This window comes from Falco biarmicus, chromosome 3, assembly GCF_023638135.1.
Source record: "Falco biarmicus isolate bFalBia1 chromosome 3, bFalBia1.pri, whole genome shotgun sequence".
NCBI lineage: Eukaryota > Metazoa > Chordata > Aves > Falconiformes > Falconidae > Falco > Falco biarmicus.
This window is the reverse complement of record NC_079290.1, coordinates 73,228,711-73,372,889: the sequence shown is the minus strand read 5'-3', so window position 1 is coordinate 73,372,889 and position 144,179 is coordinate 73,228,711.

Sequence of the window (144,179 nt, the reverse complement as noted above, 5' to 3'; positions counted from 1 at the left end):
TTGAGTGATAACTCCACTGTGTTTTAAATTAAGAATATTTGAGCACCCATAACTCTGAAACCTGTATTTCACTCTCCTTTGAAAATCAGTATGCTTCCTCAGTAGAATTCGTGGTTCCAATTTAAGGTCACTTCAACGAGGGTTCTCATGTTACAATGATACTATAAACTTCATGAGATATTCATTTATATAGATATGGATTTATTGAGAAGGCATTTCAAGGGTTTTGCTCTTTGAAGCTGTGACAGAAATAGATCCTTCATTTGCTTCCTGTCTTCTACCAAATATTCTTCACACCTAGCAGTCAAAACACTAAGGAACTTTATGTGTATAATCTACAGCTTAGGCCCTTCTTGCTGTCGGTATTGATCCATGCAAAACTATTCATTCATTCATTCAAGATGATGTAATTTTTTTTTTTTTCAAGAGGGTTTCTTGATATGCTGATAAGACTTCACCTAAAATCATTGTCTTGACCATCATCCATCCTTGTGTATACAACCAGCACTTCCAGATACTTTGCTTCCATTAACCATTATTTACCCAATGACAGATAGGTGGGATAAAAACATTTTTAGATACCATAATGTCGAATAACCTAGCTGGAGTTCTTTTGAGTAAGCAATTGCTATTCTGGAAAGCCACTTCACACTTACTGTTTTACATTTCCATGACAGCTAATACCGTTTTTTTTGTAAATGTAAACTGTTTTGTTTTTTGAGATCAAGTAATATTCATACAGTCCTACAATGCAAGATGGTTTGAGCAAATGGGTAGATTGAATCACTTAGAAGCTTTGCTGGAACAGCATGTACTCACCATATTTACTAGAGATAAGAAATTTGCTTTTTCCCAGATCTTTGTCTTATTCTGGTATATTCTTTAGCCAAGCAATAGTGTCAGCATAGGATCTGGAGGACTAGATTTTAATATATTTTTTTTTATTTTAGATCTCTTTAGAAACTGTCATGCAACCTTATGTAAGCCAACCTTGTTCCTATATACAAATTACATTTGTGAAAACTTCCATAGTCCATTTGAAAACTGAAACAGTGCATCACAGCAAAGCCCTCCATAGCCCAAAGACCTACATTTATAGGTTGTTGAATCTGAAGTAAAACTTTCTAAGATTAAAATAAGCCCCAAATCTAGAAATTTCCAAATCTTACTACATGCTATCATGTTTAAAGCCTTATCTTTCCCAAACAGCTCACTCAAATTTACAATTAAACAAACTAGTTCTCGTACATGACAAATGTGCGATTTACATAACTATTAGTTTTTTAACTTTTTTTTTTTTCCCCAGAAAGTGTCTTCACTGTTTGACAATGCCTTAGCCAGACTGAAAACACAAAGACTGGATTTTAACAAAATAATGAAACATTTGGAGAAAGGCAAAAGTAGAAACCTTTGTCAGCCTTACCTGTCAAGTTATTAACTTTAAAATTTTAGGATTCTTTAGGATTAATTTTATATCGAAAACAAAATTTGATCAAGATTTGCATTGCTTATGTTAGTCTGCAATAATGTAAGGAACAGTTGCTTGATTTCTGCAACCTCCTTTTTATATCTGTGATGAATGTGGTAAAGAATACATGATTGCCCAAAAGAACACATGAAATAAAAAAAGGACACCTTTAAAAACTGAGGCTAAAGGGACATCACAGGAGAACTAATATCCTAAAAAGCTCCAAATACCACACATTCCCATATTTTAATATAGAAGATGTTAAAAAAATCCAAAACACTAATTGCACAGAGAAAATAAATAGTAATAAACTTTAAAATACTGCCTTTGTGATTAGTCTGTCCATCTCCTTTTAACCAGGATTAGATAGAGTCAAATATAATAAGAAACTTTGACCTTAGTATCTGTCACCTTGACCAAAACATATGTAAAGAAAAGAAATGCATGTACAAGATACTACTATTATGGTAGAGTAAAGCACTTAAGGTTTATATGGAGCTGTCTTCAATCAAAAGAGTAAATTTATTTGTCATGAAAAATAAGTAGATGAAACCATATTTAGCTCTATCCAATTGTTCATCCAAACTACAGAAGCCTAATGTTTTCACACTTGATATTTTCACACTATACAGGCTTTGGAAAACAACACAAATGCGGTATCACATATTAAAAGAGTAGTCACATATCGTCTTGTAAAGTCATAAGAAATATCCACAGCTGATTTTTCTAACACAAAGTGAAATGAAGCCTAGCTCAAGCCATTGTAAACATATAAAAAAAATATCTGTAACCTAAAATTCGGAATGTGTAAAGTGTCATTACTCCAAGAGTGAACAGTGTTATTGTTCTATCATGCTTATCTTCCCTCTCATGGGAGCAGGTTGGAATTAGTTACAGGTCATAGAGCTACTTGAACTTGTAGTACCATCTCCCACATCTGAATAATAAGAATACCCTGACCACAGAGCTACTGAGTCAACCTCTTTAAGGTTCATTTTTTCTTGAATAAGTAAATAATGTTGAATTACATATAGAGAGTTAAAATTGAATTATTTATAGAAATAATTTCTTTAACAATAGATGTGAGAAATATCTTCTGTGTCTTTCAGCATAATGGAATAGCTATATTGAATATAGTGGCTGGAGCAGACATTAATTGCAGCGTGTCACAGTCACAGTCATTAGGCTAACTTCACGTTGGACTTCTTGGGCCTGAGAACAGTCCTCCTTGGACAGATTTTAGCTGTTACCTCTTTCTTAGGATGGAAGCACATATTTCCTCCTTTCCCGGGTTGTGTCCTGGACATCAGACTAGATAGATCTATCAAACTTCATCTCAGGAGGTTCAGCTGTGATTTCACGGGAGAAACACCAGTGAGCAGACTTTGTAACACTGTATTTTTATTAGATGAGGAGAAAAACTTTTTAGAGGAAACCAGCTGTTAAACAATGGATGAAACAGTATTCCTTTTTAGTTCATGCCATACTAGCCTGTATCCTGGCCACCTGCCAGCAGCTAGTAAGGTGCTTTCAAATGCCCTGTCCTCACCCCAAACTGGCTCAGAATCACTTTGCAGCTAATCAGTGTCCTTTAGTCTCTAGGACTTCACCTTCCATAAGGTAAAGCTTCTAGGCACCTACAGATGAAATAAACACGCCTGTAGCTAGTAAACTGGTCCACTGCCTTTTCAATACACTGACATTCTTCTCTGAGCATCCACCACAGCTTTTTATTTTTTGATAAATATTTTCATATAGAAAGTTCTTGTAGCACACAGAAAGATAACTTTACAGTAACACACACTGCCACCACCACCACCACTCTTTCTGTCTACTATTATGACAAGGTCATAATGAGACTGAGGCACACAAAAAACCTCTAGCCCACTAACCTGTCCCTGCCAATGGCAATAAGTGGCTGGCTAGGGAGGAGCACAAAACCAAAATAAGTTTTTAAAGGTACATTAACAAGTGCTTTCTCAGCTTTCAAAAGCTTGCATTTTAGAGATTTCCTGAACCAGAAATGGTGTTCATGTATTTACTAACCCTCAAAGGATTTCTCTTTCATCAATTTTTCCAGTGACCCCTTGCATTTCACTAAACTTCCAGCACCCGCAACATCTAATTTATTCTCAGAGAGCACTACCTTTAGACCCCTGTAGACACCTATATTGAAAGTAGTAGTTTAAATTCTCTTTACAGTTTATAAAGAACGACTGTAAAGAACAGACTTAAAGGAAGTCTAGACAACTCAGAGTCAAGGTCTATGCTGTGAACATCTAAGTTAGCTAAGATGAATGCCAACCTTCCTGCCAGTTACAGTTCTACTGGGGCAGTGTCAGATATAGCAAAATTAATCAATCTTCACAACAGCTCCCAGTTCCCAATAAAATACAGGTTAAACTTCTAGAGAAGTCAATATGGAATTTCAAAGATATTTATAAATTCCATTGATTCAAAAACATAAAAGTCCCTCTTCTCTGAAATTATTGTCACTACATTAAAAAGATGGTATCGATGTTCACAAAATAAAATCTTCCTACAAGAAACCTCCAGTTGAATGGTCACAGCCTATGCCTCAATATTCAGTAATTTGTCATATGTTTTTATTTCCTTATATAAAAACAACAGCCTATTTTATCACATGTTCAGTTCAAACAATCACAACAGTACAACATATCAGTTACAGAAGAGGAGCTCTAATAGCATGTTCCCAATGTTTGGCTAGATTTACATAACCAATATAGGGGTTGCTAACATTGCCTGGACATCCATAAATTTGATTTTATAAGTGTATTTCTTCTAAAGAATAAGAAAAATATTATCCTGTAATATTTATCTATGTTAAAGTTTTTTACTTTCAAATTCAGTGCCTGGCAATCAATAAGGAATCCATTCTTCACTCCAGCAATGAAGAAACAGTTTCCTCATGTTAGAGCATAGTTCTACTTTTGCAGTTACTAGGCTGAGATAGCCACGTTTGGCAGTGTCTGAACAAGGAAGTTAGTTTCTAAGTGGTGAACAAAGTTTATTTTTTCCAAGTTTTCAATTACAACTCAACCTGAGCAGGACATCTTTACTTAAATATCTTTTATTGGAAAATGTTCAAACAAAAAATCCCAGTGTTATTGTCCAAGTTTCTCTGAAAAATTTCTTGGCATGAGCTTCTGTTTAGTGAGCGTATGCGATATCCAGGTTACTACATGGTTATTACTGCTGGGGCTGTGGGGGAACCACCAGCCCTGGCTGCCCCTGCCCAGTCCCCTGGAGCTTCCCCCACCCCCACGGCCCAGGACCCTGTATCAACCCCCCAGGCTGTCAGCCCCTGCCCCAGTGACACTGCAGCAGGGCCAGTCTCCAGCTGCCCGCAGCCCTGCCCTGCCCGGCCATGGGCCCTGCTGAGCCAAGCCCTCCCATGGGCCATGTCCCAGCCAGGCTCGGCCTGTCCCTGTCCCCAAGGATGTGTCCAGTGCCCAGGGCTGGGGCAGTGGGATGGGCCCTGGCTGCCAGGCCCTGGCCTGACAGGCCCCACAGACAGCCCCCACAGACAGCCCCCAGCTCCTACGAGGCACTGGCAATTATAATACCTAGTTTCAAGATTCTTCCCTAGTTAAATCCCCTAGTCCCTTTGATGTATATTTACAGGAATGGAACAGCCTGGCTAAGCAAAATTTTTAATCTTACTCCATAATTCCCTATTAATCTGTTCAGAAGGGAAGTTTAATTGAATATGGAGGTACTGTCTCAGGTACCCAGGAATGCTCTAATACATCTGAAAAGATCATCAATATATTTTTAGATCCTCAATTTATAACATTCCTACTGTTGAATTGATTCAGCTCCTGAAATCTGGCTTTTGAGAGCTGGAAGACTGTACGTGCCCAACAGAAATGGTCAGCAGAGCTTTCCAAAAGCCACATGCCCTTTTCCAAGTAGTTTAAATGACTATGACCCATCACTGCCCTAGAAAGAAGCAAACCCACTTTTGTTTCTTTTTTTCCTCCTCTTTTTTACTTCACCCATAAGTTTCATGCAACAAGGCAACCAGATAAAATAATCTAAAGGAAGCGCAGAAGGGGAGAGACAGACCAAGGGAGAAAAAGAGAGAAAGTGAGATTAGATTGAAACTGAGAGACATTGGGAGAGAATGAGACAACAAAGGGAGAGATAAAGTAGACAAAAGAGAAAAGTAAGAAACATTGAAACGTGAGAGAGAAAAAGGGGAGGTGGGTGGGAGAAGTGAAAAAGAATCAGAGAAAGACAGTGAAATTGGGATAAAGGGGGAAAGAGACAGAGAGAGAAACAAAGAGCAAAAACAGGGAGATAAATATAATCAAGAGTCTATAACAATAATAACTAAAATTCAGGAAAAGATGCAAAATATGAAAAAGTAGAAAACATAATGAAGGCAATGTTAGTTGAAAATACTTCTGAAAAATATTTAGGCCACACCTTCAGTTTATTTATCTCTGTTCATCAGCCCATCTGTGTTCCTTATACACTTCAGAAAGACTTGTCTGCAAGGAAGTAGTCCTGGCTAAACCTTAAAGAGTACAACACTTATTTTTGCCCATTGCTCTCCTCCAAACCAGGTTGCTCAGGTTATTTTTAACAACATGAGGACAAGTCCGTAATTTACCTCTCAACCTGCTGACTGCAAAGAGGGTTTTGTAAATTTTCAGCCAAAGGCATTTCTGAAAAGCTTGCATATATGATACACTTTATGCATTATAGTATTGCTATGGACATCTGTCAATTTTACAAGCTGACCTTTCAGGTTTCTGTTGCTTTTAACATGTAATAATAAATACATTAACAAGAAAATAGTAACAATTAATAAAAGTTAGAGCTGTTCAAGCTACTGGTAGTTATTGTGAGGTGGTAGAAAGAAAAATAATTGTGAGATTTTAATAAGTAAAACACCCCACACCTAACTCACAAACAAAAACAAATCTTATATGGAAGGAGCAACAGCGCAATGAGTTGCCCACAGAAACTTTGTAAGTGGAAGTGCTTGCAATGAAATCTCACCTTTCCCCTGAAATCTCATCATATCTCTTCTGGAATGAGTATTCTCACTTCAGAAAAGTTTTGCTCTCATTTTTTTCACACAAACTTATTTCTGTGAAAACTTTAACAAATAAGAACGTATAAAGTAAGCTTAAGCAAGAAAGCCACACAGACTTGTCTTACTAGGGTGTTCTTTTGTCCATCAGAATTAGTACATGCCCACCTGAGAAGACTATCTTGGACAGCCTGCAGATCAGGCTATCCTGTAAATGCTATAAAATTTCTCTGTATGCCCAAAATACTAAAATCAGACAAAGAAGGAACACTTTATTCACTGTTTTAAAGGATCTCAATCTGTTTTTCTCTTACTGTATCCTGTGAGCTTCTGAGTAAGCAGTTTCTCATATTTTCTCCTTTGTAGCTGAATTTTGTAGCAGAACATAAGGTTTTGCCTATATGCGGTTCAAACATCAAATAAACTAAATGGGTTAGAAAGCAGTCTAATGAAAACTGTGATCCGTATTCGCTCTTCAGATTGAAGAGAAGAATCCACCAATTAGCTAAATTAGTTTTGATGGGTTCTTTGCCAGGGCTTCACCCATTTTGAAAACAACCTTGAAAATGTGAATTACAATCATTTGATCAGATCTTATATTAAGTTGTCTGCAGACTAACTAAAATAATAGATAAATGCTGCATCCATTGAAATCTACAGTAAGTCCCCAAAACCCCACCTGAAAGCTCTGGCAAGGGCACCTCATTCGTCTATCCTCAAATTTACCTTAAAACTTTAACTCATGTAGAAGAAATGGCTTAATTTATGTCAGATTTAGCTCTCATCCTAGCCAAGGAAAATACAAACTATTTCACTCCTGATCACTTTAGCCACAAGATCAATCTGATTTTCTTATTCCAAAACCCAAAACTACTCCTTTGCTTTTTTGGGAGACAAACTATTTCAAAGAAAACAACAAGCTAACAGATCTCCTGCTGATAATGTCTGAAACTAAATGCAGTTTTGGTGCAACTAGCTGCACAGAAACCAGTGGATACAGCATATCTCTGGCTGCTTATTTATTACTGAGCTTGTGTTCCTGAAGTATGAAGAAGAGCACAGGAGGTTACAAGTTTTTTTCTGTTACAGAAAAGTGCACTGTAAATTCTGTCTGGTTGTCTTGCACCAGATATACCACAAGCCATAGATTTTATGGGCCACTTATGTTTTTGAAACTATTTGAATTTTAGCTGTGCTCTCACCCATTCTTCTATCAGGTGGCCAAAAAGCAGACAGCTGCCAACTGTTGTTATATGCTCTGTGGCTTCTCCAGGTCACTTCTCATTGCATTAATTGCTAGCTCCCAGCCATGAAGGTGCAGTTGGTAGAAAAAGGATTAAAAAGACAGTAAAGAGGCTTATGGCTTCCCATCCCCATGGAAGTTGCACAAGGCACAATCAGCACAACTTCTGAAGCAGATCTGAAAGAGAGTGTCCAGGCTGTGAAAGCCTGTCAGAAATTAATTGTGTCTTGTCTGAGCTTAGAGTATGTAATTCAGATCTATCCTTGAGAAGGTGCTATCCTTTTGAAAGCAGCATCTGAAGTCCCAAGCCACATTCTGTCACAGAGAGTACATTCAGTTTAAATACTAATTTCCTAAGAAACACAAGGAATTGTTTCATTAATTGTATTAGTATTAATTTTAATGCATTTCTTTATGAGGAAAACCATCAGCTTCTGAGTCTCCTCTTTGATAATGCTTCCTGTCAGTAATATCTTTGCTCTCTGCTATTGTCACTGTATGTCCCAAATTCCCACATGTGTTCCAGTAGTACAGCCACCACTTTGCTACTTTGTGCTTCTTTAACGCAACAAACTGGTCAGTTCAACCATTTCTTGGCTGGTCTCCCTGAATAAGATTTAAAAGTATTTTGGTGAGGTTAAAGCATTCCCCAAAGGTTACATATTAGGCATAGCTCTTTATTGAGTGCCATGTGCACCTTATCTGTCCCTGGGCTGTTCAATCTGGTAATTAGGGTTAGAGGTACCCGCTCACTGTTGCTCTGTTCCTTCTTGCTTGTCTTGAGCTGTTGAACCTCCCAAGATGATATTCATAAAAGTCGTTGCACTTCCCCGCAGTGCTAGCAAGACATCATCTAGAAAGACATGTGAAACAAAGAACCATAGAACTAAGTAATTTCACTTAATAAATCTTCCTTGCACAATCCATTCGTAACTACTTGAAATTTGAAATCACCTACTTGACTGTCTAAGAAGATAGAGGCAATACAGTTTGATTTCCTTTCCGCCTGAGTCAAGTTTTTACTACAAATATTCAATTTTATGCTCTGGGTATCTATAGGAAATTCTATGTCTATGAACATACTGACCAGTAAACCTGTTTGCAACATTCTTTATGACAAACTAACATAAATGGACCATAAGAAGAGATGAAGTATGCAGAATTAAAATAAAATACTTGTGGAACTTTACTTTTTCAACTTTTACCTAGCCCTAACCTCACTTTGCCTTGATTATCACATTTTTTACCAACTATTTGATGAAATGAGTCATCAGTTACTCTTAATTAATTCCTAAATATATCTCATATTTCAGCTCAAATTCTGTCATTTAGTTCCTTTTTATTAACCATTAACATATAGAGATTGAATATGTCGTATACCCCATGGCTATAATATTTTCTACATGTTATCTTTAGACTAGTTAGTTTTTCAACAAGGTTTTAAAACATATTAAAGACTTTTGGTTTTTTGGCAGGTTTTCAAAGTTATGCAATGGTGAATGACTATTTTTGGGGTTGGGTTCTTTTCTTGCCCCTAGAAAGCCTCTGTGAACTGTTAAAACAGTGCCAAAGCTGAGTGAGCTCCAGTTTTCCCAACACTTGCCAAAATGTTTGTAGTGCACCAGCATCGTGAACGGAGAGAGATAGCCTCTCTCAGCAAAAACTACCATCTCAGCATAAGCAAGCTGATCGATAAGTTAATGGCATGAATCAATGAGAAAGATTTGGGAGAGATCTTAATTAAAGAAACAACTGCTGATACAAATTATGTTTCCAATGTATTGATGTAGCAGAGGGCATGAGGTTGAACGGAGATGAGTACTGATCAATGCCTTTAACATTTGCATTCCTTTTCATCAGAAACCAGCTCTCCACCCGTACGCATACAGGCGCACACACACACACACACACACATCTCTACCACCATCACCTCAGAAGGGCTTTGGTTTCTTTGTCTTTATTGATTCCTATAGCACTCCTCCAGAGGCTATTATGGTTTCCTCACTTTACAAGGTGAAATGAAGGTCTCCACAGACAGGATGATGTGCATTCCTTTAGACCTTCCTGGATACTTCTCAATACTTTAAACAGTAAGAAAAGCTTTGCCTCACTGTGATCATCATAACCTACAAGCTGTAATGTACAGATGTAATAAGGAAACCTAAGTATAACTTTGGCCACTTGTAGTTACACCAAAAATAACGACAGCAATCCCTAACACAAAAGGACAAACATGTATTTGTGCATATATGTGTGTGCACCTGTGTGTATTCAAGATAGGAACAGACAAATAGATGGACAGAGGGAGAAAGAAATAGAAAAAGAGCATTCACCAGTGGTTGAACGGCACAAACATCCCAAGTCAATAGCTGGTTTCCCCAAGTGATTCAATCTGAGACACAGCTTAAAGAGACATCAATCTGTGATGTCAGCAATACTCAGCATATAGCTAATGGAGCTTCAAAAGATCAATATTCAAACCTGCCTTCTTTTCATGCTGGAAACTCACACTACTGCAACACCTCCTGCTAGATGCAAAATACATTTTATTTTAACCACTTTTATCACTGCTATTCACATTTTCTTTTAGATCAGATGTTGTTGTGTTTGTTTTGCCTTTTTTTTTTTTTTTAATTTGGGAGGAGAAGAAGCTTTATTCCCCAGGATGCATAAAAGTAATTTAAACTTTAGCTCAGCTGGTAGCCATGTAATCCATCTTATTTTCCTGTCAGGTTTTATAATGAAGTCAAAAGCAATCCTAAACTGGTGACATAATAATCTAATGCTGTGTAGTAGTGATTATGTCAGATCCAAAAATACATTTTTACTGCATACACAAATTGAAGAAATAGAGCATTTTCAATTATCATCATCATAGTAGTAACCCTGAGCAACAATAATAAAAATATCTGATAGGAGGAGAAAGAACTACGTTTATAGCTACTTAAATCATAACCAAGACTCAGTGAAAAGGCTAAAAATATGAAAAGACTGAAAAGTATCTTTTAATAAAATACCAATTTCCTGTGGCAGAATTGCTGGGTGTTTCATTAGTTGCTTTTAAGAGGCCATAGGAAAAGCATGGGAAACTAAAAGATTGAAGTCATTAGCGATATTAATATTATCACTGTTCTAAAATAATGTCCTATTTGAAGCTAAACTGTAGTATGCATCACATTTATTAGAAAATGGTTCTATTGACACATTGCAGTGTATATAAACTCTCTGAATCTATAATAAAATGATTTAAATATTTTGTGAGCCCACACTTCCAAATGTTAGTTCAAAGACTGTAGAATTGGAACCCCACTCTAATCAGGCCTTCCCATTTCCTCCTCCCACAAGAAATAAAAGAAAAACAAAACCAAGTCAAATTAAGTTGTTAAATGGTTTAAGGATTTGATATCTTTTGCTGTTAATTTAAAGGCCTGAGCTGCAGCTCATTTCTTTTCATCTTTATAGCAAAGCACAGGGTGACCCCAAGGGTCACTGAGGATTATCTCTGTGTCTTTCCATTCCATCTTACGTTATTAGTTTACACTGTAAATGAGAAACTGATGTCAGAAATATGCCAAACATTATTTATAAATATAGAAGAAGCCAGGGTGAAGTCTGATAGGTCTGTGGCTTAGCATGTAAAGGTCTCAACAGCAATAAGTAATTGAGATACATGCACCGTAAGGTGGAAACTGTCACCTGAAGAGCAGAAAATATTTTGTTAGATTGTTGGTAATTTATATGAAACACAGTTCTGAAATGTCAAACACTAACTAGATATGAAATGGATTGCTGACCCTGTAATTTTTTAAAAAATCAATCAAATTATTAGAGTAATTGCTACTCTTAAATTGACTCAAATTTAGTAAGAAGTCACTTTTTTTCTTTCCCATATATTTTCTTTAATCATAAAATACTGCTTTTTGGCAACTTTTATAATTAAGAGTTATAATTCTGCCAAAGTATTAGCCATACTAGTCACACTTGGACTTTTCGTTAATTAGCATTCAGGACAAATACCATACAACACAACACTGTTTCTCTATATTATCACAGAGGAGGGAAAATGGCCCTTTATATTAATCTTTGGAAGAACAGCCCCAAAATAGCCAAGGCAGAATTTAACATACAAAATCCTTCAAATAGTAACTGACTGTTAAGAAAGTGAGAGGGCAAAATAATTACAAGCAATGATACTTGAGGAGAAGAAATTGCTCTGGCATAGGAAAATCTACTGTACCTTTATCAGTGTTATTTAAAAGCCAATGCCTTTGTATCAGGGGCTTTATATGAAAGATATGCATTGAATATTTTCATGCTCATCACAAGTTACTGGAAAAATGTGTTTGATAAATACGTTATGTTTATGTGATATTGCCTTATACTGTATTACGCTAATAAATCAGAAAGCATGAAGGTCAAACATTTGAATAAAGATGCTGCCTTCGTAGCACGTCTTTCTTTTTAACTTAGTCTGTAATGAAGTTAGAAGTTAATGAAGTGCTGTGACACACAGAGGACACATACGCACACACAGACTTACACGGGGGCTGGACATCAAGGCAAATGCAGCAAGTGAGAGATGTCATATACCCTACTTTTATTAATGCAAAGAAACGTGATGTATTGTCCATTACCACCAGGAAATAATAAAAAATTCCAACACCTAGAAACTTCGTTTATACCAAAAAAAAAATTAAATATCTCTAGCCAATCAGGTGACCAGGTCTTCCATTCAAATTTTGTTACAGTGTGTTTATCATCCTTGTCTCTACCCTAGATCAATCTGCACATGAAGAGAGTAACAGAAGCCTCTGTTTAATAATTGCCTAGGACTTTTTAAGAAATCCTTGTTATACTTTGAATCTCATCTTACAGAACACGTAATGTATCATGTACAGAAATATTGTCCAAGTTTGTAGATTTGCAAGTTCATTTTGCTTTTTGTTTGTTCTAATGATTCATTCTCTCTCATTTCCCATCTCAATATGAATCTCTGTATTCCTGTATTGTAAAACGAGGAAAATAAAATAATTCCTAGTTCAGGATGAGCTCCAGGGGTAAGAATGAGCAACTGGGATTGGGGACAGAGAGAGCCAGAACTTCTTCACTCAGTTATGCTGCCAAAGCCAACGTCCCATGGCGGTACTGCTCAAGTATTCCTCAGTGTTTAACTGCACATTGTTCTCTCCAGCAGGGTCACAGCCATTCCCCTGGACTGTTAAGATAACTTTATAAAATCTCATTTTCCAGTTTTATTTTACAACTTTACTAAAGAGAAGTCAAAAAAGACATAAGGCATTGAAATAAAAAAAAAAAGAAAAAAAAAGAAGTTGTTTGATTTGTTTTTGTGATGAAAAGATCATGGAATAGGTAAAAAGAAAAAAAAAAAGACAAGTGTGCTCAAAATTAAAAGCTTCTGTGAAATCCATGAGGACTTCATGAAGTAATTTCATTTAGGGAGTGTGAAAGTAAGCGAAGATGAACTCTATTCAAGTCCTAAGATTTTAGCCTGAGATACTGCAGACATAGTTGGCAGAAAGATGAAAGTGGGGGTGGGCAGAAGGAGACTCAGAGTCATTGTTATCTACTGACTCTAAGTCTGCTGCATGGGTACTTCACCACCTAATTTTTAGGTGTCTCTTCCCAAATGTCCATGTGTGTGTATTGAGAACAAAGGTCATGTTTACTGTGCAGGGGAAAATGTGATTAAAACATCCAGCATACAGTTTAAGGCCAGACAAAAGATCATTTTAGGGATGGGAAAGTCCTGATTACCAGGAACTTGCACATTTTTACTCAATTTGCATATGATTCCCAGGATAACTGTCAGAGGAAAGCAAAATTATGAAGAGAACAGCAAGAATACCACCAGTTAAAAAACAACAACCAAACCCAAACAAAATGCAGCAACAAGTTGCTGGAAATTAGTGGTACTTAATTTAAATATCACTCTGAGGAACATTTAATATAAAAGTGTCTTCAATATACACCCATATGTCTCCCAATTACTTTTCAATTTGCACACTTATTGAGCTTTTGCCATAGTTTCTCCTTCGACATTCCCAGAAAACAAACTTGGCCCACTGTGAGATGGAATCCCATTTATTTCAACTGAGGCTATACACAAGACAAACAATTATAAATGATGGTTTCAAGATGCTGGGAGAAGATAGAGGAGAATTTCTTTGCCTGATGTAATCACAACAGTAAGCACCAAAAGAAAAGAGCAAGTGCCTAGACACAGGGAAACAGAAAATTCAGTTCCTGTTCTTTATGTCTAAATTAAGGGTCAGCCCTCACTCACAGAGCTGAAGAAAAGTGGAGCAGGCCCTTCCCTATCCCTCATGACTTCAGTGAGCTCAATATACAATAGCAATATACAGGGCCATATTTGTAACCACAAAGTAAAATAAAAACACCTTATCAGTGGTATACAGTACTGTACAATTTGCCATCCTACAAATGAGGCTGAGGAGCACTCCCAGAGTAGATGGTTTTTCATGTAACATCTTATTACCTGTTACTTACATTGGTTTATGCAGCATGTTTCTTTATGCTCTTCAGGTAACCATAGTGAAAAGATGGCTCTTTACTCTGGCAAACTGCACTAAAAGTCCATCAAGGCATTGATGAGTTCACTGAGACTAAGTTAGAGACTTAATGTTTTTAAAGGACAGCCTTGGCAGCTGTAATACACGCTGCTAAGTTTCTGGAGCCCAGACTTTGCAAAGCGGATTATACATCTCTCCTATAGTCAGAGAAAGAACTATTTGAACAGTTGGTGGAATATCCAAGTCTTGTTCATTTGGATGGTCTTCTAGCCAAAGCAACCCCAACAAGCTTGAAAAAAATGATTGATTAGTGAAAAAAATTGCTTTCTATATGAACAGAGGCTCCTTGCCCCTCAGGATGAGTAACAAAAATCACTAGATTAAATGTCTACAAGTAGATGGCAGCACAACCAACCTGCCATGGCAGAAAGTAGGTTTCATCCATCTTTTCAGTATATAAAGATGCATAGAATTAAACCAGTTTCTCTAAGATCACATTTGAAATTGATTGTACTATGACTTAACTATCATATCAAGGAAAATGATGAGGGATCTCATGCTAGGCTATTATTGCATCAAAATTCACTGGAGGTACAAGGTTTCTTGCCTCATGCATTACGTCACACAGAATACTGTAAATGTCTGTCATTTATGTCATCCTTGTGTGTTACAGGCTTTTTTAAATGGCAAGAATATTTCTAGGAAAGCTTTTTAAAAGCCTCATTAAATTCAACATTAAATTGCTAATTTCTCTGCCTACGAACTTGTAAAATAAAATATAATTATTTAAAATGAAAAAAATCACAAAATGACATTTCTAAATGATCAAAAGCTACCATCTAAGCCATCTAGTGCATTTTTGAAATATTTTAGTCAGTTTAATTAATGGAATCTATCCTAGGTCTGCAACTATTCACTGCAGACTGTAAAGCAGTTAGCTACCCATTAACTATGTAGCATAGCATCATTACTTCTGAACATATGGAAAGATATTAGTTTATCTTTTCAGTGCATGCCTATGCACTGCATAGAAAAGAGAGACATACAGATGGTTGTTCACACCTACATTTACTTTCCTGGTACATAACATATACAGTATATCCCTCAGAAAGTTTCTGAATGTATTTAAATTGTTGAAAAGCTTTTCCTGTGTGAATCACTTTGCAAGATGTGAGCTGTGCATATTGATGGATGCAGTAAGTTCAGGCTGGCTACCACTATGCTATTAAACTAAGCAGAGCCAAAGCACAGGTTCAAACGCTCCCCAGACTGGTTTTCCCTTGGCTGGACTTGCATTTTTTCTGGACAGCACTCAGGCATACTTCAGATAACTGAATAATTAAGAAAATGTTACCAAGAAGCAGTATGGATAATGCTACTTTGCTTTTTGAGATGATGAGATATCAGCTGTGTGGACATGCACTGTGCTGTGCCCCATGCCCTCAGGGATCTGAGAGCACACACCCAATCATTTTATTTACAAGCACAGAGAGCCCTTTGGGACAGTGCTAAGTACGGAAATTAAAATATCATCCACTTCTAAGGTGGGTAGTCTGACTCCTTTTCCTTTGGCTCATTGGCAAGGGGCTGTTCTAGAACTCCTTTGCTGTGAGCAAGGAAGGGACTGTTTAAGACGCTGCTTAGTAATAGTCAGCAAGTAGGCTTTGTGTGCTTACCTATTTGTTTCTGCAATAGTCACTCTGTAAAGTTACTTCTGTTTTTGTCTAGCATAGACTGAAGAAAAAGATGATTCCTGAATTTATTTTTAATGAAAGATGGGCTTTTTTCTTGGTGAACTTGTCAGAGGATGCCCTATTTTATTTCAGGTGTGCTCCAGAAAATGATCCATGTAACATATACTTATTTATCAATAAATTATAGGACATAAATATGTATGTGGCTATTGCTTTTTAATTGTTTAAGATACTGCATTATTTTTCCATTGGAACAGTGAATTAAAGCCACATTCTAGTAAAAATTAAATGCTCTAATAAAATAGAATAGCAACAACTAATTAAAAAAACTTCTACCTAAATACACCCAAAATGAAGACATACAGAACAATAATAAATCAATGCTGACACTAGAGCAGTAGGTATTTGATTTTAAATTTTGAACCACATACATAACTTATAAATTAATTCTTTCTTTTGCCTTGAACTCATTTAAATATTTTGAACGTCTTAAACATAAGTGTGCATTTCTGCAATTGACTACATATATATGTATATGTACCGTTTTTCAGACAGCAGTTGAAGAATTTTAGAGGTACCATATATCACATTACCAAAAACCTACGTGTCTTTTGTAACATGCATTTTTGGAACATGACTTTAAATGCTTTTATTTGCAGAAATTACTTGTATGTATACATGGAAAAAAGAGTAATAAATATTGTTAAAATTATCATCTCAGGGTTATTGGATTTTCCTTGGTGTTTGAAGGAGACAAAATAAGGCACTTTTAGTGAAAGAGTAAGTAATCAGCTCCAAATAGCCTATCAACATATCAGCCTAGCAAGGCACACAAAATGCAGGTCTGACTGAAATTGCTCAAACTACAAAGCTTTCTGACTGTCTCGAATGTAACAAAGGAGCATAAAAGGATTTTAAGCAACTGTGGTTCAGCTAATAATTCTCAAGGAGAATGCTGCATTCTGATTCTGAGACTGTAATAAGCATTTAACTGAGACAGATGTGAGTTCCTCCCTCCTGTTTGCCAGAGAATAACATGGATAAAGGTCTGGAAAGGCAGTAGGTATGTCTAGAGATTGGTAAAATAACTGTAGACTGTTGTTATTTCTCACTCTTCATTTCATGTTGATTTTTTTCAACAGTATAAAGTAAAACCAACATGACATGAAATACTATTGTACAGAATAAATATACTGCTCAAAGTGGAAGGGTTGTTCTTAAACAAGTTATATATTTAGCCATTATGATTCCTTAGAACTTTTCTTTCATGAATTAGCATCTTTAGTGTCTGATTTTATTGGGAACAGTCTGGGGACTCTTAATATGACAAAGTTTATTAAAGTCTGTGCTTTAAAAATGTTACTATACTTTGAAGTGTAAGGAACAAATATTCTCCCTCCCCTACCTCTGTAAGGAAAGTCATCCATAATGATGATCTGAATGACTAAAGAAAGCATATTCAAGGAGTATGGACTTTGAAATATTATTCTCTATTAAATCAGGGGCATTCTGTGACTTTTCATGTAATATTACTTATTCATAGTATTAGAGAAAAAAATTACAAGGTAGTCTATATTTTATCTTTTTGGCATAAAAGTGTGTCTAGATATCAGGAGAAAGCCCAGTTGGTTTTATGATTTATCAGCCTCAGTGTTTCAGTAAGGTGCCTACAAGACAATGGTATGACTTCAAATTTGTGCAAGCTGTCTATATATTATGCTGCTGTGAATAGATTTATTTTTTAGAAAAGGATATACTCCTACTTCCATTTAAAACAGAAACGAAGCTCATATTGATGTCTATTAGACACAGATTTGGATCAATGGCTGAGATTTTCAAAAGGATAAACCTGAATTTAAGCTTCTAAAAAATAATATTCAGTCATATAAACAAATGGCCTGATTTTCAGAACTACCAAGTACCCAAGAACTCTTGTTGAGATTAAATGTTTTGCAAATTCAATATTAAAAAAAAAAACCCAACAAAAAAACCTAACAGGTCAATTTTTTTTGTATATCTAAATATAGAATTTAAGAATCTAAATTTAGGCTCCAATTTTTAAAATTCTTGGCATAGGTTTTACAGACATACTTCACACACTATTCACACGACAGTTCAGAAGGTGAGATGAATATTATATCCTATATTCCAGTTCTAGATCTCTACACTAGTTTTTTCAGTCATGTCTGACAAATATATCTACTTGTGGCTGGCTTTAATACAAGTTATTCAAATAAGAATGCTGTAATAAATTAGTAAAAATTATAGTATTTTTCTGTATAAAACAAAATATTTCAATACTATTCCTCCAACTATACCAGCTTTTATCTCTGCATGTTACAAAATTATTTATTTGCTCCTCTAGTATTCTCATAAGTGTATAACCTATACAGTTTCCTTTATTTACACATATACCTAGCTGTCTATATTTAAATCAATATTAATATTGAAACCTATATTGGTATTGATACACACATGTATAGGCATTTTATGGAAAATATGAATTATCAGTGAATAACATTATATTCTCTGAAAGGTACTCTTTCCTGTATTTCAGATGGAAAATCTTCAGGAATCAAGAAGGACTAAAATGGTATAAAAGTATAGCCCAGAAATTATTTGCTTAATAAAGATAAAACTCCTGAAGTATGAACTATTTCAGTGAAAGTGTGTACATGTTTTGGCAAAATAAAGGAATCTGCAATTGTATATACACAAATAAATGTGTTGCAGTTGCTGTCCTCAGTTTCTTAAACATTTTCCTCCTGGCTAGAAAATTCCAAAGCCCTGTTTCCATGTGGTGATGAGTTCAGCTGTCTTTATGAGAAAGAGATTGATGCTGGGGCAAGAGTAAGAAACTTGCAGTGCCGAAAGATTATACTTGGAGAAAAAACCCACCACTTGATTGTGAAGAACTGAGGAATTATTAGTTGAAAATTAGTGCAAACTTTTGTACTTTATGATCCCTCACATTTTATACTTTATTGATAATAGCAAAATTCTTAATGATGACTCATACTTAGAAATGCAGAGTTTGCATGTGTAGCATATAGGTCGTACATTAAGAATGGGCTCAATATTTGCAGCAAATCCGTATTTGTAAATGTGTATCAACCCATGTGGCATTTTCTAATAACAACCGGAGAATGTGTATATAACAAGAGAATATTCAGAAGAATGTGGATACACTTAGTTGAAAAATTTTTCATACTTCAAGTGTCCATATCACGAACTCCAGTCTGAATGTTGAATTTAAACAATATTCTATATATGTGTTCTCAGTCATATGACCACTTTGCAATCCTTTTACAACAGAAGGATGGCTGAAGCTGGTTTTCATCAAAAGTATTTTAAATTGCCTTGTTAACCTAACAGTGAGATCTAGTGATTGCTCCTAAAACTTGAAGTATAAATGTTCAAAACGTAGACCAAGACTATAAGAAACACTTGGGTCAGAAGTACGTTTTGATTAAAAAGTAAAGGTTCTGTGGGAAACACAATGTATTTGGAGCTGGATTTTTTTTCCTCAATTCATTGTCAATATATCATTTTGTTTCAGTTTCAGAAAACTGATTCAGTCTTGAGGGTTAGCCAAATGCTGGACTGATGAGTGACAGGTGATACTATGGAATGTCCATCCACAGATATGTACAGAATTTGACTGGACACAGCTTTGAGCCACCTGATCTATGTTGGCCCTTAGGCAATCTCCAGAGGTCCTTTGCAACCTAAATTATTCTGTGATTCTGTAACAACTCTTTCTTTAATATCAAAATTCCAGTTCCAATTAATTATAGAGCAATTTGCAAAATTTATGTCTTTTCTGAATATGCTGTAGATTCTGGATCTAGCTATTTCTTTGATGTCTTTGCTCCCTACAAACAGAAAGGAAATAATATCTCTGGTAATGCTTTGAAGGTTTTTCGTCTTCTGTAAAGAAACGGCTTTATGAGAGTCTCTGGACAAGCTTCTCTGATGAGAGCAGAGACTGAATGAACAGCCTAAAGCAGCAATCAACTGAATCAACAACCTAATGGCAGCAATCAGTTCGCACAAGGGCATTTCTATAGCACAAAGAACACATAGATATGTAAAGATAAAGAAAAGGAGGACTCATCCTTTAGCACAGACTCCTGAGTAATACTTTCACTGAAAACCAGCAGGATCATTGCCATACGATAATAGGTTACACTCACACAATGTATTTAAAATGCCTACACTGCTCAGTGTATTTCATATTCCTTTTCTTCCATTTTCTTTATTCCGGAAACAAGACGACCAGAACATCAGTTCATCCAGAGAGTTGGAAGGGTTATTGTTGAAATGTTTAGGGCTCCAACACACCAGTTCATTACTGCAGTTTAGCCAAGTTAATGTATGTCAGCTGACCTTTGGAAACTCTTGTGTGTATTCCTAGACCACCAAAAATATGAGATATAACAAATTCCTATAATTTTCTTTCACTTATTTTTTAGCTAATACACTTCATCTCATATTTGCCACAGGCTGGGTGGGTATGATGACAATTACTGTGGTCACAGTTGATATATATCAGTTTATTAAGAGTGTGGATATGTCTGAATTCTGTGGGCAGAAAACAATCAATGACTCTAGGACTCAAGCAGGAGCCAGCTGTAACCTTTGGTTCAGTGTTTTGTAAAAATCACTTTGTTCCTACTTTAATTCTGTAACTTGAAATTGCGGATGGTATGGTACCATTTTCTTGCCAGTGGGAAATTTCAAAAGAAGGTACATTCCCTCATTTTTCAAACTGTTTGGAAGTAGGGTATGTCTACAACTATCTTTTTATAATTTGAGTAGAGCAGCATTTTCTGTTCAGGCTTTAAAGGCTGAATTTTGTTTAGCCACCTTCATGTGTTTCTCCCTATGCAGTAAATGCTTCCATTTTGGTGGAGGGAATTTCCATACATTCATGTTTCAAAACAAAAATGAAATGGAACCTTTGCTAATGCTAGAGAAGTATTTTCACATGTACTTTAACCCACTCAATTACTTTTCAGTCAATGACTAAGTAAATCACCAGACAGATCACTAGGCTACTAGGTATCGATTTGCTTGCTAACCTAACTCATGGTAAATGAAGGCTGGCCTTGAGCTGGAGATCAGGGACTATTTTTTGCTGTACTTCTCTAGAGTCATGATCCATTCTTTGACCTTAAAACGTAGCTCTAAAATAATATGTATATAATAAGTAAATATAAAATAAGTAAATACATAAATGCAATGGAAACTTATGAAAAGGATCATTGAGACAAACCAAAATTTGTAACCTGATAAAAGACTGGATTCTTATATTCTCTATGTGTCCAATATTGCAGGTTTTGCTGATGGAAAAGTCCCATCAACATTAGATCAAGCCTTATAATGGCACCATCTTCGAAGTACTTAATTTGAGAGTCCTCTGGAGTCCCAATTCAGAGGTCACCCCTGCCATTTCAAAGGAGAATGCTACAGGGATGTCGACAGAGAATCCATCCTCAGCAACAGATTTTTAATGCTTTCTGCTAGTACATGTTTAATGTGTAGCCATAGCCTACAGAATTTTAAAATAAAACAAAACCACATATTGCACATCTAGAAGTAGAAATTTATTAATGGGATTTTCCCTGCATTTTTCCTGGTCTTCAGGCACTGGCAGCTGAGAAACATATACTATTCTTTTCAGCTGCATAACTATCCTGCTAGCGATTAATTACTTAGATACTTCTGAATAAATAGGATGTAAAGAAATACCTAACAAAAGCCTAATGCATCTCCAATGATGGAACCCTGTGCTATGCCTGAGATGAATATCCTTTTCAATTTTTTTTTTGAAAGACAAGCAGATTATTCAAAATTATGGCAATCAGATACTGGCAGAGAAGAAAAATAGTGATATGCTGAACAGAAACCACTTAAATGCTGTGAGTCTCGATAATATAATATTTCCACAACTGTTTCTGTTTAAAACTAATAAAAATAAACATAAAACATTCCCTTCTCCTCCTATCAAATTCATTACTTTGAGCGACAAAATGACAAAATGATTAGCTGTTAATAAGGCCCTGGTTTAAAAGATTGACTGACATTGCATTACTCATTTAATTTCCGCTTCTCCTAGGTTTTTTTTTCTTCCCCTTCCTCCAAGCACAGAGGGAATTAATATTATCACATCAAAGGCCTCCCTTTAAATGGGGGAGAAAAATCATTTAAAAGGACAGAGGCTGTGATTATTCAAACTAGGTTATTTGCACCTTGTATATATAACGATATCATGGTACAACTTCATTTTGTTCAAATTGCTGTCAGTCACTAATAGAAGAAATTTGCTTCCGTTTTATCAGTGCTATTGTGTTCAGTCAGATTTGTGGGTGTTGGACGGGGGGTTCAGGGTGGGCATTAAACATGAAATCTGATAAGAAGAATATGAGGAACGGGGAGTGAGGAAGGCACAGAGTGAAGGGAGACTGATTGTGAATCCAACATTCATAATGCAAGTGTTTTTCCCCTGCTCTCCCTTCATGGTTTTCTTCCCTCTGTGTGTGTGTTGTTTTTATTTAAAGACACAGATATAACACACTCTACAGTGCAAGAGTGAGCCCCTGCAGAATATGAGATTTAGCAATACAACTTTGTGGTCTAGTGTTTTATTTCCTTTCACTTTGATTCCTGACAGACAAATTATTCTAGGGATGATTTAGCACCTAAAGATGTATGTCATATTCCATAAAATAGTTGTATCGGTGGGAAAAATTATGAGTGGCACAACCCTTGGCCTAGCAACGGCCAATGATCTATCAGCATTTAAGTCTTGGCAGATTGAATTATTCCCCTCTCTAACTGTAACTGTGTTAGGGCTTGCATGACAAACAGTCCACTTGTCAAATATTTATCCTTCCTCCTAAAAAAAAAAAAGAGGGGGGGGGGGAGATTGACCAGGAGAAGGAGGGGTAATATAAGTGGTAAAAGACCAACCACAGCATGAAATATGAAACATAAATCACTGGGGTCAGGGAGAGCAGGGGAACTTGGTTACTAAGGCTCCAGATGGATTAAATAACGCACGTCCTGAGGGAGGGTGGGAAAGCGAGCGCTAAAATAATAACAGAACAGAATGCTCCTATGTCGAAAGGTTTGAAGACAAGTCTTGTTAATTCAGAAAACAGCAGAGTTAAATTAGCCCAGGTCCCTGTGAAAAGTAGTGTTACATATTGTGCAGGAGAGATAAATTTTCACTCGCTCTCTCCAATACACTGGCCACTGACAGGTGACTGCTGTGAGTAGTTCATTAAAATGTCCAATTCATGGGAGACTTTCAAAATTTATAATGCTTCCTATAGACAACAGGGTCAAGTTCAATGAGAAAGGAAGAGAGCAAAGTAACTAAAGGAATTATTCACTAATTATGTCTAAAAAAACCTCTCGCAATTTTTTTTTTTTTTTTAACAAGTATTAACTTACTTTTAATGCCTCCAGGTTTACAACTTTAAATCAGAAGGGAGATCAGAGTTCAACACACATCCCTGTTTTGACTGTCCTCTGGATGGAAGATTTTTGAACATGTAAAACCATGTGCTATAGCCCTTAGTGTAAATGATTTTAGAAGACATAGGATCAGACTTCTAGCAGGGAATGTAACCGTGATGGTAATTTTAATTAGGGTTCATTTACCTGTAACCCCAGAATACACATTGAAGTTCAGTAATTACAAGTGGGGTAGATAGTACTGCACATTATTAAAATTACCGGCCATCTGTGACAAGAACTCATTGCATGTAAATAACCTTATAGCATTATCTGGTATTAAATATCTTTTTCTAATGGAATACATGAAGCTAAATTGTTTTTCAGAATTTCAGCCTTAATAATTAAGCTATTCCAGAAATATTCTAAAATTTGGAAGATTATTTCCTTAGCCCAGGCTAAAAAGTCTTTCAGATATGAACCTGTATGTTCTAGAGGATTTAGAGGAAGGACTGTAACAACAGCAGGAAAACAGTGCATGCTGTTTGTTTCCTTTTGAAAACCTTTCCAAATTTATCTTTAGCTTGTGAAAAATATATTTCCCTATGCTAAACTGGGCATGCTCATCCATGCTGATGCATGAGTAGCACTTTTCCTGAAATTGCAGCTTTAGGCTGTTTTTTTCAGGTTTCCTGCATCTCATCATGCCTCTGCCATCTGCAAGGCCTTCTAGCATAGGGTTTAGTCTTGCTCTTAGTCCTTACATAGGTAATAATTATTGCTGTCAGTTTCTCCATTAGCTCAACCTGGAGTCCTAAGAAGACCAAACCCTAAAAAGCTATCTATAGAATGTTTTGAATTGTCACTATAAAAGGAATGCATTTTTGGCACTTCTGACTATGTGTTACCAGTATAAAACTGATCAACAACATGACTTTATTCTGAAAGAGAGAGAGTGATGGATTGTTAGAGCATGAACCGAAAAGCTGGGATGAAGAATGGGGTAATGGACTGGTTCAAGTGGGTGGAAGAGTCTTTTTTGTCAAGAGAACAGGAAAATGTGATGAATTGAAAATTATTAGGAATGAGATAGAAGAATAAAGTTAAAGGAAGGCTGAAGAAAGATCGCAAAGGAAATATGGAAGAGATTCACAGAAGATCTTGGAAAGGCAAAGACAAAATGTGGCTAGGCCTTTATGAAGGCTAAATTCAGCTAAGGACAAAGAGGTTAATTGTGAGTTGCTACCAGCATCAGGGAAAAGATTTCCAGAAATTTCCAGGGAAAGGTGAGCTACACTAAGGGAAAAGTTACGGAAGGAAGAAAATGAATAATCTCATGGTTAGGACTATGCAATAAAACTTGAGTGGATTTCAATTTGCAGATTAAGACAGCTAAATCTAGGTGTCTATATGTGAACTCATATATAGGTCTATATGTGATCTATATGCTATAGCTCCCCATGTACTCAGCTAAATAGGGTATACTCAATACAGTTAATGGAGACTGCAGAGGTACTTAGCTGAGCATGTACGGGTATCCCCTTCAGGGTGAGCTGATTAACTCTTGAGGCTCCATTGACTCACAGGTTGACACTGTCAAACCCTAGCTTCAGAGACTGTGACTGTGCTGTAGAGTTCCTCTATGCTCCTGGGCAAGAAATTTTAAAAGATTTTTTCATGAGATCACTATCTGCAATTCCTCAGGGGTTCTTGGTTAGATGATTGGAGACCCAAGGACTTAATTGGCATAAGCACTGAGAATTCACAGCTGCAAGTGCAGCCAACAAAAATCATCATTTCAGCTTACAAAAGGCTATCTAAAAATTCAGGCAACAGACCTTTCAAATTCAGCATCCGTATTTGGAAGTACCTTTGACATTAATCTCATTCCAATCCAGTTCCTTTTATAGGGGGATGAATTCCCTTGTGTTTGTTACATCCCTGTATAACAGAATGCTCAGCACTACAGATGAGACATGAAGGATGTTCATCATTGTGTGTTCAGAACAGCCTTGAATAGATAGGCATGTCCTGGAGACTAGACGCTGAATGGTGAGGGAAAAACAGTATAGAAAATAGTTATTTGTAAAAAAACATTATCAGTTTTATGAAGCAAAGGTCCTGTAGGAAAAAAATAAATAAATCTGATCATATTATTAACATCTTTATAATAATACATAACACTGACAGAGTAAATTAAGGTTGCATGAGCAATTTTCATTCTGGGTTTTTCTAATTTTAGAATGCTTGACTTTGCAACCTTAATAGCTTCTTTTAATATATTTTTATGTGCAATTATATAAAGTGCAGGACCTTTTGATTTATTGCAAATGAATATTCTTTGTCTGCTAGAGTAGTGTACATCATTAGTTCAAGTGGAAGAGCAGCATTTAGAATATATGTATTTAGACTGACATGTTATGGGTTTCTAAGGCCTATCTGACCATGTTAAAAAGGTCACGAAAACATGGGTGAGAAGAAAAAGGTGGATGTGATTCAAACAGCTAGCTTTTTTGATACATTTCTAAATTTGTTCATAACTATTCAGGGCATTGCTTTTAGAAATGAATTACCATGAAAGACTTTTAATTGTTATCTTATTAAAACATTACACATATTTTAAACCAGTTTCTGGAGGGGTTTTAGTTCTTTTAAGGTTGGCCCAATATAATGTTCAAACAGTTACCTAAATTGTATGAATAGTCTCATTAACTTCAAATGAAACTGAGTTAAAATTATCATTACTGCATTAGTGGAACAAGACTTTTTGATAATTGTTTAAAAATAACATTTGTGAGATAAATCCCTGTATAGTGTCCCAGATCTTTTCATTTGTAGGTTCTCAGACAGCAAGGAAAGAATCAAATTTTTAAATCTCAGTAGCTTCCTTTGTCCCTTCATTTACTAAATGTTACTGAAAGCTCCTTATGGGTTTTTCCATAATTACTCCACTTGGGTATAGTATAGTTCCTTCTGTGATGTACATCATACTATCCTCACCATGCTCCACAGAATCCATCCACAAAGAGTAACTTTACTTCAGAAAGTGCTTACTCATGACACTAGTTCTCAGCAGCAAGTCTTACCCTTTATTTACCAGTGGGATTCCTGTGCTGTCAGAGGCAAAGTCTCAGGAAAGGAAATATGGCCCCCAAACTGTTCCATTACAATTTCGTCTCCCAAAGAAGGCCAGGGATAATGAATACCATCCCCATCACAACCACTATTCCACTCACGTTATAATGCATGGATCTATGATCTAAAAGCCTTTTATATCACTAATGAAAATAATTCAGGGGGAGAACAACGTTTATTCACCCTCTATAGGTACTTCACTTCAGCAAGACCACTTTGTGTGAACAGAATGAGGAGGGTTTTTACCTGGGAAGCTATTACCTTTATCCAGATGTACAAACATAAAAAACCCTATTTTTTTCAGATACTTCATTTTAGATCATTTTAGCACTCAAGTGAACTGCAACATTTTTGTGGGGTTTCATTCCAAACAGAACAAAAATTAGGCATTCAAAAAATTTTTACAAAATGGAAACTATCTCAGAAACGTAGAAACACTGAAATATTCCCTTCAATAAAGTTTTCTGTTTTATGTGAATATTAAATATACAGACTAAATTTATATATAAAATATAGAGACAAATATCAGTGCATATATATTTATAATATTAAAAGCTATGCAATAATCTGTGTTTCAGTGAAACACAGCAAAAAGTTTTTAAAAGTGCTCATTTTATCTAATGTAACACCAAGAGAAAAAAGTAACATTTTTTTTCCGTTTTCTATTTAAAAGTTGTGAAATTTACATACTTCCATCAAATATTTCAGTTTTATAAGCCTGCATCTTTCACTCAAAAACTGTTCAAACAGTATGCCAACTCTGGGAATGATTTTCTCATCCAAAGGGAGATAATAACCTGTTTTCACATTCATGTGGTCTTCACAGATTCTGTAACCTTTTTAAAATGAGAGAGATTGGAATTGACTCAGAAAGCAAGTAGAGTGTGAGAAGCACTTCCAGGGAAATTGAAAGACCACCTGTTAATGTCATGCTTTCTGAGGTGAGCAACAGTACAGACAATTTTTACAACTCTTTATCCAAAGTGCAGAAATAGCTACTAAGGATTGCTGTTGAGCATGATACCACTTTGCTGCTTCCTACAGAAAGAGAGGAATGAGGTATGGTTTTTTAATTTTGTTCAGTCATCACTAATATGTGAATAACAGGTATAGATCTCAAATATTTCAGAAATTTGAGAAATTGAGGTTCTTTCGATTTTTCTACAGCTATCTCAGTGTGGTGTGCTTTTTGTAGTAACTCTGGTGCCAAACATTCTTAAAAATACTCAGATTAATACATACATATTTGCTTTTGGTTGAATACCATTTATTCGTTATGCCAAATTTAAGACCAGCTGATTTTTTGGTAAGTAAACAAAACTCTTTTGGTTCAGATATTTATTTCCTTTGTACTTCCGGAAACATTTCTATCTGTAGTGGAAGTCAAAAGAACTTCTGACAGTTCAAAAGTAGCCAAACAAGAAAGACTCCAGCAGATGATATGATGGTGTTAACATCACTGGAATTATTCCTTCCAATTATACTATTCTCTGTTAAGAAGTTAATTAAAATGCAAATCATAAAAAAACCTTGAGCTTTTTATTGTTTTTTTGTTTGTTTGTTTGTTTGTTTTTTGTTACAATATCCACGGCAGCAAATATGAAAATGGTAACAGAAAACAGATAAAAGATTCTTTAGATTACACAATTCCCGTATTATTATTCATATATCCTCCTCTGAAATCACACAGAAAAGCTCTGAGCATGTCTGAAGTTCACCTGACGGTTGGTGTCCCTCTACATTTTCCCCATCCAGCAGTGCCTTGGACAGCTGTGGAACTTTCCAGTGTTGCAAGCAATAAGGTTTCACAGGGAAAGGAGGTGGCTAATGTCAAATACAACAGTTTTTTTTTTTTGTTTCATGGAGATAAAGTTCTGGAGCCTATTTTGTGCTTCTTACTGTTGTGCTTCTCACAAGAGTCACTTTTGGCATCCCTTGAATGAGCAGTGCCCCACTTCTACCCTATCTCCTGATTTTGCTGCCTATAGTTATTAGGTTGGCTCAGAGCTAGAGCTAGATGGAGCAGGAACAGCTTTTGTTTTGCAGGTTCTCTTCTCCATTTTAAGGCTCTGTCTGATCACTGTATTCTACTAACAAAAGTAGTAGGAAGGTGAGAGGTCAGTCTTACCAGCCTTGTCTGCCACAGGCTGCTATTCCTCAAAGAAAACTGTTTTCTTGAGTGTTTCAGGATTTATCCACAAAAGGAAAACACAGTTTCTGGAATTTCTTCCATCCTTGCATCCACTGCACAAAAAAAAGGAGTTTTGTTGGTAATGCACAGATTACAAAAGACCCCTTATAGCTTTTCTGCTCCATAGAAGCATGTCAGAGAAAGAAATGAGAAACAATTATTCAGTGTGTTTCACAGCAAGACCTCAGATCCTATCACATCTTTTGAAGTCTGCAGCTTGCTGATGAAGCATGGTCCATTTTAGAGGAATGCAGTTCTGTAGGATGGTCCTAGCTATTAGTGGAAGAGTAGCACATACTGCCAAATTCAGAATTCTCTTGGTATGATTGCTATACAATTAACATACATTTCTACCAGTCCTTGTTTGTTTGAGCTTTATTTGTAATAACAGCTGTATTTTACATCTGCCTTGAAAGTACTCTAATCAGATATTCACTGGAGCACAACCTGCAACAGCTTTGGTCTAGATGTTAAAACTGTACATTCAGAAAAGAAAGGTTACTATTTAGATAAGTTTATGCACACTCACATTGCTGAAAGATATATTTATCCCAGGCAGGCATGTTCTTTTCACAAATAATTTCACAAGTCTCATTTTTTTAAAATACATTAACACAAAACATAAGTTCCTCAACAAAGAATATCTACATAGGAAGACTAAATTGCAGATCACCTTTGAGTGATCACATTTCTTTAATCCCTTTGTTTAAAAAACTGAAATTAACAGTTTTTTCTAGTCTAGGAAACTAACAAATAGCCGAATTACATATGGCTTTTCCTTCTGTCAAAAGAAATGCATGTACATATTAAAAATACCTAATGGGAATTTTAATGCAAGAATATAATTAATAAAAGGAATGATATTTGTATAAAACCAGTATTTATGCATCCTCAGTCAACTCTACAATATCTTTCATCCAACATTATAAAACCATTTATGTTCAATACTGATAAATGCACTACTTTTGTAAAGCTACATTTGAAGTAATATTTCAAAGCTGTACCTGGCAAAACAATAATAAATGCATTTTGATAAAATTTCAATTCTATTTTGGGGGATTTATTTCTAAAATGGTGGTATGCTCTCCACCTTATAAAAAATGTGTTCTGGCAGCATCTTCATCTGAATAGCAGCTTGAAAGGTTTTTGAAGTACTGCTGCTATGTCTGAAAGACTGTATCAGGACCTTGTTTGTCAGACTGCATGTTTGTCAACACTGATATATCAAAGAGGTCAGGTCAATAGCACTTCAGTATAAAGTGAGCAGGACAAAGTCAAATAGAAGCCCTGTGCCTTGTACCAAAATCAGATGGGAAAAAATGTAAAGTGCATTTAAAATGAACTGATTGTTTTTCTCTCTTCACTGAATGCAAGTGTATGTTTGTTGACCTGCATGGTGCTTTTTTAGATTAAGAAAATAAGGTAACTTTCAGCAGTATTAAAGTAGGAAAACATTAGAAGCAGAAGCAGAACATTTCAAAGTTTTGAAATCCTCTTCAGGTCTTCAAGCCTTGCAAGAAGATGTGGAAGTGCAGTGAGGTTGAAAGGAACGGGAGTGGAGGCCAAAATCACACTTCTTTCTGGCACAACATATTGCCAGACTGGATAATGCTCCCAAACAGACTCATGATCAAGTCTAGATGTCATATCCATCCCTCATTCAGGCATTAGCAATGCTGACTTTCTTTGCCCCTCTGTCTCTATGTGTCTCTTCAAAATCTGTCCTCATTTTAGGCTGTGATTACACACACCAGTCAAAGATGGTGCCTTTGATCAGTTATCATCTGCTTTTACAGATGGAGACAATGTGATTTGCCCAAGGCTGCAGAGCAAATCGGAAGCAGAGTCAGAAACAAAATCTGGATCTAGATTTAAAATAGATCTGTTACCAGTAGACTAGCTGAGCAATAGACTTTGCATATTTATGCCATTTCAGCCAAATACTGCAAACATTATTTGATTTTCCAGCCTGAGAAATGTAATTACAACAATATGTTATTGATTTGCATGGTACATTCTGATGTTGATACTAAACACTTTACTGGAGAATGGATAATAGCATGACTGGGTAGATGGACAGCTGCCATAAACCAAAAAGGATGTGATGACATTTCTGCAAGGGAAACATCCCAGTGGATCAGAACTGATGTTTAGCAGTTTAAGCAAAAAGTCAAATGTTAGGACACTGAACTCAAAAGCCCCCACCTAGTACACTGTCACTCTGCCATCTGTCAGAGTGAGCTGGGCTAACACCAAAATAAAACAAACATTTACAGCTAATCTCTACTGAAGGTTTTAAAAACTATTCCAAGCAGTTATTTAGCTACAATCCAAGGACAGATCTTCACTACCACCAAATTAAGAGACTTTTTACACAGTGAGATCAAGATGGTTTTAGTTGGCTTAGCTGAAAAAGGAGTCCTCAGAGCACTATTATCTATGTTGGTTTTCTGAGTCAAAAACAAAGTGAATGAAAGCCAGAGAAAGAATTTATTTTCAAAACAGGCGTGTATATGTGCTGAGGGCTGACACGGTTTTATCACCATTAAGAGAGCTGTCCTTAGATCAGCACTGCTTAGTCAGGAAAAGAAATCTGGCAATATATGGCATGCATATGTTTATATTTAGTGTACCTTAGCAGAGGGTTGACAAGATCTTCCCAGGAGGTTTACAACTTTGTGCCTACCACCCCCCCCCCCCCCCCCACCCCCACCCCCTTTTTTTCCCCCTTTCCTTGCTACATAAGGAACATTCTGTTTGGAGATATAAAATGGCAATCTCGGGTTTTAGGGGTTTTTTTTTTCCTTCCCCCTAGGTTTTTGTGTTAAGGTCGACATTGCTTCAGAGTCCACCTATCACTTATAATCCAGTTGTTTCTAGTATTCATTATATTACTGCCTAGCAAAAAAAATTTTAAAAAAATCACCTTCCTTGACTCTATCTGTGAGTCCTACTGCTCATCATGAAGAAATTCAGAGCTGTTGAATGATGATAGGTTAGAGTGAATAAAAAAGTGCCTGCAACAACAACAAAATAATAAAAAAGGGGAAAAAAAGAAGTGGAGAAGAGGGTTTCTGAAGAATGTGGGAAAGATAAATAGGACTGATACTTTGTTTCATTGTCAGTAGCACTCTGGAGTTATTTGAAGCACTTATTTATGCACTGTAAGCAGAACAATACTGTAGAAGAAATGATTAAATACCAGCTCTCCGAGCAATAGACATCTCATTGTGGCAGGCCTAGACTCACCACTGGGTGGTTTTGATAAAGGCAATATGAGTTGATAACTGATACAGTTTGCCAGGGAGTCATCTGGGGATGCTGACAGCTACTATGCTTTAATAAAATCATTAGAATGTAAATGTTTTTATTGCAAAATAAAGAGCCTCCAGCAAAGTTGACACTATCGCTGCTCCCTCCACTGAATGAAAGCACCGATTAGCATTCAAATGATATAATGATAGTCTGGTTATCTTTATTAAAATTTTTCAAATCGAGTCTTCATTTTGCATGATTGAGTTTTAAACAAATGCAATATTCAGTAGGCTGGTGAGCTAGTCTGAACACTCTTGAAATAATTAAAGTGTGCCTTTTATTTTTTTAAACATGTGTTTCATAAGCAATGAATTGGATTTGCTATTTTAATATGACAATATCTAGTTAGCTTTGCATAAAATAGGGATGTTATAGCATAATTATTGAAAGGGTACAACTCTTAAACATATGTTTCATAAAGCTGAATTTAATTTTCTGGAATGTGACAATGCCAGTCAGCTACTGAAATAATATCAAAGGATGACTTGATTGTTTAGGTTAATTTCATGGAAAATCTTTACTATATCATAATTGATGGTAAATGATGTGCTTTGTGGTATTTATTTTCAGAGGAAACACAGAACTCATTTCGCATAATGTTCATCAATTCAGGGTTCAGACTTCACAGATGCAAGAAAATGAAGCATATTCTAAACAAATAGTTCAGACCTGGGTTTTCTGCAACATATGATCTAACACAAACTAGCAGAGGTTTTCAACTAACTAAGAAAAGCCTGAGGAAAACCGAAGAATAAAGTAACTCGTCTAAGTCCATTAGATTGTACTCTACATAGGATCAATCAATCATTGATAAATATTTAGAAATCCCATAGGAGCTGATCTTCTTTTCAATACTTTTCAGCCTTGTCAACTTAGGCTAACCTTTTTCCTGGATTAACCAACCCTATAAAACATACTGTACTACAGATACCAATAAATATACAGTATTGTAAGCAAGTATGCTTTGGCTGGTTCTTGGTTATAAAGAATCCAGAGAATCAATGATGACATAAATGTTCCTTAAAAAATGTGTTCCTGAAATGGCTGTAATATTGATTCCAACCTGAGACAGCTTCAGAGCTGATTTGTAAAATAAAAATAAAATCTGAATAGCTGACAAACTCTTATATCCATTGTTTGAGGAAGAAATGGGTAGTGTAGGTGCATTCTTACTTCTGAACTAGTCTTTTATTACAATGACTTTCTGAAGATGTCCGGGATGTTTTAGAAGATTCTAAAGAATCAGACATTTCACTGTTTACATTTCACGGAAGAAGTGCCAGGGAGTATCATCAAAAGGAGGAATATAAATACCTCTCTGTTAACAAAGCTAACATGAGAAAACAGGAGTGTTAAAAAAATATCCTTTTAGCTCTTGTATATTAGAAAGTACTGGTACATAAAGCTGCATTTTTGCATTATTGGAAAAAGACAACAAATAATTGAGGGGGTTTTTAGTGTTTGGTTGTTTTTTTTTTAAATTTGTGTGTGTTTTGTTGTTGTTGATATATGAGTTTGTGTAATAGAGACTTAAATGCAAAAATGGAATTTTACATGCACATCTATATAGACTCATTACACTAACCTGACTAAATGGGACCAGAATATCTTTAGTAGTAGCATCTAGGAGAGGACTAGGTACAGTTGTGGTACCTGCTGTTGAGGAAAACACCTCTCTTTCTACCCAAAGGATGTGGTTACCATCTAAAAGGACACAGGAAACAGTTCAGGCCAGAACATTCCTTCCCCTGAGCATCAGATTTCAGAACACTCTATAGAGCACCCTGCATCATCCTAAGAGAGGATGTACTGCTTTGTGCCTGGGGATTAATCCCAGAGAGAGAAAGCACTTCTCCTGTCTATTGCCAGTGCAGTCAGTCTGGTCCAAATGAGGGATACTGCAAAGGTCTTTGGAACTAACCTTCAACAAATGCCTTGTAGGCATTATTTAGAGTATTACTAGATTACTGAGCTGGAAGAAGAAAAGCTTTCCAGTTTATAGAATCTTACATTTCCACTCTTTTAATAACAACTTGTAAAAGTGAGAGCAAGACAGTAATGGACCTATGTAAAAGCCATTTCAACAGAGATTCTGTTGAATGACCAAGGGGAGTCTTCCCACAATCATCCACAAAATACTACTATGCACAAGTCTTCTTGTGGGGTAACTTACCATATTTGCACAATCACTTATGTTGGTACTGGGCGTATAACTTTTTTTTTTTTTTTAATTCTTTCAAATTTCTTCAAAAATAAACCAGATTTTTTTTTCAGGCAGAATTTTTTTCTTCACAGAAAAATACAAGTGCAAACCTGATACTTACACAAATTGGTTCATTTGGACAAGTATTTTACCAAAAGATTGATTTGGTTGTAACATGGAGTTTTATAAAACAGACCTAATCAGTGTGCCTGGTTATACTCAAGCTCTGAGAGGGGAAAAAGAAAAAAAGAAAAAATAAACATGGCTTTTTTTTTGTTATCCAGCCCAGGTATTATATTATTGATTCAGAGAGAAAATGTGCTGAGCAAGTGGTCCTGAATGGAACTGAAAGAAACCCTTGGGACCATTTATGAGATAGAATTTGAACTCAGTTAAAGAGCTATAGCACACACTGTTCTTCTTATTGACAGGGAAGGAGTTTACTCGTTTAGTAAAATCAACACAGTAACACCTGCCTTAGAGGTTTAGGAAAGAATACAACCCATATGAACTTAAGAGCTGGACAGACATGAGTGAAGCCTGAATAAATGTAGACCAGAGAGATAGACACGGATTTGGGTGGACATAGGCCTATACCAGGTAGAAAATCATAGAAGATTGGAGAATACTTTTAAACCCTCACAATATAATCATATGCAGCTCTGAAACAATTGTTTTCATTTCTTTACTGTCACAGAAGGAATAGTAGGGGAAAAAAATGTCTCCCTCCCATTATGCAAGTTTGTGCATGCATGTATGTTCACTCTTCATGGTGTGTATGCATAGTGACAAAGTGACAGAAAAAAGAAGAAAGGGGGAAAAAAATGACTATATGAATGGAAGACTACCTGAGTAAGAAAGTCTTTGGGAACTGTGACTTCCAAGAGGCACACACCTTTGTGGCTTTCTTATGGGCACTGCACTTCAGTGGATACTGGGGTGCTTTCAGAGTGCGATTGTTTGATTTCAAACATAAAGCGGTAGAACAACTGCTGCCTTTTGATGGCAGGAGATATTTTGTAAGCACGCAGGCCTGAGCGGCCAAAAATGAAGCTGTTAAAAATTTTCCATAGAAAAAAAGAGAAAGAAATAGAATAATAAAAAGAAAAAGACAAAGAAAACTCAGGGAGAGGATTTCCAGAAGAAGGAATAAGAAGAGCAAGACGGAGAGTAAGATTACTGTACAGTGTAAGAAAACTATGAATTTGCAAGAATATAAAAATATGGTAAAATGATAAGGCAAATAATAGAAAATCAAGACTAAATTAGAGCATTAGAAAGGGATCAGTCCACTGATGTATTTCACAGTATTGTCAGTAGCACTATGACAGAACTTGCATCCTGACTTTTCAAAGTCTTTCCATGATAGATAGTATCAACCTCATGGAGGACAACACACAAACTGTGTATGTTTTTCAGATGCTAGCACATGCTGGACAAAGTTCAACAGCTGCGTTCACAAGTGCGTGTTGAAAATGTGACTGCTGGCATATAGCGATTCAACTATCTTGGAAACAACTGCAATATAGTTTTAACTGCCATCTTCTGCCTCCTCCCTATATTCTTCCTTCTGGCTCACAGAAGGTTATCAGACACACAAAATTCTCTGGACCTTAACTAACAGAATAAAATATCTAATATAAATTACCTTTGACTGCTGAAAGACTTTATTTACAGCTGCTCAGAGCTGCATCTGGAGAGTTTAGGTAGAGGCTACGACTGCCAGATGGTGGCCAGACTTGCCCAATTAGCAATCTCTCTCATCCTGTGCCTGGCTTTGCAATGTTACTCCTCACATCACAGTTGTCTGACTCAAGCCAGTACCTCTATGCTCTAAAACAGTAAATACTAAAATAGTAGCAATGTTGTCAGGTGAGTCAACACAGAGCTCTGTAGGCTTGGCTCAGTCAGAAGATGCTCTTTGCTATGTTTTTTCTGTCTGTTGAAATTAATGATGTAGCTCTTGATCAGTGCAGCTTGTTGACAGTTAAGGCCTAATCCTAGACTGCTTTTCAAAGCAGTGGTATGTTTAAAAGAGTAGTGAGGGCTGGCCTGAGCGGACAGAAAAGTGAAAAAACAGAGAGAATGGGGGAAAAAAAGGGTTTTCTTAAATATATATTTAAGTTTCCAAGAAAATCAACAGTGAGGCTCGTGACATCAGGAAAACAAAGCATATTCAAGTCCAAAATTATCTGCTGAAATCTCTGCTACACATCAAATTATTAAAAAATTGTCATTTATAGTTGTAGCTGTGCTAAAGCACAACATCTAGACCTACCTGCGCTTAGACTGCTACTTGTAGTTGGAAAAAAAATTAACAACCCAGGTTTTTCCAGTGCACAGTTCAGGAAAGGCAGAGATATACAGACTGAGTGAAAGTACATATCCTTATCAGATGTCCAGGAAACATTCCCTGTCCCACCTGAAGAAAGGACTGGTCTCATCCAAAAAGTCTAATTAAACTAGTTACATTAGTCTGGCTATGTTTCTCCAGGTGATTAGGAAGACAGGCTCTTGTATTACAGCAAGAAAGTGGAAAGAGATTGATGTTTGCATTTTGTTAGATAGAATTTCTTTTGGCTTTCTGACCTGCCCTTGGCCCAGAGCAGAGACTGGGAGAATGTTGGATTTAAGACACTTCTCTACAGTCAGGTCTCTGACATCACCTGAAAATCACTAAATCCTTGGCTGCATCATGTTGCCACCTCCTTTCAGGTGGAGAGGATAGAATAGAAAAGGGAAGGGTTGGTTTTATATGTATATGTTATATATGTATATGTAAGTGTGTGTGTATATATATAAAAACATGGGTGTACTGCAAACCCCATGAGGGGCATCCAGCATGTTATAGAATTCAGGTTTCCAACTCTTTTGTGCTGCAAGAGTGATTAAAAATGACTACTGATGGGGATTGAAGATATCTGCTCTCCTCTGAAAAGTCTGTCACATACCAGCCTGTTATTATGCTCACATGAAAACCATATTCCTTCATCCACACCACCTTTATGACTGCTTTGATTACAGTTTTATAGAAACAAGGCCCATAACTTTGCTTTGACCCTGAAGGACAAATAAATGCAAAATAAATCAATGTGAAATTCAGAGCGTGCCAGCAAGTTCCATCACACCGATTTGGAAAGCTCACCAAGTTTCAGCAAGTGCAATATATCAGTACACAATTGTACTCGTTCTATTATAAATTTACAATTAGTCACAACTTTAGCTTTGAATTAATAAAAGATTAATATTTTTATTATTAAAATATATTTATTTTATATTTTATATATAAAATTAAAATATATTTATTATTTTTCTTCCTTTTTGTGTAGAAGCACTTTATTAGCACTTCATTGCTTTTAACATAAATTATATTTTTAGAAATTGTGACCCAGGGAGAAAAATTTAGAACTGGAATGACCAGTTCAGAAAAGATAAACACCTAAAAAATCTGATCTGAACCTGATTCAAATACAAAAATAATGGGGAGCTTTAAAAACTGCTTCTGAGCCAAGGTTTTAATGTGTGTTACATATAACTGAACATGAAAGTGCTTGCTAAGAGCAACCATAGTTATTCACTGACATCACATAATTGATACCTAACCCAGGGACGTTATGCCCAGGAAAGAGGTGGGAATCATATACTTCTGAGGTCTAGATCTTTTCCTGCTTCTGTTCTGATTTGAAGTGTAGCCTTTTGCTGTTGCCCAAATTTGCTGCTCATGATAATGTCTTGGTCTGCATACTATGTGTTGTCACTTGACAAAATTGTTCTATGCCTCTTGTTTCTCCTTGCTCCCCATTTCCCTGGCCTGTAGGTAAGGGAATTACAACTTATTCCTATGCCCTGCAACCTGAGATTTAAGTATTATGAATGGTGATATAAAAAAGGATCTCATTCTCTTTTATTCCTCCCAGCATATGACCTCAATCTCTATCCCTTAGATAGCTGATTATCCAGATCCTCTGACTCTCTTATAATCCCTTTTCCTTCATTTCACTGAGACATGTCATGGAGTAAACCAGGATTTTCCTTAAGTGAGGTGAAATTATCTAGCTTTCTCAAATCACCAGTATTTATTCAGCAAGACTCTAGGTTGATGAAAACATGATTGTGATAAGCTGTGCTAAGGGTTCTGAATCAAGAGGTTTATTTACCTCATTTGTGTTCTAAGTAAAAACTTGGTTTTTTTTTTTTTTTTTTTTTTTTTTTTTAGTTACAGATATTTGAGGCTACTCATATACAGCTGTAAAAGACAGGAAAAATTAGCAAAGGACTTATTCTAAGTAGATGCCCTGGTTTTGGCTTGGATAGAGTTAATTTTCTTCTTAGTGGCTGGTGCAGTGCTGTGTTTTGGTTTTGTTATAAGAACAATGTTGATAGCACACTGATGTTTTTGGTTGTTGCTGGGTAATGTCTATACTAAGTCAAGGACTTCTTATTTTCTCAGGCCTTGCCAATGAGAACACTGGAAAGGCACAAGAAATCTGGAGGGGACACAGCCAGGAAAGCCGACCCAAACTAGCTGAAGAGGTATTCCATACCATGGGACATCATGCTGAGTATATAAGCTGGGAGAAGAAGAAGGGAGGGGTGTGTGTCATTCAGCGTTATGGTGTTTGTCATCCCAAGTAACCGTTACGCGTGATGGAGCCCGGCTTTCCTGAAGATGACTGAACACCTGCCTGCCCATGGGAAGTGGTGAATGAATTCCTTGTTTTGCTTTTCTTGTGTGCACAGCTTTTGCTTTACCTGTTAAACTGTCTTTATCTTAACCCATGAGTTTCTCACTTTTTACACTTACAATCCTCTCCCCCATCCCACTGTAGGGGGAATGAGCAAGTGGCTGTGTGGGGCTTGGTTGCCGGCCGGGGTTGAACCATGACAGTATATCAAGAGTGGGATTTGTTCTTCATGAGGGAAAGAAATACCACGGCTTGCAGGAAATTGATCAATGCCTTTTGAGACATATTGTGAACTTCTCTTCTTTCATCTTTACACATGGAAATAAAAGGACCTATCTGTTTCAGCTGGAGTTTTAGAGGTATGTTTTACAGCACTGATGGAGTTATTGGTCTCTGTGTTGGTAAGGAGGTGGATAATGATCTGAAAGTGTTTATTTTTACAATCAGCTTTTTGGGCAAACATCAGAAGTGGCCACAATCTCAAAACACAAGGTAGAACAACATAAATTGGTAGAAAAACACAGCATAATAGACCTTCTTATATTGTGCTCAAGGGGACTCCAGGGACCAGCCAATCCATACAAGAAGAATAGTGTGAGCTAGATGGGACCCAGTATGATTAATCACCAAAGCAATGCAGATTTAGCGCATTAGGTGAAAAGATAAATGTGTAAAACGCTGTGTCAGAACCCATAGAGTGGCCCACACGGTAATTCAGGGTCAGTAATTGAACTTCACTCTAATTATCCTGGGGAGATAATATTAACTTATAGTTGAGTGTGAAAGAGAGAGTCCATAATTCATCACTCGATGGGGCTGCTCATTGCATTGTGTTATTGAAATATGATGGCTCCATTTTTATCCTGTCATAATGACAACTGATGTGCTTATTTTCTTTCTCTGTGCCTCCAGGGGATGATGAAATAGTAAGCAAACATTCTTTCTGGTGAAAGAACAGCACTTTATCACACTGGCTTCAGCTCTAAAAAAGCATTCGCAAACTCAGAAACAATTTCTAGAACCAAGGCCAGGCATTTTCCCTTGAATTCATGTTGTAGACAGCTAACCTAAACAAAAGCCACTGGTTGTTCTTTTTATGAGATGCAATTTTTATTTCCCCAGTTATCAATCATTTCAATTTCTTAAATTTTTCAAGAACTTTCCTTTGCATTTTCAGTTTTCCTGGGACACAAACCCAGATGAAGTTAGTTGTGGCAGAGAGATTGCTGCACAGCAACAAGGGGTTCCATTTCACACCTACATAGCTTTCATTTTGTTCCTTTCAAAAATATCAGTGTTATCACCCTCAATGATTTTAAAATCAGATTCTGTTTGAGTTTGACTATATTTGGCATTTTAAAAGTATTTAAATTATGTCTGAGTCTGGAACTTCCTAGCGTTTGCAAACTTTTTCTCATCAAAGCAACCTACCAGACTACAAATCTATCAAGATTTAGGTCAGAGAAGTTTTCAACTGCAGATTTACTTTAGAGGTATAGAGCATATTACAAAACAAAACACTGGCTATTTCGTTCATATCACTGTATGCCTTTTCCTAACTTATTTGAGCAGAAAAGTCAAGTTTACTGCACAGGAACCAAAGCTGTTTCATACTCATAATTACACATTTATTGTGTATGATTACATTAGGTTCTGACTTAATAGTCTGATGAGGCATTGAGAAGACATGGGTTCGACTGGACAAAGAGAAAGAAAATGTTTAGGAACTCTAATGAAAATGTCAGAAGAAATTAAAAGGAAGTGAAATTTAGAAAGAGAAATTCTTGTTACCAAATATGGAATGACAACTGCTGTGAGCACTGCTTACGTGACTTACAGTGCACTGATGACGCTGACAAGAGATTACGTGTTGAATTATAGACTACTGTAACATCATTTGTAATTGAAGACAAATAGATGTTTGACATAAACAAGATTCAGTTGGAATTTATAAGGTAAATTGCATTTAATACATAGATATGGAAACATCAGTAGATTTTAATGAAGGTTGTCTTTTTTTCTTCCTTAACTCTCAATGAAACAGTCTATGTCTTCGATTCACACTACAGTGTTGAAGGTGACTATTTTTCCTGACAATTTTCAGTGCAGGTTTGTACTCCCCGTGGAAGGCATTGAAGTTCTTCATATTGTTTTGGCTGGCAAAAATTACAAAGTCAAGAAGAAAATCTCAAGAACTCTCAAAAGCCATGCTCTGACTTAGTCTTTCCAGATGGACAAGACTGAAATGTGAGGGAGGATGGCTTGAGCACCTGGTTGCCACTCAGTGTCATCATAGTGAATAAGCAGAAAACTGTTTTTCCTTTACTCCCATGAAGCTGACGTCTGAACACTGTGCCAAGAGTCACTTGAAATGTATGCTGGTGGAAATAAAGTTGGCAATGTTGGGACATTGTTGACTATGAGGCAAATGTTAGATGGTAAGTAGAGAAACACAGCTGAATAGTATAAGACTTTGGAAAAAATTACCTTGCTTTACTGGAAGATAAAAAAGTGAAAGGAAGAAAGGGGTAATGTACGTCTACACATTGGCAGCTGCATTCACATTAATAGCTGGGCAAAGGTATTGAACATTATCCTGATGTATTCCAAGTATTTGATTCTCAGCACATTTCTTGCTATGGTTTTGATACAGTTGAGATAGCTTTCTCTCAAAGAAAGCCCAGGTGCCATTCCAGGATGAGCCAAGGTCAGTAGTGCCCCCCCAATCTCCCAGTTATCCTGGACAACTCGAAGATTTCAGGGTGTGTGTAGGGGGATAGCAGAGGGAGGGTGAGGCAATAAGGGACCTCAGCCTCGTGTTTGTGAGCTGCAGAGAATTTCTGCGCACTTTTTGCTACTTTGTAGTAGTCTTTAACAAAAATGTGGAAGAAATGAGTAAAAGGTCTTTTCAAATTAAAAAAATCAAAATCCTGATATATGTCATTCTGACTCCAAATGCCTTAGCAGTACAAAGTTCAAATGTGTAAAGTGAAGGATGATTTTTGTTTTAGTCTGACTGTGGCAAAATGAAAACAGGGTGTTTGCTGAGCAATCTTTCAGTAAATGACTGAAATTTTAACACATGTAATCAACAGCAGTTTTCACTTCAGAACGGTGCAAAAGGATGTTAAGATGAATAACATCATGGAGTAGGTTGTCTTTTATGCCAGGTGCTACTTTGTTTCATATGCTACCCGTTTCTTTTTGGTATTTTATTGTCTTACACTAATTGTCACCAGTTATTTTACTTTAGTTTATTACAATACACAGGCCTTGAGCAGTCACTCCTTTAAAGACACCTTTCAATATAAACACTGATATTTGATCATCAAATCAATACACACAAAGTAGAAAGGACAGTCACTGTGAAACACAAGAAGACAGAACTGGCCCATGCTTATCAAAATGTCAGTGCTGTGTCCTAAGTGGCAGGAAATACAACCATTATAGTAAAGGTGAAGATTTAGAAAGTGACTTTTCAACATTTAACACACCATGTGGACTCAGATTGCCCACAATATTTGCTATGCATAACACCAGAAAAAAAAAAAAGATTTTGACGACCAAGGTAATTATTTTCTCTAGATAGATTTTATTCTTAAATGTATATATTTTTCTTGAAATATTAAAAAATAAATATATGATACTTGACTATCCAAATGGGTCTTTTTAGCACTTTTCCTGTATTTCTTATAGTTGTTTTTAAACAGAAAAGCACCTTGTACATAAACCGTGCCTTTTTAATTTCCATATATTTTAATATCAAATTATTTTGGTAAAAGCTTTTTGACACTGTTTTATTATGCACATACTTTATGGGTGTGCAAAATTTGAACCTGTACAGTGAGGATATAAAAAGCTACAAATATATGTAAAAGAACACCTTAGTTCCCATAATCCAGTCCTGTTGGACTATCTAATTTGTGATCAGATGCTTTAAAGAAAAAGCACTAAGAGTAAACTTCCTTAAAGCTTTCCTAAGATTTCATATTAAGTTATGTATCTAGATATAATGGAACCTTTCTGAAGCATGAAATAATTGCACATAGCCTTATGTCAAATAAAAATGGTTAGAGTATTGAGTTAATTAAGCTACTGATCTGGACCAGCGGCTATGTTCATCATCTTAAGTTCCTGCTGTCTTTCAGAATAAGTGGGCTTCTGTGTATATCATCCATCTCTGGTATTTCAGGAGTCCTACAGTCAACATAAAAAAGTGAAAATAAAAGGTACAGCAGTATTTTCCACTAGTCTCCCAAACTAATCTCTTTTATCTTTTTTTTAAAAAAATGGCTACATTTACATTTACTGACTCTTGTATACAAGTCATAATGTCAAGAAATCCATTTGCTCTTTAATAAAACTTATCATAGTGTCTGAAGGCTTGATTTATGGACAGGTCTGTTGTCACCTTGACTGCCTGAACCCTTTTTTTTTTATTATTTTTTTATTGCAAGAGTTCCAAGACAGGTCATGATATTTATGCTAGGTCAGAATAATAATGTCACCAGGATCACGGTCCCTGACAATAGATTATTTGTCTCATTTAAATAATGAACGGCATTGGTGAAAATTGCAGACTGAAACTGTAACACACAAAGGACAGGAGAACATGACTGTGCAGGATATGAAGAACCAGTATTGACACAAATCATGACCTTCTTGCTCCATTTTGCTAGCCAACTATCTTTTGTTATTGTTTTCAAAACAGTCTCCAGCAGTAACCAGGTGATCATGAGAAATAAAAATATTTTTCTTGTGCATGTTCTGACAAAAGAGTATTACTTCTAATAATTACAAGGGTGTACATGGTGCTGCTTTTCTCATGGCAGGGTAATTGACATGGTAAATATGCACATTATATACATATCAGATACATCAGAAATAATTTATAAGAAATAGTTTTCTCCTTGCTATCTGAAGAAAAGTCTTTTCAGCTCCTTCTTGAACTACTTCAGGTATCCAGATTCAAGGTATTTCAGATCACTGTGAAATTTAAAAGCATAAACAGTTACCCTTGTGTACACTTTAAGGATTGGAATATAATATCAGCATGCCAAAGCTTATTTTGCACAAAGGACACCTACCTGTTCAATGTCCAATTCATGAAATCCAGCAACCCAAGCTAGAACACTATTTTCCATCCACAATGAACGAGAAGAGGTAGGCACCTAAGAATGAAGTTTCTAACGTTGCATGGTGAGTAGGCAGGGGTAAAGTCAGCTAATAGGAAGCACTGGCTTGATGCACCCCACATACTGAAGTCAAATGTCCTAATTTTGACAACTGCCTTGTGTACACCCATGCACAGGTGCCTCCATGTATGCACCACTCACACAGTAGTGACCTGCTGACCAGCTGCTGTGAGCCTAGGGCTCCTGCGGCAGCTTTCAGTGCTGCAGCCCTTTCATGGCATATCCTTAAACTGTTGCATTCTGCCTAAGATCACCAGTGCTCCTGCATTAGATGTTGTGTAACACCTCTTTAAAACCTGTGATACAGTGCAGTGCATACACACGGTGCTGAATGACTGGCAATATCTGTCATGTGACCTTTCCACGCATGGCCATCTTTCCATTTGCCCCAGAGCATGCTATGTTTGTCTCAAGTCTTAAGATGTCACATAATAAGGTGATCTGGAAACAATGATGAGAGAAATGCTACACACTGCCCAGAGCTAGGCAATTGCACATGGTCCTGAGCTGCATGCCTCTAGAAACTGGGATTTATAGCTCAAAGACTTTGCTTGACATAGACATATAAATTTTTCCTTGCATATGGATAATTATATCCATATTTTCTTATGGAACATAGGTGGGTGAGCCTATGAACTCCTCAGAACAAAGTGTTTTAACCTATCATGGTTAAGGAGTGAAATTTTCCAAAGAAGAACTAGGGTAATTAGTGTCTTTCAGAAGTAGTAAAAATTACCAAATGCTCCAAACATCCTATTTAAGCTGGGCCACAATGCATCAGGAACACAGCAAGCATGATACCAGAAGTAATATGTCAGATTATGCCTGTAAGAGGAAGCACTATAATATTTTCCAGTAAACTACTTAAACTGATGGAGAGCAAGCGTAGGAGCTAAACCAAAATTTTTTGGGGCAGCAAAGTCTTCTGAAAATTAATGCAGTATTTCAATATTGTAATGAGATTATAGTTATTACAGATACAACACTACCTATTAAGGCAACCACTCTTCCATTCAGCATTTAAGTGTTGTAACATGTAAGTAAAATGGGTCATCTGAGATTTTGGGTAGAAAGCCATACTACCTCATAAAACGAGGCAATAAGGTATGAAGCCTAACATCAACTTCAAAGTGACAAATTTGTCTGCAGATTTTCTCCAGAGGTGCACTCCTTCCCAGAACAAAAAAGGACCTCCCCAACCCGCACACCTAAAGATATGCATCAAACAAATCACATATTTACTATCTAGATGGCAGGTTTTGTCTTCATTCCTACCTAAATCTCTGATTGAATTTGCACTAGACACTGAAAGATAAAGTTTTTGCCAAATGTACTTCTCAAAATACTCCATTTAATCTGTGTTTTTTTGAGTTAATACATTCTAGTGGGGATGGTTTCTGTCTTCCAGAGGTCTCCAATAACACAGAAGGAAGGAGAGAAATCTAAGCCAAGAAATTTATCACAGTTCTGTCTTGGGAAGGCATGTGACAGTTTACTTCTAATGTGGACAACACATAAATTTTGAAGATTCAGAAAGACATGTGAAATAGGTCTGTGCACGACAATTCCAAGAGTAAGCAATCATGAAGAGGTATGAAGTTCATGGGGAACCTTGCATCCACCTTACATCTCTGTAACTCAAGACTTCACAAGCATGATATGCTATTTCCCACTTTCCTTGCTTTCTTTTTGAATAAAAGGGTAATTTTCACAGCATTTATTGAAAGAGTAGATGTTTCAAACCTGCATTTCATTTTTAACCAGTTGTAAGGAGGTTCCTTTAGATAATAAGTCAGTAATTCCTTCAGAAATCAATGGGAAATGCTCAGAGCTATTATTATCTTGACAGCATATTGCAAGATTAGTAGAACAATTTCACCATGTTTATAACTACCTCATGCTGGCATTTGATTCCCATTAGTCCTTAAAATGAAAACAAAGAAAAGTAGTTGCAGAATTGCTCTTAATATCTGTCTCTCAAGCACAAATCATTCTATGAACTACACTATTATTTCCTTTAAACTAATGAGAAAGTTCCTGTTAAAGCAATGTAAAAGTTCAAATTAGTCTTAGGCAAATGGCATGAAAAAAAGTATGTGAAAAAAAAGTGATTCAGTTAACACTACACCTACAAAAAAGCACATGTGGATTAACTATATATGCCTGTGTTATCATCCATATTTTATGGCTAAATTCCTAACCTTCAGGTACCTCATTTTGGGTGGAATTACACATTTATTTAGGATAATTAATATTAGTTATAGATCTGATTAGAAATGTGGAGACATGCAAACACTGACAGGGGGCCTAAATAATCTAATGTGATTTTCTGTTATTATTGCGAATCTTTTTATGTATAAGGAGCAAAGTGAGTGTGGAATTCTCTTTGCTTTAGAGAATCACAATAAAGAGTCCTTGAAGGCACCTCAGGAAGTCGTTGTATCCATTCACCTTGTCAACGCCAGGTTTAGCTACTCCTATATAATTTCTAAGAAATATTTGTCAAAATTGTTAATAAAATTTCCTCTACTGATGGATTTTCCAGAGGAGCCCAGTCTTTGCAGGTGCTTTGCTGCCATTGTCACAGAGAACTTTTCTTATCCCTGAATCCTCTTGCTGCAACTGAAGCTCATTCTTTGCACACTAACCCTCTTGCACAAAGTTAACAGGTCTATGCAACAGCTTTTCAAAATGTTCAAGACTGCTTTCATGCCATCCCTTCAGTGTTCTCTACTTTACAACTCTCTACCGTTTACCTTTTCCAGATCTCTGATTAGTGCTGTCACTCTCCTTTAGACTCCCTTCAACTTGGGATGCTTACATGGAAACTACTCAGAATGAGATTTCAGTATTAGCAGGTGCACCAGAAGGATTCTGTCAATTCTTTGGCCAGCTGCATTCCTATTAATGCATCTCAGAAGAGTATTCGCCTTTTTTTTGCACCAGCATAATATCATTGATTCATTTCCAGCATGTGACCTTTATAATACCTATATTTTTTTTTTTTTGTGAAACAGCCCACACTACCATCCTGTATTTGAATAATTGCACTTTGGCTTAAAGCACAGTTCCTTGAAGTAATCCTTGTTGAATCCTGTTGTTTCAAGAATTTTTCTCTAATTTATCAAGAGTATTTTGAATTCTAATTCTGTTCTTCAAAATGCTTCATCCCTCCAGGTGGTATTAGCTGTAAGTATAAAGCATACTGTCTTCCACCACCCAGGTAATTAATAAAAATACTGAATTGCACTGAATTCAGAACAGATACCTGCAGAACTTCCCTTGTGGCAATGAAACACAGAATCTCTCTGAGTACATTTTTCAACTGATTTGCGCCTACACTATAATAGTTTTTATTAAGTCCCATTTCTCCTGATTTAGCTTATTAGTGTGTCACAAAATACAGTGGGAAAATACTCAGAAAGGTCAAAACCAAATTCCTGACCTACAAGTCTGTCATCCTTTCATTAAATCTACATATATATATATATATATAGGGCTAGAGTGTTTTTTTCCTTAGAAGTCCATGTTGGCTGCTATTTATCTCCTTATTGTCTTTCAGATGATTACAGATTGGTTGCCTTTGTGGTTTTTTTACAATAATAATTATATGTAGGTAACTGATGTGTACTTCCTGCTCTCTCTTTTCTTTTTTTTTAAAGAAATAAATCACTCTCAAATTTTTCAGTCTCAGAAATATCTGGTTAGGTTTTTTTGTGATTTCATTTGAAGATTATCAGATCCAAGAGTTGAAAATATCTGTCTTATCTAAGTACTCTTATTTATTCCTCCTTTGTTCTGGATTGACAATTGCTTTTCCTTTTTTTTTTTTTCAGAACAATTTTGCTAATAGCAAATGGTGGCTTATTTCTTTGATTTCTTATGAAGGTCCATAAGCCATTAAAATATTTGGCCTTCTAAGCATAATTTCTCTTCTTCTAAGCATATCTTTCCCTCTCTATGAAGAAACTAACCAATGATATTCATAGTTTTCCTTTTACTATAAATATACTTTTTCCTCATTACCAATGCCATTTCTTGTAATTTGTACCTCATTTTGTGTTTGACATCTGGGATTTTGTCCCTATGTGTTTGCTCTGTGCTTTTAAACTTAGTAAGCTAAACTAGTTTTTGCATCCTGCGCATTTTCTCCATAATCTGAGATCAATAAAAACCTCACAGTTCAGAGGAGTTTCCCATCTGTCCATCTTTCCTTCGGTTAGTTTGTGCTTGTGTTCCTAAGAAAAGGCCAGCTGCACTGTACATCTTTTCTTACACTCACCTCCAATAGTTGTCAACCCTCTGAGTATATGTGTATTCCTGACAGCCTGATTTTTATTTAATTTACCCCCACCCCATGTCATTTTACCTCTTACCCCTATCAGGTCTTGAATACTTTTGGTTTATGGCTATTCACATTAAGATGACCTTTCACCTTTACGTTCTTATCTGATGTCTCCAAGTTGGCTGGAATAATTTCTAACCTGCTGTATCACTTCCCCAACTCTTCCATTTCTTTTGAAAGCAAATTCTGTGCTCTGAATGATTTAGCCATTTCTTCACAGAAAGCCTTATCCACCTGAACTTCCTTACATTTTGGACTGTTGTAGATCCCAATCAGATAGCTCCATTGTTCTCTTCCCTGCCCATCTCTACTCAGAGATTTTCAGCAAGCTTTTCTCCTTTTATTTTCTGTCTCGGCAAGCGCATGCAGCCTTTATCTTCAAAGCAATACTCCTCCTTCTTTTCATTACCTGCCTTTCTTGTACACACTATTCCTCTTTCATATTAACATTCCAGTCATAGGAATTATCCTACCATGTCTTTATTATACCAATTAAGTCATAAACTTGACCATCTAGTAAGAATCTCAGCCCTTTTTTCTTCCCTATATTTCTTGCATTAATATACCTATAGCAGAATGTTTTGCTGACTCCATTCTAATTCTGATATCCTTATATTATCATAACAAAAGAGTCCTGTTCCCTTTCCCCAGTTATAAGGTTTCGTCCACATTATTGTTTCTTATTGTCGCTTGGCTATTGGCATTTTTCAGCTATCCCTTATATCTTTGTTAATCCTCATTTAAAGCCCTTCTAGCTGTTACTCCTCATTTAAAGCCCTTTTCATGACGTGGTTTCAAAGCTAAGTTTGGATGACAATAGGGTTTTATGCAAAGCAAATTATCAGTCAAAGTGATCCATTATTCCAGAAAGCATATTTTGATTATCTTTTTTTGGAGGTTATATATCTACTTTGGTTTGAGGCGAATACTCCCAAAGTTCTTTCATTCTGCTTTGTACCAGTTTTTAGAAAGAAATTCTACACCTTTTCTGTGTTCGATGCTTCAACTTCATACTGAAGTGCCTCCACACTGCTTGGACTTTCACTCTGTAGTTACTCCTCAATTCTTGCTTTTTAATTACTGAGTTGAGTCTCTTTTGACACCTAACTCTCAAATATCTCAGCATTATTTCCAAAGAAGACTGTGTCAATGTGAGGATTTTCTCCTTTTAAAGCTATACAAAGAGACCAAGTTCTCAGTTACACAGCTGCATAGCCATATTTAAAGAGAGAATACTTATGGATCTTCTATACCAATTACATTTGTATTATTATATATTCATTAAAGTATTTATCAATTGTGTCAATAAAAATACACATTTATATAGGTTGTTACAGCATACTTTTATGCTATAAATAAGTATTGCAACTGGCAAGTATTTTAAAAATTATTTTTCATTGTTGCTCCTTTGGTACCACATTTTCTTTACACAAACACATAGACAGAAAATTAGTAATTATTTTGCAAAACAAATAATAATTTACTCTTTAAAATGTCTCTATTGTACTAACTTGTCACTTAAATAATGTGTCAGCAAATATGTATCAATACACAGCTATCCAAAAATACTGTGAAAGATTATTTTAAAAGTAAAGTGGATCACGTGGGTTTAGCTTTTTAATAAACTTATCTTTTTCTCCAGGCATAAAATTTAAACAGCTTTCTAAATAGATGTCTTTGCAGAGATCAACAAGGATAATATATGCTATATACAGGCACTAGCCAAGTGAATATCACTAAGAAAAAATGGAAGAGGACAAGACAGAGTGCAAATAGCAATGTGTAACTGTGCAGCACCTGTTTTGATTTTGTTTATTCTTTTTGCCTTTGAATACAATCAAAGTGCTTCTTTTGTCTTTTTGTGTTTAAGATATTAAAGAACCAAATTAACCTTATGAGAAGCTATCACAAACCTGCATGTTGAAATATGCTGCAGCTGCAAAATGCTGTTTCACAGGGCTTATAAAATTAGTGACCTCTTTGGTAAAGTTAGTGACAAACACAGCTCGAAAACCAAACTTCTGCAGGAAAACCAGAAGTGACATGACAAAGGGCTGGCATAATGTCCAAGAAACCGTCTTTTATTGTATTTGATGTCTGTTCAGACATGTTTGACATGTCTGTTTTCACATCTCCTCTAATAGCAGCTGTGTTCTGATGAGGTATAACACCTTCAATTTCCAGCCTTTTATTTATTTTTCTTCTCACCAAAGTGAAAAAAATTATGACAATATAAAAGCATCCCCTCCATCCACTTAAACTGAGAGTCCAAATTTTACAGTCTTGACAGAAACTTCTGACAAAGTAATTAATGCTAAAGTAAATAGTTATCCAGAATGCCTGTCTGCAATAGGGATGCTCCCAATTGAGGCTTTTATTTACTTTACACTCATATCTACCTAACCTTCTTTAACCTACCCATCTATCAAGAAATTATACAGCTATGCATAGTGACTAGGCTTTAATCTAACAGGAATTTTGAAGCCCAGGAAAAAATGAAATTTATGTAACTTGCATTATGTTCTCATAAAGCTTGCAAATCAGTGAATGATGACACAGGTTTAACTGGTGAGTTTAAGGATCTGTTGTCACTTTGGAGTGTTAGTGCTTAAGTAAAATATCTGGTCATAGTGTCAGAACTTCCCAGGTTTCTTACCTGAATCAATTCCATCTTTCTGTATGTAATCCTGCTATGCAAATTTCTTTGTATAAAAAATTAAAAAGGACTTCCTAGTGCTGCTCTCTATGCAGGAAAAAAAGGCCATAGTAAAGGGAAGAATTTAACCAAATTCAATGAAGTCTTGAAAGTCTTGGGTATTTTCCTTCAAGCTGTATGATATTAGGAAAGTTTTGGTTGTCTGGTTGGTTCATGTTTGAGACTGCCCACTAAGGATTAAGCACTGTCAAAATGGAAAATAAAGTCAGTTTACTTCATTTTGCATGGAGCTTTTAAAGCTGTGGTCTAGGGAATGTGTTTTGTTAGCTTATAACCACCTGTCACTTCAAACTATATAAACCATTTGCTACGGAAAGCAATTAAACCAAAAATTCTCAGAGGATCATTTTAAGAAATGAATTATAAACAACAAGGGAAAGTTGATATAGACAAATATTATTTACATCATGAATCAAACTCACCTTATTTACAAATCTTAATACTGAAATTCTCTCAGATTTTACAGTTCTGATCAGATGCAGATATTATTTTGATTCTGAAATTATTTTGCTCAGTATATGTGTTCATTTATGGACATGCTTTTGTGACTTGAAAGAATGTGGTTATATATTTCCAGTTGGTTTTCTTTTCCATTTCTGTTGGCCTTTTACTTTGAAACAAGACAGGTCAAACTGGGAAATGATGAGTAATTCAAAACACTGAAATCAGAAGACAGTGAAAAGCCTAGATAGTTCTATTTCAGAGAATTCAGGGTATTAGCTGTTTCCTCTCATTTAATAATTTGCAATTTTTTCCTTGGAAAGAGGCAGGAACTTATGTCCCTTCCCATTCTAGGATGACAGTTGTGAAAGTGTGACTTGAAAAAAAAAATAATGTGAAGATGTTTACATTGACATTTTTCTACTGAGATTAACAGACAAAGATGAACAATTTACATTAATACAGTAATGTGGTGACATTACCCCTAACATACGTAACACAACTGTTTTACATGGTTTGTTGCTTTGAGTTTACAAAAATAATTTTATCCTTAGATGATTTTGCTAGTGTGTTTGCTGATATGCTTAGGTCTTACAGCAAACCAACCATTTCTAAAATAAATTTAAGACAACACCTTAATAATTTTATTTAAGTAGAAGAATTCTTTAGCTTCTTGGAATTTCTTAAAGTGTTTGTTGAAAAGACATATGAAAAGAAGCAAATAGGTTATGAAGAAAACAGTCTTCTCAGTACCATCATCAATATGCATGTTTAAGCTAATCACTTAATGTTCTCTTGATGTTTAGTTCCTTATGTTTATAAAGATGAGGGAGGCTTCACATTACACTTGGATTCTCTTCTACTCTTCCCATTCAGAGTCAGGTTTAGTTTGTTCCCTCTGACTGTGAAAATGTATAATAAACCCACCTTCTAGCACATTTCATTATTTTCAAGCTACATAATTTTTGCTATTAGTTTCAGTGAACGTCGCAATGATAGGTCATGCCAAAGTTCAAATAAATTTCTTCCCTTATTTAGGATTCCCAGCCAAGCCTTAGCTGTTAGGCATACATGTGGCACTTGTAAACAGAGGCAGAGCCACTCAGTGAATACCAATCGGTCTTACTGGGTTAGATATTTTTTCTCCTATCAGTAAGTTTAGTCCTTCAGGCATGACAAGTCACATCAAGGGGTTTCATGTACTGCTTAAGCTCCTTAGGTCATTTAGATGTTCTTTCTACTACATTATCTTTTGACATGCACGTAGGGATAGCTTCTTCCCCTCACATTCCTCTATTCAAGTGAATATGGCTCACATTCAGCTTCTACCCATACTGTCATTAGAGGGATACTGGAGTTGCATGTTTGGTAGAGTCCTAACTTCTAACATGTCTAAAAATGTTAGAGATGACAGAAAAATGCCTCTTTTTGACCTCTGCAGCAAGCAGTTCAACCTTTTCTTAACAAAATATGCTGGACTTCTAAAATTATAGAATTAATTGCCACGTTAAAAGTCACATCACCATCAGCTGAGTAGGATAATGTGTACAAGAAAATCAGATGTACCAGACTGAAAGTTTCAAAAATACCTATCTAAGTACTTGAGAATGAGGCAAAATGAGAAGAAGTGAGAAACATGTTGCTGGACAGAACATGAAGACTGGAAGTAAATATCACATAAAATGCAATTTAAAAATGAATGTGAAAACATTGCTCTATTCAGGATTCCATCGGTGATTCTATCCATTATTTTTTTTTTTTTTACTGAAATAGTGGGCTTTACTAAACTGCATTGTGTGCAAGTCAACAGTATTTTTTATCAAAGAGCATGCCTGAGCAAAAAGAAACAATGGTGTGTCAGTGAAACTCTGATCTTTCTCCTATGCTCCATGCAGTTTTGTAAACCCTCTATGGCAAAAACTCTTTTTGTTCACTGTGCTTCCATGGTTAGGAAATTTAGAAAAACTGCATAACTATCATTTATGTTCTTTCAGCTTCCCCCAAATCAGAGTATATATGTTTAGCAATGTGTAGCAAAATTAAAAAACAAAACAAAACAAAACAAAAAACCCCCAAACAAACACAGGAAAAAAAAGAAAGAAAAAAAAAGAAAAAAGAAAGGAGCAACTATGAAGGATCACAAGTATCTTGAAAAAATGTTTATCATTGTATTAGGTTTGTAACTTACTACTATACAAGCCACTACTATGTCATGGTAATAAAACTGATGATGTAAACCTTGTTTAATAATTTGGTATTAGACACCCATTAATCTAGAAAATAATAATCATAAAAATAATGTGTTCAGGGTTCAATGAAAACAAACTTTTGTTTCTGATTGAACATAAAAAAGATACTAGATTTAAAACTTCCAGTAGTACCATGTTCCCCTTTGAAAATTTATTTTTCAAATATTACTATTTTGAACATTTTCAAAAATATGTATATATATTCAATCTATATATAGTCTGGGAATAAGATGATTCAAAAAACATGGGACTGAGCAATGACCAATACACCAGCAGCAATATCTTAGAACATTCTGTATGGAAGGGCAATGTAATTTGTGTGAATTGCCTGGCAATACAACTTCAACTATAATTTCAATACTTTCCGTGTTAAAATTATTCTCTGTGCATAGGAAATTGGCCAGTTACATCTGACAGTTAAAACAGAAATCAAACTCTTTAGGTTCTACCTGCTCTATGTACAGAACACAGTCAGAAATTTCACAAATAGATTTTTTACAAAATATTTTGCAAATAGAATTTTCTAATCTGAATGCTGGTATAGAATATACCTTGATTCCTACCTGTATATTGTAAAGACAGAAAAAGAAAAAAATAAAAAACCACCAGCATATCATTTTGCCATAGTTTTGTGACTAAAAAAAATGCATATTTTAATATTCTGGAAAACAATTTAAATCATTTGAAGATGGTTTATTTGATGATGATTGTTAGATGCACGTGTAGGTCAGTGTGTTTGCTTGTCTACATGCACATGTACGTGTGTGTGTTTGTGTGTGAATATATTTGCAAAGCAGGAAAACCTTTCCTTATATATTAGGGTTTTTTAATTCATGTTTGCAACAGAAGTGAAGGTATATGCCAGGATTTTTGAACTGTACTGGATTAATCTGGAAGTAAAATTCTTAGTGGTATCTGTGTACAGGAAACTGTTTCACACTGTGAGAGGGAAAGAAAAAAAAAAAAAAAAGACAACTGTTAGCTCTGATCAGCTCTGCCATATTTTCCAGAAGTCCATGAACCAGAACAGCGGGTTAAAAGGAAGTTGACCTGACACATCCAGGTAGACTGAGAAACTGAGCTGAAAACATTTCATCTTGCAGCTGATGCTAGGTGAAGCATATATGACAAATTGTAATGGCTGCAGGGTAATGGATCACCTGTAAGGGCTCAGCATTCGCTTGCTAACTTGTTCACTCTCTTGCTCCTGCTTTCTCCCACATGCAGCAAGTAACTTTCCCTTCACGAGTCTTACGTCTGCAGGGAAAAATCACAACTTTGGCAAGTCATTCAGCACCCTCCAGAAATCAAGAGCACTGCGTCTTGACACGTATGTCTTCACAGCAGGACAGGCTGTGTGCTCAAGAGCCACAGCTGGTCTCTCATAAGCTCTGACTTGGTACAACACATGCCTGGCTGGCACTACTGATTATACCTCTAAAGAAAGTACTAACTGCAGCACTGTTAGGCCTGAGAAACCATTTCTACTGCTCTACCATCATGAGCTTTCAGTAGTTGTCATAGAAGAAAGTGCGTTCCCTAGAAATGAGGGAGTCCTAAAGAAAACTATGTATTCCTAAAATATAGCATTGTTTGGTTAGCCTGTGCTACCAGAGCTATACCCAGCTGGGTTCCAGCTCAAGGCTGAGCAGCTTACATGCTTTAGCATATAAATAGGTAAGCCAGACAGCAATATCAATCGCACACTCTTGTTCCTGGCTCAGTCTCTCGAACTGCCTGCCTCACAGCCTAGCTCCCTTTGGGTGCAAGCTGTTGAGTCTGCCAGAGGGATGTCTGACATGGGGATCAGCCACAGAAGAGAACATCATATACAAGCAACTCAGAAATATTGCACCAGGTTTGCTTAGAGCCCCCTGAACTGTCATACCTACTTTAAATTTAGTGCTAGCTTCCACTTCTTATTATACCTAAAAACATAGCTTAAGTGCTGCAGTTTGCTGCATTTCCCTGTAATGGAAAGTATGGGTTTTCTGCACCGAAAGTCATAATTTATAGCAACTTAGTTAAACTGGGGTAGCTTAATGGGTAGCCATCCAAATAAACTTATCTGGTTTATCCCACACAACCATTTTCATATGGTACTATTTTAGAATAACAGATACATGCAAAATAAAGGCAAGTTAAGATTAAGCTCTGTAACAGTAACCACACACATAGTTTTCCTGGTTTTTCTAAGAAAGTAAGATTATGTAGAAAAAAATACGGTTTTAAGAGATTCACATGGGTTCTTCTAAATAAGCAATTTTCAACAACACCAATAATATTTGCTGGTTTCCCTTCTTTTAACAACGTGGCTCCAGGTTTGTATTAAAGTTGTCCATGGAAATATTTCCCAGACAAAATGGGTTACAAACTAAGCATTTTCTTTTATCTGTAATAGTAGTTCCCTAACATAAAACAAAAAGTTCTGTGAGTATCTCATAAAGATGTTGAAACACATTCCAGGAATATTCTCCTTTTTTCCTCTCCTCACTTACTTTCTAGATATTGATTCTAAATGGCTATTGTGTGGATTATATTTTCTCTCTTATTTCCCAACAAATAGATTTTCTATCTGCAAAACGTCATAGAGTAAATTAACTTTATTTTAAATCATAAATGAGGCTGTTTGTGGAGCTGGTAAGTTGTATGCAGTGCTAGTCACCATGAAACTAAATGACATGGCAGACATCCTCTGTTGACTTTCGCTACCTTGAAGCTTTTAATTTGACACAGCACAGGCTTTGCCTCTCACTTCCACCTATTCATAAAATCCATCAAAATTAGTGGTATTAGTCTGCTATAAAAGTGGTTTCACTGAGACAAAATTATTTCCAGAATTTATAGTGAATAAGTTATGAAGAAAATTATTGTTCCAACAAAATGATTTTGTACTAGCTGAAAATGAATGCACAAGTAGCAACTGGAGATTCAGAAGAGAGGAAATACAATTTCAGGTTATCACTCATTGCTACTACCCTCTTTATCATCACATGCAGCCAAGTTGGAAAAAGATCTGCTTCCAGTATTTTCACATTATATATTGCAAATTTCCACATCATTTGCATCTGTAAAGAAAGCAAGAAGAAAAGCCCATCCAAGACAGAGTCAGTAACAAGACATATTTCCAATATTTAGATTTATTTCAGTTTAGACAATATTGGACTTCAACTCATAGTGAGCCTTTAGCCTAGGTAGTCAAATCTGGCATAAGTAGGTCATAAAGTAGGAGAAAATTACATTGATATTTGGATAATTAAAAGAAGCATAACTGAAATAAACCAACAGGAAGAGGTCAGGTTTTAGTAACCAGAAGATTAAAAAGAAAATCAGCAATCATTGGCTGTTGTTGAAGGTTAGGTTCATGCTGATTTACTAGGGCTGGCATTAGACCAACTATTTTACTTTACATTGGTCCTTAGTAGCATGTAGACAATCCTTATCAACTTCTGCAGGATCTGAAATGACAGCAAAGAGGAGAAATGCCTATCTTGGGTAACTGCTAACCACTGACAGTGTCATCACTAGCATCTATGTGTGCCAATTTGACTTGAAGTATTGCATTGTGTTCCGAGGTTTTCAATCCTTTGATTTTAAGGAAGAACAGCCACCCTTACTCACACATTATGCTGTTCTCTCTGGTGAATAAGGTATTGATACTCCTGTCAGATAATATGCAGGATCTGAGAACAGAAAAAGGGAAGGCAACAACAGGCTTGTGATATTCTGTAGAGCAGTACTCCAGACTCCAAGAAGAATGGCAGCACAGCTTGGTTTTTGGGTTTTTTTTGTGGGTTTTTTTTTTTTTTTTTATGATACAAAAGCCATTGCTGTGAAAAACAGTATGAATATGCTCTAATCAATTTCTTTGTCAAATTATTATTGCTTGGTGGAAACACAAGGCTGTAGCTGAAATATTTTGTTAAAATACTTTCAAATTGTGTCTTCATACAGAATTTCTGATGTCTGTCCTTGGTGTTTCCTTCTTATGCTGTCTTCTTTAAAACCTTTCTTTCCTGTTTTTTTTTTTTTCTTTTCTCAATAGTATACATAATTTTTTACTGAATCAGTTTCTCCTTCCTATTAACTGATCAAGAATTTTTTTCAGATGGTGATGAAAGGTGGAGTAATGTAATTTTTACAATACCAGTTTGCTATGTGATATTGTGGTGGGTTGACTTTGGCTGGCTGTGCCCATCAAGCAGGTCTCTCACTTCGTCTCCTCCACACAACAGAAGGAGAAAATATGAAAAACTCAAGCACTGAGATAAGGACAGGAAGATCACTCACCAATTATCATCACAGGCTAAACAGACAACTTGTGGAAGAATACTTTTACTTAATGCCAATCAATAACAGAATAGGATAGTGAGAAATAAGAAAAAATTAAAAACACTTTCACCCCATCCTTCCTGTCTTTCCAAGCTCAGCTTCACTCTTCTTCTTCTGCCTTCCCCCATTCCTGCCCCAAGCAGTGCAGGGTGGATGTGGAATGGGGCCTGTGGTCAGTTCATAACACTTTGTCTCTACTGCTCCTTCCTCATGCTGTTCCCCTGTTCCAGCATGGAGTCACCCCCACAGGATACTTCCCACAGATCCTTCCCACAGGCTGCAGTTCTTCAGGAACGGCTCCAACATGGATCCTTTTTATGGGGTGCAGTCCTTTGGGCACAGGCTTCTCCTGTGTGGGCTCCTTTCCATGGTATGCAGCTCCTGCCAGGAGCCTGGTCCTGCATGGACCCTCCATGAGCTTCATCTTCCTTCAGGGCTTATTGATCTGCTCTGGTGTTGCATCCTCCATGGGCTGCAGTGTCCATTACTGCTCTGGTATGGTCCTTTCTATAGGTGGCAGGGCAACAACCTGCTTCACCATAGTCTTTAACAGGAATTACAGGGGAATCTCTGCTCTGGGGCCTGGAGGACCTCCTGCCCCTCCTTCTCTACTGATCTTGCTGTCTGTGGGGCTCACTCTTTCACATTGTGCTCACTCTTCTCTCTCACAGCTGCTGTGCAGTGTTTTTTACCCTTTCTTAAATACATTATCACAGAGATTCCAACAGCTTTGCTAATTCATTCAACTTTGGCCAGTGATGGGTCCATCTCTGAGCTGTCTAGAATGGACTCTGTTCAACATGGGGTCAGCTCCTGGTGTCTTCTCACAGATGCCAGCCCTGCAGCCCCCTAGGTACCAAAACCTTGCCACATAAACCCAATACAAATATGCATGACAGTTTTTGAAGGCTGTGGCTTGGTAATAAGGAAGAAGTGTGCCTGTTTGCCTTGTCCTGGCTGCTGAACTATAGGTCAGAGACAACCTGAGGACACAGAGAACAAGGGAAAGAGAAAATGGCAACAAGACACAGCTGGGTGTTGCTTCTGTAGCACAAGGTGGGCAAAGCATGAGGTGGAGGCAGGCAGAAGCAGAAAGCAATGAGGTTTAAGTAATTCAGTATGAACTAGGAGATCTAAGCAGTGCAAGGACACCGATGTACAGACAGCCACCACAGCAAAGCATGGTGGATATCCAGGAGGCACTGCTAAGGATCCAGGACCAGTGCTAAGGTTTGTGCAGACCTGAACAATGCTGAGAACTGTTGATGGTTTAGGCAAGATTGGAGAGGACAACCTAACCCTTAAGTTAGTAGAAAGACAGCAGGATCATTCAAACTTTATGTGATCTTAGTCAAGAGTGATCAGCTGTTCGGCTTTAGAATTACCCTATTCAATTCACCATTTTTGTACCCTACTGAACCTAGCTTTGGGGATTCTAAGTCTTTAGTACGTTTGGTTCACTCATTTCTAGGAAAGTTGTGGGTTCCGTTAGGGAGATTAAAGTAGACTAAGGTCACAAAACCACGTGCTGTGATGCTGAAAAAATAGTCTTCATTTTATATTAGATTGTTTATTACTGAATCTCTTAGGATGTATTTTACAGCAGGATAAAAATAGATTCACTAAATTAAGAAACATAAAAGTAGATTGTAAACTGAGTTTCCCAATTTTCAGTTGTCAAACTATGAGAAATCCCAGGCCAAATGATCACTCAGCTTCAGTAGTTTAAATGATTGGCTATAGAGTATAATATAAGTGTTGCCAAGGGATTTTAAATATTACTTTATTAAAGAGAACATTACTGCTGATGTAACGATAAAACTAAACAAAACAAATTTTTAAAAATTCAACCCTTTGATAATTCTTACATTTTACGTGGGGTAGAACTGTTGTGCATATAACGCCAATTTATTCCTTGAAAAAGTAAAACAGTATTGAAGAGAAATTATATTGAGCACTTTTTCATTATTCTGCCTGTTGAATATCCTTGGCATGTTTCTTGCTCTCTGTTTTAGGAGTTTATGTACTTGAGTGTTCCAGATAAAGCACCTAAGTTCTTTGAAATCTGCATCTATCATAATGATTTTGAGCCTGTATGCTCTGGCTCAGCAATGAGGTGCTCAAAATCATTCAAGTAGACTTAGGTCATGTCAACACTAGGTTAACACATCCCACACACAATCCAAGAGAGCTTCAATACTGCTTACAAGTGGATATCTTGAACATCAGAACACAAGACATGTTCCTGAATATAAAACTTCTCTAGAATAACATAAATTCTGGATGTGATCTCAGAGAAAATATCTATAACTCTGCAAGTGGAACTAACACTAATGAGGATGATGGTTCATGTAGCTTGGAGGTGTTGCTGAAGTTAAAGTATGTCTATGACTTGCATCAAAACTGCTTCCATAAAGAAAAAAAGATGGGTCACTGTCATAGAAGACTCTCTCCTGAGGGGAACAGAAGGCCCAGTATTCAGACCAGACCCACTTCTTAGGGAAGTCTGCTGCCTCCCTGGGGCCTGGGTTAAAGATGTGATAAGAAAGCTTTCTACTCTGGTATGGCCCTCAGATTACTATCCATTATTAATTTTTCAGGTAGGCAGTGATGAAGTAGCAACTAGAAGTCTGAGAGTAATCAAGAGAGAACTCAAGGCCTTGGGATGACTTGTTAAAGGATCAGGAGCACAGGTAGTATTCTCCTCTGTCCTTTCAGTTGCAGGGAATGATGAGGGAAAGAAGAGGAAGCGCCAGCAGATCAACACCTGGCTCCAAGCCTGGTGTCACCAGCAGAATTTTAGGTTTTTTGACCTTGCATCAGTTTACACAACAGCAGGCCTGCTGGTGACAAACAGTGTACACATATCTCAAAGAGGGAAAAGGATCTTTGCACAGGAATCAGCAGGACTCATTGAAAGAACTTTAAACTAGATTTGAAGGGGGAAAGGGATAAAGCCAGCCTCGCTAGAGAGAAACTTGGGGGCAACACACCAGTGTTTGAAGGATGATGTGTTAGCAAGGTCTGCCATCTCAGTGGAGGAAGGGGATGGAGATTCATGTGACAGCAAAGACTCAAGGGCTATTGACATGTTAGAAACCACAGAAACATCTGAGGATGGTCACATAGAAATTAGGGTTTTGCCCTCAAAAAGATAGCAGGATAAATAGTCCAGCTGAAGTGCATCTACACCAGTGCACACAGCATGAACAACAAACAGCAGGAGCTGGAAGCCATTGTGGAGTAGGAAAACTATGATATAGTTGCCATCATGGAAACATGGTGGGGTGATTTGCATAACTGGACTGCTGCAATGAATGTCTATGAACTGTTCAGAAGGGATAGGCAAGGAAGGAGAAGCCATGGGGTAGCCCTGTATGCTAGGGAGTGTTTTGACTGTCTTGAAAATGGTGACAATAGGGTCAAATTTTTATGGTTAAGAATCAGGGGGAAGGCCAACAATTCAGATATCATGGTAGGTTTCTGTTATAGACCATCCAACCAGGATGAAGAGGCAGACAAAAGCCCAGCTAGAGATTAATCTGGCTACTGCAGTAAAAGACAATGAAAAAGGTTTCTATAAATACATTAGCAACAGAAAGGCTAAGGAGAATCTCCATCCTTTATTGGATGCAGGAGGAAACATAGTGACAAAGAAGGAGGACAAGGCTGAGGTTCTTAATGCCTTCTTTGCCTGTGTCTTTAATAATAAGACCAGTTGTTCTCTGGGTACCCACCCCCCTGAGCTGGAAGACAGGGACAGGGACCAGAATGAAGCCCCCATAATCCAAGGGGAAATCATCAGTGACCTACTACACCACTTAGACACACACAAGTCTATTGGGCTGGATGGGATTCGCCCAAGGGTACTAAAGAAGCTGGCAGAAGGGGTCACCAAGCTACTTTCAATCATTTATCAGAAGTCCTGGCTAACATGGAAGGTTCCAGAATCCTGGAGGTTAGCAGTTGTGATGCTCATCTACAAATAGGGCTGGAAGGATGATACACGGTACTACAGGCCTGTCAGCCTGACCTTGGTGCTGTGGAATGTTATGGAGCAGTTAGTCTTGAGTGCCATCACATGGCTTGTGCAGGACAACCAGGCAATCAGGCCTAGGCAGTATAGGTTTATGCTTGACTAACCTGATCTCCTTCTATGGCAAGGTGACCTGCTTAGTGGATGAGGTAAAGGCTGTGGATGTTGTCTGCCTAGACTTCAGTAAAGCCTTTGATACCATTCCCCACAGCATTCTCCTGGAGAAACTGGCTGCTCATGGCTTGAATGAGCATACTCTTTGCTGAGTAAAGAACTTGCTGGATGGCCAGGCCCAAAGAGTGGTGGTGTATGGAGTTAAATGCAGTTGGTGTTGTGACACCAGCTGTGACACCAGTCACAAGTGGTATTCCTTAGGTGTCAGTATTTGGGCCAATCTTTTTAATATCTTTATAAACAATCTGGACAAGAGGATCTGGTACACCCTCAGTAAGTTTGCACGTAACGCCAAGCTGGGTGGGCATGTTAATCTGTTTGAGGGCAGGAAGGCTCTGCAAAGGGATCTGGACAAGCTGGACTGATGGGCCAAGGCCAATTGCATGAGATTCAACAAGCCTAAGTTCCAGGTCTTGCATTTGAGTCACAACAACCCCACACAACGCTACAGGCTTGGGGAAGAGAGGCTGGAAAGCTGCCTGAAGGAAAGGACCAGGGAGTGCTGGTTGACAGCCAGCTGAACATGAGCCAGCAGTGTGGCCAGGTGGCCAAGAAGGCCAACAGCATCCTGGCTTGTATCCAAAACAGTGTGGCCAGCAGGACAAGTGAAGCGATCGTCCCCCTGTACTTGGCACTGGTGAGGCCGCACATCAAATCCTGGGTTCAGTTCTGGGTCCCTCACTTCAGGAGGGATGCAGAGGTGCTGGAGCGTGTCCAGGGAAGGGCAACAAAACTGGTGAAGGGTCTAGAGCACAGGTCTTAGGAAGAGTGTCTGAGGGAACTGGGGTGATTTATTCTGGAGAGAAGGAGGCTGAAAGAGAGTGTAGATGTCGCACTCAGGGACATTGTTTAGTGGTGGACTTGGCAACGTTAGGTTGATGGTTGGCTTTGATGATCCAAAGGTCCTTTCCAACCTAAATGATTTTATGATTCTAGTTTCTAGATAATTGAGATTTATATGAGTAGGGGTGAAGATTAAAGCTCACCAGCTTTAGTTAGAAAAAGGCAGAAAAGGTAAAAGATGAATTACTGCAAATAAAAAAGAAAAATCTGCTGCTGTTTCACACATAAACTATTTTTAGTAGCCAAATCATGGTATTCACCATTTTAAAGTGAAGGAAGAAAGAAGGCATAAATGCTAACAACGTTGGGAACTGATCTCAGTATGATATGGATTTCAATAAATGAAAATAATAGCATTAAAATATGTTTGCATTCATAATATATAGGCTGAAATCAAATGCAGATAGAAGGCAGGGGCAGAACTTAAAATTCCCTTAATGGCAAGCCTTAGCTTACTGTGTTAAATGAGCTGCCTAAACATAGTACTTGTTTGTTTCAATGAAATATCAAAAGATAGTGACCCTGTGTGAACTCAAAGGCATTTTCCTGTTTTGCAATAGTACAGGTAGTAGTTTTTCCTAAATGGATGAGCTGGCCTCAAGACATAGAATGGTTGTCCAGAAAGAAGCATAATTTGGTAAGGAAGACCATGCAATGAAATGAAACATTTACTTCTTGCCTTCACTAAGAATCTTGTTCTGACATTTGCAACAGAAATGAAATTCAATCAATGTCAACCCCATTAGAAAACAAAGGAGTAGTAAATTTTCTGGAACCACCAGTCATTTTAGGCACCTTTGTCAACAGAACTGTTAAGAGTAGTCACATTGGTAATGTAAATAGAAAGATTATTTAAGTAAAAAAGGGGCAGAAGAGCTGAAAACTCAGATACCAGAGCCTAAACTTTTTCACATTAAAGGCATCAGTAAAGATAACTTTAACAGTAGCCGTGTGAGGTTTACATTTTTTGGACAATCAGAGGACTTGTGCATCCAACAAACTGCTAAAGAAGTGACAAAAGTACTAATTATTATAGAAGTACTACCGGGAAGAAGTTTCAAGGACCAGGGGTGAAATGAATAGCCTTTACCGAAAAAGTTCTCCCAGTAAACTAGAGCCCTTATGGCATTTTTCAAGCAAATGATTTAGAGAGAATCTAAACAGAAAATGTGATTTATTACACATAATTTCTAGAAGGAAATACTAAAACAGGAGCAAGATGTGCAGGTGAGTTTTAGTGGGCATGGTGAAAGCAGGAGCAATCAGCGCACATATCAGAGGGTTATTTGAAATCAGGACTAACACTCCACATATCACGGTCACACCACATGCACATGACATTTAATATGTACTGTTGGCAGCTAGATAACCTCACAAGTGGTGGTTGAAAAGCCCATCTATGTTTAGGCTTTCTCTCATGGTTTGCATTTAAGTTGAGATTCCTGCAATACATGGTTACTCAGTCTCTCACTTTCTCAGAGACAAACTGGATAGCCAGTGTTTCATAACATGACTATTCTGTCAGATACACTTGATACACTTTCATTTTCCCCCAAAATGAAAACTAAAAATCAACAATAATGTCTTCATCACCAGCAGACAGCTGATTCAATAGTCCCAAAGTCCAACTAAACATGTGTTCCCCATTGATGGAATAAATCTATGGAAACATATAAAAATGGTGTTGAAGACCTAGCTCTTCTCACATATCCAACATATGTTTCCTGTACAAGGTGAAGTGGCTAAAGATGGAATTCTTGTTTGTGTCATAGCATTTTCCATGACATCCGTCTTAGAAAATGGCATCTTTTTCAGGTTGATATTATTTTCTTCTTAAACGTAGGAAAAACATATTCTGTAGCAACTCTACTGTCCAGTCACTGTTTAAAAAACTTTGAAGTGTTTTAAAGAGCATGATCAGCAGATACCAGGAGATCAATCAGTGATATTCTTCCTAAAATTTTAAAACTTTTTTTCCCCCCTGTAGTTAATAGAGAATGATCTTTCATTGTGGCAAAAAGAAATAACTAGAAAGATAAATCTGCATGACAGAATTATTCTTGTTTCACAGTGTAACATAATGAGAGTTGTTTCAAGCTGTTTTGTATGTTTTTGTGGGTAGTATTATTATTATTATTCATGGCTTTTGATCTTTTTCTCAAATGCCTTTTTTGTATTATCTGGCCATGAAGGAGGGAATAGCAAAATATCTGGAGAAACATCTCATGTTATCATTAGGTCAAAAATGCCAGAGGTGTGTGCATGGGTCTGTATGAGAAAAGTAAACTGGATACCAAACAGTACCTAATCTTATTCCATAGCTAAACGATTTTTTTCATTGGATTATATATAAAAAAATCCCTACAACAAAACCATTGTCATAATTATTGACAGGGTTAAAAAGCCCGGTGAGAGTACTGCCAGTCTGACCACAGAGAACTGAAAAAAAACCAACCAAAACAAACCAGAAGTATTTGAAACTGGTCTCTAGACCATAGGTAACCTAAATAATATTTTCTGTTGTTGTTTTAGATTGGTTAAATCTTGACATTTTATCATAATTTCCACATGAGATTGCCACCAATTTCCTAAAAGTGAACTTAAAATACATACGTATGTGTGTATATATATATGGATGTGTGTGCGTGTATATTTTCAGCTTTTATTTATCACAGAACACTTTTGTTGTATTATTTACTAGTCAAACCATATCATTAATTATTTTAGTAAAACCTTTATCTAAGGTTAGAATTTTCTCCTGACTTGTATTTCTTCCTATTTTACTGCCATAATTTATTCTTTGGTCTTATAGTAGCTTTGGGCATAAAAGTGTGAATTATCTGATTGAGACCCAGTAAAATATATCATGACTTTATGATTCAAAGTATCTAAGGAACTTCTTTGATTTTTCCCTCCACTGGGATTCCACTACACATGTGAACAACCTTGCTGCTGTAGAATGATGACAAACATTCCTGATGTGATTTGTCCAAAGCATCACTTTAGTTTATAAATAGTAATATACTGATCATACAATGATTTGTTCCTGTGAACAAAGCACTACTGTTCAAGATTCACAGAACTGTAGCTGCAGTTTCCCTTAACTGGCCAAGAAAACCGCCCTGGTTGCCTGAATGGGTCTTTACCATTACAATGTGGACTACATTACCAACCCCACCTGGGGAAAAGGATAGTCAAGTCAGGCTGTCCATATAAAATGGTATGGGTATGCAATATTGAAGGAGCTAGGTATGCCATAGATCAGGATCTTCCACCTCATTTAAATGCTGTCAACCAAAGAATAAATTTCAGCAACAGAATTCCTATTTCTTTGGCATATACAATAAGTTCTAAATGTTTTCTAAGGCTGTGGAGAAAATAAAAAAAAAAAGAAGTGAAAAATAATTAAAAAAGAGATCTCTCTACTGGAAGAACAGCAAAATATAGCGCTAGAGGAGTAACAGGGTAAATTTAAAATTATTACTTGCAGTATTATTCATCACCACTTAATTGCTGCTAGTAAAATAATTGTGTATGGGATGATAGAAAATGAAATTATGAAAAGAGTTTAGTCTCTGAACACTACTGCTGTCAGAATGCCCTCTTTCAGTGCATATGTAATGTGTGTCTTCTAATGGAATTGTTTAGAAGACATACACGTGACAAGAAAAAGAAGTGTGGATGAAATGCATGTATATGCACATGAACACAAGAGATAATATAAATAGGTTTTGAATGTTAAAAAATGTGAAAGTTGAACAACACTGTAATAATGTTCAATCCAATAGAACTCCATGTGCATATTTATTTATGCACAAGCCTATTTGCAGATATTAGGCCTTATTCTGAAAAGTGGTATAATATGTTCTTATCTTCCCTATTTACCCTGTTAAGTGGGAACTTGCATATATATATATGCTAATCTGTAGCATATATATTGCTATGTTTTTAAAATTAAATTGTAATTATTCAGCAAATTTAAATCATTGTGCAGATTTTGATAGACATAGAAGAAATAAATTTTAAAAAACCCATCTGAATATTAAAAATGTAAACAATCTGTTTATTTTTTCCTCATTAGCTGTGTGCTAGAAATAAGTGGCTGTAGCATTGCCTGGAAAAGAACCATATGTTTTAAAAAAATAAAAACATATCTTTCAGTATTATTTCTACTCTCAGAATAATTTGATGTTAAATGTTTTGAAATGCTAGAACAACTGTCCATTTGCAGACTCTGATCTGAAATACAGCATTTTCTGTACTTCTTTGGACAGACATGTAGAAAGTGGTTAGTATAATAAGAAAACAGTAAAGGGGGGGAGGAGGGGAAGCAAGCTATAAACAACAGCCCCAGAGGGAAATATGAGCAAAAACTGCTTGACATTCTTGAGAGTTTTCCAAAAACGTGGTGCAAGTTACATTGTGTGGGTTTTTTTTCCAAAATTCTGATATAATTACGGTCACCTTTCTTATTTCCTGCTCACTTAAAGAGAGGCTTTATAAACTGGATTATTGCTATTTCAGTTTGTGCTTGGTTTTTAAATGTACAGCATTTTCAGGTCTACATTTGAAGTATGGAAAAAGTACATATTTTCTGTATGATATGTTACAAGTATCCAGATACAATGGCAGTCTTGGGATTACTAAAGTTGAAATTTTAGACAGCAACACTCATTCTTGTGTATAACATTAAAAAAAAGGACAAATTAAGACACTTCAAAATTATTGGGCCATTCAGTAACATATAGGAAGGTGCAATTAATTTCTCTTATGCCTTCTGTGTAAACATGCACTCCAGAGTCATTAATAATGTGACTGATATGCTGAAGCTTGCCACAGTCACTGTGCAGCCAGAATCTTCATTTGCAAAAAGAATTTGCCTCCCATTGGTTATTTTAGTGTGGTTGAATGTATCTGGATGTAAACCGAGTACATTTTAATTAATCCATCTACATGATAGAAGCAAATCTCGAAAGATGTGAACAACAGATCCAGTTTGAATAGGTGTCTGGTTTCTGATAGTGTTGTAATAATCAGTGTGCAAAAGATTAGCAGAAACAAAAGGAAGCTACAAGGAGTAACAAGGAAGTTACATCCTTGACCTTCATTTAAACAGCTGAACCTGGGATGCCCATGTAAGCATCCCTGGCTGGTTTACCAGCTGCTGTAAACCAGCAACTCCACTGATTTCAAAGGCAATACATCTGTTTACATTATCTGGCAGCCTCATTGACATAATCCAAAATTGCAGAGTGAGTAATCTGACACAAAACGTAGTATCAGAAATCATAGGCTTAGCATGATGGTATGGTCCCTTTAAAATCAGTGGTTAGACTCCCATTGAAATTATTAAGTATAAGTTTTCAAACTCAATCTTTAATTGAATTGCTACCATGAGAACTGCCAAGTCCAAACTTGGAGATTGTTTCTATAGCATTACAATTTAGACTTTCAAACATATTAGACCTGCTTACATGCAGACACAGACACCCACGTGAAAGTTTCAAATGCCCAAACAGAGGTATACTGAGCAATTTGTCTCTTGTTAAATAATAATAAAAAAATAATAAAAAAAGGCCTTGTGAAAGAAAGCAGTTTTGTTTTGCTGACAAAACAAAAATTGGTATTTTCTCCTCTGCTTTTTCGCCTGTTCAACTCCATAAGCCTGGTTTTGCCCGAGCCTTATCTTACCACCAGTTGCTTTTCTCACTATTTCTTTCAGTCTCTGAATCAGAGTGATTTAGATTAACTTTAAAATAGCTTAAAACATTTCCTATATCCAAATAAAACTAGATACACTAAAAACTAGTTTTTAAGAAACTAACTAAATTAATTCAGTATGAGCTGAACTCACATTCATTCATCTCTTATCTGATTACTCATTAAGTTAGGCTGAAGTGTCATGAAATGTGCCCACTATATTGATAAATCAGCATTGCATCGTTTTAACTGAAGTCTCTTTTAAAGCTCACTGAAACTAGTGCAACTCTGAGAAGTCCAAATTGATCAATCCCAAAGAGATGCATAAAGGCACCTGTGTCAGCTATGTAGTGTAAAATCACTGTGAGTGAGATGTATCTGTTAACTTCGGACAACCACTGTATAGACTTTCACATCTCAGCCAGTTATCTAGATTCTCTTTGTAGTCAGTAAAGAGAGAGGCACTTTGAGGCCATGACTCATTTGGCTTATTTTAGATGCCTGACACAGGAGAGGGACTGTGCCCTAGAGACCTTTCTTTCCCTTCCTCAGTTACAAAGACAATCCATGTAAAAAGCTCAAATATAGATGCATTCTCAGTAGGTATCTAAATGTGAATAGATGAAGATATCCCTCTGAGTATAAATCAGGGTGTGGTTTCGCTGTCTTTATTATTTTGAGCTCTGCTTTACAGTATTTATTGCAGACAGTCCTTTCTAGGTGATGCTTAGTTTGACTGGAAGTAGCAAAATTTGGCTGTATAAATCTAGGTAGATATAGACAATGTTACCTAAAGCTAGACTCTGCTTTAGTGTACCTAAGTAATTTAGAGAACAGACAACATGCATTTATGTAAATGTAGCTGGATAAAAGACACTGTTTTCTTTGCTTTCTGAGATAGTTATTTAAATTTAACTTTCTGCTTTACATGCATATATAAATACTTGTATAAGCACGTTATGGTAGTGTCTACATAACTGTGATTGACAACCACCTTAAAATATTATAGGGAATAAATGGAAGTGTAAAGTATTTTAGAACAATTATTAAATTGTACTCTGGTCTTATATCTTACCCCTGCAAAATGAAACAGGTGAAATCATCTGTCATACACAGTCAACTTAAAAAAATCATTGTGTGTAAACTTTGTTGTACTTTCTCTTTTGTGATTCACATCACAAAACTGCTTCTATCAGGCTTTTGTGTGAAAAAAAATCTTGAAAGTTATTCCTACAAATTTAACCATTAATGTAAAACAATAAAAGCAATTCAGAGCCTGGAAATGCCGTGCTTTATGCTACAGTACCCTAGCAGCTCAATTAAGAACATATCAGATCAGCTGCTTGCCTACTACTTTACTCAGGTTTATGATCATCTAAGTGGTTAGATTTTAATCTAGCGGTGGTGATATTTAAGGCTATAAATGAAACAGACCTTTTTTCCCTTAAAAATAAAACTTCATTGTGTATCATAGCTTTTATTATTTTATTGAAATACCATTTGGAAAACTTTCATTTGTTGCTGAAAAGCTCGTAAGTGAGATCAAGAAAGAAAGAACTCAGTCAGTTGTCAGCATGAATATGGAATTGAGAAGGCAACACCATGGCACTAGATTCACTGTGATCCTGGGTAATTATATGAAAGAGAGATGAAAAAATTAACCTATGTTCTTCTGCAGAAGTAGTTTTCTCCTGGTTTTGAAGCTAAAATCTACTCCTGCATTTAAAATCAGATATGATATTCTGTGTCAAATTCTACATCATGTAGGCAGGCAGATTTGTTGTATGTTGAAGGACAGTGAAAGCACAAGAATTTCTTTTGAGAATTTAGATCTTCTTGAGGAGAAACTTCACCATGGACGTGTTGCAGATAGTGTTGCATGGCCTGAATTGTGTCCAATTACTATAATGAAATCTGAAGCTCTGACTGATTTTGGGTCTCTTTTACTACTTACTCTCCACCTCAGACAAATACAAATAGCTTGGGTTTATTTTCATCTTTCAATAATGACTTTGCAAATGTGCCAGAAGGCTGTGCTACCATTCAGGGAAATCTGGACAGGCTAAAGAATTGTGTGGAGAGGAACCCAGTGTAATTCAACAAAGGCAAGTGCAGGGTCCTGCACCTGGGGAGGAACAACCCCACGCACCAGCACAGGCTGGGGCTGACCGGCTGGGAGGCGGCTCTGTGGAGAGGGACCTGGGAGTGCTGGTGGGCAGCACGTTGCCCATGAGCCAGCAGGGTGCCCTGGTGGCCAAAACCATCAATGGTATCCTGAGGGGCATTAGGAAGAGGGTGGCCAGGAGCTGGAGAGAGATGATCCTCCCCCTCTACTCTGCCCTGGTGAGGCCACATCTGGAGTGCTGTGTCCAGTGCTGGGCTGCCCAGTTCAAGAGAGACAGGGAACTACTGGGGAGGGTCCAGCGGATCACTATGAAGATGAATAGGGGACTGGAGCATCTCCCTGATGAGGAAAGGCTGAGAGAGCTGGGACTGTTTAGCCTGGAGAAGAGAGACTGAGAGGGGATCTTATCAATGCACACAATATCTTAAGGGCGAGTGCCAAGAGGCCGGGGCCAGGCTCTTTTCAGTGGTGCCCAGCAACAGGACAAGGGACAATGGGAACAAACTGCAGCATGGGAAAGTTCCTCCTGAATATGAGGAAAAACTTCTTTACCTTGATGGTGACAGCATTTTGGAACAGGCTGCCCAGGGAGGTTGTAGAGTCTCCTCTGGAGACATTCAAAACCCACCTGGGTGTGATTCTGTGCAACCTGTTCTGGATGAACCTGCTTTAGCAGGGGGTTGGACCAGATGATCTAGAGGTCCCTTCCAACCCTTACCATTCTGTGATTCTGTGCAAGGCCAATATTAATGTCATTCATAAATGCCATTCATATTTCTATAAATGAGATTGTCTATATGCTTGCATGATATGAACATTAAATGACAGACATTTTATCTGCACTTGACTTCAAATGCTTTGTTTTCAATTTTCAATGTCAGCAATGGTTAAGTGATGGTATAGGCCCTCTGGACTGCCAGATAATAAGGTACAAGCGGTATTTATGTATTAGTATTTATGAAGATCTTCAGATCTTTATGTGTGCAACACATAAAAGTGTACCAACAATCACTTCTTGGTAAAGAATTATACAAATTATAAATGATTTTCTATAGGAAATAACAAAATCAGCAAATGATAGACCTAGTTGGATGACTTTACCTGCCTCATTCCAGAAAGGTACGTGTACAATACTCTACTATTCACACTAGAAGAAAAGGCAAGAAGCATTCTCTTTGTAAATATTATATTGAGAAAGCAGATTTAGTTTTAATTTTGAATGACAAGTAAAGAAAGTTGTTTAATGCAAATCCTTTCCAAAGGAGAGCATACAACAAGACACAATTTATTATTCATCATCCACTTTCTGTACTTCATTTTATATATCTGCTATAGCGATTTTATGCTATTGTTTGGTCTAAAAATATGAGAAATTTAAATGTACTTGCAGGGATGAACCCCATCAATTTTAAAGCAATACTATTCAATTACTTATGTTGGTTTATATTTCTAAGGTTGCTCCTCATTGTATAACCACAGAACTTTCCATTTTACTACACCAGAGTACTGAGAATATTTTGCACGGAATTTGCAAAGGCACAGTTTGAAACCAGTAATTTAAAACCAGTAAGCTCCTGAAAGAGGAAAAAAATAGTTTTCCTCTTGTTTTCTGGGGATTCTTTGTTTAGATTTTTTGTTCAATATTTATGGAGCTCCTAGCATAATGTGGTCCTGATTTAGGACTAGTGCCCTAGAATTTGAAATAAATTTTGAAATAATACAAATAAATTGTCATTGCATCATATTTGGTAGAGAGAAAATGATTTTTACTTAGAAAAGGTGTAAAGCTTCCTACCTAGTAATAAAAGAGAAAGAAGAACCTCATTCTTCGCAGTGCTTTGTGCCCTTAGAGTATCCATGTCTCAGGTATCAAGGTCTGTCATGCATATAAGACTACAGCAAGGGCTCCCACAGGATAAACACTACTTAAAAATAAATTAAAAAAAAAAAAAAGCTATCTAGAGGTAATTCTAATTATAGCAATGTGTACTGGAAATACCAATTTTACTACAATTCCCAGAATTCTTCAGAGGCTGGAATGTGTCTATGTTTGTCCAATAAGCAGAAAACATTACATTTTTGTGGACAGATACTAAGGCTACTGTTTTTACACAAAAATATTTGTGGTGCCATATACCATACTCCATTTGACAGATACAGAAAGAAAAGCAAAATATTATGAAAATATACTACCAAATAAAAGAAAAAAGAGCACAGCCAAAACAGTCCCCTATTCTACTTGAATCACAGATTAGTACGGGAAAAAGCGACTGTGATAAATGAACCAGTTTTAATTAATCACTCTTTAGTTATATGGGTAGTCTGAAAAAGTGAATTAGCACTTCATATGAACCCTTGAGACATTTTTGCATCAGTAATGTAATCGAAAATAGAAAAAAATGGAGTGTATGTGCACATAATTTTATTTTTCTTAGACAAACATTTGAGTATTAACTTTCATGTATGTGCAGTCAAAGTGGTTGCAACTCTTTGATAAAGACCTTTTCTCTTCCTATGCAGACCTTTATTTTTATTCAGTTATTATTAGATTAAAATTTAGAAGGGACTACAAAACTCTTCTCTAGGATAACACTGCTTCTGCCAATGGCTGAAGATTCAAGCAAAAAAATTTAGTCTATGAAAGGCAGAAATGTGAATCTCCAAAGAATCTTCTTTTTCCTTCAAAATCCACTCATTAATAAAATGGAGGATTGAGCAAGGATTTTAAAAATTATTATTATTATTATTATTTATCATCTTTTTTGTCAAGAGACGATGATGTATTCTTTACTGAGTAATTTTGTCAGTGCTAAACAAAATAGTAGTTTATCTAAAAATCCTTCATAAGTTTTTTGAAACTACACAAATGTATATTTCAGATTTTTTTCTTACTTTAAACAGCAGAAAAAATTAAACAGTAAAACCTTCCTTTTTGCCTTTTACAAAATCAAGTGCTTGTATTTGAAGCCAAAATTAGCTAGTTGTCCCAACTAGATTTTTTTTAGTAATTTTTCATTTTGTTCATTTCATCCAATATGAGTAAATATGGCAGAATCTTGTATGAATTATTTGGTCTTTCCATTTCTACAGTTTCCATAATTAGTAGAAAAAATTGGGTTAGCTAGGAGTTGACAAGAGCAACAAACCATTTTGAAAATATGACTAGAAGTTCGTTAAGAAAAGTGTCTGTGATGATGGACCAAATATTAAGCAATGATGCAATGTGTCACAAAAATATGTCCTTACTTTCCTAGAAGAGTTGGTGTCTCTAACTTCTCGGAGTATTTTAGACCAGTACACTTGCTCTTTATCACACAAGTTCAACCATGGGGCAAATTGTCCTTAAAAAAAGACTCACCCGAGTACCAAAGAGATGTTCAGTCTTGAATACAGCTCACCTTTCTGTAACAAACCCCAAAATTTAACTCCACACAGTTATAATTTAATGTTCCAATTAATTATTTCACTAAGCTGGAAAGAAAAAATTGGAAAAAAAGGAAGATATTCAGCAAATTCAAGGTTTCTATGTTACACTGAATTCAAGACTCACCGGAATTTTTGTGGTAGCAATTGGTCTAGTTAGAAGATTTTTGATGTTCTAAAAGTTTATTTTATAGATTATTTACATGTATTTCCAGCTTTTAAAATAAATCATGTTTTATTTGTGTTGTAGGGTTAGTAAACTTTGATTTCTTGTGGTTTTTTTCTGCACACTGGAAATGTTTTCCATATAATTTTTGTGTGTTTACACTAGATATACCAAAATTCTATTTTTATACAAATTTTGTTTAAACTATTCTATATCTTCACCTACTGAATTGAATAGCCTGCACATAATGACAAAATCTTTCACTATCATACAAGGCAAATGTGTTTTTTAAAGAAATCTTTCTTCTACAGGTCTTGCTTGCTGTTTTTTTTTAACTAACCAGAATACTAGTAACAACAACAAGAAAATACCTTATTCCTTAAAAATTCTCAAAATCCAGAATTTTGACTTAAAATATTACTGAACGAATGATAAAGAAATTGTGGTGACAAACACATTTTCTACCAGGATTCACTCTAATTAGGGGAGGTTTAGATTGTATATTAGGAAAAATCTCTTCACCAAAAGGTTTATCAAGCACGGGACCAGGCTACCCAAGGAAGTGGTTGAGTCACCATCCCTGGAGGTATTTAAGATATGTAGATGAGGCACTTAGTAACCTGCTTTAGTGGTGGACTTGGCAGCACTAAGGTAATGGTTGGACTCAATGATCTTAAGAGTGTTTTCCAACTAAATGATTCTATGATTCATCACAGTACATGTTGACTAAAGCCATGTATTTCTACAATGATGTAACCCACTAGCTCAATGTCAGAATGGATTTGGATGCAATATAAAATGGCTTATGCTGTGAAGTTGCTTCTGCAACATAGGAAGGACAGTGTCACAGTGATTGATGATTGACCTTCCGTGCTGGACTGCTTTATATGTTTATGATGTAAGACTTTTGAAGGCTAGTGTTTCATTGCTGAAGTCCTGGCCTTTCAAATGTCTCATGGGGAAGCAGGGGAGCTTTATTGAGCCTTACCAACCAGGTATATTCACCAGTCTGCAGCAACAAAGATATTTATACTGTATTAATTCATCCAGTATAAATTCACAATATAAAATCAGTACTTAAAGCACATGCTTTATTAATTAGCTTCTAGTTAACTTTATTGTTTAATCAGTTACAAAGACTTTAGCCCATCAAGATACAGTCCTGGCTCAGGGAGTATCCAATGCTTTCAGAGATCATAGTGAAGAAATCTGCCTGCAGTTTCCCTTGCTTTCTCTCTTTTCTCCTCCTTCCTTTGTATTCCCATAAAATGTTAATGTGATAATTTCACCAGCACAATTTCCTAATCAGTAAAATGTATCCTGAGACAGAGCTGCAGAGTTTGTCTGGTCTAAACAGTTTGCATAGCCTGAACTCCGCAGTCACACTGGGACTTTGCAATGTTGGGTTTGTTGGTTTATTTTGGCTCTGAGTTGATCATCACTGAATTCTGCCTTCTTATATTTTACAGTGGTGGGTTTCAGAATAGGACTTACTGTGACCCCACTGGAATTTCATATCCTTGCAGTCAAAGAAAAACCTCTGGCTTAAATAGGTGAGTTGTGACTGGTAGAGGGATGCAGATAGAGTTTTAGATCCCTCAGGTCCTACAAATAGGAGGGTGTTTTTTTTTTTTTTAATCCTCTTTCCTGAGTAAGAAACCATGTCATGCTGTGTGTTTTGTTCCAGGAGTAGATGGGACGCTCTGGCTTTCTGTATGAATGGGGAATATGAGAAGAGGAAAAAGTGGCTGGATTAGATTTGGGCTGAGTAAATGTTGATCTTTCCTCACCTGCTCTGCACAAGTCTTCACCTCACTGAAACATTTTTATTAAATTTTAATCTAAAGCACAGAAAAGATTGTTGATTGTTGAAATGTCTAACCCTGCTCTAAGCTTCTCTGCTAGGCCAGATTATAGATGTTACCTGTGCCACACTGACATTTACTTTACTCTTTTATAGCCTAGATGTGCTATGAATTGTCATAGAAGCCAAAAGAATAAAAAAATTGTGTGGTTATGTGTGACAAAACAAAGAGCCCAAGACTTTATTAGATGCTAAGAATTAACTGTGTTCAGAAGGTTCCCTCTGCATTTGTTGTTCCTGATGCCACTCTTCTGTGATATTGCAATTTGCTTATGGGAGGAGGGGGGAACTTGTGCTGAAACCCCAATTTAAGAGTCTGTCAAATATATTTTTGGGGGAGTGTAAGCTTGCATCTCACTCATGAGATCTTTGATCACAAATAGGTGGCCTGCCTCTTTTTTGAAAGTCATATACGATCAAAGAGATATTTTATTTAGAGATGCAAATGCTGCTGTCAAGCCCATGAAATACATACAAATGACAATTTTTACAGACCTGCATTGTACTTCAAAAGAGTGCTTTTTATTTAAAAGGTCATAACCATTTTGGTATCAGATACTGTTATTTGTGAGAGGAAGGTTCAGAAATCTTTTCTTCTTTTGGCTTAAACATCATATGAATATGTGTATTAAAGCAAAGCTGAATCTCTCAGAATGAGGAAATGAATTTTTTAACAGATGTTAAAAGGCTAATAAGTTCACAACTCTTAGCACCCAGTCAGAATGCCAGATTTTTATACTACAATAAAATTTTACCAGATTTCTGAAAGTATGTGATCTCTTGAAAAGAAAAATCATAAGAAACTTGGATCAGATGTCTATTATTTGAAAAACTTTACAGTCCACTAAAGAGTGCTTTTGGCAGGGAAGTAGGAAATGAGTTGGAAAGCATTAATAAACTTTCAGTATACTTGAAAACACCAGCTTATGGTACTTGATCTTTAAGTGAACTCCAGATTACTTCCATTTTTTGAAACCATAAGTAGTGCTTAGAGAGAAAGATAGTTTATCTAAGTAAAAAAACAGAAGGAGGGGAAAGAAAGTTTAGCTTGGACAAAAGCTAGAAAAGACAGAAAAAGTACTTATTTTTTGGCATTGAGTTTGATTAATACTTTAAGTGTTCCACAGAAAGAAACATAAAATTTCACTAGGATTCCATTTTAATTTCACTTACATGTTACTGAAGTCCATTTTACAATGGATTCATAACAAAATGTCATTAGTCTGGCACAGCAGCACAAGAAAGGTATGTCAACTAGTTGATAACAAGAAAAAGAGAGTGCATAAACTTTGGGGATCAAAGACTTGATTCCAGAACAGCAGTTTGTTCCTCTGGCTTGACAGGCACTGATTTGTTCAGGTATTAAGCCAGATCTACTTTGCTCCTCCATAAAAATGTTAAGTGGTTCAAATTCAGTACGAGGCTATGTAGAGCCAGGAAACCCCGGTGAAAATACTAGCCTCTGAAAAACACTGTTTCTAAAAAAGGTAGCAAACTTTGGAGATCAGCCAGAGACTTTTAAAAATTGGGAATTTCCAGAGCTCTTGCTTCTTTTCGCAAGAGGCTTGAAAGCTATTAATATAGATACGTGGGGTTTTTGTGTTTGTTTTTTAAAAGACCCAAACAATCTCACAAAAAAATCTCTCCTTTTATTTAACATACATTTCTCGAGACTTGACTGATTTTCCTAAAAGCTTTTTTTGGGGATAGGAGAGCATGTTTTATGTGAATTCAAGCACCTTAATTGAAAGGTGTCTATGAGTGTAATGAAGCCTTAATAATGCTGTGTTTTATCCAGAATGTTAATTAGGTGTTGTGTTGTATGGGTATTAACAAGAAATAAAAGCAAAAGTTTTAAAGAGTACATCTATAAATCCCCTGCCTTTCAACTTTCCTTCCTGTGATCTTTTTATCAGTTCTTCAGTCACATTACAGGATCGAAAAGACTTGGGTTTATCATTAAAAACAAAACAAAAATAATTTTCTTGAGAACAACCTTTCTGGCTGACTATGTATGTCAATAATAAACAAGAATGAGATTAGGACAGCAGCTTGCTTTCCTTTTGCGAAGTGTCCTTAACTTAATGCAAATAAGACCATTCTGTGTGACTATGTCAAAGCAGCAGCCAAAGCAGATTTGAATAGATAAACTCTGTGCAGTAGAAGTACTTAGGTATAAATCTTTAAAATGCTAAAATAAACCACTTTTGTGTGTACCCTGATGCAATAGATATTAGCCTGCCTAGTAAATTAGATGCATATGACAATTTTCTGTACAGAGTAGGAGTTGCTTCAGGTGAACTCTGAAACATTTATAAAGGATTTGAAAAAACTTTCAGAAAATACTGTATCAGAGCTCCTCTGTTTTAAATGAGATGGGAATCCATTCTACTAGAAGGAATGATATACTGAACTAGTAATTTGCAATATTTGCAACATAGGAAAAGAAAGAAAAGAGTAGTGTAAAAGAGTTTTTAGGAGATGAAGAAAAGTTAAGGGATGGTGGTGGTCACCATTTAGTCACTTCTTAGAGACTATTGCTTTTTGCTGTGAGCCTGAGGGGAGTCAGAGAAAATACTGAGCATTTTTTTCGACTATTCTTCAAATTTGTCCTGATAAAAAGATTACAGTCACCAGGGAGATATTTTGGTTAGCATGTTTCTTTTAAATTACAAGTTGCTTACTAAGGGTTTGAAATTTTGATTTTAAACTGATATAGGGAAAAGAGAGTTTTCATCTCAAATCAAGATTGTTAAAACATCGTATATCTGAAAACACAACTGTGGAGTGCAGACCATGCAGTTTTGTGTTTGTCCTCTGTGATTATTTATACTGTTACAGCAAACCACTGTCACAAAATTCTTGAGAGCTAGCATTTATGTGGGATTAAAAACCCTTATTTTTGCCTTGGCAAGGTCCTGCATGTTTAGTACCACTGAAGTCAATGGAAGAGCAGACTCCTAATGGACAAGTTGACAGTGACACATATGATTAGATAAAATGGTACAAAAATCTTTGGGACAGACAGGCAGGCAGGCAGACAATAGGGAGGGAGGGAGAGACTGACTTAAGAACGACTGCTATTGGAAAAAATACCAGTGGTTTAATTTGGATTATAATTATACCTGACATCTCTTCTTGCCATCTTAATAGCATTAGTGTAATTTTTTTCTGTGCCACTTTGTGAAAATCTGACTTTCCAAGGTTGTGTGTTCCTGAGGCATCGCTTACTAGAAGGCCAAAAATGTATGAATGTAAAAAAACAAAAAAGCCTCCATTTTTTTCTTCAGAATGATAACTGAACCCAGAGGTGACCCTTATACACAATTGCAGTTATTCAGGTCTAAAAAGCCAGCAAATTCCATGTAACTATATCTTCCAGCTTCAACAGTAGGGCAGACTGTCAGCTCCCTCATCTGTCAGCACTTGTTCAGGCGAGTAAATGAGGACTGGTGCATACTACCAATATCTATTTGCTACAGGATGTGCACTCAACAAAGTCACGAAAAGGAGTTTCAAGCAAGGGCCAAAAGCAATCAGTCATTTTCTCCTGTCAATGATAAGAAAAGTGACATAAAAGAGAGAGGTGCTTGTCCCAAAGGTGGTATCAGTAGCAAACTGTCACCAAATAAAAATAGTTAGAATCCTAATGACTATATTAATTCAATACAAATAAGCCAGGTTCTAGTTAGCCTAGCATTTCCTCTTGCTAGGCCTCAGACAGGAAAAACAGATGTTTTACTGCTCAGAGGACAAACTATGTGCAACTTTGGGTGAAAAAAAGAAATGCTCAAATGGTGAGATGCTCAGCACCATTTTATCTCCTTGGAGCTGGAGTCCTTGAAAACCATGCTGTATCTCATCAAACTAGCAGAAATCTTCCTGACTTTTTCTTCTCCATGTTGTGAAAGACTCAGTTACAGCTAAAGTCCTGCCCATGCTCAGTATATATTTAATTCTTCACTGGTTTACCAGGCAATGGAGATCTGTGCCATCACCCAGGGAGACTGGAGGAGGGCAAGACAGTAGACAGGGTGCAATGCAGAGGAGCTCTGCTCAATGAGCAGTCTCTTCCAGCAGTGAAACTGGCTGCTCATTGAAAGCATGCCTTTATACCACCCAGCACTATAAGCTGAATCCCTCCACAGGGAATTAAAAATTAACAGTAAAAACTTACTGCTCTGACCTGATATGATTTTATAACAGTCTTTTATCATTCAAAAAGACCACAGAAGGTCCAATACAGTGGAAAATGAATTTAGAAGTCTTCAAATCAGGAGTGGATTTGTAGGGAATGACTGACTAAGACTCCACTGACACATTGTATGACCCCAATCACGTTATGTACTGCTGTACATCTCTTCACATCAAGACTGAAGATGTATCTGGGTCTGTAAATTGACTGTGCTTTTCCAATGTCATATGAAATGCTTGATTCAACTTAATCAGGTGTGTGAAAAGGAAAGATGTCTTGATAGTTCTTTTCAAGCCTTTATCCATACAGTGTTATGTTCTAACATTTTAGAAACATTTTACATACATAAATATAAAAAGGAGTCTATTAATTCTATGACTTTTATTTACATATTTGCAATCCAAATACTAAATAAACCCATACGGTTTATGGCGATGTAATTCTTTCCAGAATAGTCCATTGTGATGTCACATGGAAGTGCCAAAACAACTATGCGTGAGCTAACAAAGTATTGAAAAAGCATGGAGCTAGATTAGTTCAGCCTGCTGCCCATATTAGTATATCTTGCATCTCTATCAGGCCAATCGTCCAAGGAACAGCACTGTGATACTGTGACTCCAGAGCTTTGCCATGGGGGTAGGTCACACTGTCTTTTAGTTGTGTACATTCAGACCTCTTCCCACAATACTTACTCATTAGCAGAGGATTAAAAATGAAACTTTTGCCTTTCCGTGTGCAAATATCCATAACCATTTTGTTTAAAGTGTAGAAAATATACCACCCAGAAATTGAAACGATTTTAAATATTTGAGTATTCTGCCCCGCCCCCCACCCGCCCCCCACCCCATTCCAAAATAATGATATCTTTCTATGCTAATTCTTAGTTAGAAATCAGCGAGTATTCTCATATTAAAGTCTGTCATAAAGGTGTTGTCTATACTGGTAATCTGTATCTGGAAACATGGTTTGATAAAATATATATGGGGGGAAAGGTTCTGTAGTTGACATTAAAACAAAAGATAAAAAAAACCCCTCCAGTATATTCAAACTCCCCTTCTCCTAACACTTTTTCTTATGCTGTCTTTGGAACATTAAAAAAACCCAACACCAAAACATTCAAGTGATGCTTTCAGTAGTGGGTGCTCTATTGAACTTCCATTCCTCTTTCATTTTCCCCTGTCAGCTTCTTGCACTGATGTCAGTAATTTACCTTAGATTTGACTTGCTTCTCACCCTGCCTTTCTGAACTCTCACACAAAAGACATTTAGAAAGAGACTATGGTATAGTGATTTCATTCAACCTAGATGTTTGATTTCTGCAGCTCCTTCGGATCCAGCTTCCAAAGCTTCCACTCTTCAGACAGCTCAAAGAAAGGATGCTTTTACTTTACAGCCTGTTGCCATTGCCATGCTGAATATAGATGCTTCCTGTTGTGTTTCCCCTTTCGACCTACAGCACTTAGATGGCTCATAAACTACAGGCCTTTTGTATCCCCCAGGCTTTTCCTTCACAGGGAACTTTGTGGTTGACTTGTTGCCCTGATCTGAGATGTTGGCCACCTGAATATGGTAAGTAGCCCCGAAGAGGGGATGAAGGTTACTATTTAACTGTATTTCTCAAAACCTAGATCCTCCAGCGACAGAAATAAGCACCACCACAAGCATAGTACCACTCTTCATTCAAAATAAGTTGTTATATTTGGGGCACTCCATGTATGGTCTAGAGGAACCACATGAGAAAACAAGACCTGAGGCAGACTTTTGAAGGACCTTTTTCCCCCTCACTTTCTTTCTGCCAGACAGAAAGAAGCAGATGGGCAGCCATTTATCACACTGTCAAACCAGCAGATGTCTTCAGGATCTGCACTACTCTGGTGAAGTCACAGAAGATAAAAGGATCCTTTCAAGGTGGTAAATTCTTCAAGGTGTTAGAGGTTTGCCAATCACTTCATAGACTGGGCAATTCCCCTTTTAGGGGGTTGTGAGCAAATGAAGTGAAAGGGCAGACTTTGTGATCAATTAGTCTTATCATTTGCATAGTATAGCCAGCCACTTGGAATGAATTTTTTAAGACCTTTAGAAAGATATCCCCTTGAATCTACTGCAAAACTGATAAGTTAGTCCAGTAGTAACAGTTCCTACATAATTTCAGGTCTGATTATGTCTTCTTTTACTACCAAGAAATAGATCTTATTCTTTCTTCACTGGAATGAAGATCAATTTACTATTGTGTTTTCACATCTTATGTGGATAAGCGCAGGCTTAGCTCAGGTCACCTCTTAAATTTTCTCTTTGATAAGCTGAAAAGACTTCTGGAGTCTTTCAGCAGCAAGAATATTTTCCAGTCTTTAAATTATTTTCATGGCATGGCTCAATCCTCTCTGAAAGCTTTCCAGTTTATCAATATCCTTCTTCTGTTGTGGATGCAAGTAGTAAGTACATGGCTGCAGTAGTCAAACTACCAACATGAAATAATGAGGTAAACTTACCCACACGCAGTTATTGCAAATTCACCATTTATACATCAAAGAATTGCATGGAATTGTTTTGGCTACTATGTCACGTAAATGATCATCCTATTATTACCCACCATGATGCCTAATTTCTTTTTTGAGGTTGCTACTCTAGGAACAGATCTCACCATCCAGTATGACCTGAATTCTTCTTAGATATTTGAGTTTGTATTTTACCATACCAGAAAATATACTACAGATGGTTGTGGTCAAGTTACCAGCAAACCAGAGCACTCTGCCTAAGCAAGCTGTTCTCTTCATTATTATCAAACCTTCAGTTTTCATATTTGCAGTCGATACCAGGCATAACACTTCCTTTTCTAAGTATTTAAAGTAACCCCTAAATAGGATAGGGCAGGCACTAATCCCTGCAGTACTCCTCCAAAGATCCATGCAGTTAGTGATAAAAGCTGGACAACGGTTTCTTAGAGAAAATACTCTGCATTACCAGATAAGTGCAAAGACTATATACACATAACAACGCAATACAAAAGATTGTATTATCTTTACAGATTTTAAAAAAATGTCCCACCAAGATGTTATGAACAACTTTGAAGAAAAGGCAGCATGTCCCTGAAAGAAAATCATACAGAGAGGAATATCCACCAAAACCAACAATAGCAAATTGGTTCATGAGTTGAGCAGCACTGTGAATAATGCATAAAATGTTCTTGACAAATAGATGCCTAAAGATGTACTAGAGGCTATGAAGACCAGGGTAGGATATTAAGAAAAGAGGTACCTTCTGCAGTGAGGCTAAAAACATAGAGTAAGTGTGTTTGATCGCCTGTGAACTAACCAGGGATACCTCACACACCTTCACTCACCAATGTCCAGATCAGCACTCAGTATGCTGATTTTTACAAATCAAGTTTATTAACATCTTAGAAAAAAGAGGATTAATTTTATGAATGTGTTTATGTCCTTTTTTCAATTAGCTTTTTTACTAATAAAATTGATCTAATTAATATTCATTGCTCTCATTTATTTATTTCTTTTTATAATTTATTAATTGTCTGGGGGATTGCCACATTTTTATAGCTGCTTTCACTTATCCTTTAAGCTAAGTTGCTGTTTGCTTTGAGGTTTCACAAGGTCGAATTTTTTGCTGATAACATTTTAGATAACTAGTTTAAAAATATTAAATAGTTTGCAATAATAATTTAGACTTTTCCAACTGAGTTCTGTCTCTGATTTGTCTCATAATTGTTTTCAGCTATGATAAACTGACTTTTTTAAGCACTAAGCGTATATCTCATTGGTATGTCTTTTATTCTGTTTGCATACAGTAGTGAAATCAACTTGTAATCATTTACACCTAAGAAACCCTAATTTTTAGTTCTGTGATCAGGTCGTTTTTATCTGTCAAGTCGAGGTATAAGGCAGAATTCCTTTGTGTAGGATGAAACACTCTCTAAGTTAAGAAATTGTCATCTATAATTTTTAGAAATCCCTAGGACGTTTCAGTAATGGCAGCCTGAGAGACCCCAGCATATGTTGGGCAGATTGAACTCCTCCCCACCCCCCTTCCCTTTCCCTGATAAAACAGTTTTTCTTCCTACACATTATAACTAGGTGCTGGAGGGCAATCCATAGTATGGAGGAGAAAGAATGTAAGAGGAAAAGAAGAAAGTAGATAGGTAGATTAATTATCCTGATAAATACTGAACCAGAAAAGGGGATGCTAGAAATGGTGATCAGCTCTGGTCCTAGATTTTTTGCCCCGGTGATCTTCTTCTTCCTTTGCTTCCTCTGAAAACTTTTGGAAGCAGAGCACCCACATTTTGACAGCTGTAGCATACACATTGTCTATTTTTTGTCTCCTAAAGGTGGAAGGAACAGCAGTGTACCACCACAGAAGATATTCCAAACCATTGAAGCATCTGTCTTTAAAAAGCACATAAATAATACATTTGTTCTGAATATATACATGTAATACTTTACTATATTGTCACATTGATTCACAATTCAAAATGGTTTGACTTAAGGTGATATCATTTAAATTGGAGCTGGATGTTTTTCTTCCCCAGAATTGAAATTATCAGTAATGAAGAGAAGATGGTGTTTAATTGAAATTTAGGAACTTGGGGCCCAGACCTCATTCCAAACATGTCCTTTTCTATTCACAACAGCCTTTCATTTCACTCTTTGTTGTCTGTATCATTGCTTTTACCTTTGTTTCCGATATCACTTTACCTTCAAAACTGCATTTCTAAGTGTACTAACAAATTAGAGTTCTGGGGGTTTTAGTGGGTTTGGTTGGTTGGTTGGTTTGTTCTTGGTGGATAAACAATTATAAAAATAAAACAGGAAATAATAACCCAAAATAAAGAGAACAAATACATCAAATACCTACGGAATTCAAGTTGTCTAGGCCTGATTGATAAACTACATCTGTGTCTATTCAAAGATGTATAGGTGAAGCAGTGGTAATCACATTAATGAGATCTTGAAAATTTGTGAAGTATTGAAGTCATGAAGTATTGAAAGGCTGGAAAACTGAAAATAATACTTGGCATTGATTAAATAGATAAAGAAGATTAAGAAGCCATAACTCATTAAATTCCATTCATGGAGATGGGATTCATGGGATATCTGTCAGCTTGAAAGCACCTAGGAAAAGGAGTCAGCTAACATGGAGCTGACAGGAGCAAATTCAGTCAAGCCAACTTAATCTCTGTAAAAGCAGAAGAGATCTCTCAGTCAGAAGAGACAATGGACATCTCATATTTGGGCTTCAGTGAGGTTCTTACACAGTGTCTCATGTTGTTCTCGGAAACTGCCTTAAAAAACATAGCAGCACTATAGCTTCAACCTTAGTAGGATAAGTAGGTTGATGGCTGGAAAAGCTACCTCAGCGTTGTTATCAATAGTTCACTATCAAAGTAAAAGGTAGTAGGCTGTGCTGGTTTTGGCTGGGATAGAGTTAATTTTCTTCATAGTAGCTAGCATGGGGCTATGTTGTAGATTTGTGCTTGAAACAGTGTTGATGATACAGGGATGTTTTAGTCATTGCTGAGCAGTGCTCACACAGAGCCAAGGCCTTTTCTGCTCCTCACACCATCCCACCAGTGAGCAGGAGGGGACACATCTGACCTCAACTGGCCAAAGGGATATTCCATACCATATGGTGTCATGCTCAGCATATAAAGTTGGGGGAAGACAAAGGAAAGGAGGGACATTAGGAGTGATGGCAATCATCCTCCCAAGTAACCATTAGGCATGATGGAGCCCTGCTTTCCTGGAGGTGGCTGAACACCTGCCTGCTGGTGGGAAGTAGTGAATGAGTGCCTTGTTTTGCTTTCCTTGTTTGTGCAGCTTTTGCTTTGCCTGTTAAATTGTCTTTATCTCAACCCATGAGTTTTCTTACTTTCACCCTTCCAATTCTCTCCCACACCCCACAAGAAGGGGAGTGAGCGACCGGTTGTGTGGGGCTTAGTTGCCAGCTGGGGTTAAACCACAACATAGACCTATATAGTGGGCTATCCTGTACCTACTAATCCTGAATCCTTTCTTTAGCAATGCTGATGACAGAATAGACATAATCTTCTGATAATACCAGGCTCAGAGGGGTGAGGAATATGTTGGACAAAAAAGTTTGTAAGTAAATATGAAATAGCATATACTTCAGTAAGAACAAAGCTGTATACCACTGAAACCAAAAAACACCAAGTGATCTCTAGGAGATGCGCAATTCTGCATTGCACAAAGTGACTGAAACAGACCTTGCTTACCTTTGCTTGCTAGTTTTTTCTGGATTAGGCTCATGTCATGACACTGACCTGTGCAGATGAATAACAAGGAATTTGCTTCTTCATATTTCCTCCTAATTTATTTCTACTTCTATTTGAGTAATCGAGACCCATTTTGGTGATTTATATCTCTAGAAGTAGGAGCGATTGTTATAAAAATTCTGTGTCCATTCCCTGAGAAACACTAAAATAAATCAAAAAATACAATCACAAATACAAAACTATATTGGCCAAGTTTGCATAAAAAGATTTATTTTGAAGTAAGCCACTTTCTTTTAAATGTTTGATGAGTGTTGCTGCAAGATGATGCCTATTTGGAAGCACATACTAAATATACTGAATATATATTGTGAAAGAAATATAGCTGTAGATAGTTTATCAAACCCATTAATTAGAAATAGAAACAGAGAAATTTGGAGACAGGATTTTTCCTAATAAAAAGAATCATCATTTGGGATTTATGAATAAATTTTAAGAATAAAAGGATGAAAATGATAGCTGTATTTGATAAATTAAACAGTTCTGCAATAATATCTACATAATTTTTAAAATATCAGGAAACCTGTGCCCTGTTGACATATTCCAAGAAAAAACAATATTCATTTCCTTTTCTTTTTATTAAACTTTTAGTTCTTGAACTGTGGACACAGATCATTTTACTGTTTATCAAAGGTCACATGAAATTGTGTGTGAAACTAAATGCATTGTACTGGCTTTAAATTTTCAATTAGAATGGTATGTTTAAATTGAAAAATAATATCTGAAGCATAAGATTAAATGGAGAAATGATAAACAGGCAAAAAAACTTGCTAATAAAATTATTAAATTAGTATCGAATTGTATATTCCTTGAACATTGCAAAGCTTGGTAAGTAAAGCAGTTGGTGAGGGTTGAGTAAGTCCTCCCTTATGTATATCAACTGGGCATATAGAGGGGGAAATTTCTAAGAAATGAGAAAAATCCAAAGAAAGAAGACATTAAAAAATTCTGCAAAAAGACAAGGTTGTGCAATTTTTTCTTCAAGTGAAAGTGTGAAAAGGTATTTACATAATTAATAAAAAATAATAACTTTGCATAACTATTATATTACCGATCCATCACTGTGTAGAAAAGGGCATTAAAGTACTGTAGTTCTGAAAATATCATTTAGGATAGAGAAAATCCTCTATGATTTCAATTGCAAATGTATTGCACCAGTAGTTCTTTCTGAGACTTGAGACATAATGTGCACAGGATGCTTGCCATGTTGTATCTGAGAGATATGTTCTGACCTCCGAGTCCTTAATTGAGAAACTCCATGACAACTCTGACAGCAGACCTGCGTTCCACTCAAATGCAGGAAGTCTCACTCGGAAGCTTTACTGGAAGCAGACTTGACTATAAATGCAACAAATAATGTTACTGTTCAACATTTTAATTTCAGCTGACCCAAAGCAGTTGAGCATCTCCCACTCTTGGTGGCATTCGGAGTAATGTTCATTGCATATTGATGTTTAATGTATATTGATGTATAAAGGAATGATGTAGAAACTTACAAAGAAAATACCAGAACTTTGTGATATTATCAGTCTCCCGCAGTGACACTTCATGTTAATTTTATTCCATAACTGCAGTAGCCTAACCTCTACATCATAAACTGTTTTTAGTAGCCTTATGCTTAAAAAAAAAAAAAAAAAAAAAAAAAGGCAAGAGTTTTGCGCTGTGATTGACAATGAATTTACTGTAGAACAGAAAGAGCTGGATCATGCTTGTTCTGCTATTGCTACTTGCCTCAAATCCCTCAGATTTCAGTGTTACCAATTTGTTTCTTCTCTAAACTGTGAGAGATCAGTGTAACAGCAGTGTGCATTTCCTAGAGAGCTCTTTCAAGACCTTTTCAGACTGTCCATCTCTTCTCTTACACCTTTCCCTTGCATGTTCAAGTCCAAATATTTTTCTTGACCTTTTGGCCTGTAGCTTCTTGCCACAAACTTTGTGGAGAAAACCTAGAGCTCTGGTTCCTTTTAACCATAGACATGATGTAATTCTGCCTACATTACTTCACTATTTTTTGCAGTATATGCATGTATATACATATTCTGCTTAACTAGTCATCTGGGGAAGGATGTGAGATCATTTTGTAAGATTGGACTAGAGTGGAATTTAAGGGTCGTTTTTATAAGCTAATGGGCAGCTGCTGTTAACTCTGTATGAGGAACCAGTCCCCAGACATTTGTCTGAATTTCAAATCCTTGGGGTACAGTTTGAAATATCTATGTATATGCATATTTATATGACTGAAAAGGATAAAACAACAAAATAAAATGAAAGCTAAGACGGTATAGAAGTACACAGTGACTGCAAGCACTTCTGGACTTCCAAATATATCCATCGAGCCCATAGGCACCACAAGTCTGCAGGGGCTAGAATATTTGGGTATTATTAACATAACCATTCATTCCAGAAACTAGTCTTGGCTGTTATAAAATCAAGAAAAAGGGTTAAAATTTCAGAAGCCTCTTTAATTTGTGGATTTCAAAAAGAAATTCCAAAGTTTTAAATGACATTCATTTTAATGTCCCAAACAGGTGATAAGCCATAGTAGCAGCCTATTAGCCAGTTTTTTATAGCTACAGTCTTTATTGCACTCCTATTACTCACATGATTGCAGTACATGAAGAAGGCAATTGGTTTCACCTTATTTCTCAAGTAGAGGAAAGGAAGGTTGAGAAGCCATCATGCATTACAGTTAACATGGCCTTTCTCTGCTTCTAATCTCAATGATGCATGTGCTGAGAGCACTCATTTGTGTAACCAGTTCAGGCATTTCTCTGATGGCTGGACAAGCAATACTGTAAGAATCCAAGTACTCTGCATGTGATAGGGCTCATAGATATCCATTGGTTGCAAGACATTGACCTTGTAGCTCTACATTTAGACAACACTCAACCAGACAACAATAATATAATTTCATTAAAAACACACTTAAATTTTCTGGGGTTTGTGTATCCAGAGGATTTTTGTTAGTGACAGAAATACAGTAGTTCCTTTTTCATTCTTCAATATCTCCTTTGCAGTCCAAGGGTCTATCAGGAAGACAATGTTCCTTTCAGAGATTTTTTGCCTTTATCAAGCCTTTCAGATGTTTGTAGTGGAGCTAAGATATGCTTTAAATAAGGAGTTCCAATAAGCTTCTTACAAAACAATTTTGACTTAAAAAAAATTACTTATGTGAAATAAATTAATTTTTAACCCCTACACATCTAATACATTTATATATTAGAAATTTTGTTGAATTTTCCAGTTTTTACTAGTAAAAATCTCTACGGTTGAGTGCAGAACTCATTTTTTTCCCCAGACCTTCATATTAATTATAAACTCTGTATAGGAAGTCCTAGGAGCCCTCATTCTAGCTTTTATTTAAATTTCCTCACAGCCATATTTTCTTTATGATAATTCTCAAGAATGTCTTAGTGAGGATATTACATTTTACAAAAGCTATTTTAACATGAGTGTAGGCAGCAATGATACACTTTATTCAAGCAAATTAAAAGAAGAAAGCCAAAATTTGCAAGTAGTCTTAATTTCATTTCACTTTTAAGTAGGAATCTCAGGAGTAAACAAGTTATTTCAGTAGAGCTGGCCTAAATTGAAAAGGCTCCATATGCTAATTTTAAAGGTGCTCAAAGTAACCAGACATAATTTCAACAAGTCTGTCATTAGCCCTGATTTGTTTCTCTTGGTTTCAACTGCCTCGATTAATTTCTCAGCCTGTCAACTTTTATATAAAACAAGTTTTGTCATAAGAAAATATATTTTCACCCTCCTTTTTCTTCACATACATGGGGTTGTGGCTGTTAGGATATTTTTTTCCTTAAGTCTTCTGAATTCTGTGCTAGTGTTCATTCAGGGAAACATGAGTTTCTCTTCTGGAAGCACATGACAGTTACAGAGTCAAAGCCTGTTATTGTTAGTATAAACACCTTGATTCTAGACCTCTCAATCAACAATATTTTAAAAGAAAATAAACTTTTAAAAGAGAAATTTATACAGCAATCCGGTCTTTATGTCCTTTCTCATAAAAGTGAAATAAACCATTTATCATTTTTTTCAGATCCACTTCACATTCTTTTATCCCCTCAGTTTTCCTTCGTTTGTACATATTCTTCATAACATATGGATGGATGGATGAATTATTAATATGCTGTATATTTTTCCTCTCAACAAGGATCAAGGAACTGGAATTCTTTTTTAATGTTTAACCTATATTCCTCACGCTATGTTCTCTCAGTTCTAATTGTAATTTGCCTATATATTGAATAGGTAGTGTGCAACATTATTCCTGAAGATTTCTGACAAGGATAAACCTATTGTGCAAAACAAACCCCCAAACAGCAGGAAGAAATACATCTCTGGAAGCTTGCATAGAATGGACTGTGTTTTGAGAGCATAATTCAGGTTTACCAAGAAATTATTTTGCATCTATTCTTTTGAGCTTTTAAGCTTCCTTCATTGTTTCATGAGATTATCTGTGAAGACATTGCTGTGCTCTACCTTACTCCTGTTTAATCACCTACAGACCATTTTTTTCATATTTAGTTCAAAATTTGAAAAATTCATCATAACCTATCAACAGAAAAAAAGAGCTATAAGGGAAGGTGAGAAATTCAGAACCCACATTCTTAATAAAGGAAATAAAAAATCACAAGGTAAGATTGTTAAATGTGTTGTTTGAAAAACCCTACTCAGCCAATGGAAAAAATATGGAAAAAGATGTAATATTATCCAAAGAAATCTGTGTTGTCAAAATGTAAATAAATAATCAGCATAACACATTCACTTTACAGCCTCTTCCATCTGTACCATCAATACATAAATTCAAGATTAAACTCCTTTGTAATACCTGTGTTCACTAGAAGAGAAGCATTTCTTAATATCAAAGGAAAATTCATGTAGGCATTTTAACATATTTGGATGTAAAACAAAATTATTTTCAAGCATCCATAGTTATAATTATCATATAAAACTACATAAGGAACAGCTGATGAAAATTGTATAATATTTGACATTCAAACTCTTGAAAAAGAGGAGTTTTGAGATACACAGTCTAATGATTAATTAATTAAAGGTAATAATCTTTATGATCACATCTTTAAATGTATCAGTTACTGGCCTCAAAGTCTTCACATCGTCTTGGTACAGTTCATTACTATACAAAAATCTTAGGGAAATCTTAGGGGAAAAAAATGAGTCAAATTAAAGAAATATTTAGTCTCCATATGAAATCAATGTTTAGCTTTCATAATACATTTAAAATTTTAATTTAATTCTTTTTTTAATTGAAGATTTCTTTGGCTCCTAGAAAGAAAAAGGCAAGGGATTAAAATTTGGTGGATCCCATGTGCGTAATTTGTAAGGCTTAAGCCAATACCTAAAACTTTTTGAAAAAGTTTTGTAGTCAAGCAAGGAAGCTTGACCTTCCCTATATTGATTTCTATCATAACATTCTAAAACTTCTAAAGTATGACCTTTCCTTATTCAAAGTTAGAAATATTTTAAAACTGTCAACATTATACATGGCAAAATAACATTAGACATTGCAAAATAAGGTGCTCATCATTACATAAAAGTGGTACTGCAGAAGTAAGTGTATGAGAATGATGTTAACAATGTTATGTAAAGTGATGCTAGGAATGTGGAATAAGCATACATTTCTTATTGTTAGTTCCTGAAACATGGAAATAGTATAGCCGCATACAAGTTAACATAATGATTTTCTGGCTTGTGCCCTGTGGGAGGAAGTACCTTCTACAAGATTTGTGAAAACAGTTAGAGCCATTCTTGAAGGTTACTTGATCCAATCAAGGTATAAATCTTCTAGAACCTGAATTTTCTTTGACTTTCCTGACTACCTTCCCACACTTCTGTAAGTTTTAAAAAAACACAGGCATTCACAAATAAGGTTATTTTTCTTCCATGAGGATTCCAGGTGGTTGCAGTATTACATATGAAAATACACTTCCACACCTTAAGCCTATAACTTCCAAACATCCAAGCACCTTCTCACATAGACCTTCTCATGTTCACTTCATGATCTCTACTTGTACATGGCTTTTTAAAATTCAGAGCAATAATGTAATCTTAGTAACTATAATTCCCAGGGTATCTGTAGGCTAGAACTACAGGTTCAGCCCTTAAGCTTGCTAAGAAAAGGTATTTTTTCTGATGCTTCTTAGTGCCTTGTGATTTGTCTTCACTGGAAACTTCTGTTACTGCTTGCACCTTCAATAGCACTTCTCAAGGCTATAGTGTGTAGTTCTCCCATCACAGAAGGACTCAAAGTTGTGAGATATTAGAAAAAGCAGTTGGCAGCAGCTCATTTGTTCCATGGCAGGGGGTTTGTGCCATAGCAGCGTGCAATCAAATGCCTTTGATTGTTGTAATGGCTGAAAGCAGTTCCAGTTCCTACATGAGCGAAGAATAAATATTTACATTTTTAACAAATATCTCTTCTCAGTTTTCCTCCTTTGTCAGTGAATAAGAACATGTGAATACAGGTGATCTAAAAGTTTATTTCAAAAAGGTTGGGTACAACTATCCTAAACCACAAGGCTCTTCCCTTCCTACAGTTCTTTCAACCTGTGATTGAACGGGACAAAGCACAAAGCAATCTTGGAATAGTAAGCATAACTGCACCTATCATTTCATGGGATGGAAGTATATTTATGCATGAGAAAGTTTGAGGTGTACAGGCGAAACTGTCAAGGTGTGAATGTGCGCACAAGTGCTAAAGAAGGTGAACTGGTCTATTTGTTTTCTCAAGCTTTCCAGAGCTGTAATGATTACTTTTTCATCAAGACACCTTTATACTTGGGGTTGGAGAAAGTAATAAGAGACTACTGAGAACCTGTTAGGAAGCCCATGTTACATGGCTTTAGTATTTAGAATTGGTAATAGAATCATCAATGTTGGAAAAGACCTTTAAGAGCATTAAGCCCAACTGTTAACCCAGGACAGCCAAGTCCATCCCTAAACCATGTCCCTAAGCACCGCATCTACCCATTTTTTAAACACCTCTAGAGATGGTGATTCCACCACCTCCCTGGCCAGCCTGTTCCAATGCTTGACCACCCTTTCAGGGAAGACTTTTTTCCTAATATCCAGTCTAAACCTCCCCTAGTGCAACTAAAGGCTGTTTTATCTTCTCCTATTGCTTGTTATCTGGGAGAAAAGACCTACCCATACTTGCCTACAACCTCCTTTCATTTAGTTGTAGAGAGCAATAGGGTCTCTCCTGAGCTTCTTTCTCTCCAGGCTAAACCACCCAAGTTCACTCAGCCACTCCTCAGCAGTCTTGTGCTCTAGACCCTTCAAAAGTTTTGTTGCCCTTCTCTGGTCACACTCCAGCACCTCTACATCTACTCACTTCAGGAGGGGCCCAGAACAGAACACAGGATTCGAGGTGCAGCCTCACCAGTGCCGAGTGCAGGGGGACGATCACTGCCCTAGTCCTGCTGGCCACACTGTTTCTGATACAAACTGGGATGCTGTTGGCCTTCTTGGCCACCTGGGCACACTGCTGGCTCATGTTCAACTAGCTGTCAACCCTCACTCCCTGGTCCTTTTCCTTCAGGCAGCTTTCCAGCCACTCTGTCCCCAGCCTGCAACATTACACGGTGTTGCTTTTTCCTCCCAAGTGCAGGACCTGGCACTTCTTGTTGAGCCTCATACAATTGGCCTCGCTGTCTATGCAAATAGTCATAAAATTATGAATGCATTTAAAAGTTTTATTCTCTATAAAAAACAGAGGACTATGAAATAAAGCTTACACAGACAACCTGAATGTTTACACAGACACTGAATATTGAGATTCACACCCATAGCCTTTGATTTCTATCTTAGATAAATGCTTCCAAGATGGTGTGAAAGAGGTTCTTCACCCAGGAGCATAAGCAAAATAGCTTAACATCCCTTTGCACCAGTTTGGAGTGGGCAGTATGCACCCTGGAAAAGAAAGAATGTCTTGGACAGAGAGGGTGTGTGTATGCAGTACATGTAAGTAGAGAGAGCAATGGGGATAAAACAGAATAAGACTTTCTCTGACGTGGAAAAAGTAGTAAAAGTTCAAAACTCTGAGTTTCAGGCTGAAAAAATGCTAAAAGGATCGGTTTACCTTAGAATGAGAGGCAGTACTCCAAAGCTGCTCCAAAAGGCAGTATTCCAAAGCAACAGTAGCAGGGGACAGCCTGTCATAGGAATGGAGAAGTTATCCTTCCAAAAAACATCTATTGGTTGGACCCAGTAGAGCATTCCTTACATACTTTAGTCTTAAAGAACCAACAGAAGTGATAGAAATAAACATCCCTTTTGTAATTTTAATTGTAGTTGCTAAGGAGCTGGGTACTAATTTTCTTTGAGGGCTGAAGGACCAGACATTTTCTTTCTCTTTTCTGTGAGGAACAGCTTGAAAAATCTTCCTGGGCCATTACCAGGTCTTGTATATGATACTTGTTAGAGAAGAGGTAAAAGAGTAATGTATATGAAAGAGTAACAGAGCTGAAGTAAGAACAAAAAAATTAAATCGAAGTCTAACTTGAAGGACAGGCTCCTTGATGACACGTGTCTTGAAAAGTCATAATAACCACAGTGGAGATTAAAGTCCCTCTTAAAACCAAACCATATACTGCAAAACTCAACTCCAAGAACATCAGCACTAAGCAACAGATATTAAACAGCATAAGATAACAACCTTTATTGAATCTGTAAGGTGCAGCAGGTTTCAGGAAGTGAATTTGGTAACATAATCCATCCATCTCCATATGTGTGGCTGGAAGGTAAAATACAGTTGCTCTACTCTGTAAAAAAATAATTTAACAATGAGATGGGTTAGTTTTATGAATCATGGAATCCTTTCACCACTAATTCATTACTCTACTCAGTGTGTATTAAAAACCAGTTTCCACAAAACAGAACTTTGCCTACATTTTGAAAGTCAAAACATTTCATTCCTAAGATTGGAATAATTTGATTTGTAGTGACAAAGATTTTATGTCGCTTTAGATTTATAAGTGAAACCAGCTGAATTAAATGATGTAAATTTGCAAACAGATCGACTCAAAGTAATTACTTCAGTGTGGCTCAGCATGGCCAGACTAGCTCTCCCGTGTGTTGAGTCTTATCGGATCCATGGGCATAGACCCCTGTAGAAAGACCTTTCAAAGTCAACGGGACTTTAGAGTCCACCCAAGCTGCTGATTTCTGACCTAAAAGACAAATCTTACACATACCAAAAAATGAGCTTAAAGTGAGAAAAGGTATCCCCATATGTCCTAAAGGACAAAGGAGAGGATATTTACATTAGGAAACTGTGGCAAGGGTTGAGGGCTGATGAGCACAAATCAGAGGAGCAGATAGATAAAAAGCACTTACAAATCTCAATAAATTATGGAAGAGGCAAAGAAGTTTTTGGACAACTCAGATAAGGCATTCAGGCTCTAGCTGGCTATAAATAAGAGCAAACTACAGTTATGATCAATATAGTTTCTCTAAGAAGTTTCAGATGGCAGTTTGACAGTCTGTTTATCAAAAAAAAAAAAAAAAAAGGGATTGATTACCACTATTCCAGAAGTCATTTATATTATGCTCCTTTTTGCTATTACAGTATTGCTTACATTTAATAATGCATTGAAACTTAGATTTAGTTTGGATATTTAAAGGGCGAATCATAGGTTAAGGTTTATTATCAAACATTTCACAAGTGGGATGCCATATATACAAATCTATTTTAGTAATTTCATGGAACGCTTAACCTCTCTGAAAAATACATGTTCTATGACTGAAAAAACCACAAAATTTGGAAAATCAGGTTTCTAAAGCATATTTAGTTACATCAGTTGGAATCATCAAAAATAGGGTTTAAAAGACATGCTGAAAAACCACTGCCATAAAGATTTAAGTCTGCCTAACTGGTAAGTCTAGACTCATTAAATGTCAAAATACTAACTGTCTCTTATTTTCAGAACACAGAATTGTATATTTTTCATGTCACAGATGCCAGAGGTGAAAAGCAATTCAATTCCAAGCTGGCATAATATTAAAAAGAACTGCTGCAGAAATTTCAGGAACAACAAACCCACTTCAGGCCTAAGGGAAAGCCTGCAGAGAAGTGTCCTAACTAAAATTTAAAAAGAGAGGCTTTGAACTACAACATGGAAACAAATATGGACATTTTCTGTGATCTCAAAAAACAAGGGAAAGAAAGAGAATAGATTATTCCAAAACAGAAATAAGGTCCTGGCACCTCAGCAATAAAAAGCTCACAGGACCAAATATGTTTAGTCTCTTCCCTTCATGTTTAGCTTCAGTTTTGCCTAAGAAAATGTTATCCTTTCAGATCAATAAATCTTGGTAATGGCCTCTGCAGAAGTCAATTTCCACTTTATTCTATACAGTAGGGAACACAGTATGAGAGACTCAAAGATTTATAAAGCATATTGTGGTGTTGGGAAGAACCGCAGGTTAAGTGCAGATCTTACCTCTTGAAACTTCAAAAGCCAGTGGAAGAGGAATAAGGGAAAATGAAGGCTAAAAGGAGATGCTGATCGAAAAGAGTAATTTAAGGTCTTCTTTCTTAAACTGAAGGTCAAAAAAGCCTAACAGTGGTTCATTAGGAAAAGAGCCCTGAAGTGGGTTTAAAGCTGTGATAGTAATCTTTTTTTTTCTGTGCTTTTTCTTTTGTTTCCTCTTTTTTTCTTCTTCTTTTTCTTTTTCTTTTTTTTTTTTTTTTTTTTTTTAATAGGAGTCTTTAAACACTGAGCAGTACTCCCAAGCCTTGGCAGTTACTGATAGGACAAAGACCAACAACCAGTCATGTAATTAATGACTTACCAACATGAAGTAAGGGCTTCACAATCTGACTTCAACTTAAATGGCACATGTTTACCTCCTCTGGTTTATCAGGGAGTATCTGAGGAAATGACCAACCATATTAACATCAGTAGAGAGAAATTCACAATACTGCCAATAAAACTGCCAAAATACAGTTTTAAGCCGACTGGCTGGGTGATGTAAGTTCTGACATATAAATCAAGCTTTAATGTTATCTGCCTCATCCTATATGTTGTTTTCATGTAAGGTGGAAAATGACATCACAGAACCACAGCAAAGTGTAGTCTTGGGTCACCCTACATATGGGGAGAATGGTCTTGTTGAGAGAGGATTAGCTTGGATGAGCAACTGTCTATACAATTTTACTGCAGCCTGGCTGACACAGTTCAGGCACAGTTGCACAATCTGTGTAAATGGCATCCTTGCAGACATATTTGGAGTTTCTTCTGGGGCAGACCAGGGACAGTAAGCAGTACTTGTGAGGCCACACACTTCGGAGTGAGAAGAGAGTTTAGCTGTGTAAATGGACAGTGTGCCACCACACACTGGATCAGAGAAAAGATGCTGGTCATTTTATTTGCAAGTATAGGTGAGCTGTGTTGCCAAAGGAGTGAGGGTAGCATCAGATGGGTCAGCCAGAGTAAAAGCCTGGAGGCTTTAAATGGTATGTACTCAGAAGGAGACCACCTCTCTCCAGAAACCACACATAGAGCACCGTTCTAAAATTGCCACTTTGGGTATCTGAAGGTAGTTTTCTGGAGCTTTACTGAAAAGGCATCAACTACAAAGCTGAAGGCGGAGGCTTAGGTTTGTAGCTGGTCTGTGGCAGATTAAAACTAAAACAAATAATGCTACCTGAGCCCATCTGAATGTTGTCGCCTGCACTGAGGGTTAGTGAGGAGAAGTAACAGTGGTGGGCTCTTTATTTCTGTTTCTGTTGGCCATAATTTCCCACAAGAAGCAACAAAGCTTTTGAAAGGACTGTAGTGACCTGCACACCCCTGCTGGGGTCTTGCCTCTCCTCCCTCCCAGCAGTACATCAGGTGAGCCAGGTCAGAGCTAACAATGCAGGTAGCATACAGGGTAGTAGAAGGCCAAATAGGAATGGAAAGGCATGATTTTGTTGGCTTCCCAGATGGCACGTGATTGTCCTGATATGTTGAAGAGAAATCATTAACTTATTTCATTAAATGTACTCTAAGAGTTTAGAACTCACTATGCAAGTCTTATTCATGTGAAGGAACAGTTGCGCACATGAACAGTCCTGTTAAATTACCGATGGGTATATTCACATATGTGCAAGTTTATTCATATTGTCAGGCTCTTTTAAGCTATATTTGCATAGAGTATTATGAAGAATGTCTTTGCAATTCCCTAAAGGGAATACATGCACTTTCATTTTTGGTTTGCAGGCACACAAAAGGGAGTGAAAGAAAGTTTTCTGTGGGAGAAAGTTATTATTTTACTTTTTAGTTTTTTAATCCAAGAGCACTTATCTTATTACTTCTTACTAATCCTAGATTCTTATTGCTGAGACAAAATTTTAATTGCCATCATAATTTAGCACTGTAGTATGACATGTATTTCCATAAAGGCATCATGAACCATTATTCCACAGAGCCATGGAAGGCTTCCTGATGGCTCTTCAGAACAGTTTTGTGGACCATGCTTAATACAGGCAGACTTTTTAGGAAAACCTCCAAGTATCCTGATGGACTATCCAAGGCAAAGGCAGCAAAGAACTGAAAAGACAAAAACGTTGTCTTACCTTTAAAAAAGTAAACAGACACTTTGGTTTTGTTTTTTTTCTGTCACAGGTAACTTAACCATGATCAACTGACTAAATACCACTGGCAAATTACAGCATTTTTTTTCCTAATTCACAGACAGTTTGTGATAGGATTGTGTAAACAATATTAGCTAGAAAGTGGAGAAGAAAAGATGTTTTAGAAACAATACCTCAATTTTACTCAAAAAGCAAAAGTTTTTCCATTTTTTATTACTCGAAGAGAAGCTTGGAAGACTGCTAGTGGCTTTCAGAAAGTTATGAGCATTTGGAAACAAGAAGACAAAATTAAAAGAAAAAAATTGTCTCATGTACAGTATGAATTCAACCCTTTTTTATTAAAAAAGTAGTTATCATAACAATTTTCACCACTTGAGATATTACAACTTGCTTAACACTGAGCAGTGATGCAAGGCAGGACATAAAGAAAAACACGAATGCAGTTAGTTTCAGAAATACTGTCTTACTGTTCTTGACATGCCACCATTATAGAGAATAGACATACCCAGAGAAAGCATTCAATATAGAAGGACAAGGAAAAGAGTAAAGAAAACCAAAAAGCTACAGAAACCAATAAAGAAGTAGTTGAGAGAGATATACGGACACTAAATGATGAAAACAGGAATTAATCTTGTATTAGCTTACACATTTAGGAAACTAATAAAATGTTCTAAAGATGTCAGTCATACATGCCCACTTTTGCAATCACAGTCGGAAGGGGGATTGCACATCATTTTAATTGACGTTATGAAAGCAATATGTACATTAGTAATTTTGTTTATTACTGTACTGAAGTACACATTTATTTCTATACTGCATATAAGCCAAGAAGAGGTAAGACCCCTTCTGAGGTATGAACTGAACCATGTGTTATGTCCAGGAGCTGAAGGCAGTCTCTTTATTCAAATGTTTGCAAAGACAGATGAAGAAGGATAAAACATACATAACAGTATAATCAGTATGATGGTGACTCATGTCAGCTAGCTAGCATACTTTTGGTGAAAAGAAGATGAATAATGAAAAGGGAACTAGTTAAATAAAACAGATTTAGACAGAAAAAGTGAGAAAATTGAAGAGGAAGATACAGAGATGAGGTGAGGAAATTGTCAGATTCTGAGTCTGAATAAGGGAGTAGGCAAACAGACAAACAATGCAAGAGAAGTTCTAGTCCAAACTGTAGTACTCATTTTGAGTACTTAGGAAATCCATAAAACTCTTATAGTTTCTGGGTGACTTTTCCTTGATTTTTCCCCCCCCTGAATATTACAGGAGTGGAGGATATGTCAGATGGATCCAATCACCTCCAGCAATGGTACCTTCCCTGTGCAGTGTAACACAGGAGAAAGCATAAGGAACAAGCCACAGCTGGTACTATTTTATCCTTCTCAGTGTTCAGTGCTATTCAGATAATTTTTAGGTCTTTTCACAATCTATATAGAAGTAAAAGGATTAAGGATTCTGGATTTCCCTTTCATAGAATCATTTCTAGAGGAATACAGGGATGATCATGTAGGTCCCCTGTAGAGCATTAGATCAAAAACCCATAAAGGGCACTGGCATTAGAAAAATACCTTGTAATGGGGAAAGAATAACTTGGGTTAAGGAGGAGAAGTAAGTGTCAGGTTTGCTTTCATCTACTTAATACCCCAAAGATTAAGGAGTATGCTTCCCCTTTAGAAGAAGTATAGAAAATTACAGTCCCTCAAGGAGATTCCCCTTGTGGAGTAACACAAGACGCCTTTTGCCTTCTCCTTTGTGAGGCTGGTGACAGCAGCACCAACTTAACTTATATTTTTTTGTTCTGCTATATCGTTCCACTATAAGAATTGTCCTCATCTATGCTCCATCCTAATTCTGTACTGCAAAAGAGCACCAAAAATATAAATTAATTGTTCTGTAAACTGTATTTTTAAAGAACCTCTGAATTTTACTGAATGCAGAGATATTTAAACGATGCAGTACTTTATCTACCCTTTTCTCTCTCTTCTACTTTTCCAGCAAATGAGAGAAGCAAGCAGTAGTTTCATTTGACTTTAAAAATCACTTAGTTTCTAAAAAGTCAAAACAATGGAAACAAAGTCTGCTGGTCATGAAAAGTATATATAAAATGTGTTACAAAAAGTATCTACTGCTCACTAGCTTACTTCCAGAAATAGCACAGAAGGCTGAACTGTCCCATTTTCTCACAGTTTTAATTCATTAATCGTGTAATTTTTCTTCTACTTTGAAAATTAACTTATTTCCTTTCCCACTTGTATTATGATGTCATACCACAAACTAGCTATGACAGAGCATCAACGAAATGATCAGATCACCTAATCTGTGATCTTGACAGCAGTGTGAAGAATGTTTTCACGATCCTCTGTTTCTACTTAATATGCAATGGGGATTGTCTGACATTTTGTAAATGGTATTATTTTGATTTCCAGAATTCTGTTCAGTGCTAGTATATCTGTCCCCAAACAATCAACAATACAGCTGTTTTTCCATTTGCATGTATATTCAGATGAAAATGTTTGATCTGGATGGTTTTGTAATCACTTTGCAGAGTCTGTTGATTTGGTTTTTGGTTTTTTTTCCCCAAAGACATATGGCCAGAGAAAAATGAGTCAAGGAACCTAAATCTTTCGATGGTGTTTGTGCAAAGAAACTGGTTATCTTTCGTTGGACTATTTGAACACCATGTGCCACACTGAACATCACCTGCTTATTCTTCCTTGCTCTAACTTTGCAAACCACTATCTGCTTCAAACAGAAGGGGAGTATTGAGAAGCCCTGTATTTAGATTTCTTGTAATATGGTATATCAGCAGGAGCAGTTCCATCACTCAGCTGGAGCTCTGCCATTTCTTCAGTTGACATTAGCTGGAGAATTTCTTTTCTCAAGAGGCATAGAGTCTGAAAATTACTCTTTAGGTATGACCCTGATGTCATCAGTCTTCACTGAGGTGAAGTCACCACTGGTTAATTATAAAACGTGGATTGAAAAACTTCCTGACTTTGGACAAGACACACAGAAATATGATCCAAGTTTGGAGCATATGCTTCATCATTTCTAAAGAGTTTCAACAGAACTTTCATTTTATTTCTATTTTCAGCTTACTTAAACAGTGATATAGTCACACACATATTTTCTTTCTTTTCGGAAAAAAACTATTCCACTTCCAGAAGGAGGATTTGAAACATCTGCTCTCCCTGGAAAAGCATGTTTAAGAAAGTATGATTTTGCCTAATTTCACAGTCCATTGGTGATTGCCAGCATCTGCAATAAACACTGGACAATACGCTTATCTGCTCAATTTGATGAAACCAAATCAATCGAAAATCCAAATTGAGGTGCCATAGAGTCTTAAGTAGAAGTCTCCTGCTACCCTCACATGGCTCCCCATTCTGACTGATGCTTTGGGAATGTGAGGCAGGCAAGCTCACAGGTCGATGCTGAAAGGTATGACCCTGCTGGCCCCATATTTTGAAACATGCCAGAAGCCTGTGTACAAATAGCGCTCTTTTCCTCACTTCACAAATTTCAGCAGTTTAACAAGTCCCTGAAGTGAGGCGGAATGCAAAGCTTCATCCAAAGCATCACAACAAGGAGCTGGAAGCCCTCTGGAGATCTGCAGTCCGCCAGTGCCTCCACTCTGCTGATCTTGTCTAACTGTGCTGAATGAAGGTCAGCCTTTCAATTAACGCCTATTCCACTGTAGCAAATTGCTTTTTTTTTTTTTTTTTACTGTATTGATATGATATAGAAGATTTCTTTTTATTATTAATAATTTAAAGGTTCTGTCTTTATTCCCTTATCCAATGGCCTGCTTTAAAGCATTAGTAGGGAATACTAAAAGGGCTACTTTCGCATGGGAGAGGCTGGTGTAAGAAAGAGTACCTATAATAAGGCTCAGCATGAGGCATAGGTAATCCCTAGGTATGTTGTGATATTTGATTTGATTTGTGGTCCTTTGCAAAAGAGGAAAAACATGCTTGAACCTGATAAATGTCCTGTAAGAGAAACAAAAATGTCTATTGGCCAGAGGACAAAATTACTCCCAAAGGGATATGTTGCTTTAAGAAGGAATATTTTCCATATCCAACTTCTTTCTATTAACAGGACAAGCTAAAGGAAGAGACAGAGAAAGGTCAGATTTAGATGATTCTTCAAGCTTCTTCTATTTAGTCTTTAATAATGCAGAATAATAATAAATTTTTATAAGGAACAAAATTTTCCCAGTAAAAACTTCATTAACTATCAGCAGGTTTAGAGTGGTTTAGTTAAAACACTTCTACCTTTATGTTTATCAAACATTTCAACAGAATTCAGAACTTTTTTAAAATGTCTTTTTTCATTATAAATTTTCCTGGGAAGAGTCTATATTTCCATTTATAGGTTGATAGCACCTAAAATTTTGGTATCCTGAACTTGCTTGTCTATAGTTAAATCATTGCTATGAACAGCACTGCAGTTAATACAGCATATTTTATGACTTCATTCTTCAAGGCTTGGACCAATATTGGCAGGGGATATCTTTAGTAAAGACAGTAGATGATGCTTTTCCAGTTCTATTTAACAAAAGGGATATTTCTTATCAGCACAAACTTTACTTAGCATTCAAACTCTTGCAATGTGCTGATCTTCTGAAAGAAAAAGGGAGGCCAACAACTTGAAAATTCTTAGCTTTGCTCCATGGGATTTTTTTGTTCTCCATTCCTTCCTGTTTGGCTTCAAGTACCTTGTAGTTTGTGGATATTAAATCACTACGTTTCTGGATAGTAAGTACTGATGCATCCAATAGTGTAAATATTTTTTTTCCCCTAAGACAAGCCTTCTTGTCCACTAGCACAAACAATCCTTTTGATTTTTCAGTGTCTTTGCTCATATGGTCTTCAGTGCCCTCATCAAATAAGAATCCTAGGTTCTGCCTAAATCAGTTTCCCAGGTATTCTGATTTCTATTTAGGAAACCTTCAGCTGTATCTTTCACATGTAAAGAACCTCCCCACTATTTGCAGAAGTTTAAATCTATTGAGTGAAGATGGAACTAGCTAGATATCAGTAAGACTGATACAGTACAACAGAGACATCTCACATAGAATGTGAATAGGGTCCTGAAAGTGAGAAAGCCTTCTGAAGCTGACAAATGAAGGAAAAGTCTTGAAAGGCATCTTTATGATTTGCATAACTGAGCTATTTTGACTACCCATTAGTCAAACTTTAAAGTGGAGAACCATCTAGATGTTTTTAGTGCACAAATGTCATAACACAACTGGTGATAAGACAGCATATCATAAAAGAATATAGGACTGACTGAAGAAGCCATGTACCTCAGAAGTGAGATGTCTAGTGTCCAGAAGAATGCCAGTCATGTCACCCCTACGGTAAACCAGTATATTTTCACCTTTTCATGAGCAAAATCAGGAACAACATATACCATGAATTATTTAACTAATAAATGTGTGTCTGTAGGAAAAGGCTAAAAAAAGGGAAGAAGTGCTTGAAAAATGACAACATAAAGATATCTTTCATATCTTGTTATGGCTTGAATACTTAAATCACTATGGGAAATGAAATGATACTGCTTGTCCTATCCTCCTGGTGAAAGTGGCTCACAGAAGGACTTCATCACACACACACACACATAAATGCACAGAGAAGACTTGCACTAATCTTTCTTGTTATCGCCAGCACTGAAAACACTACTCTTCCTTTTATTCTCTTCGAAATATACTGCAAGCAGCTCCGAGCTTTTCTCATTAACCTCTCTTTTCTATACTTATCAGCATCTTTTCCACATTGTTGGGGCCATTTTCCAAACAATTGTTTGAGGGGAGGGGAAAAGCCAAAGCAATAATGGGCTCAGGGTCACAATTGAAACTGCTCCATATAATAAGAAAACCTGAAACAGTAAACTGAGAAAGAGAGAGGGAAGGAGAAGGACAGAAAAGAAAATGCTGACTTGGGTCAGGGGTCAGCTCTCTGATCTCATTGTCAGCGCCTCTGCCTTTTGCGTTATGGAATTTGTCTTTCATTACCCTGTCTGCCACTCCTGTCAATACACCCTGAAAAGACTCTTCAATAGGAAATTGTAAAGTTCTGGTTGAGGTAACAGGGGAAACTGCCTGCTGAAGCTGGCTTGTGACTCACTGCCACTTCCCGGGCCTCTGGTCTGGTGCCGATCTTTCCTCAGCATCACCCAACAGAGCATCAACCGCGACTGCGAGGGAAGGAGGGTTAAGCAGCACCCGCCCAGCAAAACAACACAGGCAGGGCATCCCCACTGCTTGAGGTAATGTGTAACTTTAATATGTGAGCCCCTTGGGTGCTACAAAGGTAAACAATGAGGGAACGTATATTAATAAATAAGGATATAAAAAACTAATTTGTTTCACCAAGAGAAAGAACATAATGCTCCTCTGAACCAGGGAACAGGGTAAAATGAAAGCTCTGAGTGTTTTACGTGTCATACACCATGAAGTTATCTAATAGTAGTTTAATCCTTCTAACTTCCTTCCTTTGGGGATTTCCATCACTGTTAAGAAAGTTACAATCACCCTGACATTTGTATTATATCAACCTATACTGAAGGTCTTTTCAGATGAGTAGTCAATTATCATTGGGCACTGCTGAATGTCCCAAGGAGGAAATTTATCCTCCGCTTGCATGCTCCAAGTGTCCAAACCAGATAATTTGGCCATTAATATCCCATTTTGAAATGTCATATTTTCCTTTCTATTCAGTTTATCCTTCATTTTTAGCTACACTCTATTTAAATTTATTTTATTTAAATTTCTTTTTTTTTCAAATTTGCAGTCTTTTCTTCCAAACAGGTATATTCTTCTCAAATTTGTGACTCAAATCCAAAACTAGTTATATGACTGGCGAACTTATAATACCCGTCATTGGAAAAATTCCCTTCAAATAAAGACCACACATCTACTCTTAGTTTCTGAAGTTCTGGCAAACTGTACTTAAAGCCCCCCCCACCATTCCTGCCCCCCATCCCCCCACCCCTCCCATAAATAAATAAATAAATTATTCAGAGATGGTCTTTAGACAACAGTGAATTTCAAGATTTCAGTGTCCTTGCAGGTAAATGCAGACCTCTGAAGCCAAATTTTAGTCCCTGCACAGTTCTATTCAAAAATATACTAGGATATGTCTCTTTTAGCTGCAAAACCTAGAAACAATTGTCTAAGTTTACCAAAAAGAGCTGTGGCATGGCTTTTGAATCCAATCTTATACAAGAGGGGAAGGAAAGGGAAGGGAAGGGAAGGCAAGGCAAGGCAAGGCAAGGCAAGGCAAGGCAAGGCAAGGCAAGGCAAGGCTCCAGCATGGTGCCCCTCCCACTGGAGACAGTCCTCCATGAGCTTCTCCAGCATGAGTCCTTCTCAACTGGCTGCAGTTCTTCACAAACAGATTCAGTATGGATCCTTTCCATGGGCTGCAGTCCTTCAAGAACAGACTGCTCCAGCACGGGTACTTCATGGAGTCACATATCCTGACAGCAAACTTGCTCCAGCATGGGCTTCCCGCAGGGCCACAGCCTCCTGTGGGTGCATCCCCCTGGTATGAGGTCTTCCAGGAGCTGCAGGTGGATGTCTGCTCCACCATGGACCTCAGTGGGCTGCAGGGGACAGCCTGCCTCACCATGGTCTTCACCAAGGCCTGCAGGGGAATCTCTGCTCCAGTGCCTGGAGCACCTTCTCCCTTCCTTCTTCACTGACCTGTGTGTCTGCAGAGTCATTGCTCTCACATAGTCACTCCTCTTTCCAGCTGCAGTTGTGCAGCAGTTTCTCCCCACCCCTGCCTTCTTAAATATGTTACCCCAGAGGTGTTACTACCATTGCTGGTGGGCTCAGCCTTGGCCAGCAGCGGGTCCACCTTTGAGCCATTGGCATTGGCTCTATTGGACATTTGAGGAACTTCCAGCAGCTTCTCACAGAAGACACCCCTGTGGCTTCCCTGCTACAAAACCTTGCCACACAAACCCAATACATTTGTTTATTTAGGAAGAGGAGTTAACAACCCTCAAAGGGCCATGGGAAACTCTCTGTGATGGGGAAATTGAGACTGGACTTTTTTCCCTAAAATTTACATGTTCTAGATCAAAGTGAAATGAATTTTGGACAGCTCTATAATCTTTGTTTTATGTGAAGTCAGCTTAGATAATCATAAATAATTTTGTATCCTAACAAACCCCTAAAAAGAATGGAGGACCTGATCCAGCCTAGAATTTTTGAAGTATGCCTTAGAAAGGAGAGCTCTCAGTTCTTTTTTGGACCCCTGAAAACCTTCTAATTGCTCCCCATCTCAGATGTATCCAATATGGACAACCATTTGTGCTTCAGAAATTAAGCCTCATAAAATAGTTGTGTAGTACTATCTCCTGTACTTACTAAGGTGTAGTTACTGGAGACTGCTCATAAGTAGGACATATTGTCCCACTTTCATGGTCGGGTGTATTTGGCAAAGCTCAGTATCTGAGGAGGCTTATATAATAAAGTCCCTCAGGGACACTGATGTAAAACAAATTAAACCAAGTTTCTGAGAAAAAGTAAATGGTACAAATCACACACAAGTCATCCCCCGTGCACCCCACCCCCCCACCCACACCCCGACTAAGGCAAACTTGATTATCTGTTATGAAGTAGTACCAAACTTTGATACAAAGATGAACTTTGGAATGTGGAGATGTGGCTATTTCTTTTCTTGAGATACCCTTATGTGCTTGCATTTGTGTAGGGAAGTGTAGCATTTTATCTTAGAAAAAAGCATTTGACCCATTTATTTGTATCATACTGGTAGGTAAAAAGTCTAACTCAACTCAAAAGTCTAACTGTGCCATTTCAGTACACAAAAGTGAATTTTACTTACAGCAACCCCACTAGCCAATTTACCAACAGATGCTGTTTTACAGGGAGATCTATTAAATGAATTTGTCCTTCATTAAGAGACACTATGTTATAAAGTTTACCCCAATAGCTTTCTAAAGCACACTTGCTCCCAATTTGGTCGAAGTCCAGTCTTTGCTATAAAGTGCAAAATACTTGGCTGCTAACTAAAAATATATAGCAAGCAAGAAACACTTTTTAATTAATAGAAAAGAAGTAGTTGTATTATTAACAGTGGTACTGGGAAAAAGTCAGTTTTATTTTTCCTCCTATATTATTATTATATGTCTCCCACTGCTGGCATTTTCTTTGAAATAATCGTCCTTTTTCCAAAAGGTAATGGATACTTTTACCTTCCATACTTTCCCTTTATGAGCATTTATAAGCCTCACTGCACATACTTTATTCAACAGGTAAGGTTCTACCTTATAAAAAAGCAATTTAGCTTTATAGATTTGGCAATACTGAACACTTGGTTAAATGAAGGGTGCCTCATTTAAGAAATGGCATATCTGAAAGGGCCTGTTATCACAGTTTTAACTCAGTGTAAAACCACCATCCAGTACACTACTTTGATATGGATGGAAACTATTGCTTCTGGCATAGTCTCACATTGGTGAGTGCCTGGAAATCTTTGAGTATATGCTTCAATTTAGCTGGAAAAAAGTTGGTGTATATCTTCAGGATGAATTTTTTATTTGAAACTGTGTTCTTTTGTATAGGAAAACATTTGTACAGAAATTAGATACATTATTTACACAAGTTTTTAAGGTATATTGCTTTCCAAAATAGGAGACTTCAAAGGAAGCATTTCTAGAACAAGATTGAATCATAATGAAATTTTACCATATTAAATGTTATGCTTTCTGTATTCCATTCTTAATCAATCTAAAATTCAGACATCCCAAAATTGTTTTCATTTGAAAGACAAACAAGTCAGAAATAGCAGAAAGCTGTAATTAAATATTAGGTTTTATAATGTTAATGAGATTAATATTTTATAATAACCCCAGGTTATTTTATATTAATTTTAAGTTGGCAGAAAATAAAATATGCAAATACTAGGGCATTTGAGGGTCACTTTGTCAGCTATGCCTATCGTCATTTTTTATTAGAACATTAACTGATTGACTTTAAAAGATAATCTGTTCAACAGACCAAGAGTACTTTTGCACAATTTTAACCTTAAAAAAAGACTCTTATTTTCATTCAGCACACAGTACTTTGAGGTACCTTGTAAAATTCTGCTTTTTTCTGCTTGCTTTTTTTTTTCTTTTTTTTTTTTTTTTTCTTTTTTTTTTGGCAGAGGGTAGTTTGAAATTACTGTAACTTTATTTTGGTTTTAGGGTTGGGGGCTTTTGGTTGGTTTTTTTTGTTGTTTTTTTTTCCAGAATTAGGAGGTGGTTTTGTAGTGTGTTTGTTGCCTTGGGCTAGAACTTCTTTGTCTCTTAGTGATGATTTAATTCGAAAAGGAACAGATGATCTTAGATCTTAGCCTTCAAGGTAATAATCTCTCCCTATTTTTGAAATGTTCCCAAGATATCCAAATACCTTTCAGCTGATTTTTCCTGGTGATCCTTTAGCAGTAACAAAGTTGGAGAAGTTTCTTACAACTCTCTATTATTGTATTTTGTAAACAATCTATCTACTACTTCTTTAGAGCTGTTGTCACCCATAATCCTCTCTTGTGTACCATTGACAGAGTGACCTTCATACTCACTGGCTCATCCATCATACAATGAACTTTTCACTCCACACCATGCTCAACCCTTCCTAGTAAGGAAAACCTTTGTCCACATCCCACTTTGCCATTCACTAGCAATTCTGTACTTGTGTGAATGTGTATCAGAAATGAAAAAGAAGGAAGTGGAAAGAGATCACTAGTTCAGCACCTTTGAAAGTTAGTACAGATGGTTACCTTTAAAGCACATCTATCATTCTCATTCGAAGTGCTTTAGCTGATAAGCCACCCCCATTTGTGCTCCCCATTTGACAGAAGATACCTAGTGAATCAGTAACAGTGAAAAACTAATTGCCATTTGAGAAATGCACTTCCCCTGTATTGCAGGATGCTCTGTGCATTTGACTCACGTGTCCAAATTTAAGTATCCCACTGAAAAGAGTTTGCTTTTAAAATCACAAATAAGTCTTTAAACGAATCATACTGAAGAATACAGATAAAATGATATTTCTTATCTTTAGTAATTGGCAAAGTTTGTTTTCAAAGTTACTACACAGAATGCTATTAAGGATAGGGGATTAACCCTGTTCAGGCACAAGGTCTTGTGTGCTCTGGTACTAAAATGTTTCTGCCTTCTCTAGAGTACAGGTTAAAACCTTCAGTTTTGGTGCAGTTCTATTTGTATTTCATTCTTATTTTTCTCTCATTTTATTAATGAGGCACTTAACTAAAATCTAATCTCGGGTTTTTAAAATCACCTCTCCAACTACTTATTCCATATGGATATAGAAACAACACCATTTTGAGTGTATCAATAACTGTTTGGTGCCCCTGACAAAAAAAGAAAAAGCCTAAGAAATATTTATTCTTAACACAATGACACCGAATAGGAAGAAGGTTATTGGTTTCCCATTACTTGTTATTGTTTTACCATTAGGTTTTTTATTTTATTTTTCTAGAGATTTTCAGAAAAGGTATAAAATAATATACCCTTACTTGTTCTTTTATATTATATATGAGAGAATAAATCATGGAGAGACCTGACGCTTAGAAAAAAGGAAGAGAATTATCGAGCTGTATTTAACTATGGCATGATATACAGCAAGCTGTATAGCTGATGTAGAAAACTAAGGATTGGCAGTGGTGTATCACTGAAATTGACAGATTATGAATGTAAGTAGACTTTGTTATGTTTAAAGTCTTCTTTCATTTGCTTCATGAAGAGACAGTTGGACTCCAAACTATTTAGTATTTCTTATTTTAATAATATTCTAGTAATATTCTATTTACTATTCTTTATTGCAATTATATGCCAGCAGGTATGCTCTAGAATTCCTATATACAAAATACTACAAATTACTACTTACAAAGAATTTCTCTGCTTTTATTAAAAAAACCCAACAACAAACAAACAAAGAAACAAAGAAATCCAACAATAACAAAAAAAGAAAAAAACAACCCACCAAACCTTTTAGACTAAAATCCATGACTGGAAATCTAATTAGGGTCTAAATGCCCTGCAAAGTGGGTTTGTTTTTTTTTTTTATTATTCATTGCAATTGAAAGAATATTTCTATTTTTTATTCTAGAATGTTGTTGTTTTGCTGATCCCAGAATCATGGAATTGGACTCTCAGAGATGTTTACATAACCAAAAATACAGACTGATGCAACTTGAGTAATTTGCATCAGAGAAAGTAAGTCATTACAACACAGAAGAAAGAAGTATCTAACTCAAAAATCATTCACTTGCCAAGGTTTGGCCAGAACTTACACTCAATCACTGATATTTTCTCCAGTTTTGCCTCATAGGTGCGTCTGTGAAGCTTCCAAACCTTTATCTCTCAGTTGCATAAATTTCATTGCCAGAAAGCTTTATAGTTTAGAACTTGTGCCTTTTAGTTTTAAATAGAGAGAAAATACAAGGAAGTAAAAGATATTTAATGTAAGCCCTAAGCAGCAGCAAGAGCAATACTAAACTGAAGTTGAATTTGAGTGTGTATGTTTGTCAGAAGCTGATTTTTTTAAACTTTTTTTTAATGACACTCCTTCCTGTTTGGTTTGCTGTATATGGATGTCATTATATGATTTTGTCATATATGCCTGGGGAGAGCTCTTCCCTCCTGTTAAGGGTAAATATATAACCAGGTTTGCTACAAGTTCATAATAAACAATGGCAGAGATCTGCAGAGTGAGCTACACTAGGATAAGGAAAATTACCCAAAGTAAGCACCTCAAAACTACAAATGACTTTGAAACATCTCTTTAAATTGTAAATTTTTAGGGCTAAACTTCCACTTTGGTAGGATGAAGCCTTTGCTGCCCACAGAACAAAAGGACCTCTTAGTTACAGTTGACCCCAGTGCAGAAGATATTCCTCATTTCTAAAGATTAGCTAAACAAGGTGCTGTCAAAGTGGGCATGATCTACAGGGCATCATGCAACTAGGAGGAGGTGCACAATACCTGTAAGAGTAGAGTTGTTGCTTCTCTTCAAGATGACAAGCACTTGTGCTCAACTGAATGTTCACTTGCCAGACTTTTGGGACCCTCCTGTCCAGCTCAGAGCCTCAATATACACAAGAAATCAATTTGTACCTCATCAATGTAGCTGTGAGGTTAGAAGTCGGGATTTTCTTCCCAATATGTTAATGCCACAATAAGAAATACCAGAAGTATTGTATATCACCTAAAGACCAGATTTCTTTTGCAATGTCTACAAACCCAACAGCTACTGAGAACCTTAGCGTAACTGTCAAAATTAATCTCTTTATAACTGACAGAAGTCAAAGAGGACTTTATCATTGGATTTCCATTCACTTACACAACCTGCACATGGGATGAGTAACAGACAGAAATAAAATATTGTTGCATTTCTAAAGGGAATGAGTGCAACAGGAGACCAGCTTTAAGTACGAAGGAAAACCTTTTGCAGGTAGAAAGCACAGTAGCAAACAGGTTGATTTAATACTGTTTTTGCTGTTTTTCTGCCTTGTCTCTCAATCTTAAGTCAGCTGAGCAGCAGCTTTCTTAGTGGGAAAAACAGGAGGAGGTCAGGCGGAATGACCTCCCTATTTTGTCTCCCAGTGGCCTGCCTCCCATTTACTACACCTTTTGACATCCCTAAGTAGATATCTCTTTAAGTGTTCAGTCAGTAAAACAAACTGAAATGCAGGCGAAGGAAAGGGGGATGGGGAAAGCAGTATACACTGTAGGGTTCAGATTGAATGTAAGGCGCACACAACCCGTAAATGCTGATTCTTACTTCTTCAGCCATGGATTAGAAGCAGTCTATTATTCCACATATTCAAAAAATCCTAATTTATAGTTTACTACTAAACTACTGCAGTTTTCAAACTGTCACTGAGTGTCCCTTGGGAGATACAGGCCATATTCTAAAACAAGCTCCGGAGTTCATTTCACAGGCTCTATTCAGATTTGCTAATTCAGCAGTAGTATTTTGGAAGTTATTAAAATTAACTTGGCTAGTGAATGAAGAATGAGGGTTGTTGGTGTGTACTGTACTTAATGAATCCATGCAACGCATATATGAAAAATCAAACCATTGAGTAGTTCTGGAGGAACATATGTGAGATGTGTGACAATGGGATCTTATGGCTTAGAGAATATTACTTCAAGACTGTGGTGGAAAAGTTCCAGATGCTCTGTAAAACTTTTAAGAGCTTTTTTCAATTTATAAATTGCACATTTCATATCTCTTACTAGTATCCATTAATTAACCAGTTTAAATATTATGTTAAGAAAAGAAATGTTTAAATAAATATCAGATGCAACCCATGCACTTTAAATAATCAGGACCATGAATTTCAACATCCTTTACTGTTTGGAAATACCTGTTTTCATCTATAATTCCTGAAAAAGAAAGCTGAGAGATGTAATAGGGATTTAAGACTGCAATCATTGGTAAAGCATTTTACAAGAAAATGGTTTTAAAAGACTCAAATAGGACTATGAGCCATGCTCAACATCTCAAAAAGCTGATGAGCATTTAGATTTTCAGAATTCTTATTAGTTTCTTCTCTGATTGTCACGATGTTAAAACTATTCCAATTTCAATCAGTTCATTCCAACATCCATAAAAACTGGAAGTTTCAAGTATGCAAAATTTTTCATGGAAGAGTAAGGATTTTAGGAACATCAGACTCACATAGCTGTAATAGGGTACATATCTTTATTTCAAGTTTAATTAATTTGTGTGTGAATGAAATTTCTTTTTTTAAAATTTGAAAACTGAAATTGTCTTTCATTATCTTTTTCTCAATCTCCCTGTTCAGTTTCTCATCCTGCAGATTTTAAAGCAACTTCCTAGGTAGAAAAACTACTTTTTTCTAGTAATTTGTTATTCATTTTAACACAAATCAATTCCTACTCAGAAAAAATCTCTTGGTACAAAAATTATTAAGCTATTTTTTATATCAGTGAAATGTACCATTTTCTATTGCTACACATACCACCTGGTTTGTGAAAGTAGATATCACTACTGGGTCAGATGAAATAATTAAGAAATATATTTTTGGCAGCAAGTTGAGCAAATATAAACAAAATACAGAGATATCTGGCTTCAGATCTGCTAATATAAAAAAAAAAATCAGAAAAAGTCAACAGCATCAATGATACTTTTAAAGAAATAAATAATTCACAACCCAGACCTCTGCTAAAACATGTGCTAGCACATGGCACTGGCATGTACTGAGAGAATGCAAGGCATATTGTAGACCTGAAGATTTTATTTCCATTGAAATTAAATCTCTGGATAATGGATAATAACATAAAAAATGGGACAAAAGGTCCTACCCGACTCTGGTCAAAACATTTTAACAAACTTTATTTTTCAGATATATGCTTCTGTGGCAAAGCACAAGTATTTCTGCAATGACACATGTATTTATAAAGCTTTTGATGGGAAGATTCCTGAGTTTCATAGCTTTCTATTTAATCTGGATGTTTTAAAACAATCTTCTTCAGGGAAAACACAGCATTTTTATTTGCTTCATGAAATCAAGCAGCTGCATCAGCGTAATGCTCTCACCTATTAAGTCCTTCCAAAAGGAAAGGTATTTTCGCTCAGAATCGACACTGTGATGACACGGCTCCCTAAGTGGGGTTAATCAGGATCCCATGTGCAGGCATAAATAGTCCAGAACAGCCTCTCAATATGCAAACATTCCTCTAAAAGCAAAGACATTGAATTCTCATGGTTAGGCAGCTTGACAGCAGTCTCAATCTACATTTTATTCACCAGAAGATTCTTTCTCTTAGATGTATCCTTTCTGAAGAAAGGCAGAAGAATGGAGGAATCAGCCTCTGCATCCCTAAAAATTGTGTATGAAATTCTGAAATACTAGAGCATGCTATTGAAAATATGACAGGATACATAGTCTAGACACTGCAGATAAAATGGATCCCAAAGTATTTAAAATCCTTTTTATTAGGTACTGTCTTCCACTTTAGTTGTGTTAAAAGAGTGAATTTATGTTATATTAACTTTTCAAACTTTTGATGATGATCTGATCATAAAAATTTTGGTCTTTTTTTGCCCACATTTAACAAATGAAATTTCTTTGCATATTTAGGCAATTCTGTTGCACATTTAAAGAATGCTCTATTTTCTTTTAGGAGTAATTATTTTAAGATTAGTTTACATAAAGGAGATGCTAGTAACATATTTCTCTCTTCAGTGGTTAACACATTTCTTAAACTGGCCTTCTGAACTTGACATTTTCTCTTCAAAATATCCCATTAATTCCTATTAGGGGGTTACTAGTAAAGAAAATTGCATGTTAACTTTTATCAATCTGTATGAATAAATGTTAACCATTCTCAGTTAAAAGCTCTCCTTTTAGCTCCACTCAAGTGAAAACACCTAAAGCAGTGCACACGTTGGCAAATCATTCAGAAGATTAATGCACTTAGGCCTGTACAAAGAGTCAGATATGTGTATTAGCATTATAGATTTTAATTTGAAATGATGTCAGTCTTCTCTCAGCTGCATTGTCGTGCAAGGACTGCCATCTGCTTATAATAATGAATCTGACAATCCACGTAAATGTGATTTGCTGCTCCTGTTGCCAACATAATGGCCTGGATATTGATCCTAATGGTGGAGCAGTTGCTGCCATTTCATTCAATAGAAGTGGGAGGACAGAGTGCAAGAGTGAAATTTCCAGGACTTCTGCTGGAATGACAGCTACAGAGCTGTGGGGTTTTGACTATGAGAGGAGATGTGGATATTCCTCAATCTTAGTTTTCTCCTGGAACCAACCATAGAACTCACGAGTTCAGAAATGAAACAAACAAAAGTGAGTATCTGTAAGGAAAAGGAGTTCACAACAAGAAAGAAATAAAATGAAAAACTCCCCCCCACACCCCATCCCCCACCATACAGATGTTCATTTTTGCTCCAGTTGTTAATGACAATCAGGATGATAATGGGGGGAGGGGGGAAGTGTTGTAATAGTATCCACAGTGTAAGGCAAATCTGGAGCCTGGCAGTGACTTTCCTCTGCGCTGTGAGAAATGAGACATCTGAGGTGCAGCGTTTTGTATCTCTGTCTAATTTCTTCATGAGCACTTACACACTTGAAGAAAGGCATTTGATGGCAAAAGCTGAGTGCCATTCAGAAGTCACAGATCTCAGAGGGAACCTTCTCTCCAGCTAATAGTAAATGCAGAGATTTCATGCCTGTCTTTTTTATCACCGCAGTGCAGAATTGCAGGTGTCCCTCAGGATGGCTTTCCTCCAGGAAATGGAACCCAGTTTCCTGGGAAGTGCTCAGACTCAGAGATGTCTAGAAGAAGAAAGGGGCTATTTCCCTAAGCTACAACAATTACTGTGTCTAAGTTGATTCTAACTCCACTGTTAATGTGATTTCTGCGGAGCCCGACAGTATTACAGTACCTTTATAAGAGGGTGCACAGCTGTTTCCATGACAGCCAGAAGAGGCAGGGATGGAAAATGCCATTTGAGATAGCTCAGAAGCGTTTGATTGGTACAAGACATAAGGTCAGCAGCTTTAAGGACTAAACTCCTGTAACACTCAGGCTGATGTTCTTTAAAAAGTGGAGTTCACAAGTATTGGCATGTTAATTATTAATAGATTTTAATGAAAGTAGTTAAAAGATACCATTAATTTTACCTCAGCCAGTTCCCAGACCAGGCAGTGTCAATGACCAAAATACTAATCTCCACAGCTATTTGAAGTGGTTGCTCACACCTACACTCATATTTTACAGCATACCCGTGTGATATATGAAGCAGCTTATATATAAATCCATTCCATAACCGTTCCTTTACTCTGAACAGCTTTAACTACTGATTTTTCAGCTTTCATTTCTAACCTTGTAGATTGTTATATTTATAAATGGAACAGACACTGCTCATTTCAAGATATCCCCAACAATCCATCATCTTCCTGTCATTTGATCTCCTAGGACTAGAATTTTGAAAAAGTGTTCTCAAAGTGTAAAACTGCCAACAAGTAAGAGCTGCAGCATGCGTATGATTTCTGTATTATTCTATCAACACTAACCACACTGCCTCTTGATTTAATATTGTAAATCTTAGAATACCTTGCATCCTCTGCCTTACTTGAAGGAATAGGCATTTATTGTTTATTTCACACAGAACAGTGCAGCAGTGAGTAAAAGCCCAGTAAGAGGCATAGAACCTATACGGAAAGGAAGGTAATGAAAGAAATAGAATAAAAGAAAAAAAAATTCCCAAACCCATGTCCAACAAGCTTACACAAACAGCACGGAAATTTACCAGATCAGCACAAAACTTACTCTCTTATCTTTTATCTGATGACTGGTGATAATGAAAAACACCAGTGATACTCAGTTGACAGCCGGAAAAACCCACCTGCCCTGAGGCAAGTAGGCAAACAGAATTTGGCAAAACCATAGAAAGGCATTATACTCAGATATGTATATAAAACTGAGGTGACTTAGTACTAATGACAGGCTCTTGTGTGACTGACACAGTACATCTCAAACTGAAACACTTCTCAGAATGGGGGAGAAAACTGTTCTCCCACCTTCCTTCCTTTTATTCCCCTCCAGTGTTTCTGCTCAGGTAGCAGCAAACAAGCACCTCTAAACACAGGCCCTTAGGTCTGACACTCAGTCCGTTCACATAGTGAACTTTCCTTTTTCCATGCTGAAGACCTGCTTTCCCACAGATGTTCCCCAGTGGACTCTTCCTAGAGATGCATTTCTGCTAGTTTTCTTTTTCTGAGAAGAAAGTTCAGGTTAAAAAAAAAAACCAAACCAACAAACAAGTTAAAAGTAATATCACTCCAGAATTTTGCTGTGTGGAAATGGTTAGGTAAAACCTGTTTGCAATCAGAGTGGATGCTTTCAGAGGATGTGTATTGAATCTGGATGCCCTCTATCCTCTTTGGTTTCTTCTTCTTCACTGTTTAAGCTCCTATCAACTACCCAGTATAACTATCCAGATGCATATCTTTTATTTTGATACAACCTTCTAAACTCCTTTGTCATAGGAAGGAAAGCAACCGTTTTGGTGAGGTATAATTCAGTAGGAAGAAAACTTGTGTTCCAGTCCAGTTTATGAGGCTGTAGATGTGTAAACTGCAGAATCTCATGACCAGCTTGTTTGTATCTCAATAAAAATACTTTAGGAGGCACAGTTCTGGGAAAAAGGAACAACACGAAACCTGAAATAAATATCTTTAAATCTGAGGAAAGAAATATATTACTTTGAACATCTATATAATTTCTTTCAGATTATAGCAATAATGTTTGTATAAGCATGTGCATGTATATAAATAAATAAATAAATACTCTACATACATAGCCTACCTATATAGCAGATGCTAATTTATAGCTTGGGAGTATACGTAAAACTAGATAATCCAATTTCAGGAAAGAGCACTGTGAAAACTTTTAACATGGTGACAAGCACACATGACTTCTTCACATATTGCCAAATCTTCATTTCAGTCCAAAAGCAAATATTATTGGAGAAAGAATAAGTGTTCAGATGGGATTGGAACAAGTACATCTGTGCCAATGCAACAGGCACAAGTGATGTGCAACTCTAACTATGAAGATGGCCTACAAAATCTCTTCCAGATGACAACTGAATGTAGATTCACAGCAGCACATTGTCCACACTGAGGCAATACCCATAAGCATCCACATTTCTCAAACTTACTGTTTCAGGCAGCATCAGCATCATGTCCTTTTAAATTTTTTTCTGAGAAATGGAAGAACATCAAGAGACCTAGAATACTATCTTGCAAGTTGAAACAGAAACACAGATTTTCTACCTTATGTGCAGCAGGAGGGGGTCTGGACCTGTGTCAGATCTGAACTCTGCCAGCAGTCCCCTAAGGGGCCACAACTGAATAGACTTCATTTGTCTGACAAGAAAGGACTTCATTTTGGAGACACCTTTCAAGGCTTCTGTCCAGGAGAGTTATGAAAAAAATCAGTACATTTTTCAATTGTAATTGGCATTTTTTGTGATACATCAGTAAATACATGGTATATGACTATACCTCCAGAGCATCTCATCCAACCTTGCCTCTTCTTCAGTTTAGTAATACCCCCTTTTTAGTAATTACAGTTAAAAACACTGAGTGGGCAAGGCCCATTTTTGTTTACAAGTATAAGCAGCCAAGAAAGTCTTTCTGCAGGAAAAAAAAGGAAAAAAAATGTTTGTCAGTGTTTCTTAATCAGCAGAAAGAGAGCAGCTGTCAGCCTGCCGGAATTCCGAATTTAGATGAGCTGTGAGGCCACACTTCTGCTACCCCACATCTGGTTTGGAAACAAAGAACAACCTGTCTTTGGTTGCTCTCATCTTGTAAGTACAACTACCGAACAGGTAATTAACATTCCATGATAAGGCCTTAGTTTTGCATATCTTCATTTCTACTGACTCTTCCACAGTGTCTTTTTTAATTTTATCCTTGGAAGAGGAAGAGTGGTCCTTCCCTTCCTCTCTAAAATGTTTAAAGATTAATTTTCTTTGTGAAGTACACGATAACTAATAGCAGTATTTTAAAGACATCTTTCAAAATCAAGAGGTCTTGGAATGTATTGGTGCTATATAGTGAGAGCAGTTTTACTCATTCATTGTTGTGCATGAGTTCAGTTGTGCTGTCTATAAACTGATGAATAGAGATTCACCTCCACATAGGAATGAGACTTCTTTTGCTCTCTGCTCCCCATTTCATCTACAACAAAGTCCAGGCACAGAAGTCATTCAGCACTGCTGTCTAAGGCCATGCAGTGAATACTGATCTTCATGGGTGGCAAACAGATGGAGAGGAGAGACTCTTGTCCTACTCCCTAGCTCGAACACCGCATAAGGCCAAGACAACCTGATCCTCTATGATTTCAGCCCATGAACTCATTCTGTGGACCATGGATTTTTGAAAGATTTTGAAATCCAAAACTGCAGCAGGCAGCACATATTAAGGTAAGACTACACTGTGCATAAGATAAAGGAAATAAAAATCATAAAACTGGATTTGTTCTTTATTTAAAACTCCTGATTGATTCATTTTTTTCATCTGGGATTTTGGGAAGTGAACCGAAGTACATCGACATATCACAGTTTTGTAAAGTGTTTCTTAACTCCTAGTAAGGAGACTTTGGTTATATATTTTCACATAAAAATGCTTAGAAAAAGGAAGATTCCTAGTGAGTCAGCCAACCGATGCTTCCCAGTTGTTTCTTTGTTTTATTTCACTTTTAAGTTTTTCACAGTCCTTTTCTGCTTAACTGTCAAGTGAAAGATAAGGCTGTCATACTCTGTGAATAACAAAAGAAATATAATTTTCCTACACTAAAGTGGAGTGGCCTTGTGCTACTGTTAAATTTGCCCAATAGCAGTTAGCTGCAGTAAACATTTTTATGGCAATAGCTGGCAAAGAGAAGAGAGCTTTCTGGGTTTTTTTGTTGCTGCATTTCTCCGAAACAATGGCAAGACTTGACATTGTCTATTCAGTGTAGAAGATAGGCTGTCAAGTAAAGCAAGACAAATGTGATGTCCTGACTGATTATTTCCTTAGATACTAAATCAATGAGCTTATTATCACAGCAATTACATTACTAATGTAAACAGATGCTATGTGTAGACAACTGGTTAACAATAAGGTAGGCAGAGTGTACTAATTTTTTTCTCTTACACAAAAAATTATTTGGAGCATGTTATATCACAAATAACATTTGATCTTCAGTTCATATGTATCAGTGAACTGGATATATGCTATATCACATGATTTTACATGTAGGAGATATGTACTGTAAAGAAGTAGTAATTTTTCACGTAATTAAAGTTGAACTTGTGTAATCTTTATTATTACCAACAATGTTTTATCTATATCATTCTATAAAATTCAGGGATTCTGAAATAAAAAAGCAACACTAAGGTTCTGCCTATAAATTAACTCTGCCAATTTAGTCTCAATGCAACATGTTATGTATTTTATAATTAAATCAAAGAAAAAAAGCAATATCCTGTATGTCTAAAACTATTTTCACATAGCTCAACTTGAACTTCCATATTTCGTAAATAGTTATCTCTAAATTTCTAAACCCTTCTCAGTTCTGGTCATTGTATATGTGCTTTAGAGAAATCTGGTATGCATAAAATAAATCATTATAAATATAGCAGCATTTATAATTATATGTCTTTATATTAGAAAGTAGTTCCTTCCTATAAAACAATTCAATCAGCTTTTAAGCTTCCTGGATACAATAGTGTATTCAGGATACATATAGTATTCAGCCCAAAATGTCATGAGAAATCAGAGTGAATTGGTGTGTGATTTCTCTAAGAAAGGACCATTAACCAGCATTCAAACCTGATGGCAGGGTACTTCTACACTATACTGTGTCCTTTTAATTCAAAAGAGTCTAGCATATACTAATAACGAAGATATGGAGCTAGTCTAGGTAGAGATCATGTCAGAAAACATTGCTTCTCCAAGTGCAAAACTTTTTATGGGAATGCTGATCACTCCACAGAGCCCTCACCACCAAGAGTTTTGACTCCACTAAATGCAGACAGTGAGAAACTTCAGAAATACTTTGTTTCCCCGAATAGGATTAAAACCAAATAGCAGATAAAAAATTCCTGTAATTTCTCTTTTCATCACCGCTATTGAATATATGACCCTGAAAGAAGCAGTCGTATTTCTCTCTACTCTCCTATAGATAGCATTTACATGGAAAGGTTCCTGCTCATTATCACATTAAATTATAAACCCCAGTTATTTTCTAAGGTGTTTTTGAAGCAGCAAGATCTTTTCTGAGCCATTTAGGAAGGCTCTTCAGAAAAACTGCACTGTTTTTATGTGCTTCATGTTCTATAAAAAGCTGAGTACTAATTGAAAATAACCAAAAAAGAAACGTTTCCCCAAAGGTCTAGGTTAAGTAAACCATGAGCTTGAACAGCAAAGAATGAGCCAAGAGTCCCTACTCCCAGTTTTAGCCACAGGAAATTTTCCTCTGTGAGCATCGTAATAACTTATTTTCATGAGATCTTGTAATGTTCTAACATGTTTGGAAGTAGATCATTTAAGATATTTGCATTCTACAGATCCTATATATATATATATATATGTATATGTGTACCAACAACCTCAAAGTGCATTTTGCTGCTCTGGTGTCTGCTTCTATACCAATGGAGACAGGAGTACCGTCACTGCTGCATCACTGAAAAGAGTGGGTGCAAGGTTAACCTCTTAGCAACAACACACTCAAAAAGTTGTTTACAGGCAGCATATGATTCTTAGTCTTGTCACCAAACTGCCAAAATATATCTTCCTTGGAAAATGGTCAAAGCCATTTTTCATTCTTGGAGCCCGATTTCCATGACAGATATCAGTCCTGGCCATTTATAGTCATTTGTATATGTTGCGCTAAGTGTATCACCTTGCAGTTTTCATTCAGAAATAACCCATTTTTGTTAAGTTAAAAAAAATATCTCTGTAAAAAACCCATACAGATCAAGTAGAAAATGTTGATGTGTGAAGGAAAGCAAGGCTAAAATACAGTTTTATTATGGAATATCTAATAAATAAAAAAAATAGCCTTAAATTGAAAAATTAGGAAAATTATAAACGTACTTATTTTTAGTAGCAAAAAAACCCTAACACCTTTGTATGCCTTTGAAAACATCAGGGAAGTTTCAGGTAAAAGACTGTATCAAAGATTACTCAGACTTTTCTCAAAATTAAAGAAAAAACAATTTGTGGAAGTTCAAAATTCATGAAGACTTCTCTATGCAATAAATAAACATTTTACAATATAATTTGCATTTATTACATGTGGCAGATACATTGCAGTTATATCTATTTTAATATCTGTTAGCTTTGGTACACAGTATTCGTCTCTGTCTTCAGACAGATGTTCTCTCCCTCCCTCCTGCAAAATTTAATTCTGTTGCTTTTGAAATACTAGAACAAAACAACTCCTTTTTAAAGATAATTTTTGATGAAAAATAATATGTCTTTGTTTAAAACCACAAACTAGGCATATCATTAGTTATGGTTTCTGTTCTTTGTGACTGAATATCTCATTGACTTTCCTTATACTGGTCTCTACTGTTGGGATGCACTGCTGATCCAAAACATGTATGAAGAAGATGACAGAGCTTTCAGTTCCTCAGTTTACTCAGAAAATAATGATCAGTTTGACTCAGATTACTAAGGAAATATTGGTGCAGTATTTAGTTGTTACTTTGTTTTAAAATTCAGTGTAATTTGGAAATAAAATCTTGGGGGAGGGAGGTCAAACTCATGCTCTCTCTTTCCTGGCATTTTTGAAGTCTTGAGAAAAATGTTCTGGACATGAATCTTCCCTTTAAGGTAAAGAACCACTGTTTTCAAGAAGAAATGTTTATAATTACTGGTAGTCATTATACCATATGCGTTATTCTTCATGCATATTTCAGGGTGCATTAATTTCTGATGTTATTATATAGGATACTATATGCTGCAGCCTTGTAACTTCGATGTTATGACAAGAGGGATAAATTATTCCATAAGAGCACTGAAATCAAAGAGTTTTGCCATATTCTAGCACATGTGGAATCTCTGTTGCTGTGTTTTCTTAATATATATTCATTTTACTAATGGTAAGCAGCAGCATCTTTATGTAAAAATATTAAAACAAACAAAAATCCCAATAATTTAAAACCCCCATAATTGTTACATCTCCCAAGAAAAGATGCCACATTTTATAGACACAGCTGACTGATATTTTTTAAGAAATGGCAGTATTTATTTATTACTTTTATCAGTAGTTAATAAATAAGATAAAGTTTTTTAGTTCTGTGGTTTTAATTTCTTTTAAAATCATGTATTATTACATTGAAAGTAATAAATCAAATGTTTTGCTATCTCATCCACTATCCGAGCAGTTCTATTGATCGGTGATGAATGAGTCCCCAAATTGCCTACTGTGTGCTCTATTCATGCACACTGGAATGCTTGTTTTAGCTACGCTTATTGTGAGACCAAAAAAAAAAAAAAAAAAAAAAAAAGACAGCAAAGCTGCAGGTGTGGGAAAATTAAGAAGCTTTGCCAAGGAAGGTCAGAACCTTGGATATGCTGAACAGCTCTAAAATACTCTTAGAGATTAACTTAAGGTGTGAGACAGCTGCCTTGCATTTTCTTACTGTATCTTAACCCAGACAATTGTGAATCAAAAACTAGAGGTCTTTTTAAAGTTGGATCACATACTGAAGAACAATAGGAAATCTTTACGTTGGCTCAGGCAAAAATGGTAGATATATAGAAAGGGGATATTTCCTTTCTTGCCTTGCATTGTACCTATGCTACTCAACAATGTGTTTATAAAAATAAGCAGAAGTCCATTTCCTCATGGCTGGTTTTCTACTTAGTTCTTTCACACTCTTCCAAAGGCTTTTAGCTCATCACCGCTCATGGCATTGTAACCTCAGTGCAGCACTGAACGCTCTTTGTGCTCAGAGATGACACACCAGGTCCTATAAATGACACAGAGCTGAGCAGGGTTTCAATCACATTTGCTTAAGTGTGCGCAATAGCAGACAATTGGCAGAGAAGCTGATTTTGAAGCATGGCTTCAAGATACCTAAAATATGTCTCACTTTGCCCTAAAGATAAATTCCATTTCAACTTTTTTAAAAGGACAGCATTTAGAAAATAAAACTGATTAAATAATATTCACCCTTTATTTTCCCGTGGTCAGCACAATTGGGCTTCTCTTTTGTGCTCACAGTCAGGAAAAACAAGTTGTTTCCATTGATACATATACAGGCAGGAAAAAAAAAAAAAAAAAAGGTGGTGTGCTGTCTGTTTTCTAGGATGTATTTCTCACAGTTGTTGGAAAAAAAAAGGTATTCAGAGCAAAATGCTCTAACATGCATTTTAGAAACTGACTGTAGGAATCCTTGTTTAAAAATGTTGAATCTAAAATAAAAATAAAAATATAGATTAGCCATCTTTTTTTTCCCCAAAATGGCTGATTTTAACAAGAAGCAGTGATGGCTCATGGCTTCTGGAAACTTGGCTACTAATAGATCCTTAATACAGATTTTAGGCACCAGAACCTATCTCTCACCAGTCTTCTGCTTTCCACCATTATTTGTCCCTCTAAAATCTTAAGCAACTAGATTTAAACTTGTGTTTGATTTAAAATAGAATTTCTACACAGTATTCCTCTCACTCCAGTGTATTTTGGGTATGGAAATGATCCATACACTTTTGCATAACACATGGTTGTAGAGAGACTGAGAAAATGGTAGGGAGAGCTTGAAGCTCTTGAAAGGAAAAATATAAAAATATAACTATCAAAAAATATTATAAAGAAAATAAATTAAGATCACTTAAAAGTATAGAGTAACAATAGCAATAATGAAGCGTGGAGGAACTAAAATCAGGTCCTAGTGGTCAAAGTTTTGGATTAATTACAGTTTATTGCTGACAGATTTTCAGACTTTTTTGCATTTGTTTAAATATTTCTTTATGGAGCTAACCATCCCAATTACACATCCAGTACAATATGCATATACATTTGTTATAACATAAGCTTTAATTAAGACTAAATTCCCTTGCAGTATTCAGTAATCCAGTATTTTCTGACAAAAACTGCAGGGAAAAAAATTGAAAAACTTAAGTAAAGAGATTCTGTTTTTCATTTACATGGCATTTGCATTTCTAAAAATTTCAAAATGCTACAGTGTTTAGAAACTACATTTGGTGATCCATGTGTAACAGAATTCATGTTTTACATTATATATATAGTAACAAAAAATAATTCTAATATCACACACCATGCTTAGGAAAATACAGAATAGAAGTCAGAAACTCCTGAGTTTTACACCTGTCACTGGAGTTCTAACTTTTACAACTGAACATCTTGCCCGCTATCCTTGACAGGTTGAGGAGAGATTTGACTCCTATGCCTACCCTTCATATTTGCTCCAGCAAATGACAAACCAGACAGTAGGTGCTCATGGAGCCACAGTCACAAACAATGAAAGCCACTTCAAAAGACAGTCATGATACTGTATTTCCTACTGTTATTTCAGAATCCAGGTAAAACATGTAAGTCCTAGCTCAAGGAACAGTGTTGCTTGACTTTCAAAGTCCAAAGTTCGATTTGTCCAAGCCTAGATTACCAGCAAAGCCTCCATGCACTTCCTACAGCAACCAAAAGGTGTTCACGGTCAGCCTACTGACCCTCTGATGACTAAAGGCAGGACTGATGCTGTGGAATCTTTTACCAGGTTGGCAGGTATGATGATCCTTGCTTTACACAACTTGCTTTGAGTCACTGGTTTGCCAAGGTGAAATAGTTCTTGTAAAAAACTAATATTCTTAAAAACTTAGGTTTCACTTTCTGTTGATCAAGTATTCTGGCTGTCCGGCTTCTGAAGGAGATAATGAATCAGAACCAGCTAAAATTCTTATATTTTTATGTTATTGAAAAAGTGATTCCACTGTGGAACATTTAGCAGTTAAGTTTAACCATGCACAGATGCAGCTGCTACTAAAACAAGGAAGAGAATTCATTCCAGATAGTCATTATGCTAGAGCTTTGAAGGCTAGGGAGGAAATGAGCGTAGAGCTTCTAATAAAGCATTTACAAGCCAGTTAGTTATGAATTTTGTGCATTTCTAGACTGGAAAGACTGGCTACTATAATAAGACATTCAAAACAGCTACACTGTATTATGCATACATAAAAATAACATGAAACTGCAGTTTTCACTGCAGTATTGTATGTCAGTATTTGATAAATAATATATTTAATATTTTATATTTAATATTTAATATGGTAAAGTTGTACATAGAAAGGCATATTCTGCTGCATTTACCAGGAAGGAATGGTTTTGCCACTCAGGGATGCATTATTTATTTATTGATCAGAAGAAGGGACACGTGAAACTGTGACTTTCTCAAATGATCCATTTTTGCTACCACAGACTGAGCGCTGGACAAATGATACCACCCTCTCTGAAATCAGCATGGGATAATTTACCGATAATTTCAAAAGATCTGTGGAAATGATCTTAAATTAGGAACTTTGCTCAACGTTCAGAGCAGTCTGCAGAGGATTAACTGAAACCTGAAGCAGTGAGTGCCAGTCGCAATGTCATGTGGATTCTGTGTACTCATTTCCATCCCAGACTGCTGAAACACAGAATACTATGGGCAACAAAGTCATTACCAAAATGATTTTAGATTTCCATAGCATTTGTCTCCAGTCAGAACCAGTGAACCTCTGAGTGAGTAATAGGAACACCAGTAAGTAGCCTTGCCCACAATACCAATGAATTTGCTTTAGTCTCAAAGACATCCACATTTTAATCCATATTCACACCATTTCAGACTTTTTATGAAGGCAATGGAACAAAAGGTCTTAACCTGAGAGACTATTTCTGTCACTTAGCCAGCCTGGCAAAGAAACTTGTTCTGTGTTAATTAATCTTACACCTGGAGCTGGAAGGAACAAATGGATATAAGTAGTTTTTTTTTTTCCATAGTATGCTCTTCAAGTATGCTTAAACAAGACAGAATAGTTCGCACATTTCAATTACTAAAAAATGAACAAGGATGGAGTCACACGCTTTAGAACCCTCAAAAACAACATATAAGTATTAAACAATTTCCTTGGTCTTAATACCCTGTATTGCCTTGATTCTTTCTCTTTTATTTTTTAAAGCCAAACTCAAAATGTTTTGTTGTGTTGATCTTATTTTCAGTGTAATTTACTTTCAAGCTGATTTCTGTTTTAAAGTTCTAAGTTAGTGAAAAAGCAGCTACCACACAATAAAATCCTTGGGAAGAAATGTGATTTATGTAGATGAGTTTGTTAACAAAATTTACACATAAATGAGAACATTTTTTTCCATTCCGGTTGCTATTACAAAGAAACACTGGGAAGTAAATTATCTGTAGAAGAGTACAAGATAAAAAATGTATTAAAAGCTGTAAGAACGAAATTGAAATGTCAAACATAGTTACTTATAAAAAACAGGTGATAGGCTTCTTGTAAGCTACCTATTAAAAAGAGTAATCAAAGTAAACTAAAATTACTTTAGTTCTCCCACCAAACTGGTGGCTCAAATTCTCTGCAGGTTTATTGCCTGTTTGCAGAGTTTCATTCACTTTGAGGAAGTGCAGGCTTTCTGAAAGTTAAGGCTATATATGACAAGACTCTTTATTACCCACATACATAACATTTGAATTCTGCTGCAGGTTTTCACAAAACCCAAATAAATGTTTCTTAGCACTAAGATTTTATGCATGCCATAACCATGATGTCCTGTAGCCTGCAGAAGAGGGAGATGCGGTGTAAATGGGGGTTTAAAATCTGCAAAAGCCCAGGAAGCCAAAACAGGGAGATGAGGATGTTGTGACTGAGGCTGCTCCTGGCTGCAGGACACTCTTTCCTCAGGCCCCCTCCCTCCCACACCCCCAGCCCACTTCCAAGCCACAGTCCCACCGCCCCTGATCGCCTTCTGGTGGGGTGGTGACGCCTCCTGCCCGGGACCTGCGGCCTCAGGACAATGGAGCTGGGAGCGTAAAGCATAGCGCTGTGACTGAAGCCTCCTCACTGGCAGGCCTTTTCAAGCCAAAGGGAAGTAGGACCACTTGAGCTGGACATGGCTGGCTTGTCAGTTCCTGACAACAAACTGTGTTTGGTACGCAGTGCATTCATGGGCAGTGTCATGCTTTTGTCCAGAGCCATGCCATCTTTCCCCGGGTCGGCTTCTGGCTTTTGCGGCCAGGCAACTGTGTTGGGAAATCCACCCAAGCAGAAAGGCCCCCCCTGGCTGGTGATTTCTCACATTTAATTACTTGATTTTCTTTTCCTGCAGTCAGGAAGAAAATGGAATTACATCACACGCCATGTAGCCTTGGAAAAGGACCGACTGTTTCTAATAGAGCCGCTGGTGACAGGCACAATACATGCGGTCCTTGTTTCACATTGGATATTAGATCCTCCAAACAAGTCTGAGTGCTCCTGCTCGGAGGATCCTCAATAGGGAACAAAGGGGACCAGGCTTCTCCTGTGTCACTCCCAGCACCCCACGAAAAGGAAATCTTCATTTAGGCACACTTCACCCTTTTTCATTCTTTCCAAGGACCTTCTGAGACTCAGCAAGTGGTTCTGAGACTACCAGTTTGCTACGCAGAACTTGTGCACTGTTATTCTAATCTGCCCATCAAGACTTACTTAAATGCATACGTTGACCAGTTCACTTGACTGCATATGTGCCTGGCTGTAAATTTACAGTCATTGAGAAATATGCAATGGGCCTGAGATACTGGGCTGAGACTGTGCAGTAATGACAGTTTATGAAAAATTAGGTATGTTTCCCACAGGCAGACAGATAATATTACGGATCTTATGCAGATGCTCCAGTACTATTAATATTTGGAAAAAACCCCGCAACCAATCAAAAAAAACCCCCACAAGAATGACTATATTTCATCAGATCAGTGGTGTATCTCACTCAGTACAGAGTCTGTAATGGCAGTGTGTTAAAATGGCCAGGGAGAAGTATGGGTATGTAGAGAAATACCTCTCCAGAATACAGCATATGTGTTAAAAAACTACATAGTAGTTTATCTCTAGAATACCCTACTGTCTTGCAGTGATTGTGGCTTAATGATTTTGTGAACCAGAGTATTTAATAGCCTTGGATGGACTTCTCTCCTATTGATCTTGGCATTACAGGCACAATCAGGCATTGTCACACAAAACCTCTAAAAATACTTTCCCCACACAGCTCCCAGTTTCAGGGAAGATGCATGCCTGAGGAGCACCTGGGTACACCTTTCTTCCCAGCACACATTCATGCTCATCACTGTCAACATCGAAGTTCAGTGCCCGTGTTTCTAAACAGGTTTTCAAGGTCTGAGGAGAGGTTATATCTTCCAGATGCTAAAAAATGAATACATGGTCCTAAAAGAAGCTTTTCCCCAGCAATCAGATTTAAACTAATCCAACCATAGGAAAAATGTAGGCAAAACCCATCTGCGTTAACTGCTGGAGAAGTTCAGTATCCATGTTAAAACATTTCTCCTCTTCTATGAATATCATTCTCTATGTGTGAACTACATAAGATGACAGTTGTCCTTTCATGCCGTATGTGGACAGGAGGCCACAGAGTTACCCTACACCAAAAAGCAGGACCAGATGCAATCACAGTCAACAGCAGGGTACAGAGGAACACTTGTGGCAAGCAGGCTTCAGACAGGGAGCATCATCAGGATAGGATATAAGGAAGAGCAGATGGCATCAGCTGATTTTACACATGAAATAAAAATCACTGGACCATCATCGCTTCCCAGATGATCCTGTAGATGAATTTTCCAGAGAACTTCTTACTAATGCTAAAGACATTAACACATAAATGTTGTATTATCCCAGTTATTTATTCCAAAAAACAATAGGCCTCTAGGACTGACAACATCTATGGTAGATACACTGTGTTCTTGCACTGAGAGAGGCAGAAGTCTCTAAGCTTTCACTGAGAACTTTTGGATTCAGTATTAGTGAGCAATGTAGTATGAGTCCATATGGCTGGTGAGGCCTGAGCTGGAATTAATAGGACATCATTCACTGTACTGCAGGAGTCAGGTCTTATATATATTTTAAAATAGAGTTTGTTTTAATGGTATATTAAGCCACTGATGTCAATAATGAAAGAGAAGGGACAGATGTGCCTCAGCAGATCAACTAAGCTTTTTTAATGTTTTTAAATTATTTGTTCTGTTGTAGACCTACATTACCCAACAAAAGAAAAGCATATTTGACTGGTATAAATTCTAATTACTCGTACTAAAGTTAGCCAACAATACGAGTTTCTCTTTCCTACATGTATTTTGATATGCCTCTTAACATTTTCATTCTGAACTGGAATGAAACACATAATTTTGACATTTGAAAACCAGTGGCTGCTTTCATCACAACAATAAAATATCAAGTTTACAAAGAATATTTAAATTTTCAAAATAATAATTCTCTAGAAGATAATTACTACAAAAAGCAGTAGAAAAAACACATTAAAATAGAGGTTTAACAGGAATTTATTACTAAATGGGCTTAACATAAAAAATACATTTGCCAAAACCAGATGTTTTGCCTGAAAAGAAAAAGAAAACAAGAAATTTACTTTCTGGTCAGCTTGTCAGTAAGGAAGAGAAATCCCAGTATGTAAAACATACAGAATTGAACACAGAAGAGAAAGTACTGCACTTCAGATTGGTTCTCCACTCTAGGCTACCCACAATCCACCCAGCAAAAATGTACAAAAACCTGATCAGAGTGATTGACTAATGGACCTGGATGGCTGCACTGTTATATACAGTCACTCTTGGCAACTGAGGCAAAGCTGGACTGTAGGTATCTATGTTACAAGACTGTGCCACCAAGATGCTCTGTCTAAAATCATGATGTAGATAAGAAACCTGGATTAATATAATGTACAAGTTTTAAGTCTAAATCATGTTTAACAGTATTCATGGGCAACTGCTTCTCCTGGTGCAAGTGATCGTTCAGTAGAGTGTGTAGTGGCTTGATAACCCACAGTTTTGAAACAGTTTAGGAGATGGCACTTCACCATATCTTAAAGGAGAAGTCTGTTGAATACAGTGGGCAAATCCTATAGAAAGGAATAAAGACTGCCCAGCAAAAGTGATGAAACCGCATTAGCTGTTTGGGGGAAAGGCTGAAGGTGGATAACTCCTGCACAGTGTGTCAGAGCAAAAACTGAAGATCATGTTCTCCCAGAAGGGAGATGGGTGCTGGATGAGCTGAAGAATTCCTTAATAAGAGAACTGATTAAAACTTGCTCTAGCTGCTCTCTCTACAAGCCTGTGCAACTCTAAGATACAACTCATAATCAGTTACCTTTATCTCCTGAAGATCCATGATTTTGACAACTCCTTCAGCTCAACATTCCCAAACTTTCTAGTCATTATATCAGACACGAGGCTAAGTTAATTCCTTACTTACATTTATTCTGTTTAATTTAAATTGATTTTTGTGACTGTGATCTGTAATGTAGAGATACCATTAATAACCAAAAGTTGTACTAAAGAATCCAGTCTTGAGATTGTCACATACCTGGAAGCATCACCTAAGCCTCAGATTAAAAAAAAAAAAAAAAAAAAAAAAAAAAAAAAAGTTGGCCTTACATGTGACAATCTTCCTGAATTATTTTAACATACATATTGCTAAGTCATGGTTTAGCCAATTTTTTTGTCCTCCTTAAGTAAGTGTTATTTTCACAGTAATGCATGACTTCAAAACAACATCAAAGGGCACAGTACTTTCCTGACGTTTACTGTAAAGGTGAAATTGATATGTTTGAAATACCACAACTAAACACAGATACTGGGCTCAACACTAAATGAAGCCCACACATCCCAAATTAACAAAGGTAGCATAGGCTCCATGCTTGAGCCAGACAGAAACTCAAACTATGTTTCCTGACTACTTGTTTTAGGCAACACTCTTTTCCCATGATCACAGAACTCCGACTATTTTGATTCAGTATTCACATGTAAAGAACATTTGTTAATTGCCCATTTTAACACACAGTGAAATGTGCGAGCTCAACACTACTGAAGACTTAAAGCTGGTTTAACATGTATCAAGTGGGTGCATAGAAAAGGAAACTTCAAAACTGAGGGATTCTTTTAAGTGGTTTAAACTTATCCTCTAAGCCAACTTTGTTGCTAAAAAGCTGCAGAGGTTTAAAATAAAAATAACACATTCTTAGCCTGTTTGCATTTCCTATTTAAAGAGCTTGTTCATCTTTAATCTTAACTCTTTATCTCCAGAACCTTGAATGGGGGAAAAGGACAGACACTATACCAGAATCCTCTGCTCTATCAACAGATACATGGGAATTAGAAAATAACCCTCTGCTCATTTGCCAATAGCCTTTGCAAGTCACCTAATTAGATGATTAAGTCATTAAAGGGATATGCGCATCTGAAAAGCCTCTAGTCAGCCTCTGAAATCAGAGGAGATAAAGACAAGACTCTTATTTCTTTTTTCTCTTACACTGAAAAGGTAATTAATCCATTTAACTCTGCCTAGCAGTGCTTTTCTATAGTGAAAAGGAGAGAGAGAAGCAGGATAGCTTTTCAGAAACATGCTTTGAAACACCAGAATGACAAACGCCTCTTTCTTTTGCATGCCATGTGAAGAACTTAGGCTTAGCCCCCAGTGGTCAAAATTATTTAGAGAAGAGATCAGCAGCAGTGTATGTAATGCTGAGTTTGGTATTTGGGACATTACTACCTGTCCATTTGAGTTTTTGCAGCTCTGTACAAAGTCTCTCTCCAGAGAGATAAATAAAATTCTGGAGAGAAAATTACTTTGCATCATTCACCTCCCCCTATACACGCCTCCCAGTATCAAACTTGGGTACTTGTCACTTGCAGGATAAAGGGTGACTTCCAAACAGTAACAACGATGTGCTGTGATTCCCAGGCCTCTACTGTGAAACTGGAAGTAGTGTGTTGGGAATGACACACAAACATGTGTGCTGCCCTAGCAACTAAAGAAAGCCATACATTTCAAGCTGCCAGCTACACTGCAGATAAACCAGAGCTTGCATGCTCAGAATTGGTAAGATCTCCCTCTGTGTAAGGCTTGAAGTCTAATTTCTGTTAACACATTTTCATATTTGCAACATGACACAACTATGAGAAATGAAGGGAAAATGGCACTACTCAGTCAGCAGCAAGAAACAGAGCTCAAAAACTCCTTAATCCGTGATGCTGTTGTAGGGTCATGTCAGATCAGAGAGCACAACCCATGTTGCAATATCTCAGCCTCACCACTTTAACGGCATGAGAGGATCTGAACACAGGTGACAGTGGACAGAGGTCTCACATTCTGCTTTGCAATTCATCTCTCTAGAATTAAAATTGTTGAATGAGGTAAACAAAGAAAGAATATTTCCATGAGCATGAAACAAGACACTTTTTCTCTCTTCACTACTCTAAAATTTTTCCTGGATCTGGCTATCGAAATCCCAGCAACAGGCAACATCAAACATGGAAAGAAAATTATTGTGTCTAATTGCCATTATCCCTCTAAAATCTGACATCTCTTAAGTAAAAAAAAATCTGGGTTTAGGCCACATTCTTACATTCTCACATAGTTTTTTACTTACAGTGCTCTAAGTTAAATTAGAACATTTTATGATTTCCACAATAATTTTTTGAGCAAGTTCAACACCGATCTATTCTGTTATTTTACTGTGTGTAACTCTGGTAGTGATTCAGTACCGTATCAAATGCAAGGAAAGACAGAGAAATCATTTTGAAAGATTTAGTACACATTTTAGCATATATTTTACTAGCACATTTTGATTGAAATCTTTGGTGACATGTAACAGAGAAAAAAGACCTGATGTACGGACAGACAACACTTTCCAGGTTTTGTGACCAAACTATTGTGATGTGTCTCCATATATACATACTTTCTTAGGAGGAAAAGTGCAAAGAATGAATCAAAATCTTCATGAAATACTACAGATCGTTACAAATCCATGAATTGTCAAAGAAGTCCAAATATTTCATTTAAGAGTCAATTGGCACCTTGATATCAAATAGATACACTGCCAGGATGTGTTCCTTTAGGCAAAATGATTTTCAGTCATCCTTAGTTGACAGCAATTTAATAATAATACCAACATGAATTATTAATTTCTAACAATACTACAAATACCTTGAAAATTTCTTGTCAACCCTTGCCTAGAAGGCAATAAATGAAACTTTCCCCAGATAAACTGAAATATAGCTCTTAAGCCATTATTTTTTTCTGAAAAATGCAAATGGATGTAACAGCTTTAACTTAGCAAATGTTCTTTATTCTATTCATTCTTTAATAGTTTGTTCTCACTTAAATCCTTACAGTAGCTTTGCTTTTTCCATTGTTTTTATAGTCTATATTTGGTATGCACAAGAGAAAATACCAGCTTCTCACCTTTTATGATTACACAACAGTTTTCATTCTCTCCCACACGAATTAATGGGACTCACCATATTTTAAAGTCATGTTAATTTCAATTATAAAAACCGGGTCAAATGGCAAAGAAATATGTATCTTGAGAATGTCCTGGCCTAATAATTTTCCAGTTTCTTAAAAAAATTAACCTGTACAGGAATGGCCACATCATGAGTAGATCAAAAGGCATTGCATGTTATTTTAACAGAAAGGCCCTCAACAGACAAACACTAATCTCTATGCAAGTTCATTACAGTGTGAGAAACCAGGAAAAATAGCAACAGAATCAGTTTTTTAACTACATAAGCTATTCTTTTGAATTCTAATCTGATATATCAAAATTATTTCCCCTCATTATAGAAAGAGAAAACATTGCTTCAGAACTCAGTATATCCTAGCTTTGCAAGGAAGGGGCGCAAAGCTGAAAAACCTAAGGCTACAAACTCAGCCTTTAGCAAAAAAAAAACCCTGCCAGTGTCTTGCTTGAGTGGCCCTTGAGAAATCCATGAATAAACACTTTTTGCTCTTATACACAATATTTCCTTCCTTCTCTGTCACAATTTGAATTACATACTTTTGACTAAAGGCAATAACAATACCAGGAAAGGAAACACATTTCAAAGGACATCTAGATAGTAACCTCTCAGTGGTTGAAAACCTTCAGAAAAGGGTAACTTGCAAATGTAACTAGTACTATACCATTAGGCAAACTAATCCAAGCTATCTGTTGAAGTAAAGATATTTGGTATCTTGCTGAAAATTTCTAGTCGTTAGCATTCTATCTGTACTGAAGAATTATTTTTGTCAGGATACTGTTGCATATTTAGTTATCCTAACCTACTGCTGAAACACTCTTAGTTGCAAACATTTCATGAAATAGTATTTCATTCAGAGGTGCTAAATAGGTACTTCTTCCATAAAATAGATTAGCCATTCATTGCTCAAGAAAATGTAAGACTATGTAGTGGAATGAAAGAAAAGAATGTAACGTAAACAGAAAAAGTTGTCAACAACTGTTGTTGCAAAATTGTTACACAGAAAAGAGACGATACTGTCAGTAATTAACAGGTAGGAATCAGCTTAAGATTAGAAAAACAAGATGACTATGAGGGCAGGAGAATTCTGGATGACAGCTAATTGAGCAGTGAGGACTTCAGGAAGTAACATATTTGTATAAAATCCACTTTTAGGGCTAAGGTAAAGATTTAATAACATATAGTACATCTATACATTCAGCGCAAAGAATAAGTGCTACCGAGTTAGCACTGAAAATTTCTCTTGTCATAGATTCCCTTCTTCCTTTTATATCTTGTCAGCCTACTGTTGCTGAAACCTTCTTAAAGGAATAGAAAGTTTCTATTCCCCCAGCCCTTTAAATTTTTTTTTTTTTTTTTGCCCCAGCTGCTTCATTCATACCTCCTATACACTAAGGGCTCCCCCTGTACACAAATTCCCATAATGCAATCAGGTAGAGAAAAGACTACACACAGAAGCTCAAAGAGGGTTTTTTTCAGTCAGTTCTATGTTAGGTCTTCAATGTTTGTTGTCTAAAGTTTTTTTGCTAGTACAAAACCATCTAAATACTGTCAAAACTGTAGTCTTCCTGGCTGGCACAGGTCATGAGAGCAAGTTTGATGTAAGTAAGCTTTAAGTATTGCAGTCAGAGCTAAACAGTAAAGCTTAACACTTTCCAATGCAAAATTATTTCCTGCATATTTTCCCACATGACCTTTTCCAGACTCAACAGTAGACAAGCACCAGGTCATGCTGTGAAGAAGCTTAAGATGTTAGTGCCCCACTGGTCTGTTCTTCCCCAACAGCAAAGTCAGCAAAAGGGCAAAGCTGACCAAGTAAGAAGTTTGGCTGCTTAGCATCATCCCACCACCACTGGTGATGTAAGCCCTGAGATTTGCTGCTGATGCAGCTGAGGTGCAGATACATGTTCCCATTTTGTAGCGGGGGCAGTACCTCCCAGCTGGAGAACTCAGCTAGGGACTCAAAACTGCTGCCTATAAATTCATTACAGGTCGTCTTTCAATACCGTAACAGAAATCCTCAAGTTAACAAAATGGCCTTGCAAAGGAATTTTCAGAGCGCATTGCATCCTACTAAAAAGCATATCCATTGACTTTCAGTATTATATCATCACTCTGAAGTCAGTTGAATGATTCTCATAAAAGGCCAAATGCACAAATGTGAGACTTGCCAGGATTTACTTTAGGTATTTATGCACTATGAAACAGAGTTACCAATACCTGCTTTCCAAGACAATGTTTTGCTCTTTGGATTGCACGGGATATAATAGCGAGAATGAATGGAAAATTACAGGTTGTTTCTATCCCAGGATTTATCCCTACCCAATTGAATCTTGTTTTGCTCTACAGACAAAGCAGTAACTTGAAGAGAAATGACCAGAGCCTTTTGGAGCAAAGTAATGCTATCTCAAACAATCCTCTATCAGACCCTGGCATGCCCCCTCTGCTGTATTCTCTCCTGAATTCAGCAGGAGGCTTCCAACATGACAGCTGATCTACTAGACTTCCTACTGAACGAGCCAGAGCTTTGTATTGGAGAAGCCTCTTTAAAGGTAGCTGTGAGGAGCCTGCCAGCCATGAGCTGCATGCAGATGAAAGTGAATAATGCAACATGCAGCATGCAGCAATATTCTGCCAGTACTGATTCCATCTACACAACAAATACTCATCATGTGCACACAGACGGCAACCGAATCAATTATAATCTTTCAAGAAGGATAAAAACAAAGACCTATGTTTTCAAAGCAAATGTCACCAAAACAGCTAAAAAAGACAAAAGACAGATAAAAATATGAACAGAAAAGACCTCTTGATTACTCTTCTCATTGTAAACTGCATGGTGAGGGGTTTTTTTTCTCCTGTTTGAAGAGTCACAATAAAAAGTCTGAAGTAAAAACAGTGTTTAAGTTTTCATCTTTGAAAGGTTCTACTCTCGGGAAGAAAAGAGCTGATAGTATTTTAACATATAGGGATCAAACTAGCAGTGCCACTTACTATCAGAAAATAAAATACATTTGAAGGATGCTATTTTCAAACTTTCCTGCCCTAATGAATAATGAGTTTTCTAGTGAATCTAGGGAAAGTAAGTACTGACTAATAAAACCAGAAATGCCAGATGACTCCTTCCTGGTGGGGAAAAATAATGCACTAGCCCACATTTACTGCTTTTCACCTATTTTTGAAAGCCAAGTTCCTTCGACATATAGTGGCAGTACAGCTTCTACCACTTAAATACATTTGATAATTGATATACAGAATACACATACAAAGTATGTGTTTATTGTACACTCTAAGGGGAAGAAAGCTTAGATACAGAATGCACAATCAAACATCTAAGACCTGCCGAATTAAAACACTGAGTCTCACAATTCTTTTATTATGTAGTATATTAAGTGGTGCTACAAACTGCTTACACTGAAGAAAAAAAATTCTACGTTTTATCTTCAAGATTCCATTCTCACTTGCCTACATAGATTAAAATAAGCAAGCAAACATATACGCTAAAACACAGTTAAGTAATTAACTCAGTTCATACTTTCTACTCATTCCCTGCTCCCAAAGCAGTTACTGCTGCAACTGATAGCACCCTCTTTGGTTTGTGGAATGAATTAGGTGCTCCTTCAGAGGGAACCAAGACCACATCCAGGTTAGTTGTTATTTGAAGGTCTTGTGCCCCACAGTGGTCATGTCCATCTTAGACTAAAAGTTTGTCCTAGCTTAGAAGGAAATGTATTGTAGTCCTGTGTAAATACTGCTATTTGTTAATTTTATTCAGTGTGGAACTGAAGTAGTCAAGTTGGTGTTTGAATGTACTATTTATAAGCTTGTCAATCAACTTTTCTGCAATTCTAATCTAAATAAAAGACACCAAAAAATATAAGTAAAGTTTCATTATTACCAAAATCATTATGCATCAAGTTCATTAATGAGACACGAAAGTCCTTTTCGCCATTTAAGACAAAGCTGATCAAAGTAAATTTTTACAGCTACACTTAGTTATTGATGAAATATTACATTGCTGTGAGAAAAAAAACAGAAGTTGGACAAGTTTGAACTCTTTTCTACCAAACACCACCTCCCTTCGCAAAGACAATTTCGAGATGTCCAGATATGTCTAAAAAATCATACCAGAAATTGAAACACTTGTTTTTCTCAGTTTCAGTGAGATTACTGGAGCCCATCGGGCAGGATATGGCTGTGAATCATAGTCTTACAACATGAAAAATAAAAAGTAAGTCACAAAGACTAGAGCAGACATGCATTTTGAAAAATGCCTTTCATTATGCCATTTCCCTCTGATCTTTATTATATTTGCCTACACCTTAACAAAAGCCACAGAAATATGTGAAGTAATATGAATTCATGATGAAGGAGATGAGTGAATTTAACTGTGGCTGTTCACAACTGCAAAGAACAGTGTTCTTTTCTCCCTATTCAGTGCCTCTCTGGAATGGAAAAATCTGTCTCTAATTTTCCATTTACCTTCAGTGGTAGATTAGAAAACATTCCCAAGTGGAACTGTAAATCGTTGACTGCACTCCTTAAGAAAGCTAAGATTTTTGGTTTCTTTCAAAAAACAGTTACCCAAGTTTATAGTGCAGAGAATTGATTTTGTCACATTCTAGTATGTGCCTAATCTGAGGTATTTACTGGACGTGTAACAGGAATTAGCAAATTTCAAAATAATAATGAGCATTGGGTTCCTAACTGAATCAAATGTTCAGCTTCATGAAATTATTTTATAGGCTATAGCTTGCTAGCACTGCCAAAGGCTGCTTCTTTCCTCAAAGGCATCACACATACACACACTCCCTTTCCAGCAGAAATTTATAAGATTTGCTTGCACATAAGGAAGGGTCACTGTGCAATTTTCTTTTAATATAATTTGAAATCCTTCAAATATAACTTCTCATCACACTCTAGGGAACATAACAGTTTTGGCAAAGTCCAAAGAAAAGGTAGAGCTGAAGAAGAAAAAAAAAAAGAAAAAACAACCCAAACCCAAAACACTAATTTCTGCAAAGTGGTTTGCTGTGTTTTCTTCTAAAACGGCAGTAAGTACTACCAGGCTACTCTGAGATATTTGTTTTACAGTGAAAGAAACAAAGTTGTACAAATAAATACCCTGAGAATATTTTGGGTCAGAATTATTATTTGACATTCTTCCCAAATGCACACATTTAATTTTGGAATCATACCTCCTATACATTAATTTTTCCTTGCTTGTATACCAAAGCATAAGAATTACATAGTCATTCTAAAGCTCAAGTTATCACTATGCATAGAATTTAATAATATTGATTCATAAGAGACTTTATCTTACATTCACAAACTTATAAGGAAGCCTGTTATCTATTTTTGAATGTCTGTCCTGAGAGACATAAATACTGTTTCAACAACACTTTACAGACAACCAGAAGTTGTTTATTCTAAATGATTTCCAAATAATCACTCAACAGCCAGCTAGTTATTCTAGGATAGAATGATGTAACTCACTATTTTTAGTGAGCATATCACTTAAGTGACTACGACCATCAGAACTCTCCCGGCAAGAGGGTTGTGATGATTTGGTTATCTATCAGAAACTGCATTTTCAGCAGGTTAAAACTGAGAGAAAAGGTACAACCCAGCAAATATGGCTAAGTATCAAACTGGAGGCCGGGGTGTCCTGTCCTGTTCAGACTTCTTAAAAGAACAAGGAAGATCAAAGGAGATTTGGGATGCATACATGCTGGGCATCTTACATCTTTTGAACGCATAAGAATGCCCACGCTTTAGAAAATGCTGGTGCAGCTCATCCTGTTTAAGGCACGTATATGCTGCTGTCCACTCTTGGCATCCAAAAGCTCTGAATGCCTTTCCTCAGAAGTCATGTTTATTAAATAATTTGTCCAACAATCATGCTGTTGGGCTGTGAGATCATTTCCATGTGTTAGGGCTGCAGTACTGTTTTTGGAAAAATCTCTTGCATTTTTCCCCAACGTACACTACATACCACACAGAAAAATGTGATTTGTGTCCAGTTAGTGAGGAGGGTAGACTTTGTGTGCTCCATCCTGTCCTGGTCTCTTCAGCAGTTAAAGTGGAAAACCCACGGCAACTTCATTCCTACCTAGGTGTGGGTTTCCTCCTAAAAGAATCAGAACAGCTAAGAGGGTTGCTGTATGGTTAGGTCTCAATACAAAGGAATGTACCAGAAACTAAAACTGAAAGCATGTCACAGAACAGACTTCTCTGAGATGATAATTGTGAGTACCAGATGAGCACCTGGTCAGTTTGCTTACTTTAGGATCCTCTGAATCCATGCCTATTTTGCATACATCCCTAAAGTGGGAAAGATGTTGGTTATATGTATCCTTCTGCTTTGTAATGGTGCTGTAATGTGCAATAATCAAATTGCCAGTTATACCTGCTGACAGTTGCTTAAAATAAGAGATGAATGGACTTCTGGCAAGTAGGCTAGGTAATGGTCTGGTGTGTACATTTGAGAGAAATTTCAGGCAGCACAACTTTTTCTGCAGTTGCTTTGCATCACTGATTCTTACATACAGTATGCAAGAAAGCCAGCTAGATTACTAACTATTCCATCCAGAAATATTCGGTTCAGAAATCTATGTCTTTGGAGGAAAACTAAATTGCTAGTGACAAATATTAACTTTATCTGTCCTTTAACTCATCTTTGCTCTAACTCTTTTGATTGCTTTGTTTGTTGCATCTCCTGCAAGGAATACTAGTTCAGATTACTGCAGGGCTCTCCTTGCCTAATGATTTGCATAGCAGTTTGAGCTGGTTTGTAGACCTTTAGATGTTGTTTACAATATTCAGTCTTTCAAGTAGAACCCAAAACTTTGCAAAAACATGCTTCAGAGCTGTAGTTTAGGAGAACATAAAACTACCACAAGCCCGTATGTGAGAACTGAGAGTCAAGCCAACAACAATGACAAAGAGCGTCAGGTAATATGATGCCAATATTTTTCTTGATGCAAGCACATATAACCTCTGGATCCTAGAATTATGTTCCATTTCCTATACTCCTGCTTTACATCTTTGTATGGGACAGTTAGTCAATGGTCTATAAACCATTAAAATGAGGGATAGTCAAACATTCAGGAAATGGATGGCATCTCATGCTAAACAGTAAAGACTGATCTTTCTGCAGGGTTTCAGGAGTTCCCAAGTCCTTTTGGAGCTAATTTGGACTTTTCCATTGGTGGAGACATGTTATTAAAATTTTAAACTCCTTCTTTCTGCACCCACTTTGTGTTCAGATGAATATAGGGGAGAAGGAGCGCTACAATATTGAAGAAGCATCTTCCCCCACCCCACCTCAATCAACACACAACATCCTCTGCTTTGTTCTGCTTCTTTCTTAAAGATTCCTGAGATTCTGTGTGCTTTTTTTGTCTGTGGCTGAGCTCTTAACTGATCTTTCAGCAGAAAATATTTTGTCCTGTTGTTTTTCAGGGTGCCAGAGCCCATTTCACCTGGACCACACATGCATCATACAGAGCACTGCAAAACAGGAGAGTGGGGAAGAGCAATATAAACCTCAGGATGGGCAGCTGTTTCATCTCCATGAAGAAGTGTTTCAAAAATCTTTCCTGAAGGGAGAAACCCCAACTTTGTTCTCCTGGCTATAGGGAAGAAAACAGTGCTGGTGTAGAAGCCATGCCTCACTTGGAGGCCATTCTTCCCAAGAGACTGCCTCCGCAATGTGGTGTTTCTGACCACAGTCGATATCTCTCCTCGCCCACTCCAGTGAAAATGTGGACCCACTCCACTGTTTATTTACGGGATGTTGTGATGTTACATGACACAGTCAGTTTTAGAAATGCAGGATAAAATACTCAGAGCTTCCTTTTCATGTCTCCTTCCTTTGCAACATGTTTCCTTTCGCAGCAGGCAGAGTACAGAATGATAGCAGATCAGATACAAGAGCCAGGTGATCCCCTGGCTGATGAGGGGGTTTGCGTTGTCATTGCAAGCACTGATGAGTGACTGAATGCCTGGCATTTCAGAAAGAAGCCTGACTCTTATTTTCTTTCCTCACATTTGAAGGAACTTCACAGTATTTGACAGGTCTTAAAACTGTGCATATCTGCTGCCATGTAAGAAGCTTGCCTGTAATTTAGATAGATACAGTAGATAAATATTACCTCAGTGGGGTTTACTAGAAGTCTTTCTTAAATCAACAGCTATGCAGTGTAGTTAGAACTATATGCATGCAGAGCAATTTTAGGCTTTTTGACATCTTCACAAAGCCAGTGGTGGATACCCATTTTCAGACTCTGAGAATGATTACATGATATCTTGGCAGACCAAG